At 40.2% G+C, this 144179-nt stretch overlaps 1 long non-coding RNA gene across 3 annotated transcripts; it reads left to right on the top strand.

The window, feature by feature from the left end:
* The first annotated feature begins 52276 nt into the window (after positions 1–52276).
* LOC137233131 (uncharacterized) lies at positions 52277–109940 on the top strand. Of its 3 annotated transcripts, XR_010947310.1 has the most exons (8): positions 52277–52431; positions 52522–52640; positions 85726–85798; positions 87214–87267; positions 90112–90171; positions 93630–93712; positions 93838–94120; positions 109770–109940. It is a non-coding gene; the product is annotated as an uncharacterized lncRNA (long non-coding RNA). The 3 variants fall into 3 exon arrangements; XR_010947311.1 differs by having other exon boundaries at positions 52277–52640; positions 93952–94120; XR_010947309.1 differs by having other exon boundaries at positions 52277–52640.
* Positions 109941–144179: the final 34239 nt, after the last annotated feature.

The raw sequence follows: 144179 nt of genomic DNA, 5'->3' as shown, positions 1-144179 counted from the left end.
TCCAGTTCTCCTTGCCCAGGTAAACCTGAAGAATTGATGGTAGGAGGCAATCACACTGGCCGTTTGTCAGTACAGAGGATCAAATTCAGCTGCTGGCTGTCGTTGCTCGCCTTGGGGGTGATATTTTAGGATTTTCTTTTGCTTCCTATCTTGTTACCTATGCTTGTAGGATGTATGGCTAAGCAGTCAAACCTAGAGGGTTTCTAAAAGATTCTTAGGGTTGTTCACTTTCTGTTTTTTGCAGCTTTTCTCTGCTCTAACCAAGGTGAGGCTGTATATTGAATTCATTCTAATACAGGCACTTTGGGAAGGGTCTGTGAGTTGTGTCAGGCTATTATTGTTATATGCACTATTCTTAAAGCCCAACTTGTTGGAAGGCTTTTTTTTTTTTGAATTCCAAAGACTTGCCCTGGGAAGAAATGTGTTATAATTAATCAATAGCCACTTTCACCTCTTCTCTCCTACTCTGACGCTAGTCAGCAATTGCAACAGGGCAATTACGAAAACTAAAATGCTCTGTCATATCTATTCCTCAAATTGAAGGATAAAGTAAATGAGTTGTGATGGAATAATTATCAGACAGTAGGAGTACTTTTCAGGAAAGAATGTTTCTTAACCTTTTCTAAATAGTAAGTATCTTCTCAATGTTAGAGGAGAGGTGTAATTTATTTTTTAAAGTGTGAAAATATTCTGAGGATGTTAAGAAGTCAAACACACAAATAGAGGGAATATGAGAAGAGATAAAGATTCCATTTGAATTGGAAATGGGGGGAAACACCACTCAACAACACCAGCATACATCTTACTTGCCTGGGTCACTTAGCCACCTCTAGCTTCATTAGAGTCTAAGGAAGTAAGTTGACTTTAGCTGGGAACACAGTATTGTTGCCTGCACAAAATCAGCGTGTTGTTAGTAAGGACACAGGGAAGAATAGATGTTGAACAGGCAGTGAACAATGTCTGCTATACTATGAAAATGCTGCTCATATCATTCAAGTGGTTCAATCTGGAAGTAAACCAGGTGGTTTATGCTCATAGACACAACTTCGTGATTCTTTACTCTTCCTTCTTTATTTTAAGCACAACCAAAGAGAGAGTGGGTATTTCATATATATTTTACATGGTTGCCTTCATCTGTTCCATGACCTGTTTCCCTTAATGAAACTGATACACATGTTGTTTAGCAGGAAAGGCTTTCCCAGCACATTGTATTGGAGGATGGCACTGTCAGCCCACTACCTGGTAGGGTTGTGTTGAGATTTCCGTCTTCTGAAGATGGAAGTGAATTGTCAGTAACCCATCCAGACTCTAATTTCTCTGGGCTTTTTGGTCATTTCTAGACCTCTTAGAGGGCATAACACATGTCTGAAATAGAAAACGACAAAGTTAACTGAACTAGACTTGTCCTCATCAGATACATTATCCACTAAGAGACCAGAGTGTCATTTGAAAATGTCCCCTCGATCATGTCATTACCAAATGTTATGATAGTTTTTTGTATCCCTTCCCCTCTGATAGGAAATAATACTCTAACCCCTTGGCATGACATTTAATGGCCTCTGTAATTTGACCTCCTCCTACTTCACCACCAAGTGATCCTCAGCCTCCCCTTTGGCCTCAAGTAACATGAAATTGCCTGCCCTTCCTCATATCTGTCAGGCTGTTTCCCACTGTTCTGCCTTTGTACTTGCTATGACTTCTTTCAGGAGTACCCCTCCCCCCACTTCCTCACCTCCCTACCTCTTACTCAATCTTTAAGTCACGGGTTCTCAGTTCAGTGATCTCCCCCGTTTCCAGCCAGGGGACTTAGGGAATATCTGGAGACATTTATGGTCATCCCAGCTGAGAAGAGGGTGCTACTGCATCGAGTAGGTAGAGGCCAGGGGTGTTGCTAAACAACCTGTAATTCTCAGAACAGCCCCCTACAACAAAGAATTATCTAGCCCAAAATGTCAATCCTGCCAAGGGTTGAGACATGCTTCTTTATGTGTTCACCCCTCCAGAAGAAAACTGTTTCTGAACTTTCTGTTACTGTCTCAGGTACCTCCCTTAACGTTGCCATAAAACTACTAAGACTTCTTAAGAACCTTGTACTTTGGTGATTAAGAACTTAGAGTCAGAACCTTTGATTTTGAGTTCAGTTTTACCACTCTGTCCACTGGCAAGTTATTGAGCCTCCATTTCTTTATCTGCAAAATTTGGTATCTAATTCTTGCGGTTGTGGTGAGATTGAATGAGATAATGCATGTGAGGTGCTCAGTACAGTGTTGGCAGCTCAGTATAGAGTAGCTGCTACTGCTGCTGTTGTTGTTACTGTGCTTATCCTTATCTATCACTCTACTTCTAGGATCAGAGATGGATTTACCAAGAAACCAGGGAAGTTTAAACTTCCGGGCCCCTCATTTTGCTTGGGGCCCTTCCAATGCCCTGTACCTTATTCTGTATTCAAGATTTTACATTATTGCCTCGAAGACACCTCCCCCCCTGCCCCTGCTTCCTCTGCCTATTGTATAAGCTCCAGGCCCTACAGAATTTAGACTTGCCTCTGGTCAGGGTCTAGTATAAAGCCTTGATATTGGGACACAGTAAATATTCATCCATGGCAATGATCATCAGCAAGTTGCCAACCATCCTGGAGAGAAATGTGCTTATCCATTGTTGTGTGGTTTTTAAAAAACACTTCAGGCTTAAACTCCCGTTGCTGCCCCTCTTTCTTATTGTTAGGGTCCTCTGGAAGGCATTGCAGCCTGTCATTCAGGAGCAATGGTATCCCTCTCCTTTTGTTTTCTCTTTCCAGTTGAGGATTCACCATTGTCACAAGGACAATGAGGAAAGAAAGTATGTGCTATCACTGATTATTTACTGAAGAGAATTCTGATGTAACTGCCAAGAGCAAAGCCCTGTTTCCATGGGGACTATCTGGGTCTGGGAAACGTCTGTTAGCACAAAATTCAACTTATTACAGTATTTGCTATGGAGTTTTCTGACTTGCATTGCCTCTCCACCTCAGCTGGCTCCAACATCCTGCCTACATTTTCAGAGATAAATACTTGTGTATGTGTCTGTGAGTGGCTTCCAGCCTTCCAGTGTCAAGGTTGACATGACAGGAAGGAGAGAGCTGGACAGGTCAATAAGGAAAAAAAACCCATGATGTTTGAATAATTCCCAAGTCTGAGCTGGCATTGAAAACTACATGAGGCATTGGAATTCTGTCCACAGAGAAGTCCAGTGACAGACACCTAATAAAAATGGAAAGATAATAAAAGAAAAAGGATTGCAAGAAAATTAAGCTCTTAAAGTAGGAAGACTCAAATAAGAATGAGAAATAATAATGCAAATATCAAACTTTTCTCACTGTATGGCTGATTGATCAAGGAGGATAGCTTATAGCTTTTCTTCCTTTAAATTTGTTATCTAATTGTCTTATAGCATCCATCCTTCAGAGTAGAAATCACACAGGTCTTCATTGAGAAACCATGGGCAGAAACTTCTCCTTGAGTGATTTCCATTAGCAACTGTATTTTTCATCAGTCCTTATTCTGATTAGGATGAAAGCTGGGGAGGGAACAGCCACATTTAATCCTTTTGATCTAAGAAAAAGTAGAAGATGAAGCAAAAAAGAAATGTTTCACCATGGGAGAAGCTCTCATCTGCTTGCCTGTGATCCTCAATTTCCTTATCTGTAAAATGAGGTTAATATTCACCCATTAGATTTTTGCAGAGTATAAATGAGGCGAGGCATGGGAGAGATCTGTATCATGGTGCTTTCTGCTCAGAGACTATTTTCCACGGACCCATTGCTTTATTTAATCATAAGGACATGCCAGTGGCTTCCACATTGATGGCTCCAGCCCAGACCCCTTTACTAAGTTCTAGGTTCACATGTTCTGTGCTCCGAGAACATCTCCATTTGGCCTTCTCCAAGGCCCCTTAAATGCACACAAACATATTGAAATTGTCATCTTTTCCCCAACATCTGGTCGTTTTCTAATATTCTCCAGCTAATGAATTTGGCATCACCATTTATGTGAACAAGACAGAAACCTAAGTTTCCCTTTTCCAATCTTTAGTGACACCATTCTCCTCAGTACAAAGTAAAGCATTCTGAATGTAGTCCCAGGTTTCCTTATGTCTGTGAAGACAGGGATATAAAAGAAAAACAGAGATTATTTTTTATAGAATACAGGTTCTTTAATAAAGTACTCTGTGTCTGAACCAGTTTAGCACCTGGAGTTAAATAAATACTATTCCCTGATCTGCTAACCTGCGGGGATAGAACCAGTACATAGGCAAAGAGTGCAATGAAAAGGAGATTCTGGATGTGAATTAGACATGATTTTGTTTCTTTTAGATTCCCTAAAAAGGCAAAGGAAAATCAATAGACTTTAGAAGAAGAAAATAGGAAGAAAGAAAGTAGAGTTGAAATGTTTTTTTCTTGCCTCCAAACACACATTACATTTATCAAAGGAAATAATATGATTCTTAAAAATGTTTGTTATTGCCTTTTAATCTCTATTCAGTAACATCACTCAAATAGCACTACGCAGCCTGTAGGAGAATATGAAACTAGCTTGAGAGAATGTTTAATTGTTTACAACTTGATTTTATTTCTCATATGAATACATTTCAATATTCACAATTGCTACTGATTTCTGATTTAGGATTTCTGTTGGAATTACAATGCATTAACTTTTTTTTAAAAAGTGCTGTATAGGATCACATAATTTAAGGCCCAGTGGGATATTTGGGATTGTCTAGTTCATAACTTTCATATTCAAAAGAAACTGGGATACAGTGGGGTTAAGACTTGTCCAAAGTTTTCTATAGCATGTCAGAACTGAATCTAGAACCTAGACTTTGTGAATCTCTACCTAGTTCCTTCCCTCTGGTATTGTTGGTCTTTACCTATTGTATTTTAAACTTTTTTTTTTTAACAAAAGAGTTCTCTCAATAAATGTTCACTGAGAAATTTGTTTTGTTAAATTCTTTTTACATGCTTCAGGACACTCTTATCGCAATAAAAATAAAAGGAAATTGATACAAAACCAAGGAAAATAAATGTTGTATCTTGACCATTTCATTTCCATGTTATTCTCTCTCCATTTTCTCTGAATGCCCTCTGCATCTACCATTCTGAATCTTCCTTTGACCTTCATTGCACGAAAATTAAGCTCTTAAAGTAGGAAGACTCAAATAAGACCTTGATTATTTTACCAATTGCTGCAAGCTTATCGTTAATGGCCTTTTGACTTCATTACCAAAATAATCTAAACCTATTATTGAAACATTTATATCCTCACTTGTCTATGTTTAAACATTAAACTTTCACTGAAAGTTGAATCCAATAAAATAACTGTATTTTAAAACTCTTGGTAACTGGCTTCCTAACCATCTTTTTAAAGAATTTGGATTAATTATTAAAATAACAGATTATTTGCCTTGATATTAACTGCTTGGTTTTTAAAGCCAGTTTGTATGGGTAGACAGCCTGCTGTTCTCTGCATATTAAAATTCAGAGTACACAAAGTAGATCTCAGCTTTGTTTAGCTTATATGCTGATCTCACATAATATTACAGTGCACTTGAATCCAGTGTACTCATGTGAAATCCACATGTGAGGTGTATTTCTCTACATGTATCACACAGCAACACAAAATCTCACAGATTAGTAATGCTGTCTCCATCAGGAAGTGCCATTTATCAGTGATAAATGTAATGAGGACAAATGCACATTTTTTTCAGGTTAAAAAGCATTTTTACCCACCCTGACCCCCACATATAAGCAAAACCAGACAATTAAATGCCAACGCAGGCTTGGGAATACGAGTACAATTTCATACTGGTGTTTCTGACTTGACTGAAGTTTCCCGAAGTGTCCTGGGAATTAGAGGTTTCCATTTGCAAAGAACCCTTGGCCCCTGGACACTATGGTTGGTTCAGAAGTAAACATTTGTCCTAATCAGAGCATCTGAGGATCAATGCTTTTATCAGAACTATTGGGAAGGGAGATTCTTGCTTTGATAAAAATATAGTTTTCCTTTAATACGCAAACATACAGTTTGCATTTCTCTTAATTTACAATTGTACAAGTCTCACAAAGAACTTTAAATGAAATAGCCCATTCTGTGATTGATCAGACACGGAACTGTTAATATATTAAGCTGATTAAGATGTCTTTCAGTGCTAACAGTCATCAAGTCTAGCTCTCTCTCCTTATTTTTGTTTCTTTAGGGAAATCACGTCTGTAATTGCTTTGGCCTTTATATTGCAAATATACAGTAGATGATCTTAAATACAGTCACTGATGAACTCAATTGTTTCCTAAAATTCCTCTCCCCTTTTGTGGTATGAAAGAACAAGGAGGCTGGTGTTTGCCTCTGTGGTTTATTTCTTGACTCCCTCGTTCCTAAATTTCTTTTGTCCAAGGTCTCTCAACCAATACAGTCAAAACCCAGGGCGGAAAAGAAATTATGTCTGGTAGAAAGTTAGGTAAAATTATGACCCTCGCCGTTGGCATTTTAGAGATTCAGACAGTCCTGTGTTCCAAGTGACTTCACACTCATGGCTGAATGGCAATGAGAAAACTGTACTTGTATTTCAATATTTATGACATCATTGAGTCACTTTTTTGCGTTTATTTTTTTCTGCCTTATATCCACTCTGATATGCCAACACCTGAGATTCTAAGAGGACTCACTCTTCCCTACTTTTCTTATTTTTTTTTCTATTTTTAAAATTAAAGTATAGTTGGTGTACAATGTTGTATAAGTTACAGGTGGACAACATAGTGATTCGTGATTTTTAAAGGTTATACTCCATTTATAGTTATTCTAAAATATTGTCCATATTCCCTGTGTTGTACAATATATCCTTGTAGCTTATTTATTTTATACATAATAATTTGCATCTCTTAATCCCCTACCCCTATGTTGCCCCTTCCCCACCTCCCCACTGGTAACCCCTAGTTTGTTCTCTATATCTGTGAGTCTGTTTCTGTTTTGTTATATTCACTAGTTGGTTGTATTTTTTAGACTCCACATGTAAGTGATATACGGTATTTGTCTTTCTCTGTCTGACTTATTTCCCTTAGGATAACACCCTGCAAGTCCATCCATGTTGTTGCAAATGGCAAAATTTCATTCTTTTTTATGGCTTTTTATTCCATTTTTTTCCATTGCATATATATACAACCTCTTCTTTATCCATTCATCTGTTGATAGACACTTAGGTTGTTTCCATATCTTGGCAATTATAAATAATGCTGCTATGAACATTGGGGTGTATGTATCTTTTTGAGTTAGCATTTTTGGGTTTTTTGTATACATACCCAGGAGTGGAATTGCTGAGTCATATGGTAGTTCTATTTTTAGTTTTTTAGTTTTTAGAGAAACCTCCATTCAGTTTTCTACCATGGCTGCCCCAATTTACATTCCCACCAACAGCATATGAGGGTTCCCTTTTCTCCACATCCTCGCCAACATTTGTTATTTGTGGTCTTTTTGATGATAGCCATTCTGACAGGAGTGAGGTGATATCTCATTGTGGTTTTAATTTACATTTTTCTGATGATTGGTAATGTGGAACATCTTTTCATGTGCCCATTGGCCACGTGCATTTCCTCTTTGGAAAAATATCTATTCAGGTTTTCTGCCGGTTTTTTAATCAGGTGGTTTGGTTGGTTTTGGTGTTGAGTTGTATGAGCTGTTTATATATTTTGGGTCAGTTATATCATATGTAAGTATTTTCTCCCATTCAGTAGATTGTCTTTTCATTTTGTTGATGGTTTCCTTTGCTGTGCAAAGTTTTTAAGTCTAATTAGGCCCCATTTGTTTGGTTTTGCTTTTATTTCCTTTGCTTTAGGAGACAGATCAAAAAATTATTGCTGTGGGGATGTATGTATATGTCCAGCTGATCCACTTTGTTATACAGCAGATACTCCAATAAACATGTTAAAAAAAATTATTGCTGTGATTTATGTCAGAGTGTTCTGTCTATGTTTTCCTCTAAGAGTTTTACAGTTTCCGGTCTTACATTTAGGTCTTTAATCCATTTTAAGTTTATTTTTGTATATGGTGTTAAAGAATGTTCTAACTTCATTCTCTTACGTATAGCTGTCCAGGTTTCCCAGCACCACTTATTGAAGACTATCTTTTCTCCATCATATATTCTTGCCTCCTTTCTCGTAGATTAATTGAAAATAAGTGCATGGGTTTATTTCTGGGCTCTCAATTCTGTTCCATTGATCTACGTTTCTGTTTTTGTGCCTGTACCATACTGTAGCTTTGTAGTATGGTCTGAAGTTTAACTGTGATTCCTCCAGTTCTGTTCTTCTTTCTCGTGATTGTTTTGGGTATTCGGGATCTTTGGTGTTTCCATACAAATTTTAAAATTATTTGTTCTAGTTCTCTGCCTTTGGTAATTTGATAAGGATTGCACTGAATCTGTAGATTGCCTTGGGTAATATGGTAATTTTAACAATATTCATTCTTCCAATCCAAAAACATGGTATATCTTTCCATATGTGTGTGTCATCCTCAATTTCTTTCATCAGTGTCTTATAGTTTTCCAAGTACAGGTCTTTTACCTCATTAGGTTTGTTTATTCCTAGGTATTTTATTCTTTTTGATGCAATGGTAAATGAGATTGCTTCCTTAATTTCTCTTTCTGATATTTCATTGTTAGTATATAGAAATGCAACAGATGTCTGTATATTTATTTTATATCCTGCAACTTTACCAAATTTATTGATGAGCTCTAGTAGGTTTCTGGTAGTGTTTTTAGAATTTCTATAGTATCCTGTCATCTGCAAAGAGTGAGAGGTTTACCTTTTCCTTTCCAATTTGGATTCCTTTTATTTGTTTTTCTTCTCTGATTGCTGTCGCTAAGACTTTCAATACTATGTTGAATAAAAGTGGCAAGAGTGGACATCTGTATCTTGTTCCTGATCTTAGAGGAAATGATTTCAACTTTTCACCATTGAGTATGATGTTAGCTGTGGTTTTGTCATATATGGCCTTTATTATGTTGAGGTATGTTCCCTCTCTGCCCACTTTCTGGGAAGTTTTTATCGTACATGGATGTTGAATTTTGTCAAAAGGTTTTTTTTGCATCTATTGAGATGATCATATGTTTTTATTCTTAAATTTGTTGATATGGTGTATTGTATTGATTGATTTGTGGATACTGAAAAATCCTTGCATCCCTGGGATAAATCTCACTTGATCATGGTATATGATCCTTTTAATGTATTGTTGGATTTGGTTTGCTAATATTTTGTTTAGGATTTTTACATCTATGTTCGTTGGTGATATTGGCCTGTAATTTTCTTTTTTTGTGAAATCTCTCTTTGGTTTTGGTATCAGGGTGATGCTTGCTTCATCGAATGAGTTTGAAAGCATTCCTTCCTCTGCAATTTTTTGGAATAGTTTAAGAAAGATAGGTGTTAACTCTTCTCTAAATGTTTGGTAGAATCCACTTGTGAAGCCCTCTGGTCCTGGACTTCTGTTTGTTGGGAGTTTTTAAACTACTGATTCAATTTCATTACTGGTAATTGGCTCATTCATATTTTCTATTTCTTCCTGGTTCAGTTTTGGGAGATTGTACATTTCTGGTAATTTGTCCATTTCTTCTGAGTTTTCATTTTATTGGCAGGTAGTTATCTGTAGTAGTCTCTTATGATCTTTTGTATTTCTGTGGTGTTGGTTATAATGTCTCTTTCTTCATTTTTTTTTTTTTTTTTTTTTTGCGGTACGCGGGCCTCTCACTGTTGTGGCCTCTCCCGTTGCGGAGCACAGGTTCCGGACACGCAGGCTCAGCGGCCACGGCTCACGGACCCAGCCGCTCCACGGCATGTGGGATCTTCCCAGACTGGGGCACGAACCTGTGTCCCCTGCATCGGCAGGCGGACTCTCAACCACTGCACCACCAGGGAAGCCCTCTTTCTTCATTTTGATTTTGATTTGGGCTCTATCTTTTTTTCTTGATGAGTCTGGCTAAATATTTATCAATTTTGTTTACCTTTTCAAAGAAGAAGCTCTTAGTTTCATTGATGTTTCTATTATTTATTTACTGTATTTCATTGATTTCTGCTTTGATCTTTATGATATCTCTCCTACTAATTTTGGATTTTATTTGTTCACTTTCAGGTTCCTTTAGGTGTAGGATTAGTTTGTTTGTATTTTTTCTTATTTCCTGAGATAGGCTCATATTGCTATAAACATTCCTCTTACAACTGCTTTTGCTACATACCATAGATTTTGGATCATTGTGTTTTCATTTGTCTCCAGGAATTTTAAAATTTCCTCTTTGATTTCTTTAGTGATCCATTGGTTGTTTAGCTTCCACATGTTTATATTTTTTGCAGTTTTTTTCTTGTCATTGATTTCTAGTCTCATAGCATTGTGGTTGGAAAAATTGTTTGATATGGTTTCAGTTTTCTTAAATTTTCTGAGACTTGTTTTGTCACCTAGCATGTGATCTATCCTGGGGAATGTTCCATGTGTACTTGAAAAGAATGTGTGTTCTGCTCCTTTTGGATGGGAAGCTCTATATATATCAATCAAGTCTACCTGGCCTAGTATTTCATTTAAGTCTACCTGGCCTAGTATTTCATTTAAGGCCAGTGTTTCCTTATTGATTCTCTATCTGGATGGTCTGTCCATTGATGTAAATGGAGTGTTAAAGTTCCCTGCTATTATTGTGTTACCGTCAATTTCTCCCTCTATGTCTGTCAATATTTGCTTTATATATTTAGATGTTCCTATGTTGGGTGCATATGTATTTACAATTATTTAATCTTCTTAGATTGATCCCTTGATCATTATGTAGTGTCCTTCTCTGTCTCTTATAACAATCTTCATTTTAAAGTCTATTTTGTCTGATATAAGTATTGCTACCTCGGCTTTCTTTTGATTTCCATTTGAGTGGAATACCCTTTTTCATTCCCTCACTTTCAGTCTGTGTGTGTCTTTAGAGCTGAAGTGAGTCTCTTGTAGGAAGCATATATACAGGTCTTGTTTTTGTATCTGTTCAGTCACAGTGTGTCTTTTGATTGGAGCATTTAGTCCATTTACATTTAAAGTAATTATTGATATATATATTCTAATCGCCATTTTGTTCATTGTTTTGCGGTTATTTTTGTAGGTCTTCTTTGTCCTTTCTTCTTCTTTTGTTCTTTTCTCTTGTTATTTGATGACTGTCTTTAGTGTTATATTTGGATTCCTTTTTCTATGTTGTGTGTGTATCTAGTATAGCTTTTTGGTTTTGGTTACCATGAGGTTTTTATATAGCAATCTATATATATTCATGATTGTTTTAAGTTGCTGATCTCTTATTTTCAGATGCATCTTAACAATCCTGCATTTGTACTCTCCTCCCCTCACAATTACTGCTTTTGGTATCATATTTTGTATCTAATTGTTTTGTGTATCCCTTAACTGCTTACTGTGGATATAATTGACTTTACTACTTTTGTCTTCTAACCTTCCTACGAGCTTTGTGCATGAGATGATTTCCTCCCTTTACTGTATGTGTGCAGTTACCAATGAACTTTTTCCTTTTATAATTTTCATGTTTCTAGTTTTGGCCTTTTCTTTTTTGCTTAGAGAAGTTCCTTTAGCATTTCTTGGAAAGTTTTTTTGGTGGTGCTGAACTCTTAATCTTAACTTTTTCTTGTGTAAACCTTGTGATCACTCCATCAAATCTGAAGGAGAACTTTGCTGGGTAGAGTATTCTTGGTTGTAAGTTTTTCCCTTTCATTACCTAAAATATATTGTGCCACTCCCTTCTGACCCACAGAGTTTCAATGAAAAGTCACCTGATAGCATTATGGGAGTTCCCTTGTATGTCATTGGTTGCATTTCCCTTGATGCTTTTAATATTCTCTATTTTTAATTCTTTGTCATTTTCATTACTGTGTGTCTTGGTGTGTTCCTCTTTAGATTAATCCTGTATGGGACTCCCTGTGCTTTCTAGACTTGGATGTGTGTTTCCTTTCCCAAGTTAGGGAATTTTTCAGCTATTGTGTCTTCAGGTATGTTCTCAGCCTCTTTCTCTCTCTCTTATAGGGGTCCTTCCAGGACCCCTATAATGTGAATATTAGTGCACTTGATGTTGTCCCAGAGGTCTCTTAAACTGTCCTCATTTCTTTTTCTGTTCAGCATCAGTGATTTCCACTACTGTGTTGTCCAGCATGCTGATCCCTTCCTCTGTATCATGTAGTCTGTTGATTACTTCTAGAGTATTTTTCATTTCAGTTATTGTATTCTTCATCTCTGTTTGGTTTTTCTTTATATTTTCTAGCTCTTTGTTAAAAAATTCTATCTTCTTGCTCTGTGTATCCATTCTTCTCCTAAGTTCTTTCATCATCTTTACTGTCACTACCCTGAACTCTTTCTCAGGTAAATTGCCTATCTCCACTTCATTTAGTTCTTATTCTGAGGTTTTATCTTGTTCCTTTGTTTGGAACATGGTCCAGGGTGTCTTGAAGGCTGTATTGGCCTGCTTGTGGGTAGGGTCAGAGCCCAGCTGGCCTCAGGGCAGATTCTGGCCTGCTGCTGGGCAGGCTGGATCTGCAAGCTATGGGATTGTGGTTTTCTTGCATCTGGTTTCTGCCCCCTGGTAGATGAAGTTCGTCTAGTGGCTAAAGTAGTCTTCCTGGAGAGCAGTGTTGGGGCCCAGGGTATTCTGGGGCTTGTGTCTACACACTGGTGGGTGGAGCTGTGTCCTGGGTCCTCTGGTGGTCAGAGCCATGTCTAGAGGTGGCTGTGGGCTCAGGAGGTCTTAAGGCAGCCTGTCTGCTAATGGGAAGGGCTGTGTCCCCACCCAATTGGTTCCTTGGCTTGACACATCCCAGCACTGGTGCCTACAGGCTGTTGGGCCAGGGAAGGGCTAGGGCCTAGAGCCAATAAGCTAGATGGAGGATTACACAATGGCACTTGCCAGCACCAGTGTCCATGTGGTAGCAGGAGCTCCCAAGAATGGCTACCGCCAGTCTGTGTCCCCAGGGTGAGCTGAAGTTGACTCCTGCCTCGCCAGGAGACTCTCCAAGATCAGCAGCTAGGTTTGACCCAGGTTCTTATCAAATTACTGCTTCTTCCCTGGGTCCCAGGCAGGGAGGGAGATTTTGTGTGTGGCATTTAAGAGTGGAGTCAATTTCCCTCAGCCCTCTGGGACTCCCAAAAGTAAGCCCCACTGGGCTCAAAACCAAATATTCTGGGGGCTTATCTTCCCGGTGCAGGACCCCCAGGCTGGGGAGCCTGACTTGGACCTCTGATCTCTCACGCCTTTGGGAGAACCTCTGCAACTTAATTATTCTCTAGTTTGTGGGTCATCCACCTGTGGGTATGGGACTTGACTATATCGTGAGTCAGCCTCTCCTACCCATCTGGTTGTGGTTCCTTTTTATGTCTTTTGTTGTAGAAGGTCTTTTCTGGTGGGATCTTGTCTTTTTCATTGATGGTTTTTCTGTAAATGGTTGTGATTTTGGTGTGCCCATGAGAGGAGGTGAGCCCAGGGTCTTTCTACTCTGCCATCTTGGCTGATCTCTTATTTCTTCATATTTTTGGCTGCTGTCACATGACCCAGGCTTGACAAACCACAGTATTGCACTCGAACCTACAAGAGGCTTTAAGATGTATATTCAAGAACTTTTATCAGAATGACTAAAATTATTAGAAAGGGAGGGTCATCTTTCATCCATTGGACTTGAAGCTGAGCAGATGTCAGCCTGGAGTAGTTGGCTGCTAAAGCAAACAGTGTTGGCTTGCTCGTAGCCCTGAAGCTCTCACCATTTCCTTGTTCATAGACCCAGTGGCTTCTGGCTGCAAGCCACTACGTCTTTCTCCCTCAGGGCTTTTTCTGGCCATTGCAGCCAGTCCACTCAGCTGGTGTGTTTATAGGATAGGCTTCAAGTGCCAGAGAGTTCATGTTCCCAGAGCAGCTTTCCACCAGTGACTGATGGGAGTTGGTAGATCAAAACCCCATCTCCGTCTCCCCTTGGTTGACAAATCTCTGAAGTGTGGACTTGAATTATCAGTGTCGAGCCATTATTTGTTATTTACCTTCATGTGGATATATACATGTGTGTATACACATATGTATACATATATGTATATGTGTTTGTATGAATACATGTATACATGAATGGATATACATAAAATATTCATATAAATCCATGTACAGTTCATAATTTTTATATTATTCATAATATTTTTATATTGTTTTATGTTGTTATATATCTCTGACTTAGGTGGGGGAGTATTTTTTTAGTACCTCCGTGGCTCAGTCCTAGAACATTCTTCTAATGTGTTCAATAAAATCACCCAATATTTATATAATTCCAGAGCTAATATTCAGCCAGTGTTTACCAGTACAGTCATATCATTTCTATAACAGCACTAATTTTATGGGTGTCCATTCTGATTGACCATTGTACATGCCATAATCTCTTACAGATGGAATTAACATCATGGTTGTCTGCTCACACCCACCATCAAAACCGTGTCCTTGTCTCCTTGTGGCCCAGAATCTAATCCCACCTTCTCAGAGAACATTCCTGCTTCCTCCAGCCAAGGCTCAGGATAATCAAAGTTGAGAGGAGGATGCTCGTTTCCTAGAAAGGAAAGGTAAAGAATGGAACCCTTGACTTCTTATCCTGAAGGCAGGATAAGTTTTTAGAGATATTTGCGTTTCCAAGATCTCTTATCTCTCCTCAATTCCAAACAGAGAGCCATGGTCTCTCTTTGCCTTTGGATTTTGGCAGAACTAAAACCAAAATCTTCTTGGAATCTCTGCTCCTATTATGTTGTGTAAATACCTGAATTCATTGACTTCATTTATGAAGGTCAAGGAACAAGGAGATGGACCTCAGAAAGGAATGGGTGCATAGCAGTGTGTCTCTTGACAGAGAAGTAGAAGGATGGTCAACTTCATGGATCAACAGTTGGAATAGAGCTGGTCGATGTCAGCAGACCCTGCCCCTGTTTTCTATCAGATAAGTCTCCCAGAACTCAAGTCACACACACTAGTTTCCCTCAGCTGGAGGAATAAAGGTTTGAGTACCTTAATCTGATTTAGAAAAATATATTTTTAATTTAAAATATCTGTTTTTCAAATAGTTAGGATATAAGTAAGTAGGGAAAATAGGAAATGGGTATTTCTTACCCACTTGAAAATTGGGATCAAAGAACCATACCTTCAATGGCCATATAGAACAGGCTAATGAAAAGCAGAGACTATCTGCAGTGAGAACATGTTCCCTAGACCAAGGACTTGTTCATGAGAAATCCTAATGGGACCATGTGTGGGAAGGGTTACCTTGTATTTCCTGTATGAACAGGCTAGGTAAACTGTTTCAGGGCTCCATGGGATGCCAAGGTCAAGGTCTGCCGGTTCAAGATGATGTACAGCTTTCAAGGGCATGCACAGCTTTCCATAATCTGGGATTGAGTGCTTTTTGTTGTGTTTGCAGATGCCTCAACCAGTATTCTAATTTATTTGAGAGATTTTTGCACCTCATGAATAATGCCCCAAGGCTTTAAAAGAGAAAAACATGAGCACTTGGACGCAAAGATTTATGGGTTTCAGTGCAAAACATTCCAGTGGGGAGATTTTAAAAATTAATTTGTTTGTATTCGAGGCAGCACAAACATGGAGTATTTGAGGCATTTAAGAATTTTAAATATGAGGGAGTATGCTGAATGGCGAAGCTGTTCATTTGAAATAGTGTATCAGAGTTTAGGACAGGTGGGGAAACTCAACTTTTCTTTTCAATGCAGAAACTGCTGCAAAATTGAGTTTTGCTTGGCCCACACAGGAGCACTCAGAAACCAAAGCAGCAGCCTTCAGCTCTGCTAAAGAGCTCTGAATATGCAATATTGCAGTCACTTGCGCACATTCAATGCAAGCCGCCATGTGTGTTTGTAAACAACTAAAAGACCCAGCTCATCTTGAGCAATACACAAATGAGCCATCTTTGAGAATGCCAGTCGCCTGCTAGTAACTTTCTAAAATTGCTCTCCAGCCCTAATTGAAACCATAAATCCTCATCACATTCAAAGCCCAACCACTGTATGCCATTAGCTCAGTACAGCTCTTAATCTTCTTCTTGTGGGGCACTTTCATGCTGTATCCTTCCTCTTGTAGCAGTCACATTTCTTATTACAGTTCACACACCTTGCAGCATTCCTGCCGGAATGTAACATCTCTGTAAGCAGGTCAATATGAGGCCCTGCTTAATAGGAACACCTACCCCATTCCTGCCGGAACAAGGTCAGAAACTGTCAGGGAAATAGATAGTCGCTGATTTCATCCTAGATGCTTGTAGATAACACAGATCGAAAGAATATTTAAATTCTGCTTTGTTAAGACAGGCTACTTCTCTTATATAGTGGAGCAGGTAGGAGGTTATGGTCGCCTCTAGACAATTCGCCAGACAAGACAAATGGCTTCGCAGACCATCTGACAGCTTTATTCTTGTGGCTCTGGCAGAAAAATAGGCAACAAAGATTGCAGAGGCGGCTGAGTGGAATACAACACAACAGTTCCGAAAAATATTAACTGGTTGTAAAATGAGTGGGAGGAGGTAGTAAAGGAACTGGCATTTCAGTTCTATAAAATCACTTATTACAACATTTTTATAGACAAATCATGCTCCCTTTCTGTGCGGTATCTTTGGGTCTGTTGCGCAGAATAGATGGTAAAGAATCCTTCCACGAGGCACGGAATGTTTATGTGGAAGGAGAGAGAAGGAGCAGCTATGACTCATTTTATGGCTGAATTATGCTCCTGATTCCAAGGAAGACCCTCTGGCAGTTTAGGTCTGGTTTTATCGTAGGTGCTTTTACAGATCTTTTCTCGCGCCATTTATTTGCCTGCACAACATCTCCTGGGCCTTCTAATGGACACTTGTAATTAATGTGGAATGCTTTCATACTTGTTTCGACACAAGTCCTTCTGGGGCCTTGAAAAGCTGAGACAACAATGAATACGGCAAGTTTTCTGTTCCTTGAAGCAGAGGAGACAGACTCAGTAGAGTATTTTCTGAGATGACAGCCCACCTTGTAGAGTCATCCTCAGTTCATCCCTTTTAACCAGCCTCACTCATTAAACATAGAAGAGAAATCGGCCTCTCAACTCTCTTGTGGGAAGTAATAAGGACTTGGACATTCCCTAACAAAGCTCTTCTTTGGCATAAAAACTGAAGCACACAGACCATGCACCCTTGGCAACAATACATCTTATAGTTGTAAGAAGTGTTAAATGTGTTTGTTCAAAGAGAAAAATCAGTAATGAAATACTTGGGAAAACACCGAGTGATACAGAGTTAAGTAGCTTTTCATCCTGCAGTACTTCCCGGGGCTTCTAATATCCTAACATGCATTTCAGATCTTCAAGAAAGGAATACTTGCATTTCTGATATTTATTTTACCACAGGACTCTTTATTTTATGGAAACTTGCATGTGGCCAGTGTTCCTTAGAATACTCTAAGAAATAATGCCCTTCTTTATCCAGAACTCTTTTACACAGGGAGAAATGACATTTCTTTAAGTGTCAGGCAGATTTAAATATTTGCCTTTCCAAAATCTTTTAGAGTTCCCCATTGTCCCCATTAATCATAGAGTAATGATCAATGCCTTTATTTATTTGCATTCAGAATCACAGATGATCTCATCTCATATTTTCTCCCTTTATGACCCAGTACATAGCCTTCCTTGACCCTCACACAGCAGTCAAATTTGTCCCTTGCTCTTCTGTATATACACTTGGTATCTCTCACCTCTATATTCTTGAACACAATACTTCCTCTTTGTGGAACAAGCTGTTCTTACTTCTACCTATTTGGGACCTAGACATTTTTCCAGAATCATGCCAAATGCCACCTTCCATGAGTCCTTCAGTTTTGCAGTTGGGACTCAGTCTTTCCTGCTTTAGTGTTTCTTCTGTATTTGGTGTGGACCTCTGCTATAGCTTACGTCAGCCTTCCAGTGTTCTGGTTGTTTGCTGAGTTCTATGAGTTCTTCTGCTTGCCTATGCGTTCGTTGAGGGCAGGGACTACGTCTTGTTCATCTTTGGGCACAGAGCCTGTTACGCTGTCAAAACAGAATCTAGGTCAAGCTAAATTGAGATATGTAACCCCTGGATCCCATTTTTACTTGGCTTTCTCTCTTTAGCTTTCCTGCAGTATCTTTGAAATGACCAGGCCATAGGATGATGGCAGGGTCCACCTTAGAGCTGGCCTAAGGCCACCCTCCCAGGTCTGAGTATTCTGTGCTTTGCTCCAATGTTACACTGTCTGTTTCATAACTACACGGTTGACAGGGTTCTTCTGGCTGGGAGACAAATTTCTTGGGGCCTTTCTGCAGAATTTACCTGCAGAATTGCTCTAGACTTACCCCCATAAGGCTGAGCCTGCAGCTTTGGGGGAGGCAGTTGAACTTACAGGAAGTCTAATGTACCCTCTATCTCAGGTCTAGCAACCACACATGTGCCCAGATGTGTCCCTGATGAAGATGCTATCACCAAGTTCTTCCTTCACTCAGGCTTTGAAGTCCCTTCCCAGAGTCCTCACGGTGGCACTGTTTTCAGATTGTTTTGTTCCCTGAGGCTTCTTCACCGAGTACTGACTTAGCTCTGTGCTCTGCACATTGAGAGACACTGTCCAGCCTCACGTTTAGTTTCTTCGCCCAGTTTCAGCTCTGCGAACCCCAGCCTAGGTCAGAGGCCGGCACCTTCCCACTTTATCAGAACACACCTGCAGTTATGTTGCATAGTTCCAAGAAGCAGTAAGTACAGATTTAAGAGTAAATGTGAGCTCTGGATTCAATGTGGCTGGGTTCATACCCTGGTTTCAGCACTAAATATCTGTGAATTGGGGCAAATTAACCTTTGTGACCTCAGTTTACTTAGCTATAAGATAAGATGATAGTGGTTCCTATTGCGTGGGCGTTTTTTGAGAATTAAAGGAAATGACACATGTGAAGCACCTGGCACAATGCCTGGCGTGTCGTAAGTGCCCCCAAAGGTGGGTTTTGTTACTGTTTTAGAATCCAATGGAAAGAATAACTTAAAGCCTGGGGAGGCCCTGGGCAACGTGTTTAATAGCCCCACTGTCCTCACCTGTAAAATGGGTGTGCTCATCATCTACTGATGTAAAACAGGGTATCACAAACTTAGTGGCTTCAAACTACACACATTTGTCATCTCATAGTTTCTCTGGTTCGAGAGTCCAGGCACAGCTTAGCTGGATCTTCTGCCACGCTGCAGTCAAGATGTCGGCCCCGGCTGGGCTCTCACCTGGAGGCTCCATGGGGCGAGTTCACTCCCAGGCGCCCTCAGGCTGTTGGTGGAACTCATTTCCCGAGGCTGTGGGACTTGTGGCCTTTACTTTTCTTCAAAACCACTTTCTTCAAAGTAGAGAGAAAGAGACCGAGAGACTCCAACAAGATTGCACTGCAGTGTGATCAGCACATCCCATCCCCTTTGCCATGTAACAGTGGTTAGGAGCCAGTCCAAGGTCCCGCCCATCCTTGAGGGGAAGGGATCACACAAATGTATAACTATGGCGGCCATCTTACTGCCTGTCCTCCACAAGCGGGATGATAGCAACAGAAATGGTCTCATGGGTTTTTGTGAGGCTTTGACAAATTAACACACGTAAAGAGCCTGGCACTTAGTAAGTGTTCAGTAAGGGTTTTCTGTTTCTAATCAGGCCTGTGAGTGGAAGGGGAAGCTGGGTGGGAATGAATGAATGAAAGACTAGTGGGCCTAAATGCAGTATTTATAACTGGGTAGATTGCTCCCAAGCAGGCTCTTTGCACAGCTGATTTCCCCAGTGGTTTCAGATCAGCAGCTGTGAGCTCTGCTGTGGGTGGTGGTGAATGTCAACTGTAGGTGGGTATTATGCCTTAGTCATGTGTAACTAATTTAAAGCCCACTGTGTTTTCAGGCAAGTGTGTGTAATTGACATTTTTGCTAATTGTGAGAATGACTTGTTTGCCATCTTCCCTCACAACTCTAAGAGAGTTGAGTCAGGAACTGAGGAGTGGGATTGAATGAACTGGCTTCCTCCTGGGTGAGGTACTGAGGTATCGGTTTGGTGCCACAGGTTGGCTCGTAGGCAAAGTTCAGACAATCATAGAGCTAGGAATCAGCTCAGAAATACTGTGGCCAAGTACAGGCTCCCTGGCCCATAGACAAAGAGTACAAAGAATGAATTTCCTCATTTCAACTTGAGGCCTTTTCTGTGCCAGGCTTTGTGCTAGATGCTCAGGGAACAAAAGGAAAGAAACTTAGACAAAAATCATGCTTGTGGAATTTTTACCGTATGGCCTCCAAATTCTTTGACATGCCTTCCACTGAGGGGGAGGGGCAATTTGTGTCTCCTCTTCTTGATCTGGGCTCTGTGACTGTTGACAAGTAGCCTACAGCAGAAATGATGCTGCACCAGTTTCTAGTCTCAGACCTTAAGAAATTTGCAGCCTTCACTCCTTATCTCTTGGGATGTTTCCTCTTGAAACCCAGTCACCATGCCACCATGGAGAGGTCCGGTGCAGACAAAATGATAGCCAGCGTCACCTGCCAGCCATGTGAGTGAGCCATCTCAGAAGTGTATCCTCCAGCACCAGTAGAGCTGACGCCACGTGGAACAGGGGTGAGCTGTCCCCATCAGCTCTTACCCAAATTATCGCTGTTGTTTTGAGTCACCAGATTTTGGGGTGGCTTGTTATACAGCAACAAATCGCTGGGACAATGCCCTTACAATGTCTGGAAGAGGAGACAGACACTAACCAAAGACTAAAGCTGGTAACTTATATCTATATGATGAGATTATTGCTCTGCAGGATAAGAACACCTGTGAGAGCATCAAACTAGGAGCCTCTGACTTAGGTTCTGCAACCAGGGAGGGTTCCCCTGAAGTGATGCTTGAGCTGAGATTGAAAGAAGCTAATTAAATGAAGGTGGGGCAAGAAAGAGCTGTGCCAGGGCCTCATAGTGTGCAAGAGCATGAGATATTTGAAGAAGGGAGGAGGTCAGTGTGTATTGAGGGGAGATATGGGGTTGGGGGGAGTGATGCAAGGAGCTGCAGACAGGGTAGGCAGCATCCACATGTTGGAGTGGGCCTGTCCCCACGCCAGGCAATGCTCTGAGTTGTCACAGGAGAATAGGATGAGATTGTGGGACTCGCAGGCATGTGTCGGATGAGTGGGGGAGAAACTGGGGAAACTTGACAGGGGATTTGGTGTAACCTGCCCGTCTTACCTACAGGTGCAACCCACAGTGAGTGACTGCACTGCTGGCACGGGGTGGGGGTCTTGATTCAGTAAGGAATTAATTGTTTCCTGGCAAAAGAAAGGCTGGAAGGCTTTTTCTTAAGAGTTCTAACTCCTTTTCCAGACTGCTTTTCTCAGCTGACCTAATTCAGTAGCAGTGTCTACAGGAGTTTTTAATAGATCCACAGGGGCTGGTGTTTCACAGACTGCTCTCTATTTTTACATCTTTACAGGGAAGACATTATTCCTTACAGCTAAGCATACTTGCTGGAAGTTTGGCCTGCTTTCTCTCCTCTTGCCTCTGTGTAGACGAGAAAACATAGAGCAGAGGCCTTGACGTGTATTTCATCCATGTGTGTGAGGATAGTTACTTCCACTCTGTTCTACCCTCCAACTTTTCTAATTGTCCCTTATCTTTCAGGCAGCATCTCCTGCCTTATCCCTCAGATTCACCCCTCCCTTCCTTCCCACACCCACAGCACGTCCACATCCCTTCAAACCTCAGTCTCAGCTTCAGGTAAACGGCAAGTATTTTTTGTGAACCAGACACTAGGCACTGGGGACTCAGGAGTGAAGACTAATGTAATCTGACCAGAGCAGTGGTTCTCAACCCTAGCAGCATGTTAGAATCACTGGAGGGGTGGAGGAGGGAGGAGGTGGGGAGCATTAAAATATGTCAGTGCCTTGGACCTAGGACCAGAGAGTCTGATTTTATTGGTTCTTCACTATTGGAGGGGGAGTTTACAAATAAGGCAGAGGAGTAAGCTAGAATGATCCACGTAGTAATCAATCCGACTCAGAGACATTGGTATGAACTTATGTTTGGTTTAGTACAAAGACAGTTTCATCCAGATAGATAGATAAACAGATAGATGCATATATATTCACATATATATCCTTGCTGTGTCAGCTAAGAGGACCTAGAAGCAATGATACCCCAATAGCAATAAGTACACCTAGACCCAGATCTTGGTGTCTAATACCATTCTCCAGTAAAAGGAACCAGAAATCTTTAGAGAAATGGCTGATTTTAGGGCTGGGGCAGGAAATATACCAGATGAGCCTGGAGCATCTTGTACTGCCAGAAAGTATGGAAGAACACAAAAATAAAACACCCTAAAACCCCACAATGATGAGGGTATGTCAAAGCGGCACTGAAAGAGCTCCCAGGGGCCAAAGCTAAGACAGTTTGAGCAAGAGAAGAAATAAAGTAGTACTGGATGATAACCCACAGTATAAAGTAGATCTCCATAAGTCCATACTGGCATACGTAAAGGACAGAATAAAATAAATAGGGAGAAGAGATTAATGAGAGAACTCTCCCACGCGGAAGAATTCCAAATAATTTATGGTCGTACTCTCCCCTCAACAAGGTGGAGCATACCTCCCCATTCCTTAAGTATGGACTGTGCATAGTGACTTCTTTCCAAAGAGTATTTGCACTGCGGACAGGGAGGAAAAGAGTAACTTTACAGTGAAGAAACCTGACAAGTAGTACCTCAGCCAGCCAGGTGATCAAGGTTAACATCAATAATGATAAGTCTTACTGAGTATATACCGTTGACATGATATGATGCAAATGGCACTTTACCTCTGTGATCTTCTTCCTAAAAACCATAACTTCAGACTAATCATGAGGAAAAGTCAGACAAATACCAATTGAGTGACAGTTTATAAGATACCTTACCAGTACTCCTTGAAACTGTCACTGTCATAAAAAAAAGGGAAGTCTGTCTGACAAACTGTCTCAACCAAGAGGAGCCTAAGGAGATATGACATACCATGTAAAGTGACATCCTTCTTTAAGTAACACGTTTCTCTAATAAAATTGAGCAGGATTTAGTTGAAGCAAAAAAGAAGTCTATTGAAATCAATCATGATTAAATGATCTCTAAGACGACCACTGTTAGTGTTTTGATAGTCTTTATTTTCCACCATAAAACTGGGATCATGCATCACCTACAATTTTGAAACCTATTATTCATGAATGGTCTGTTACAAACTTTTTCCCATTCCATAAATAATCTTCTTAAAGCATAAAATGAGAACTTTAATAGCTGGATGGTGTTTAATTGCTAAATTTGCTCAAGAATATAGGGAAGGAGGGGAAAAGGCAGGATAAAGAGGAGGGAAGAAATAGGCGCAGTTGTAGGTGGTGGCAGTGGCTATAGCATTGGATATCAGGGGTGGTGGACTTGGTGGTGTGGTGGGAGTTTGGCAGGCAGAGGGAAAACTAGTTCTTCTGGCTCCTCCACTTCTCTGCAGACAAAAGCACTTAGAGAGATCATTTCAATGTTTCTCCTTTTCCACTGCAAATCAGGAGGAAGGCTATTTACCAGCAAGTTGAACAGCATCTTCAGTGCCGTGTTATTTCTTTGTCTCATTAGATAGATATTCCAAGGCTCAGAAATTAGTCGGCAGGTATTGAATAGCTCGGTTATGTCTTCGTAGAACTTCAGCTTTTTCAGTTTAAAGCCACTTTCTGGCCCATCTGTAAAATGGTAGAGTGTTTCTAGGGAAGAACTAATGGAGAGAATTCTGGTTTCCCTGCCTCTCCTCAATGTATATTAAAGCACAGAGTGATGGGCAAGATATGGCAGTTGACCCCATGTTGCAAATCTTCCATCAGTTTCTACCCTCCCTCCCCCAAAATCAAGTTCCACAGTCCCCAGGCATACTCTTTCTCCACAGAACAAATTTTACTTGAGATATACTAAGTAATCTTGCGTAGGTTTGTAGTTAGGGCAATGCTTATATTTCTTCCTTAACCAATTATCTGGAAGCAGAAAAAGAAAGGCTTTACAAAAACCAGTTGCTGGGGCCCAAATTCTGTGATATCCCTTTTGGGCATTTGGAAGGAAAATTGAAGGGAAAACTTTATGTGAGTGGGTTGCTGTGAGTGAAGACTTATTTTTGGCTGGCATAACAAGGACATTTAGAAAACAACGAGTGTTTACATGTGGAGTGAGCGAGGCAGTCACGAAAGTGTGGGACCAGTGTGGATCTGGGGTTTTGAATAGCATGTGGGTGACTGCTGACATTTGAGAACTTTTATCTGGGGTGGATTACAGATGTAGCAATTATACATGTAGGCATTTTAATTGGCATTTAGTAATGCCAAGTCAACAACTGATTCAATTTGGTGAAAAAAATAATCCATGAGTTGATCTGTCCTTTTGAGAAAGATAGCATAGGATCCTGTTGAGAAGTATTTCTGGGTGTTAGGGAATGTATGTGACCACTGGAAACCAACCTTTTTGAAATGCTAGAACTTCAAAATTATGTTGTTTTTTGCTGTAGAGAAAATTTCAGGATCCAATGAGTCCATCTTAAATTCCATCCCAGGAAGGTTAGTTAGAAAAATAATTTAAGCCTTTTCTTAAAAGTTATTTTAACTCTTGAGAGATTGAAGAAAGACGAATCAGAAGGTTTAGATTCAAATCGTCACTTTGTTACTACCTTGCTATGCAACAACAGCAAAATACAGAATTGCAGACAATTGTCTGTCAGTGTGGTAAGTGCTGGTGATGTAGGAACAGAAATTTGGTGTTCAAATCCTTGCTCCCCCACTCCTTAGCTATGTGACCACGACCAAGTCAGAGAACTTTTCTGAACTTCAGTTTTCTCTTCGATAAAGTGAGAATACTGACAGTAAGTACAAGCCTTAACAACCTCTACCATGTTGTCATAAAGCCAGATGCAGATAATGTAGTTACAGTGTGAAATGCTGGCACTGACCCCAAACTGGTGCTGCTTTGTGGTTCTAGTTCTGATCTAGGAAGATCTGAGAACTCAGAAATGCATCATTTAATAATGGGTTGCTTTTTGTTGTTGTTGTTGTTATTCACACGAAGCCAAACTAACTCTGTCCCTAGAGTAAAAGGAAAACTTTGTCTGTAGGCATTGTCCCATGTTGGAGGAGGTCACACTGAGCACGTGACCACCAGTTGACCCGTGAACTGGACCCGGGCAGACTGAGGCTCCTCACGCCCTCCTCTATCCTTGGAATGTCTCTTCGCCCTGTTTCTCCCACAGTGGGAAATGTTCCAAGGACATAGCCTTGAGAGAGTAAGGTGTCATTGAAACCATCTGGACTGAGTATGTGACTGAATCTAGTTAAGATTTCTATATACCCTTTTAAGATTTGGTGGGTGGGTACAGAGATCTACTTCTCTTGTGCTCACTCAAGTCAAGCCTCACAAAGTAAGTTCCCTTGCTTGTTAAAACCTGCCACCTACCAACCTGGAGTGGTCTGCCTCTGTCTTTGGTTTCTCCTTGCCCTCTGTGTGTGGGGGGGGTGCGGGCAGTCCGCCAACCAACACCCCACCAGAGCACCAAGGAGGTGTTCAGAAAGGTAAAGGGTTTCCAGTGAAGGCTTAACTAGGCCAGGCACTCTGTTTATGTAGGAGAGGTCATTTGTGGCTACATAGGAAGCTCTTGAATTCCAACGTAGTGCAGTGAATAATGCCTAGGCCTGTATTCTGGTTGGCCTAAGGGCTAGGGAGGGGGAATCTTCCCTGGAACACTGTCCATGAGTAACCCTGAGGTGCTTACCAAGAAGGCAGCATCCACTGGGCTGGGCCAGACCCCACAGCCCTGACACGCGGAGAAGGCCAAGGGTTCCCACAACCAGGGCTCCCAGGACATGGGTTCTAGGACCACCCGGCCCCATTTTGGATTGCCACTTAAATCTTTTTAATTTATACACTCTTGCCTTACATTTCCCACCACTAAAGTATAAGCTCTTTGAAGACAGGCATGTGACTTGTTCATTAGCAAGAAAGCATGTGGCAAATGAGGATAAAATATTTGATTTGGAGTTGGAAAAACAAGGTGCAAACCTCATCTCCAAACAATGAATTTCTCCAGACTCATTAGCTGCATGACTTTAGGCAGGAAGCTCTTAAACCCCCCTGAGCCTTATTTTCTGCTTCTGGATAATGGGAATTATTGTAGTTTCCAGCAGGATAATTCAGTTTTGTTCAAATCTACTTAGTATTTGCACTATACGCTGTGTCTTGATGCTTTATATGTGTTCACTCCCGAAGACTCAGTGAGGTGCAGTATTATTCCATTCTGCAGGTACAATCATTTGCCATTTTACAGAAACACTGGAAAACCCTGGGGCTCAGCCCTTGGTAGTTCTCAGCCCTTTTGTCATCTGCCCTTATGGCTTGAAACACCATCTGGATGCTAAGGACTTCCAACTTAATATATCAAGCCCAAACCACTCCCCTGAACCTGGGACCCACTGCCCACTCAGTATCTAATAGGCATCTGAACATGGCCTAAGGTGAGTCCCTGATATTCCCCCTAAAAGTTCTCTTTTCCAGCTATACCTTCTCGGTAAGTAACTCTGTTCTTTCAACTGCTCAGGCCAAAACCCTTGGAGTCATCCTTGAATCTTGAGTCTGACCTCCCACATTCAATCCATCAAAAACTCCTGTCAGCCCTCCCTCTAGACCCCTCTTGTCTGGGCTTCTACCACCACCCCCTAGACCAAGCCACCATCATCTCTTATCTGGATTTATTGCAAGAACCTCCTGACTGGTCTCCCTACTTCTGACCTTGAACCATGATGGTCTGTTCTCCACACATCATCCAGGGGGATGCTGCTGGAAGGTGATTAGAAGACATGCCCCCCACGCTCTGCACCCTCTGATGGCTGCCCATCTCATCAGAGTAAACTCCGAGTCCTCACGTGACATGAGGACCGACATGACTGCTGCCTCCCCCTGGCCCCTCGGGCTCCATCTCCTACCAGCCTTGAACCTCCTTGGCCCTTCGCCAGCCTTCTTGCAGGCTTGTGCTTACTCCAACACACCGGGCACATTTCCTCCTCAGAACCTTTGTGCTCACGGCTCCCCCTGCCTGAGGTTCTCTGCTCCCAGGTAACCGCGTGGCTCCTTCCCTCACTGTCTTCAGGCTCGTCTTACACTTTCTTGGCGAGGCCTGTCCTGGCCCCGCTTTGTAGAACACCAGCCCTAAAGCACCCTACTCCACTTCCAACCCCCTTCCCCGATTGACCTTTCTCCTAACATGCATCATTGCCTAGAATATTACCTATTTCCTTTGTTTATAGTGTGTCTCTCCCTCTAGGATGAGAACTCCACAAGAGCGAATGTGTCCCCAGTGTCCAGAACTGTCCATGACCCTTAGTAGGTGCCCAATACATATTTTTGGAATCAGCGAATAAGGAAACCAAACCTCATGGAGATCAAGAAATTGTCCACACTCACAAAGGTCGAAACAGGCAGTCTGAGGCTTAAGTTCTCTCAGAGATGGGGAAAGGCAGGATTCAGGCCCTTCTGGTTTTGGTCCGCTCATTTCTGAAAGCCCCTGAAGTGCTATTCTTGCCAAAAAAGTGTTTTTAGAACTCTCAGCAAGGGTGCCCCTGTGAGAAAGACCCGCTGGGGTGCTTGGCGCATAGCGAGCTGACACTGCTAACTCCCCGAGTTCCAAATTCATAGCCCTTGACATGGCCTGTCAGCTTCCACTGCCTTCAGTTCTAAATGTGTATGATCTTAGCATAATTAGCCCAGTTTTTGTCATTCCACAACTGCTAAGTATGCAGTGGCTGTGGTGTGTTATGGCTCCTCGTGGATGCAGATGACATATCATGAAATATTTATTAAAAAAACAAGTGCAGGCTTTCTTAATTATTACCACTGACTGCTTTCCCCTCCAAGTCCAGGAGAGGTGAGTCTGTGTTCAGCAGAACTGCTTGAATATGATAATTTCCTTTTGATCTTTCATTTTCCTCCTATGCATTGGGGTGCATTTTATGGCTTCTTTGAAAAGCTCCACTCAGCTTCACTGGCTGCTTGTTTATTTTCCCCAATCTGCAGTGCCTTTTGTTTTATCATTTACATTTCTTAGGCTGTTTCAGATGAGTAAATACTGCCCCAGCTGCTCTAGCTTAAAAAAAACTATTATTGCTCGTTAACTCTCTGTGCTAGAATTAGCTGGAAAATACGCACTAGGATTGTTTCCTGCTTTTGTGTATTAATATTTTAAAAAATCATTTTTTTCTCTGGGATCCCTGAAGCTTATTCTTCTGAGTGGAGAGAGAGATCTTTGGACTCAAGTCCCTGACTTCAGGTCATTGTTACAGAGGACCCCTTTATCACTTAAAGGAATTGCTAGTTCTTGGGTGGGCAAGTCAGAAAGTGAATGTGCTTCAGCTTTTCACGGGCCCCCTGGAGCTTGTAGGAGGAGAATAGAGCCGTTGAAGCCACTTGGTTTACGTCTTCTTTTCATCCTGGGCCCAGACATCCCTTCTATCTCGTCCCTGTTTCTTTCCTTCTTTTTCTCTTGTTTCACAGCTCCCTTCTCAAGTGAATATGAGAAACTCATTTAACAAATTTTCACGTGTGACACAGCCCAGGGTGCCCCACCTCCACAAAATGGCACCAGAGGATGGAAAGCCTGTTCCGCATGAGAATCATAAGCACATGACTAGGCAGCCACATTAAAGCATCCCTCAAGTTTCCTTTGCCCTTTTTCCACTGTCGTAAGCCTGCCTCCTTTTTGGAGAAGCCAAGGAAATTGGAATGGGTAGAAACTTTGGCATGAAGATCTCAAAATATTCATTTATACTCACCTAATGAGGGAAATAAAAGCTAGCCCATTTCATAGATGGAAAAGCTGAAGAATGGAAAAGCCAAGATCTAAAAATTCAAGTGGAAACTGAGGGTAACTAGGGGGTGTATTTAATACATACCAAAGAATACATGTAATGCAGAAAGACATAAAATACAGTAACAAAATGACGAGACCAGTGCTCGTACCATTGAATTCACCTGTAGATAGCCCCAGAGCTAACTACTATCCTACTTTTTGTGTTTATTATTCCTCTGCTTTTTACCAAATAGTATTAGTACCTTTGTATATATTTCTAAGCAATATATTATTTCATTTTTCCTTTCAAGTCCTATAAATGGTAACATTTCGGAAGTAGTTCTGTGACTTAACTTTTTTCACTAACATAACACAACCCCATCATAACCCATACATGTTGTCCAAAAAAATTCAAGCACATAAAATGCAGGGTCACATTCCTTGCAGATTAATGAAATGATGAGTGCAAACCTGAAAAGCTCATCGGCTAGAGTTCTGGAAGTCCAGACCCACAGTTCACATCCGCCCTGGTCCTGCCTGCTCCTGGTGACAGTTGCCTGCTCCTTTTCAGTATCAGTGGGGACAATTCTGCAGTCTTCATCACCACTGGGAAGAGAACCAGTTGGCCGGCACTGGACTGTTTTTAGGTCACTGAGATTTGTGTTTTGGGTGCTGGTTTTAACTGTCCTCATCAATAAAGCCTCTTTCCATTCAAAATGACTGTGTTCAGATTTTTGCCTTCTCTGTCTCTTGGTCAGCCTCACTAGGGATTTGTTGACTTTATTAGTCTTCTCAAAGAACTGACTTTGGCTTAACAAATGATCTTTATTTAAACGTTCTGTTTTTATTTCATTTAAAAATTCCTCCTACTTTCCTTAAATCCGTGTGGTTGTTGTTTTCTAAATCCTTTAACTAGTTGCTTGGTTCATTAATTTTCAGCCTCTTCTTTTATTATGTAAGCATCTAGAGCTACACATTTTCTTGAAGTACTAGCTTTGGTCCATTTTGCAAGTCTTGATTTGTGGTTATATCGGTCAGGATAGTTTAGATATGTTGCAGTAATGAACAGCTCCTAACAATAAAGGTTTTTAACAAGTTCCCAGTTTATGCTGATGATGCTGGTTCGGGGACCACACTCTAAGTAGCACTGATTTAAATTCAGTCTTTTCTCCTTACTAAATGGAAACTTAAGCTAGTAACAGCTATGAAATAAACTATGTATCTTATGCTGTGAAATAGATAAGTATCCTCTATTTTTAAAAATTTTTATTGGAGTACAGTTGATTTAGTGTTGTATTAGGTTCAGGTGTACAGCAAAGTGAATCAGTTATACGTATAGTATCCTCTATTCTTGAATTCACTTATTCCTTTTTAATTGTCTCTTCAGACATTCTCCTGGGGCTTCTCTTGATGGTGTCGTTTCTTCTTTCCAGGTAGGAAGATTAAGAGACAGAAAGAGATTTCTCCCCAAGGCAGTAGCAGGTATTTGGACCTGGATACTGGCCTCACATGGCCTTATTCAGAGGTCTGGACCACACATGAAGGCCATTCAGAGAGCTCAGGGGTATGCCATTCTAGTATGCCCTCATCACTTTCCCTGACCTACTTCCCACTTCCCACCTTGAAAGGCCACAGCAAATTGAAATTCTATTGTATAGGCTAAATCTCACAATAGCTACCATGCCTCCCTCCCACTTAAATGGGTTTCCTTCCACAGAAGTCAACATTGGGGTATCTTATAATCCTACTTCAGCCGCTGATGGGATCTGACGTGGGCACCTGCGTCAAAGGCAGCCCAGTTGAAAGTGCCATGCAGCAAGAATAATGAGGATTGAATGGACTACTCAGGTTCTCATCCCCTGAGGCCAGATGTATTGTAGTTCTTGTTCCTCCCATGACACCAGCTTATAAGGCTTTTCGTGTTCACAAGGTTGAAATCTCTATTGCAGCAGGAGAGTTAAGAGGAAAACTAATGTTTTCCAAACCTGTGCTCAAAGGGACATAATGTTTGATTGTTCAAAAGGCAGAGGCATCCAAGGATAAGCAGTAGGAGAGGTCTGCCCCTGGGAAGAGATGAGTATTCTTTTTTTTTTTTTTTTTTAATATATTTATTTATTTATTTTTGGCTGCGTTGGGTCTTCGTTGCTGCACACGGGCTTTCTCTAGTTGTGGTGAGCGGGAGCTACTCTCCATTGCAGTGCACGGGCTTCTCATTGCAGTGGCTTCTCTTGTTGCGGATCACAGGCTCTAGGTGCGCGGGCTTCAGTAGTTGTGGTCTGCGGGCTCCAGAGCGCAGGCTCAATAGTTTTAGCGCCTGGGCTTAGCTGCTCCGTGGCATGTGGGATCTTCCCGGACCAGGGCTCGAACCCGTGTTCCCTGCATTGGCAGGCAGATTCTTAACCACTGAGCCACCAGGGAAGCCCCGAGATGAGTATTCTTAAATTGCCTGCCGGGTGATCATAAAGAAGCAAAAATGTGGATGTTATTATTGTTTTCACAGGGTTTATGGACAAGGCACCTTCTCATTACCTGTCTTGGGACTGTACTCACACCGGCCACGTTGGTACGCCATTGTCAGGCTTCTCGGGGTTGATGGTGGGGTTGATGAGCAGGAGCTGGGCTCCTCTTCCTTGGGATGATAAGGGAAGGACCATCCTCTCCCACACAGCTCACAGGAGGCAGACCTATAATAAAGGCGGCATGTGTGTGTCTACAGAGTGAGCACTATATGCTGTGGCCTTGGGAGCTGAAATCCAAAAGGGAGTGGATGCCATGAGCATCTCTGAATGAATTATAGGAGTTTAGTCAAGGAACATCCTAGCTGCCACCCACAATGCGTATGCACATCAGAGGCTCTTTCCCAAGTTTACTGGACTTCCATAGATTCCAGGGCACTTATTCATCCATTTCTCCAAAAAGATTAAGATTTTCTACCAATATGGTGGTGGGGCATGGGAGAAAGTGCTACTAGATTTTATTTTACTTAGAAAAAGTAAGGAATTTGATGTTTCTTGTGTCTGTGTGTCAAGAGGCAAAGTCTCATCTACTAAGCTGTTTTGCATATTTCCATATTTATTTTTATAATAACCCCCATGGCTTGAGGAAAGCTGAGTGATCCTTTATTCCTTGAAGCTAAGAGGGGCCGAACTGACTCAGAAACATATTTCAAAATGAGTCTCCCTCAAACAGCTGTTTGCTGTTTCACGTCAAAGGGGGAATTACCCAATTACACATGGAAGTTAGTGCCTCAGAAAATGAATTACCAGCTCCAATTCTTTCTTTCTAATGGTGTCTGGCAGGCTCCCTTTCCTGTGAGACATTCTGGGCAATACAGAGTGTGAACCTGAGCCAATGAAAGGACAGGTGGGTTCTCAGGAGAAGGGAGGAAAATAGGGAAAGCAAAAATTATATTTCCACAAACATAAGAGTATCCTTTTCTCTCCTTCCTGCTGAGCAAATGGCTTATTTGGAATATCATGCATTTCCCTGTAACCTGTCAGAATCTTCTGGACAGCAAGCCACATACCTCCTGCAGTGAGACTTACATCTCCTGATAGTTGCCAGCCTAACCTGTGTCCCCAAAAATAGCATCAATGCCTCCTTGAACTTGAAGTCATCATCAGGTGACTGCAGGGCTCCCAGAATTCTTTAACAGTAGGATTCCAGAAGCTCCTGTTTTCCTATATTTGGTAGATGGATTTTTCTTCCAAAACAGGAGGGAAGTCACAGAATGTGGATGTTATGATCCCTGATTAAGAGTCCATTCAGGGCTCTAGTGATTTGATAATCAAATGCTCTTCCTCATCCAGAGAATTAAGGTTTGGCCATAGCAAATGTATCAATTCAGGCAGTCTCTTAAATAAGGCTGAGAAGTAGTGTATTTTCTGAGTTCACTCATCTTCTTAGGGCATCTTTCTCTGGTCCCAGTCCCCCCTGTTTTCTTGGAGCCAAAAAAGAACCCGCTCCCTCCACGCTGGCCTTAACTTTTTTTGACACTCTTCCTTCTCTGAAAGCTACACTGAAATTAGCCTAGATTGACTTACTCAATGCTGGGACAAATTTAAGATTAGGCATTAATGGCTGCCTTATTTATTTATCACTACTTAAAATCAACCCAAAATTTAGTGACTTCATTAGCAATGTTGATATATTCTCTCTGCCAGTTGGTCAGATTTCGGGAAATGTATCAGATGGTTAGTTCTCGGTAGAGTCTCTCATGTAATTTCAGTCCCATGCTGGCTGGGGCTACAATCATCTGAAGTCTTGACTGGCGCTGAAACGTCCACTTCCAAGATGACTCATTCACATGCTTGGCAGTTCGGTGCTGGCTGTTGGTTGGGGGCTTCAGTTCCCCTCCACAGGGTTGCTTGAGTATCCTCAAGGCATGGCAGCTGCCTTCCCCAATATGAGCGATCCAAGAGAAAGGTGGAAGCTGTAATGCCTTTTATGTTCTAGCCTTGGAAGCCACTTGCCCCTTCCACTGTATCCTGCTGGTTGAGGCACTTACAAAAGTCTGCCCAGGTTCTAGGGGAGAGAACACCAACGCTACCTCCTGATGGAGGAGTGTCAAAGACACATTGTAAGAAGAGCGTATGGGATGAGATATATATTATTGCAGCCATTTGGGGGAAAATATAATCTACCATAATGGATGATAAAAATTTAATAAGCATCCTAAGGATAACAGCTGGAAATAATAGTTAATTATTAAGTTTCTGAGTGTACAAAGCTTTACCACAAAAGCCTGAATATATAATGTTAGAAAGTAGGGTTGTCTCTTGCAATGTAATTAGACCAGCAACCAGAAACTGTCTATGGGAGATTCAGAAATGAGTGAGATTTAGGACCTGATTTGGGAGATCTCACCAGTGTGAAAAAGAAGGCAAAATATTAGCATTTACAACTTCAGAATGTTCCACTCTTCTTTCCTTCCCACAGTTGCTTAAAATAAAAGTTCTGAGATAGATTTTGCCTAGGGAAGCTCTGACTTCATAAGACAGGCTCTTTGGGCTTTGGGGGATGCAGACCTGGGAGAATGGGGCTGGCACAGTGGGGTGGAAGTAGAGAGTGAAATGGGAGGAAGGAAGGGAAAGATAAAGGATTTAGGCATACAGTCACGAGCTGGTCTACTTAACCAAAGGGAGTGAGAAGAAGAAAAGGGCACTTTGTCCTGGGTTAAAGGAGCAGTTGGGACTGTACTTTGGAGGTTATTACAGGACAGTTGTTGGCTGTGAGGGTGGAAGAGGAATGAGAATTTCGTGTGTTTGGACCGTGCATCTGCTCTTCTTTAATATTCTTGATAGATTTGAGCAAAGAATGGGATTCTTTTTAAATTAGTTTTGCCCACTGAATTGTGCTTTTAGAATGGGATTCATCCCAAAGACTGAACCACTTGGGTGTCAGGGTTAAAGAACCAAGAAATTAAATGTGGGGTTAAAAGTAAGGTCTCTGAACTCACACAGATCTGGGTGTATATCTTGGCTCATAGAGTACTAGCTGTGGGGCTTGGGACCAATAATCCCCCTTCTTTGGACCTCAGTTTATCCCCAGTCAAATGAGGTTATGTGTTTCTAAGTCTTTTCTATTAAAATGCTAAGTCTCCTCTAGCATTTTAAATACTAGACCTGATGCAGCCCCAAATCATATGACTTCTTATAGTTTGGCATCCAGGCAAAATCAGGGCTTTGAAACATAGAGTCCCCGAAACGGAGTAATAAGAGAAGTCGCCTAAAATAGAGGTTCTCCAGCAAATCCAGGGCACAGGACTCCTCATTCAAGGCAATTAAAGATTTTCAGCCTTCCTGTGGAAACTGGGACATTCCACCTGGCTCCTTGGCTTCTATCTGACGTATCATTCACATCAGGCAGAAAAATAAGTTGTAAAAGAAGCAAGTAGAATTTCTTCAACAGAACAAAACAAAACAAAACCCAAACTCTCTGATATGTCCTGATTAGGTTTTAACTATTTTTCAAAGATATGTAAAGTGAAAGCAAAGGTGGAAACTGAGGCAAAGTTTTGTTTGGTAAAATATTCAGAGTTTTTTTTTTTCATATTTCTTAAGCCTTAGTTAAATGGCATTTTCTCCCCTTTGCTATAAAAAGAAGGAGTTGCAATGTGATTCATACACAATTTGAATTTATTTTTGAAATTATTTTTAAAGAGTCTACTTTTTTCCCTATCATTTTTCCTAACCTGTAGGGTTATGCTTGAATCTAGAGTCTTAGGTTGCTGACGGTAACAATGATAGTAACTGAATATGAAAAACCTGCAATATTCTGAAGCCCTCTTAAATCCTCAAGTTATTTATTTCTTCCCTCTCTTCTTTTTCCTTCTTCTCTTTCTCTAGGCATCATTTTTATCATTTTTATGACCATTGTCTCTGCCATTTTTTGAGCCTGTCGTAAGGCTTAGAACTTTTCATATATTCTCTAATTTTTATGACAACCCTCTGAGTCTCATTATTAGCTCCAGTTTAGAGGTAGGAAAATATAAACCCAGCATGATTAATTAACCTGTCCAAGATCCCACAGCCTGCAAAATGGTAGAAATAGGATTTGTAATTCCAAAATTATGATTTCCCTCATAACATGCAAATACTTCATTTATTTTGCAGTTCAATCACTAGCACTAGTATTTGACATTTTTCTCCCCCAAAATACCAAGTAACACTGTTCAAGAGTTATTGTATAAAAATAACAAGTAGTTGATCATAGTTGCCTAATTACTTTTTTAAAAAAAGAAATAGACTTTATTCTTTACAGACATTTTGGGTTTATAGAAAACTGAGCAGCATATACAGAGAATTCCCATATACCTCCCCTACCCAGTTTACCTATTATTAACATTTTGCATTCCTGTGCTGCATTTATTACAATTGATGAACTAATATTAACCCATATTATTAACTAGGCATTCCTGTGCTGCATTTATGACAATTGATGAACTAATATTAACCCATTGTTATTAACTAGAAACCACAGTTTGCACTAGTGTTCCATGTTGTACCATTCTATACATTTTGACAAGTACATTGTCATGTATCCACCATTACAGTATCATACAGAATAATTTCACTGAGGTGATATTTTTATTGTCTCTATAGTTTTTTGTCTTTTCCAAATGTCACATACCTGGAATCAAACAGTATGTAGCCTTTTCACACTAGTTTCTTTCACCTAGAATATGCATTTAAGGTTTCTCCATGTCTTTTCGTGACTTGATAGTTCATTTCTTTTTACTGCTGACTAATATTCCTCTGTATGGATATACCATAGTATGTTTATCCATTCACCTACTGAAGGACATATTGGTTGCTTCTGGGTTCTGACAATGATAAATAAAGCTGCTATAAACATTCATATACAGATTTTTGTGTGGACATGTTTTCAACTCATTTGGATGAATACCTTGTAGTGTGATTGCTAGATCATATGGTAAAACTATATGTAGTTTTAAAAGAAACTGCCAAACTATTTTCCAGAGTAACTGTACTATTTTGAGTTTCCACCAGCAATGAATGAGACTTCCTACTGTTCCACATTCTTGCCAGCATTTGGTGGTGTCAGTTTTTGTTTTTTTAACTTTTAGCCATTCTAATAGGTTCATAGAGGTATTTAAATTTTGTTTTAATTTGTAATTCCCTAATGATGTATGATAGTAAACATCTTTTCACATACTATTTGCCATTCATATATCTTCTTTGGTGAGATGTATGTTCAGACCTTTTGTTCATTTTAAATCGGGTCATTTGTTTTCTTATTGTTGAGTTTTATGAGTTCTTTGTATACTGGAGCTACAAGTCCTTTTTCAGATATGTGTTTTGCAAATATTTTCTCCATCTGTGGCTTTTCTTTTTATTCCTTTAAGCCTTATGGCTTTCTAAGAGAGTCCTTCCACAACCTTGCAAGTTTGAAATGTCCAGGTTCTACAGTTTTAACAAATGTTGCCAGTTGAAGCAAACAAAACAAAACATCAAACCCTTAAATAAAGAAAGTAAATGGTTTCCAGTGATTGTATCCACTTAAACTGATATTGAGTTTCCAAACGTGTGCACCTTCACCATGGTACTCACTCCATTATCACCAGAGCATTTATCATGTGGGACCATATGGTGGTCTTACAAATAAATGAGAAGTTTGACCCTGCTAATAAATGTAGTCATTGGGATTTGTTCCTTATTCTCTGTAGCCAAATGGGATGTGTTCCCATACTTTGATAGTACTTCACAAAAGTTATCTCATTTAATCTTCACCACTATACAAAGAGAGAGGTACTATTATTCCCATTTTACAGTTAAGAAAACTGAGGCACAGCCAGTAGGCAGTAGAGCTAGGATTCAAACCCAGGCCTGTTAGACTCATAAGGTTAACTTTAGGCTCCACTGCCTCTGTTCATGTTCTGCATTCATGTTGCCTGGGTTTCTTAAACCCTTTGATTCTAGCAAAATGTGTTGCTCTCTCCTGTATGGAAAAAAAAAAGCAAACATATCCAGAGTCAGGCAACTTAACTGAGTTTAGGTAAGCTCCTTTTTCAGTCCTACAAAAGTTATCAAAAGATTGTTTTTAAAGGATGCTGTTTACAGACTGATTTAACTCTCAATAATTTATTAATCTATTAATGTCTCTTTTTTTTCTATTTTATTCTCAGAGGAAGCAGCCAAGTTTTCTCTCAGCGTGTGTTTTAGTGTGAGGATATGGAGAATAGCTTGTTAATGGGTTTTCCATTATTGCTTGAGACTTTGCACCCTGAGAATGGGGAGGGGCTTGGGCACGAAGAGGAATATGAGCCCACCCTGGGCCTTTTTTCATCTTTCTTCTGTAATATCCATTTAGCAAAAGATCCTAAAAATAAAATAAAATAAAATAAAATAAAAGATCCTCTGAAGTGCAGACCTTCCTTCCCCACACAGTCTGGCTTCAGAATCTTGTCCCTTTATGCCTGTAACTGACTTAGCCTCCTAACTCCAGGTGTCTCCTGGAAGCCATCTTTCATGCTAGGGCTCATCTTCATGGACTGTATAGAGAGCCCTTGCTGGGTACTGAATAGAAGGAGATTAATATAGGGATCTAGTGTTAGTAAACTGTATTGTGGGGATCCTTTCACATCATCAGGCTGTAAATATATGACAGTTTTATTTGTCAACTACATCTTAGTAATAAAGCTGAGAAAAAGGTAGAGGGATCTAGTTACAGAGGTGTTGGAAGAGCTGAGAGGAAGCAGGGAAAGGTGAACCAACCCAGAGTTTAACAAGTGCAAGAAGGCTCTACTACAGCTAGAACTGGAGCAACTAGGAGAGGAGATGCCGTTGGCAGAGTCCAGGAGTCAGGGACGCCTGGAGGAAGCTGCAACCTTGGAGGAGGAACTGGACAGGGGGACTCTGTGGCTGGGACTGTCAGTTGAAAGCAGGAATTCTGGAGAATTCAATATGAATGGGGGCTAAAGCAGGGGTTTCCCAGAGGGAACAAGGAGCACAGAGGGAACAGGTATCCAGTAGAAACTGGGAACATGCAGGAGATGCAGCTGCTGAGGAGATGCCAAGTAAAGCAGAGAAGGGGGGAGAAATATCCTGGCTGCTCCTTTCTTCCTGCCCTCCAGTCTTTCAACATCTCCTCCCATTGGGTGAACCTAGCCAGATACCAGTTGCAAAGGACCCTGGGAATTGTAGTTTTCAGGGTTCCACTTCCTGTGTTGCAGAGCAGAACAGAGAAAATATACAAATGGATCTGAGAGCAACCAGGCAAATGATCAGTATAGACACTAAAGGTAAATGACATCTGTAATAATCACAATTATTATAGATTACAAACAGAGGGGCCACGAAGTCTGGAAACAAAAGAATATATGCAACACATGGTTTATTGATATTACCTTATAGTACCTATGTTCAATGACATTGAATGATATGTTCAAAGTTTTGACCCTCATTAGTAGTTCATAGTTCAATGCAGTATGAAAATGGCCACATTACTGGTCATGAATGCGTTTCCACCAAACCCTACACAGGAATCTGAGATCCGTTGTCTCTCTTGACTTGTGCCTCTGATTTTCATTGCACCTGCATTTTAAGCGCATCCCAAATGAACTATGTTCAATCTGTTTTTAGAACAGTCATCTATGTTTCCATCTGCCTCATATACATTAACTTATTTAATTAGCTACTGTTGAGCATTAAACTCCATCTCCAGTTTATTCCATAGAAAACATCTGAGCTAAGCTGCAGCAAAGTAAACTTTTTCCATTGTCACATGCCCAATTTCATGACGAGCAACTGAGGGCATAGCAGTCAGTATGAGTTGAAGAAATAAATTGGGTATAAACTCTGTTGTGTGCCACAATTTATTTCAAAATGGTAGATTGCAGTGTAGAAATCTAGAAATACTGTCCATTTGACACTTAGAGAATCTAACAGGAGAAGGAGTCCCAGAGAATTGAAGATGTGAAGTTTATTCCTTACTTATCCAAAAAGAAAAGTTTAAGGAAAGAGGAATGTAGTCAGGTTGTTAGATCAAAAGTTAATCTCAGAATCTTTAGGGAACACATCTGATGGGCAGGGCCTGTGACCTATCTTCTCCTCCACCTTCTTATCTCAGTTATTAGTTTTAATACTTTGTTGTGCAAGCCATAAATCTCAGGCTTCCTCCCTCCTTATTGCCTCCCCCTTTCCTTGGCAACAAGTCCTATAAATCCTACTTCTTGTGTTTTCTTCCCCCCAGTGTTGCTGTCTGTGCATACTCCTGAGCACAGCTTTATTTCAAATTCACATCTCCTCATGCCTCATCCACTACAATAGCTTCCTAAGTGTCCTCCATTCAGTACATCTTCCAATCTATATTTCCATGTGGTCGATAGAGTGATATTTCTAAAATCCTGGTCTAATCATGTAACTCCTTTGTTATAACCTACATTGGTCCTTTTTCCTATTCACTAAAGTATATTAAGACTTGCCATTGAACGCAGAAAAAACTATAAACTCTTTAGCATGACCTATAAAACCCTTCCTAATCTGACTCCTCCTAACTTTATATGGCTCCTCGCTGGAGGTTTTCCTCTATTCAAGTCTTTTTGTTGTTCTAAGGAACAGAACCTTATTCAAAAGTGGTTCCAGGGTGGATACAACTCTTTTCAGGCATCTGTTTTAATCTTTAGCACTGTTGGTCAAATATTTCTCGTTCTCTCCCTTTGTGATACGTGGTGGGATTGTACCTCCCCTTGTGTTGGCTGGGTCTGTGTGATTAGCTCCAGCCAGTGTGTTTTGCATGGTTGTGATGTGGGTCACTTCTAGACTGAAGCATTTGATCACTGGTGCAAGACTTTCTGGAGTGTTTTCCCTCTGCCACAACGTGTAACAGTATTCAGCACGGTGCCTGCTCTCTCAGCCTCCTTTCCCAAACAAGGGGACTCAGAGCAAAGCTCCAAGGTGAGAGCATGAGTAAGGAATGAACCTTTCTCATTAAAAGCTTCAAAGATTTGGTGCAGGGATTGGCAAATATTTTTCTATAAAATCTTTGGGGCCCACATAGGTAGTTGATCCTCCTCCTCCTTTATGATCCTAAAAATGGTAAAAAAAAAAAAAAAAAAAAAAAATTTAGTTCAAGCTGTGCAAAAACAGACCCTAGACTGGACTCTCCCAAGGGCTATTGTTTGCCCTCCCCTGATATAGTATAACCTGGTATATTTTGACTAATACAACATCAGAAGACAGGAAACAAAATTCATGTCGTTCTTTCATCATTGCCTTTTTCTGTGTAGTTCTTTCATGATTGCCTTTTCTGTTCATTCTTGTTTACATGTGGACCAGCTCCCTCTGCTTTCTTGCCCTGCATATGGCCTATGATAGTCACCACAGGGGGCACAATATGGCTTTTCATGTCTCAGCTTTCCAGCTGAAGTATCTCTGGTCTGTTAGTTCACATTCTCTAAAGACAGTCTGATTGGTTATTTAACAACCATGTGTTGGATAAGGCATCCATCTTTGATCCGATCAGCATTCACTAAACGGGTAGCAGGTACACAGGGTTGTCCCTTCCAGGGGCTGAGTGTAGGACAGCCTTTCCAGAAGGGACCGTGATCAGGGAATGTTGATAGATTTTTCTAATAGACTACTGCAACATTTTGTACAGACCTTTTCTAGTCCTCTTGTTTGGTACCTGTGGTACATATTTCTTTCCCCTGCTTTTTCACGTGGCATTCTTCAATCCATATGTCAACGCTCAGCCTAAATGTCACCCCCTCTCTGGGGCCTTTATTGAATCATTAACATCATCTCATACCTGCCATTCAACTAACTAGGCAAAGTTAGTTGCTTCTTCTCTGTAGTTCCATAGTGCTTTATAGCAGCATACGAAATTAATATAGTGTAATGCTTACACATATATATCCCTTAAAAGGGGCTCAACTTGATGGAAGAGACCATAGCTTATTCACTATCGTCATAGCTTTTCTGGCTGCATGGATGCTACCTCCTCGTCCTTGAGGAACACCGTCTCATCATAATTTCTATCACTGCATATTTAGGTTTGTCTTTGGCATCCATGTCTGAGGTCCTTAGTAACAACAATTACTACAAAATATAGATTCAGTGAATTTACACTTTTTTAGGAGAACATAATCTTATAGAAATTAATTTTTAGAAATGCAGAAATGACAAAATCTATATAGCCAGCCATGTATAAAGCTTAACCCCCCGAATAAAATCTAGCCTGAAGGGCAACAAGAACTACATAACCTCTGCCTGGAGCTTAAATTCACATGACGGCTCTTTTGCCTTGAGTGCAGTGCAATATTACAGACTTTTTAGTGAGTTGGGATAGAGCTTCAGTTACCAAACTGCCACCAGCTGGTTTAACTTTAATAAAACATCAAGCTGCTAAATATGCCATGCCTTTTTGTTTCCAGAATTTAATACGCGTACTGACTGCTTACTGTTTCTGAAATGCAGGCAAAGAGTAAATAGAGTAATATGTGTAAAATACTTATTTATTTTAAATTATTTTTGGCAACATTTGGATCCTGTAATGTCATTTTTTAAATATTTAGGAACTTTTAAAAGCATGTAATGTCATTTAAAAGTAGGATTTGTACTCTTAAAAGGTTTTTGAAAATTTGGAAATGCTCCTTTTAAACATTTCAGTCAGAAAATGGTCAGTGTCAGTCAGAATAATCAATTGTTGGTTGATGGTGAAACTCATTTTGTTCACCGATAAGCACATCCTTTTTCTTTGCTCTCAGATGGGCTGTAAAAATGTCCCTGATATTGCTTGGGAAGAAAGAAACTTGTAGGATGATCAGCAGCTGAATAGAGCCTGGAAGTTAAGGGTGAGAAAGAAGAAATAATGTGGAGTAGCTGGTAGGTTTGGGGAAAAAGTAGTGTATGACTTCTGGGGGAATAAGTAGTGAAAAGGAAGAGGCCAAAGTTTAGAGGCAAAGGAAGAGGAAAATGTCCCTAGTGAGAAAATACAGATTGAGAAAAATAAGGCATATTTTCGTAGGCATTGATCATCTACCAATGAGTGGCTGTTGGACTTTGGGATAAGTCTAGTTTTCTACATGTTGTTTCCACAGCCAAGGGCCCCAGGAACATAACTATTCTGCCCTGGGCCAGCCACCCATTTTCCCCCTGAGGTCCTCATGACAGAGTTATGCCCAGGGATAGTTATTAGTGATAGGATGCCTAGTATCATTATGGTTGAACCTAAACACCAAGGCAGAGTTCTAGTAAGATACTTGACCAAGGTGAATTTCCTTTTCCAAAGCCAGTTAAGCCCAATCAGACTCAGATAAAATAGGTCGTGAGGATGGCTCTGACTCTAACCCCATATCCCAAATGCTCAAACACAGGATTCTGGTTCAGTCACCATGAGACAAGAGATGTCTGACATCTACCAACAGTAGGCAATGGAGCTAGACCAAGCTGCCCTAGGTTCCCTTCCAAAGCTACCCACCAGGAAGGAAAGAGAGCACTTAAGGAGAGACAGATTCCAGGCCCTGCAGGAATAGCCCTAGGCTATTACCATCTCCTTGGGGTGAAAGGAGGAAAGAGAAGTGAGGCCATGCCACATGTGACATGAAAGTTTATCCCCTCCGAAAGTCAGTCCATCAGTATCCTAAAGTTTCAGCAACTCTTCTATTTTTTGGAGGCCAAGTCTCTTGCTACTGATCCTAGGGAGGTAGGAATCAGGTTGGGGTGAAAAAGGAAGGAAACAGTCTTGACTTGCCCTACAGACAAATAGTGCCTCACTTAATTCCCTTACGCTATATAAATATACTATGGATAGCATAGAATAGTATCTACCAAGTACAATATTCAGGTCATCCCAGACCTTTGTACATTTCCACTGAACAAAACTGTGAATTGTTTATAAACCTCTGACCTTGGATCCTAAATATTACCAATATTTCAGACTTTGACCATACTCCTGGCCCTGATATGATTGTTCTTCTTATATCTGACCCCTTTACTTTAATGACATCTTTAACCCAAGGTTTGGATTCTTGACTTTTGAGAGAGTAGGCATTTGAGCAGCTCACATTTTCAGGTAGGAAAGCTTTTTATTTTTTTTAAACAACAACAAAAGAGCTACTTGCAAGGGACCAATTTAGCAACATTCATTTCCTAAGTCATTTTCTTTTTATAGGCTGTAAATAAATTTGCAAAATCATGTAACTTCATGGTAGTAACATGACCGGGAAATTACAAGGTAATTAAACTCAAAGCATCTAAGTATAGTACTCCAAAAATAATTTACTTCTCTGTGCCAGGAATCAAGATTTCTTGCTGCTAAGTGCTAATGCAAAATGAATTAGTACAGAAAGTTCCAAGCTGCCACACTCCAGGAATTATGGGAGGCTGCCTCTGTAGTTGCTGGATGTAATCGATGAAGCAGTGGTGCCATAAGAACGTTTGGTGATGACTTGTTACAAAAGTTTATTGTGATTTTAAAGCAAGTTCTGTATTCCTGTTGAAAGGCAACTATAGGCATTAAAGTGGCCTATATAAAGAAATAAAAGTCAGGATTCAACCAAACCTTGATGTATCCAAAGGTTTGAAAATGGAGGTGATAGTCTGATGGTGTAGCTTGAGTTTAGTGATACCATAGGAAAGGCCTGGAAGAGATTTTTCCAGGGTGAAAATGAAACGTTTTCAGATCACAGTTTGGCCTGTTTGATCCATAGGCTATATGTAGAAAGCCCCTCTACTTACAAGTAGGCTCAGTTCTGAAAGATTCTATTATTAAGTCAGAGAGACCACTAATGCCTTTTGTAGCCATATTTAACGTGCCTTTGATCAGTTGTGTGTCTTTGCTCCTGTTTATAGCAGCTTGCGTCAGTGAGAGTTCCAGTGTTGAGAGTGCGTAATCAGAGGCTCTTCTGTATTCACTCCAATCATTTATCTGCTCCACAATGAGGAAGAGATGGAAGGCACATTGAGAGTCAGAGCAGACATGTCTAATTCAGATCCCCCTTCCAGAAAGGACTCCTTGCTTAACTGCAAGATGTGTGGTTAGCCGATAGCCTCCAGCTGTTACCTCGTTCAGTCGACCCTAGCTTTTGAACCAAGATCAAGCTCTTTGCAGAGTAGCCCCAGCCAATGACTGAGCAGCACAGTAGTACCAGGGCTTAACCTTGTCTGCCCAGTGGAAGCCTCCTCTAAAGTGCAATCTACACTCTGCAGAGTCTTGTAGGGCTGCCAGAAAAATCTGCTCTTTAATTATCTGAGTCATTCAGAGGAGTGGCATCATGTGTCCTAAATACAGTCTCAAGACGGTGTCTGTCTGATTCTGCTTCCTCCCTTCTCCTTTCACAAGTGTTACTTTCCAGTCACTCTTCTGTGCTCCTGATTCACTCTTAGCATCTACTTTCCAGAGGACCCAACTGACACCAGAGTTAACCAAAAATGTCCATTCCAATCCAATTATTTTACTTTCTCTCCATGCTGCTTCTGTAATCCTTCTAGAAAGATTAAAGATTTTATTTCAGCGTTGGAGTCAGTTTTTATTTCAACCTCTGAAGTAATGTGCCCAACAGATTCATCAGTAGGTTCAGGAAACCATTGGTTCATAGCACTCCTACAAGGCTTATTGAGTCTCAAGGCATTTTGCTTGGGTAAACTCAATAGCATCACGGCACAAATGTTATATTACAGACACCATTGATCTCCTACAATGTACTGCAAGGAAACGATTCATCGATTCCATCCAGAGGTGCCAATCTGCATCCACGTAAGCAGACACCACGCAGGGAGAAGCAGTTTTTTGAGCCATTTTAATGCTAAATGGAAAGTGTTTATTTTGAGAGTGATCTCCAGGTATACCTTTACTGTTCTTTAAAAAAAAAAAAAAGGTTAGAATATGAGAGGAGGGTCCATAAACTGAGCTTAGGCAAGGAGCGGGTCAAAGAGTGAAGTGAAGTACTTCAGGTAAGAGATACCTGGATGGCTGAGAAGACTGAAAGAAGAAATGAGAATAATAACAATAAAATCTGCCCTTTAGTTTTCTGAGTCACTCAGAGGAGTGGCATCATGTGTCCAAAATGCAGATGAGGATGGTCTCACCATCCACTGCATATGGACTTCCAGACTTTGGAAGTACTCATCTCACCTCAGTGTAATGTCCTAACGTAACTGCAAATATTCAGGGTAGGCATATATTATGGGATGGGTTGAGTGATGGTATAGGGCTGGTGCTAATGGCCTGGCGGGCCACATCCAGTGTGGCTTATCAGGCCCCACGGGGTCCTAAAAAGTAGGTCAAATATTTGTTCACCACCACCTTTTCCTTTGGTTTGCAACTCAATGAAGCTGACCAGATCCATGCATTTTTAAGCTGTTTTATTTTAGTTTCTCTGTTAAGCTAGTAGCAGCTGGACCGTGATTCCTCCCTGATTGGGAGTAGAGTACGTATGTGTGTTGGGGGTGGGGAGGGAGTTGAGAGTGATGGTAAGTTGATAGTAGTAACAGAAACTGAAGTATTCAATAAGCAAAGATTCATTTATGGGCGGTGGGGGTTGGGCGGTAGGCAGGGATCTCTGTGAAGGTATCATAGACTCTAAGTGATTTGGAACCATTCTCATTCCCTCTCTGTCCATATGTCCTGGAGGTAATTCCAGATGCCCTGGTAGATAAGTGCCTGGGACGGGTGAACGGATCACCTTGCTGTCATTAATCACTTGCAGACAACTGGTTTCTGGAGCTCCCTCAGTCCTGCCCTGGCATAATCTATAGTATCTCCCGCCAGGAAGATGTGTGAAAGCTCAGCTAATTCGTGTGCCTCTTTCTTTTCTAAATATCAGCCTTCGAGAACCATCCTCAGGAGGAAATATATATATACACCTTGTAACTCTTTTAAGTCAAAAGCATCCTTTACACATGCATGTTTGGAAGAGGGTTGCAATGCTTACCTTTTTTACTTTGGGTAACCCAATTAATGTGTTAGGCCATATATAAAATGGGGATCATGTATAAATGGAGTTACTGTACACTTGTCTCTGCTACTTCAAAGGATTGTGTCTCATACCCTCAAGTAGTATGTCATTGCTACTTATATTTGTCAAAATGTGTTCTGTGCAACTGGTCCTTTGAGATGCTCATGAAGAAACAGCGGTGATTCAATTTGGTCTTAGGAAGTGCTGCCCACCATGGTTCATTTTTAGAGATTCACAGTGCATGCTAAAGGATCTGAGGAGTCATTCAGTCAAGAAACCTATTTCACTTTCTCTAATCGAGTGTTTCCTAAACTTAATTAATGATGGAATCCTTTTTGTATGTGTATAACATTTATTAATATCCCCAATATAGAGTACTTACCACAGCTGTGTGCTGAGGACATACAGTAAAATGATTACGAGCCTATGGGCTTAATGCTTAGGTTAAATCCCAGCTATGTTACTTACTGACTGTGTGACCTTGGACAAGTTTATTATTCTCTTTGAACCTCAGTTTCCTCTTCTGAAAAATGGGAATAATAATAATACTGCATTAGGGTTGCTGTGAGGTTCAAATAAGTAAGTGTTAGTAGAATGCCTGATACATAGTAAGCATTCCATAAAGTTTCCTGTTATCATTATGACTGTCTGTGTTTATCTTCAGAAAACAACTTTGGCCTAATAATCACAATGAAAAAGAAGGAAATAAGTTATGGTTGACAGACTTTCTTATATGTGCATACTTAATCTTCACATCCATCTTAATGGGGAGGCATTAGTTTTGTTATACCCATTTTCCAGGTTCAGAAAAAAAGTCTAAGAAGTTTGAATATATTCCATGAGTGGGCAGTAACGGGGAGAGCCAGGAATCAAATATGGGTCATGTGCCTTTTCCACTAAATATAATTGGTTTTCCAGTGATTCCAAATTAAAATATGAAAGCTGTCCATTTGTGGTAGCTGAGAAGGTCTGCCTTTCAAAAGACAGATTTTGAAACCCAAAGGTTAAAGATTAGAAGATAGAAGTTAGAAACCCCAAAGATTAAAGATAGAAATTAGAAATTAAAGGCATTACAGTGGATGAAATTTAAGCAAAGAAAGTAAGACAGGAACCTTTTGAGGTATAAGGTTCCTGGGCTAGTGTTACAGAAGAATGAAGAACACTTACGTGGGATATGAACGCATTCACCAGGTTATACACTAAAAATCAGTGCATATAATCTGACCAAGATTATTATGCTTTTAGTGCATGCAAGAGAAAAGTCTAGATGTTAAGATAGTGAATTTCTATGACAGTTTGTTAGTTATGGGAAAAATGAAACTGAATATTTGAGATTTGGATATGAGTTGAAAAGAATTGATTGGTCCTTACTGTAGCATAATTTATGAGCTCCTTCAGCAATACATAATCTGAAAATCAGAAAAATCAGGCTGTGGCACTTAAAGTTTCCTAGAAAATAGAGTTTGCTGCATTAGTCCTGTCGTTCCTCAGACCAGTATGGTACTCTCATTCTTGACTCATCTTTGGATCTCTGACTAATATTGGAATAATCAAGTGATCTTTGAAGGATTTTTCAGAGGATTATGTCAAGGTTGCTATGTCAAACTAGCCAAGATATTTGTTTTCAAAAAGGGGGACAGTTAACAGAGGGTGGAGGTAGAACCATAATCTCACTGATTTGCCATTGTCTACCTTTATAAATCAAGACAATCTCATAATAGGTTCAATTTCTAGTCAAAAGAGTTAACAAAATCAAGTAAAAAACTGTGTGGAGGGGGTGGGTGGGAAGATAGGGGAAAAGATTTCATTCTGTCAAAATCACAGTGGTTCAATGATGTAAAACCAGATGGGTCCAACTTCACAAATGGAATAGTCACATAAACCTTTCCTTTAGGTCATTATTATTAGATTTTAGTGGCCCATGTTCCCCCAAGAGTTCATCTTTCCTTACGAACTACTTTGCTTTGTTTAATTAGCAAATCGGATCTATTTCTTATTTTGCTTTGCCTGCCAGGTAGCTCAGAGCTAAATTTAGTGCCACATCATAGTCATCATTGCATGAATCTGAAACCTGATACAGTGTCACCCCCTTTGCTTAAGTCATGATTGCTTATATTAATTTATCTATATATAAATTTGGTTATTTGTGTGCTGGTAATTATGTTCTTTTTCATCTGTAGAAATGAGAGTGAAATGAAGGAGGGAAGGAAGAAAAACGTTTAAGAGAAAGATTTTCAACAATCTTTTTTTATCTGAAAGATTAAAAATTTTTCTTCATTGGCACTCAGTTGATCAGAATTCCCCCCCACCCCCACTCAGGCATTTTGCTTAATGAGACTGTTAGGACCATAATGATACTTAAAGATAAGCATCATGGGAAAACTGAAAAAATACGTTTAGATGGGGGACAGAGGGAATGATGGAAAAGGGAGGGTGGGAAGGCTGAACCCAATCAATGCCTGTGACTTTTATTAACAGTTCAAAGGAAACTGCTGTCAAAATTAAGTAAGCACTTCTTAAAGTAGAGAAAGCCAGTTACTTCCATCTGTCTTCAAGCAGCCAAAAAGACAAAGATAATTGAAAAGTGAACTTGGGGGGAAATATACTTGTATTACACAGTTTCACACAGAGGGTACTCTCTTAGTTACAATTGTCCAAGACATTTTACCTGACTCTAAGATCTTTGCATTTCCAGGTTCTTTTAAAACGTTTCTCTTTTCTCCAGGGCATCAGAAAGGAAATTCCTAAGACCCTTCGCATTTCACAGAAGAAAGAGAATCCGTTTCCACTGCAGTTTGGAATGGAGGTGAGTCTGGCTTCATTCCTTACCTGGGAGTCCCTCCAAAATCCTACCTTCCGCAACAGAAAGCAGTAGAAAGAGTAAATGAGCATCCAGGCTGATGCTTCCCCTCTTCCCCAGGGAGTACTGAAACATTCGCTCACGGTACTTCTTTGGGCATTTCCTGATGTCTGTGGTGCTGCGATAATGCTATGTTGTTGTTGTTGTTTTATCTTGGATCTCAGTTTGCAAACCTGCATCTTTCTGAAGACCAGTAACTATTTATTCATAAGCCTCAAGCACCTATTAAGTGTGTATGCGGAGGCAAGTGGAATTGGTGGTGAACACGTAAATTGATTTGTACCTGTAATTTACATTTATTCTTTGGATACATTTGACACTAATGTTGTGACTGTACTGCCATGATGAAGATTAATTAGATAAACGTTTTTGCTGACTTTGTGAGTGGCCACGTTGATTGTTTTCCTTGATTTTTCTAAGCTTGGTGCTTAACAGCAAGATGGGAAACATTTCTTGGTTTTGCTCAGCATCTTCACAGATTAAGTGCCCCAGACCAGTCTTACCTAATAAGCACTTGGGGAAAAGTTTGTTCTAGCTACAGAGCTCCAGTTTACTTGACTGTGAAGGAAGAAGTAGAAGGTAGCTTAGTTCTTGGAATTTTGCAAACATTTGGGTTTGGGCAGGATTCCCCAGAATATAATAAGAACTGAGCTTCTCAAGTGAATACAAAGTGAGTATAAATGTGTTTCATGTATACAGAAAGGGCAATTTGTTTAGGTTTCCTTGCTGAACCTGTTGGCCTAGACCCCAAACATCTTGAGCTGGTGAAGGCTAGGCTCTCAGAGGCTCCATTTCTTTCCTTTGTAAAATGGGGATAAGTATAGTAGTGCCTTGTGCTCACTGGACTACTCACATAGGCATCCCTGAGTACACGCTAAAGATGCAGTGTAGGGGCCCAATTCAAGCCATACAAAATCAGAAACACTGGGGCTTCCCTGGTGGCGCAGTGGTTGAGAGTCCACCTGCCGATGCAGGGGACACGGGTTCGTGCCCCGGTCCGGGAAGATCCCACATGCCGCGGAGCGGCTGGGCCCGTGAGCCATGGCCGCTGAGCCTGTGCGTCCGAAGCCTGAGCTCTGCAACAGGAGAGGCCACAGCAGTGAGAGGCCTGCGTACCGCAAAAAAAAAAAAAATCAGAAACACCGAAGTACAGCCTGTGCATATCGAGTTATGGTGTAGAAGGCACTTTATTCTCCCTTGAGATCATACGGAAATCCTGAGGGGACTTACATGGACCCAACTGTTCTCACTAGAAAGGCCTCTAGTTGTCAGCACATCACGGTCGCTGCTATAGGACTCATTGTGCAGCCCCACGTGTGCATTTAAAGAAGGCAGCTCAGATACTTCCCCAGCAGGCCTGGAGTGGGAGCTCTTTGCCAAGGTTCCAAAAGCCCCAGGGTTGATGTTTCAGGCCTTTGGCATCCACAGCTACTCCCCAGATGTATTGTTCTTGGGAGTGCGGTGAGCTCCCAGGCCCCCTCAGAACCCCCTGTCACTACTGCCTGCAAGCCAGACGGCTCCCAGCCCCAGCCTACCTCCCTGAGCATCCTCGCCCAAATAAATGGTGTGTCTAGGTTAGCTGGTAACTGCTCTTTTCGTTTCTGAAAAACAAACTCAGACTTAATGAACTACCGAAGCAAGAAAGCCCGGATTTGACAACCAAAGCCTTATAACCTTTGTGTGCTGGGTGGGCCTAAAGAAAAATAGCCCTTGTTTGTCCAAGTCCCATAGGTGTGCCAAAAGGAAGCACAATTTACTATTTTCAGAAATGTTCCTGCCTTGCTCATATTTGAATTCGCTTTTCCTAATGTGTGGTTGATGCATTAGTCAGAGCCCTGGAAACAGAGGACAAAGATGTGGAAATATTGTGGGGGAAACCACAGGAATACTCCGGTACCCCAGAATTAACATCAGCAGGGAGCAGTTACCTCCCAATGGCCTGAGGAAGCAAGGGGAGGAGCATTTCTGGAGACTTGAAGACGAAGCAGCTGTGCAGAAAGGGATGCTTTATACCCATTTTGTTGAAGAATGCTGCTTGGAGGAACTGGGAGAGACAAATGCCCTGACCTGACTCTCTCTCATGCCTCCACTCTCATACTGGAAGCCAGAAAAGGCAAGCGGGCCCAGTGACATGGCCCAGGCTGGGTGACCTCAGGACGGGGGCAGAGATGGATGGAGAAGGGATGAGGGGGGAAATGAAGGAGACCCAACACACCTCCTTTACATTATGCTCTTTTTTCAGTTAGCTGACGTTCATTGGGTACTAACCATGGGCTTTAACTAATACGAGGCATTTCATATCCATTATCTAGTTCAACCTTCACAACAGAGCTGTGGGATAGACGCAATTATTTTAGGGATGAAAAATCAGAGGCTCATAGAGGCCAAAGAAACCAGGTCTCTTTGTTTTCAAAGGTCATTTCATAATCAGCATACTTTATCTGTGGAATGGACAGACTAAACAGCCACACTTTAGCTTCTGTTTGCCAGCAGGTGGTATGGCTGATCCTCTAGGTCTATACTTGGAATTGGTGGAGAATTATTATTTTCATCAGCTGTCATTACAGGAGCTCAAAGCTAGCAGGCAGGGATGCTTGGCTTTCTCTCTTTAGCCCTTATTTATTTTATTTATATAAATAAAATTTATAAATAAATATTATATATATTTAAAATATTATTTAAAAAAAATAAATATAACATGCGTGCAGAAGAGTACTCAGATTTAAGTGGGTGGCCTGATGAAATTTCACAAAGTAATTTACTGTGTAAGCAGCACCCGGACTAAGAAACGGAACATCACCAATCCCAGGAGTGCCCTGGGCCCTCTTCTAGGACCTAGCTCCCTCCCTGCTGTTCCGATTTCTAATCCCCACACGTTACTATTGTTTTTAGTCCTTGTTGAGATGCAGCAAGGAAATGAACATACTTATTTTATACTCAATGCAGGTTCATCAGTGATTTATTGCACTAGATCAGGGGATACAAACTATGGCCCATAGGCCAAATACAGCCTACCACCTGTTTTTATAAATAAGGTTGTATAGGAATACGGCCAGTATCCCCGCCTGGGCTTAACACTGGTTTTGTTCTACCCCAACAGGAACAATAGGGATGCTCTGGAATTATAATGGATGTATGCGTGAGCAGCCTGGCAAGAATCATTTTCAAACACCCCGCATCCCTGGTGTCAGGGGAGGTGATCCAGGAGACCACATCTGAGCTGCCGTGCAGGGTCGCCCTCCAACATTACTGCCCATGTCTGGTAATAACAGGATACCACCTTGTCTGTTCACCTTTAACCTGGAGGCCCAGACATCCCTCTCTTTCATTACGCGGTGACCTCTCCCATCAGCAGCCCGTGACTACGAAGTCCTTGTTCCTGTGAACTTGGCTGCCATGTGTGATTCTGACTGACAACAGAGACGAGGAGCCCTGGGCTCGGGCGGCAGGTGCAAGCTTCAGGGAAGTACGGTAAGTTCACATTTAATATTGTTGGGAAAGGTTTCATTTCCTTTTTCGCCCCTCAGGAGTTTGCAAAGTGTACATATGGGTTTGTTTGGGAAGGAGGAAACCTGCAGTGACTTTTCACTGTTGCCTAGTCCGGAACTGCATGAGAATAGATGTACCTGAGCCGTCAGTGAGGGCAGAGGCACTGTGTCAAAGGGGTTCAGCCTCTAGGCCTGCCAAGGGCTAACTCTTGGGTTTTGTGGTTTGATAAGGGGAATGTTCTTTTCCTTCTTTCTTTACTTTTAAATATTTTATTGAAGAGAAATGTACCCTCCCCGAGCCGGTATCTCAGTTCCCTTGAATTGGGTCTGTAGCTCTGAGAGGTTCAGCTTTAGAGCTGATTATTGGAACAGACATCTTCAAATCCTCCCTAATCGCAGGCTGGTAGCCCTTCGAGCTTTGCATGTTCTCAGCACATCTGCAAGAGCAGAAGAGCATGGCCTTGCCCTTGTGAGCTGCCTGCTGAAAAGAGAAAACTTGGAAAAGTTTTCTTGAATTTTTGTCTCTCCCTGAACAAGAAGTCTCAGAAAGACTGTCAACACAGACGAGAGAGGCAGAAATTTAGAGACACTTACATTTATAGAAATTTAATTTATAGAAATTAGGGATTCTTTAACCCAGGATGGCAAAACCTCCAGGCAAATTTCCACACACATCAGCCCAAGTCAGACATCCATAGTCAATCCCTGCACCCCTTTCTGCTGAGCTTAGACAAGGCCTCAGACTCATTCTTAACACTGTATTTATTTCTGGTAGCTATTATCAGGAAATAAAATCCAAGCTTAAACAGGTTTATCATTCCTGATTTAAGGATCCCTTTGAGCAGACAGCATATTGTGAATAATAGCGATAATAATAGCTAACACGTACTGAGAATTTATTATTGTGCCAGACAGTGTTCTACATGCTTAACATGGATTCACTCATTTAATGTAAACCACGTGAATACAGATTTTGTTTGGATTACTGTTGCATCATCAGTGCCTACACAAGTCTCTAGAACATAGTGGATGCTTAGTAAATCCTTGTTATTTAAATGAATTCTAAAAATGATAATTATTATTCTCATATTCCAGAGGAGGAAACTGAGCTTAAATAACTCTCCTAAGCTAGTAAGGGCAGGAGCCACGATTAGACATTGCTTCAGTAATTTATTTAGACTTTTAACCACTTTGCTCTACTGCTTCTCATTAGCAGCCGTTTGATATCTCTGCTCTTGTTTATTAATATTTATTAATATCCAATAAGTTGGTTATTCAGTCTCATTGCATCGCTGTATTCTTGCTTTTCTCCCTTTTAATATTTTAAAGAGCTATTTGTCTCTGAAAATAAAGGGAAAAGCAGGAGTTGACATCCAAATGTCTATGGGATTTAGACAGAAGACGTAAGTGAGGCAGGCAGGTCAGGTGGGGACCATGGGGCCATGGAGAGTACACACCCCCTGGGCAGCCACCCCTTGGCTCTAGCAATTGCAGGTATAGGGAATCCAAGCCAATGTTGCCAAATCTTCCCATTTTTCCTCAGAACTAGGAAATTTGAACTTACATATGAAAATACCCAGTGAAAATATCAATCTGAAAAATCCCATATATAAAATGCTGACAAGCATGGCAATTTAAAAAACAAAACAAACACAACGGGCTTCCCTGGTGGCGCAGTGGTTGAGAGTCTGCCTGCCGATGCAGGGGACACGGGTTCGTGCCCCGGTCCGGGAAGATCCCACATGCTGCGGAGCGGCTGGGCCTGTGAGCCATGGCCGCTGAGCCTGCGCGTCCGGAGCCTGTGCTCCGCAACGGGAGAGGCTGCAACAGTGAGAGGCCCGCGTACCGCAAAAAAAAAAAAAAAAAAGGAAAAAGAAACAAACACAACATTGCAAGTCAAAATATCTGTGGGCTCAATCTAGCCCATGGATCTGTAGTTTGCACCCTGTGAAAGAGAGTGAAATTGAATTTGGGTAACTGATCTTGTAGTTCCAGTTTTAAAAGAAGAAAGAACATGGTGGGAGACTGTTGAAACTATTCGTTAAGATTTTAGAATAGGGGTTTCTGGGAACCAGAACTGCAATAATGATAGCAGCTTAATACTTTTGTGTAGTGCTTCATATTTTTCAGGTCACTTCTATATGTGCACTTGAATCTCCCTGAAAATCGTTTTCATGGTTCAGGTACTTGGTCACAGTTAAGCAGTAGGATTCAAGATTCAGATCCTGATCTCCCAGTTCTCAACCTGGTTTTCCTCCAGGAAGACAAACCCTGACGGGGGATGACTAACCCCCAACATTCACAGTTCTTACAGGCCTGTACTTTTTCATCTCATATCTAATCAAGAGGTGAAAGCCTACCATAAGGGACAGAGCTCATGCCCAATCTCTAATGAATATTCAGATGGGAGAGAAATAGGACAGTCGTTTGAGGATGTCTGTATGATTGCTAAAGCATGTTATTCTTGGCAGATCGAGGTTGTTGATTTACATTTGGTTCTCTCCAGATCATCTCTAATTACAAAAATCAGTGCCTAGCAAAGTCTGGAGAAATAATGTAATTGTGGCCTAATCATTGTGTACATTCGTCAACACTCAGCTAATGACTAGTAGGTTTGGGGTTTTGCTTCTCTAAGTGTAGCTAACTGCCAGCCAGAGCCGAAATGGGGCATGTTTGGCGTGTTCCATGGAAACCACTTGAAATTAAGTGAGTTTGAAAATCACCACATGGAGGGAGATTTTTTCTCATCGCTGGGTCTGTGTGGGCCTGTGGAATGTCAGTGTCATGCAGGAAGGGCTCTCGGCATTTGATGCCTTTCTGCCAGGTTTGTATTTGACAGCTGTTCTGGGGTGTCTTTTCCCAGCCACTGGCCTGGCTACTGTCCTAAAGCCAATTAGAGTCTCAGGCAATTAATGTTATTTTCCTCACGTGTTCCTGGAAATACTTGTATCATGTGGCACTTTGGCATGAAATCTGTGACCTTTGGAAATGCAGGCACAAGAAAGCAAACAAGCCAGGCTGAGCGTATCCTGTGCTCCATTAAGTTATGAACAATATGAAAACAGACTGTAGTTGCTGTGCACAGAGATGTCCATGGAGCACTCTGTGTCTCAGGATTCCTACAAATGAAGATGTGTCCCTGCTGCACAATCCAGATAAGCCCTAGATGGCGGGAGGTATACTGAGCGGCGATACATTCACGTATGTTCAGCAAAGTATTCAAGAACATTTGTGAATTGTAACACATTCAGAAGGGGGCTCCATAACTAGTACTTTACACTGATTTGCCACATTTTCAGAAGGATACTAACCAACTGGAAATGCAAAGAAAACCCTAATACTTTAGGAAGGGTTGGAGAAAATGGGTTGTTGGATCTAGAAAGAGAAGACTTTCAGGACGAGGGAATTATCCTCCAACAGGTACAATGAACTGTCCGTGAGAAAGCTTGTCTTATTCCCTGGTTTATCCCCCGGGATTCCTTGTAACCCTTGGCGGAGAAGACTATGCCTAGAGCATAGGAAGTGCTTAATACAAATTTTTCAATGAGTTAAAAAGATGAATGAGTACAAGAAATTTGTAAAGAGATGAAGGAAGCTGATATATGCAGCGGGTTGCTTTATGAGATGTGATCCCTGTTATCTGCTTAAGCCAGGGCTGTAAACCAGTGGCCAGTGGACCATCACATATATGGATGGCTGTTTTCTGCTCATTCAGTGTTTTCTTTAAGTTTGGTGTTTCTAAATAATTTTTAATTGAGATGATTGTGCATTCTCTCTCCACCCCCCCTTCTTTCTCTCTCTCTCTCTCTCTATCATACACACACACACACACACACACACACACACACACACACTCACACACACACACAGGGTACCTCCATTCTGCATTTCAACAATTGACTGGAGATACTGCTGCTCCCATTCAATGAAACACGTGTTTTTCAGTTTTCCTCAGACCCCACTTCTTCCTGTTGTTCTAGACTCAGTTCCATTTCACTCATTGATCTTAACCTTCCTTGCCCCTGAAGGTAGCTGAGCTTCCTGCCCTTGGCTAAAGCAGTGGTGGTGGCTCGCCACCTCCTGAGTGTGGTAAAGGTGGTTCCTATGTTAAGAATGAGACTAGACCAAGCTTTTTACTCCACGATGCCTTGGTTCAGTGATTAATAACCATGCCTTGTTCATCAGAATAAAAACAGCACTGGTCTGGTGTCAACCAACACACAAGCACTTCCTTTCAACCCAACCAATCCGTCGGAAGAAGCACTGCCTCAGTCACAAAATTCCCAGGCCTATAGCGGTCCAGATTGCCCTACATGTCCTCAGGATTCAGGGGGATTAGCTACAACTCCATCTTCATTGCTTCCTGTGCCCCTCTCCTTTCTCACTTTCATTGGTTTCCGTTCAGCTGCACACACAGATCCATCCCTCCAGGATCAAATCCAGGGGCTGTAGGAAATGGAGGTGGGAGAACTCGGAAATGAGTTGTGTCACCAATTAGTGACATCAGCATCAGGAAGAGCTGAAACTGAGCAAGTTTACAGGGAGCTGGGAGCAGGGGCTTGTTTGAATTTAAAGGCTGCCATGGTTGTGCTAAATGCTAATCACTTTTCATCACACTGCCTAATGGGTGTGGAATCTTTGGCTCGAGTTCCTTTCCGCTATTCCAGGCTAGCTCCTGAGACAGCTGCAGAATTCTGGCTCCAGCTGTGCCCCTTGCTCTTTGCTCTCTTTAAAGAACGTGAATTATTCTTAGATGTGGTCCCCCCAAATTTAGGCAATGATTCGCAGGAGAGCTGGAGACACAGCAAGAGTGAAGAACAAACCACCTGCTTAGGATTCAAGGTCCAATTGTTGGCAACACACCTAATCAGGTCAAATTGGTACTAAAACGCTGCATGTGAGTACCTGCGATATCTTACAGATGCTGCATAACCATATTGGAAAAGGCCAAATTGTCATCTTACTCATTGGATAATGGAAGATAGTGAAGTTTTTAGGGTGGATCTAATCTACATTCACCTAACAAGTGCTGAATAAAACCCAGCAAGCCTGGAGAGGGCGTTTGCATGGGGTCACAGTGTTTGCTGGATTGAGAGGTTTGTGTTTCCACCATCTCTCAGGTGCCATAAGCTGGCAGCAGGATGGTGTCCTTGGACCACACATGTTTTGGTCCCAGAGTCAGTGTCCAATATGTCAGGCCATCAAGGCAGCTGGTGAGCAGGACAATGTTTCTGAACTTTTGGAAAATATACCACTTGAGAGTCCAGCTGGGGAAATGCCTGAAATTGGAAAATAATGTAATAGAATATTTGATTTGCCACCAAAGACCTTAGCTGGGAAGACTGCCACATTGAAATGAGAGGACAGCTTGGCTGACTTCGATCTTTCAGTTTTACTTAGTCACGGCCTTATTCGTGGGCCGGGTCCTGGACTCCCTGTGGGGCCCCAGAGTGCCCATTTTACCTCTCCCTCCCCCAAACACTACACGGCCAAGCAAACATTCCAGATAAGCTTTGGAGCTACATCCACAAACCTGTAACATTAGCCTAAGAACAAAGGTCAAGGCCGGTGGTCCCTGGATGTTTCCTCGGAGGGCCTGAAGGTGGCCCTCGGAGTGGATGGCAAGGTAAATGAGATGTCATTTCCATTTAACTCAATTTGCTTTTTCTCCGTGCTGCCAGCCACTGACTGGGCCTCTCAGGCAAAGTTGTTTTTCTGCAATTCACCAGGCCTTTCTGAATATGAATACCTCGGTCCTCCAAGTTAGCCCCAGTGAGTCGCTAACTTGAAAGTGTCCATTCACACCCTAGTTCTCAGGGTAAAGAATCTGTCATTCGCCTGCTCCCCAATATTCTCTGAACGTCTCAGCATGCACTCTATCTATGGAAAGCTGCTTATTTTAAACACCTGCAAATCTCTGTTTTCCCGCCACCCTTGGCAAATCTGAAATGCTGGAGAGTTACTGGTTCCATAAGCAGCCTGCAGCCGGTAACAAATGGGAGGTCAGTGGAAAACACTCCGGCTTCTTTGTGCCTTTGTTGGGACAGTTCTCTCAAGCTTGCTCTGTAGTCTTCCTAGAGTTCCCAGTGGGGCTGTGTTCCAAGTGTCCACAGTCCCGTCTGACTTGGTTTCTGATAGCGCATTGTTTTATGTGCTTCACTCCTTTTGTGCCTCACTTACCTGCTCCCCTCTGGTGTTTCCTGGTACCTCCCCAATAAATTATTTGATAAATTATTTACACTGGAATTCTCCTCTCAGCCTCTGCTTTAGGAGAATCCAGACTAAGACAGTCAGCCTCCATGCAGTAGGGAGGGTGCGCAAGTTAGATTATGAGATTGTGTATTTGGGGGCCTGCATTTGGCCCTGGGTCTTGCTTTACCAGGAAGCGTTGACTCTCCCTAGGAAGCATACCAAAAGCAAAGAAAACTAGGTGGGTGAACCTAAGAAAGGAGAAGGTTGACATTTGTTAACATACAAAGATGGCCAACGTCTTCACGCTTGCTTAGGGTCTGTTTCCCATGGTGAAGTGTAACTCCCAAAGAGGACAAGGGGTCATTCTGTTTTTGTTCACCAGTGTGTCCTCATAAGGTAGACACAAAATATTATTAAGTAGCACCCTCATAACAATAGAATACTTTCTACGTATTAACTGGTTAATTTGTGCAGAAAACTGCAATTGTTTGATGCCTCCATGGGTGAATGATGCCCACTCAGTTGGGGCTGGGGGTTGGGAGGGGGAGGCTGAGTGCTCTACCTGCTGTCCTGGTGGGTGAGCAGAGGATCAGCATGGTCACCGAGAGGGGGAAACAGGCTTCTCCTGGGGAGCTAGTGAAGGGCAACTTTCATCTGTGTTTTCAATATTAGTAGGAGCTCAATAGTTAGAAAAGGGGGATGGGGTAGAGGGTAATAATTGCTTATTCATTCCACAAACGTGCGATTTCGTACCAGCTATGTGACAAGAATTCTGCTTGGCATGGAAAAGCAGCAGTGAGCAAGATAGACAGGGACCCTGCCTTGTGAGACCTGGGATTGAGACTCTATTCACATGGCATTCTGTGTGGAGTTGTAGCAACTGTCCTGGAGGTACATCAAAGAAGTTAAGAAATACATAAAACAATCAAGATTATGATAAATGCATTGTGATAGAGCAGTGATTCTCAGACTTTAATGGACATCTCCATCACGTAGGGATCTTATTTCAATGCAGATTCTGATCCAGGAGGTCTGGGGCGAGGCCTGAGATTCTGCATTTCTAACCAGCATTAGAAGCTGGTGGTGCCCATGCTGCTGGTCCTTGGGCCACACATTGAGTAGCATGGTGATAGACCACTGATGATTAACTCTGTCTGCACACTGGAGTTACCTGAGGAAGTTAAAAATTTACTGATGCCTAATCTCACTCCACTAATTTTCATTTAATTTGACTCAGAGTGTCCTGGACATTGGGAATTTTATAAAACAGCTTTATTGAGGGGTAATTTATATATCATAAAATCCATTCATTTTATTCTCCATTTTAAGTATGCAAGGAAATGATTTTTTAGTATAGCTACAGTTTTGCCAACATCACCACAATACAAGTTTAGAATATTTCCCATCATCCCCAAACATCCATTGTATTTGCAGTCAATCCTTATTCCTACCCTCAGCCCCTAGGCAAACACTGTTCTACTTTCTTTCTGTATCAATTTCCCTTTTATGGACATTGCATATAAATGAAATCATACAATATACGGTCTTTTGTGCCTGGCTTTTCTCATTTACCATAATGTTTTTGAGGTTTGGCCATGTTGTAGCACGTATCAGTACGTCATTTCTTTTTGTTGCTCAATTGCTTCTGTTATATGGCTATACTGTATTTCGTCTATCTATTTACCAGTTGACTGACATCAGAGCTGGCTCCACTTTTTGGTAAATAATGTTGCTTTAAATGTTCACATATAAGTCTTTACATGGGTGTATATTTTCCTTTCTTCGGGGATATCTAAGAGGGTATTTACTGGGTTATATGGTAACTCTATGTTTAGCTTTTTAAGAAAACATCAAACCGTTTTTAAAGTGGCTGTACGATTTTACATTCTCACCAGCAATGTATGAAGATTCTAGTTTCTTCACATCCCCACCAACGCTTGTTACTGTCTCGGTGATTATAGCCATCCTTGTGTGTGTGAAGTAGTATCACATTGTGGCTTTTGTTTGCATTTCCTCAATGCCTAATGATGTTGAGCATCTTTTCCTGTGATGATTAGCCGTATATATATATATATAGCTAATGCATATATATCTTATTTGGTGAAATGTCTGTTCCTATCTTTTGCCTGTTTTTAACTGGGTTATTTGTCTTCTCATTGTTCTTTATATATTCTGGATATAAGTCCTTTATCAGATATGTACTTTTGAAATGTTTTCTCCCAGTTTGTGGCTTCTTTTTTCATTTTCTTAACAATATCTTTTGAAGTACAAAGCTTTTAATTTTGAAGCAGTCCAATTTCTCAATTTTTTCCTTTATAGGGCATGCTTTTGGTTTCTTAAAACTCTTTACCTAAGCCAAGATTACAAAGATTTTTTTCTATGTTTTTATCTAAAAGTTCTGTAGTTTTAGCTCTTGCATTTAAGTTTGTGATCCATTTGAGTAAATTGTTGTGTATGGTATGAGGTAAGGGTCTAAATCATCTTTTTGGGTGTGGACATCCAATCATCCCAGCACTATTTATTGAAAAAGAAATCCATTCCCCATTGACTTATCTTTCCACCTTTGTCTAAAATCAATTGATCATACATTTAACAGTTTATTTCCAGATTATCAATTCTGTTCCATGTATCCCTATATGTATCCTTATGTCCAGGGCCACATTGTCTTGGGATTTTATTATAATCAGGATTTGTAAAAGGTCCCCAGGTAACTGTAATGGATAGCAAAGTTTGGAGATCATTATGATAAAAAATAATTTGAGGGGCAGGGTGAGGAGGCCACTTACGATAAGGTGGTCAGAGGAAGGCCTTTCTGGAGCAGTAATGTTTCAGTCAGACCTTAAAGATGAGAAGAAAACAGCTATGAGACGAGCTGAGGGAAGAGTATCCATGAGCCATACTCCAGGAGGCACTTTGCCAGGCCAGGCTGGTGATGGTTGCAGTCCGGCTGAGAGGCTGTGATAACTCCCGAGGTCCTGGCCCGTGAAGCCCCAAGTTCCCAACTCTGCATAATCAGCCAACACTTCATTCCTCCATTGATTTTCAAATTGGGATGGGTGTAACCTCCTTGAATTACTCAAGAATATAGCACAGTATATTCCACAGAGTAAGTTAAGGGTATAGCATTCCCTTATTCATTCATTCACCCATTCATTCAGTAAATACTCATGGAGTATCTCCTGCATGCAGAGCCATATACTAAGCACTAGGGTGTAATGATGAGTGAAACAAAGTCTTTGCTTCATAGAATTGGCAGAGCACCTCCCTAGAACATCAGTTGCAAACACACACACACACACACACACACACACACACGAGTTGTGAGATTTGAGCACAATGGTGGCAAAGGAAGAAATTGGCACGCAGCATCTGTATAACTGTTGGACTCCTGCATTTCTTCTAAAGAGACAGAAATAGATATACATACTCTCAAAAGGACCCAGTCTAACTGCCTCATGTATGATACAATTCTTTATCCCTTGGCTGCAAATCCCCCTTCTTTGCGCTGCTTTGTGATACTGGTGCTAGACCCTGTAAACATTTCCCTTTGCTGACCAGCAGAATGTTAGCTTTTGTCAAAATTGAACAGTAGAATGAAACTCTAGAGGCAGGAAGACCTCCCTTCAGAGTTTCAGTCTCCTGTTATTTATTATGCAGCATGGAACCTGAGTGATGTGTACAGACCAGCTCCAGTGGAGCCCCCAGGCCAAGGCTCTCACCCCTGACTGCCCAGACCTGACAGTGGCAGGCCACTTCCAGAGGCCAGTACAGATCTCTGCCCTCTGGCAAGTTTCTTCTCCATCAGCCGACTGCACGCTTTCTGGTAGGTGCACCCTCTTCAAAGGGGTTTGCATTTTGCCTTGTGGGCGGAGACATTGCCTTGTGTGCACTTTGGGGGCATCTGGCCTTTTTTCTTTCTTTTTTGATCCCCAGTCCCTCCAGCCCTTCTTGGCATCCTCCACATTGGGGGATGTGCTGCTCTCCCTGCCTGTGAGGGAGGCTGGGGCTGCCGGGCCTTCTTCTTCCACCAGCCCCTTCTTCTTCCTCGCTGCCCACGCTTCCTCAGCCCAGAGTGAGGAGCCACTCTTTGCACCTCCTGCTTCTGGGCCTCTTAGAATCTCTTTACCCTTTTTTTTGTAGTTAATGATCTTCTCCTAGTTTACACTTTTTACATTAAAATTTTTCTTTTCAATTAGCCAGTGATGTTTCTATCTTCCAACTGGTCCCTGACTTGACAGAGCCCAAAACTAAGAAAATCATTCCGTTTCATTTGAGCTCCAGCAGTAAGATACATTGAATGGTGCCTTCAGATTGGGAGGAGAAAAAAAAAGAAAACAGATCGCTTCACTTTTTGAAACCCTGGACTAATTTCACAACCCTGTGTCACACAAGAAGCCCATGACCAATCCACGTTTCCCTAGGCTTTGCAACTCTACCACTCTGTGCCAGAGGTGGTTAAAAATTGATGCTGCCACTCCAGAGAGCATATTTCATTTTCCTCCCAACTCAGGTTTGCTTCAAGTTTGAGGAAATTGTTGGAATGGATAGAAAAAGATCCAAAGCAGCATCTTAGCCCCTGGGATTTGTAAATAGAAAAGTGTTCATAGCAAACTTAGTAATATGGTGGCGCTTCATGCCCCAAGACTGTATCTTAGGCTGGTATGACGTAGAATGGAAAATTTGGGGGCGTCTGGCCTTTTAAATGTGTGCATTTTCCCCTCTTGTTTATTTGTGAAGGAAGCAATACGGCACAGTGTTTTAAGCATACAGAGTCTAGAGGCCAGTCGCCTAGTTAAATCCTGGCTCAGCTGCTTTTTTTGTGATCTTTCTTGGCCGAGTTACTCCACATGTCTCAGTTTCCTCATCTGTAAAATGGGGACAATAATAGGACCTATATCATAAAAGGCTGTTGTGAGGATTGAATGAGTTAGTACATAGGAAGTGCTTACATGAGTACCTGGTGCATCGTATGGGCTGTAAGTATTAGCTACCATGACACAGTGGTGATGGTAATGATGACCAGGTAAATGCTAGAAGAGATAAACATGAAGAAGAAATGCTATGAACACTTATTAAATATTGTGTTCTGTGTATTTACTTGCCAAATCTCACTTAACCCTCTAATATAAGATGGTTTTTATTTTGTAGATGAGGAAGCTGAGGCTTAAACAGGTTAAACCCCAAATCATAGTTAGCCAACTGCAGAGCCCAGTTAGGGTTAGGGTTAGGGATTTCACATGTCTCCCTGGCCCTGGATAGTTTCAGTGCTTCCATTTCACAGATCTTCTTTTCCTTGCCTATCTTTCCAGCCTTGGGTCACACCAAGCTCCTGCATGTTTTCTTGAGAGTAGAGAGTCCTGGATCATGATCGCTCCCACCTCAGGACCTTGCTCTATGGCGACCCCTTTGCCGGAGAAGTTCCTTCTCCTCCTTCTCACCGAATTAACCTCTCATCAAGTCCTGTCCCACTTGACGCTGTTCATGATGATGGAGTTTGTTCACGATGCTAGGGTGCCTGCCTCCCAATCCAGGTGCCCTGGCGTGGACTGGTCTGCCTGGCAGAAGGTATGCCTTTTTCTAATTCTTACAAGTTTACTTGTGACACTGTGAGTCCACAGGGCAAACACACTGGAGCCAGAGCCTTTTCCTAATTCACACTAAGGTTTCATGCCCCTGTTATGAGGTCTCATAGCATCACTGACCTTGCCTTTATAGTACTTACCACTGTTGTAATTTTTCCAGCTTTTTATTATTAAAAAATCAAGCCCATACAGAAATTGAAAGACTAATACAAGGTATATGCTTACATTAACCACCTAGATTCCACTATCGTTAACATTTTTCATTTATTTTTACTGTCTATATACCTATTTAACTTCATTAAAATATCGTCAAAGAAGAACACCTACAAAAAAAATGCACTAATTCTAGGCGTACAGACTGATGAATGTTCGCAAAGTGAACACACCTGTTGTGGGGTCACCACTCTGACCCTAGTCTGGGTGAACCTCTGCATAGGTAGGGAATCTGCAGGGCAAAGGGATGTGCACATTCCGTGCTCTTGCCTCTTCTGAGAACCTGGAATTCCAGGTTTTCTGCCCAAATGACCCTGAGTCCACCTTCAGGTCCTGTTTGGTCCTCTTCTCCAGGTCTTTTTCCCAGACCACATCCCACTAGACCTAGCTGATAGCTTAGGGGTTGCTTTTTACTAGAGATGAGAAGAGAGCTTGAACATACAGGATGGGATGTCCCAACAGGTTTATGAAAGGTCCCTCTATAGTGTGGGACGAAGCCACGTGTGGCCCTCCAGTTGTTCTCCTGTCCCAGGCCCCGCAAATGTTACAGGTAGGCCTGCTCCTTGAATTCTTAGCGTTTACGGGACATCATGTTCCCCTTCATTCATTCATCCTATTACTCATTCTTCCATCCATTCAGCCAGTATTTACTGACCGTAAGCTGTGCGAGGCACTGGGGCCCAGGTTATAGAGCAAAGAGCTATAAGCATCACAGGCAGAGCTGACACACAAATCCAGGAAATGTGGCTTCAGATCCACACTTGACCACAATGCTATTACTGTAGAATATTGAACCACAGAAAGTGGGTAACAAATAATACATTGTTTTTTTTTGTTTTTTTTTTTTGTTTTTGTTTGTTTTTGTTTTTATTTATTTATTTTTTTAACATCTTTATTGGAGTATAATTGCTTTACAATGGTAGTTAGTTTCAGCTTCACAACAAAATGAATCAGTTATATATATACATATATTCCCATATCTCTTCCCGCTTGCGTCTCCCTCCCTCCCACCCTCCCTATCCCACCCCTCCAGGCGGTCACAAAGCACCGAGCTGATCTCCCTGTGCTATGTGGCTGCTTCCCACTAGCTAACTACCTTACTTTTGGTAGTGTATATATGTCCATGCCTCTTTATCGCTTTGTCACCGTTTACCCTTCCCCCTCCCCATATCCTCAAGTCCATTCTCTAGTAAGTCTGTGTCTTTATTCCTGTTTCACCCCTAGGTTTTTCATGACATTTTTTTTTTAAATTCCATATATATGTGTTAGCATACGGTATTTGTCTCTCTCTTTCTGACTTACTTCACTCTGTATGACAGACTCTAGGTCTATCCACCTCATTACAAATAGCTCAATTTCGTCTCTTTTTATGGCTGGGTAATATTCCATTGTATATATGTGCCACATCTTCTTTATCCATTCATCCGATGATGGACACTTAGGTTGTTTCCATCTCTGGGCTATTGTAAATAGAGCTGCAATGAACATTTTGGTACATGACTCTTTTTGCATTATGGTTTTCTCAGGGTATATGCCCAGTAGTGGGATTGCTGGGTCATATGGTAGTTCTATTTGTAGCTTTTTAAGGAACCTCCATACAGTTCTCCACAGTGGCTGTATCAATTTACATTCCCACCAACAGTGCAAGAGGGTTCCCTTTTCTCCACACCCTCTCCAGCATTTATTGTTTCTAGATTTTTTGATGATGGCCATTCTGACTGGTGTGAGATGATATCTCATTGTAGTTTTGATTTGCATTTCTCTAATGATTAGTGATGTTGAGCATTCTTTCATGTGTTTGTTGGCACTCTGTATATCTTCTTTGGAGAAATGTCTATTTAGGTCTTCTGCCCATTTTTGGATTGGGTTGTTTGTTTTTTTGTTATTAAGCTGCATGAGCTGCTTATAAATTTTGGAGATTAATCCTTTGTCCGTTGCTTCATTTGCAAATATTTTCTCCCATTCTGAGGGTTGTCTTTTGGTCTTCTTTATGGTTTCCTTTGCTGCGCAAAAGCTTTTAAGTTTCATTAGGTCCCATTTGTTTACTTTTGTTTTTATTTCCATTTCTCTAGGAGGTGGGTCAAAAAGGACCTTGCTGTGATTTATGTCATAGAGTGTTCTGCCTATGTTTTCCTCTAAGAGTTTGATAGTTTCTGGCCTTACATTTAGGTCTTTAATCCATTTTGAGCTTATTTTTGTGTATGGTGTTAGGGAGTGATCTAATCTCATACTTTTACATGTAGCTGTCCAGTTTTCCCAGCACCACTTATTGAATAGGCTGTCCTTTCTCCACTGTACATTTCTGCCTCCTTTGTCAAAGATAAGGTGACCATATGTGCGTGGGTTTATCTCTGGGCTTTCTATCCTGTTCCATTGATCTATATTTCTGTTTTTGTGCCAGTACCACACCGCCTTGATAACTGTAGCTTTGTAGTATAGTCTGAAGTCTGGGAGCCTGATTCCTCCAGTTCCTTCTTTCGTTCTCAAGATTGCTTTGGCTATTCGGGGTCTTTTGTGTTTCCATACGAATTGCAAAATTTTTTGTTCTAGTTCTGTGAAAAATGCCAGTGGTAGTTTGATAGGGATTGCATTGAATCTATAGATTGCTTTGGGTAGTAGAGTCATTTTCACAATGTTGATTCTTCCAATCCAAGAACATGGTATATCTCTCCATCTATTTGTATCATCTTTAATTTCTTTCATCAGTGTCTTATAATTTTCTGCATACAGATCTTTTGTCTCCTTAGGTAGGTTTATTCCTAGATATTTTAAATACATTGTTTTATTCTCTTCTCTATACTTCTAGCTTTGCTTACTTCCATCCCTGCCCAAACTATCTGTTCACTAGCAGAGGCACTAGGCATACACATTGGAAAACCCACATAGAGAACAGCAACCAGGTCAGATGCTATGTGAGCACACACACAAGAAGAACCACCGGGGAGCAGAAGGTGGGGCAGGGAGGCTGGGGGGATCTGAAGACATGGGTCTTTGGTGGAGTCTGAAAGGAGGTAAGATGTGGAGCAGCAGAGAAAAGCAAAGAGCAAGCTCCTTGGCAGAGAGGTGGCATCCACACTTCCGGGCGGCCCGACACCCACTCAGTGAGTCAAGCTCAGCACAGTGGATAAAGTCTACATGAGCCTCCCCTCCCTTTCTCCAGGATGATTGCTGAGCCCTGCATGCCCACTTTCCCCTTCTTGCCAAGGCCCTGTAAGTAGCAAGTAAGGAGCTTTTTGCAATATTTCCTCAAGGGGAAAGTTAGGAAAGAAAAATTGCCATTCCCTGGGCTTTCAACCACTGCCTTCCACCACCAGCCTCTTCAACCCTCTACTACTCAGCGTATGTACAAAGCACAGCAAGATTTGCAGCCTTGTCTGTGGCCTCTTTGAATACATATTTTTACCGTCTGTGGGGGGATGGTTCTTCAACTGGTCACCCTTCCTTCAGCTGGGAGGCCTGAAAGAGGAGGTGGTGCAGGCGGACACTTGGAATGATTTCCTCCAGCCCAAGTGTGAGTCCAAAATGTTTTCATCAGAGACCATTTAAACAGGACCTCACAGCCCACATCTCTTGCCCAGTCCCACTTGTTAATGGAAAAATAACTCTTTGCAAACAGAGAATTGGCAAGGAACAAAATGCTGAAAACAATACCAAATTGTAGTCATCCTTCATCATTCCCTTCCCGTAAGTGGATGAGAACAAACTTGTTATTGAGCATATACTTTAAAATCTTTCCCAGCTATATTATTTTTCCACATAAGCCAGCAGCAGATGCTATGGGTGTCCCACCCGTATCCACTTGCTTTTACAACTTGATTGCATACCTCCAGGTCTTCCAACTCCCTGCACCTGCATTTCTTCCCCTGAGAGATTTTCTGGCCACCACCCAGCAGCTGGAAATGCACCAGTAGTCCTCTATGAGTTTCTAATGGTAGTTGACGTATGGATACCCCAGCTCCGCATCCTTGTGTGGGATGGCTCTGAGACGTGGGGTCTATGCTGACCCCCCCAGAGTTCTCCCAGAGGGTTAAGCTTCACTTCCCCATGATAATAACAGTTTGACAACACACCCTTTGTTGCCTTCCTTCCCTTCCCTGTCTCACTTCCACCTCCCCTACAGTGCTTCCTAGAATCACCTCCCAGGGAAACTACTTCCACTCAAATCCTTGTCTCAGGGTCTAGTTCTAGGGATCCCACACCTAGAATCTTTGTTCAGCTTTTTACGTTAGGGAAGCAAGGCACTACAACTTGAAGAAGGTCCTTTTAAGTAGGAGAAAAAGCAATGAAACTGTTTTCCCTTCGAGCAAATGTTAGGGAATTATGCTTGCTTTAATTTGGAACTAATTGCCCATAAATCTATTTTGATTGTGTCCAAGTTAAGACCGTTTTAGTTCTAAGTAATACAAGACCCACTTAAGCTAGATTACATTTTTGAAAGGAGAAGTGAGGGGCTTTAATCATAAAGACCCTGAGATGCCTCTCAAGGCCAGGAATGTATCTGAGGCAGAGGGACGAATTGGAACTAGGAAGTGAACAGCCATCTTGCTCTTCCTCTGGAGCTGCAAGTTCTCTTACTTTTACTTCATTTTGCACATCTGCTTCTTCTCTTTCTGTAGAGTGGCTTGTCCCACCCCATTGTATCAATGGACAAAACTTCTGAGTTTTCCTATTTTCTTTTCTACCATGGAGCTAATTCAGAATTCCTGGGAGAAAGCCCTGATTGGCTCACCTTGAGTCAGATGTCATCTCTGATCTAAGCAGAGGTGGTAAGCAAACTGGGTTAGGGGAGAGGGTGTTAACACATACCTGCTGGAGTGTATGCTTCTGGAGAGCTCAAAGAAGATGGCTGAGGTCTGGCGATACCCCAGAAGAGTGTTATGCAAGATTGGAAGCAGAGAAAGATAAGAAAAAAGTTTTTTAATTGAAAACCTTTGGTTTTCTGCATTTGGTCCTCACCTATTTGGACATTTGAAAGATGCCATTTAGTTCCAAGAGGGCAAATTTTTCCTTTTTTAACATCTTTATTGGAGTATAACTGCTTTACAACAGCGTGTTAGTTTCTGCTTTATAACAAAGTGAATCAGCTATACATATACATATATCCCCATATCTCCTCCCTCTTGCGTCTCCCTCCCTCCCTCCCTGTCTCACCCCTCTAGGTGGTCACAGAGCACCGAGCTGATCTCCCTGTGCTATGCAGCTGCTTCCCACTAGCTATCTGTTTTACATTTGGTAGTGTATATATGTCCATGCCACTCTCTCACTTCGTCCCAGCTTACCCTTCCCCCTCCCCGTGTCCTCAAGTCCATTCTCTACGTCTGCGTCTTTATTCCTGTCCTGCCCCTAGGTTCTTCAGAACCAATTTTTTTTTTTAGATTCCATATGTATGTGTTAGCATATGGTAGCATATGGTATTTGCTTTTCTCTTTCTGACTTACTTCACTCTGTATGACAGTCTCTAGGTCCATCCACCTCACTACAAATAATTCAATTTCGTTTCTTTTTATGGCTGAGTAATATTCCATTGTATACATGTGCCACATCTTCGTTATCCATTCATCTGTCGATGGACACTTAGATTGCTTCCATGTCCTGGCTATTGTAAATAGAGCTGCAGTGAACATTGTGGTACATGACCAAGAGGGCAAATTGTGCATATAGTATGCAATGCAAAAATGCCCCTACTCATGAATACCATACCAAAGGTCACTCAACTAAAACATGTTCTTACAGTCAGCGAGCTAAAAAAAAAAAAAGTGGTTTCTAAAGTGCTTTCACCTGGGGAAAGGAGCAAAAATGTGGAGTCTATCCATTCCATTTCCAATGTATAGTACTGTGTAGATACGGCAGGAATGCTGCCCCACTTTGGATGACCTTGGGAGCTAAACTTTCTGTATGTATTATTTTTTACTTCAAGCAGACCTGGGTTTGAGTGCCAGCTCTGCCAATTTCTAGCTATTTAATTTCTGAAAACCTTACATTCCTTATCTGTAAGATGGGGGTATCAATTTGATAAAGTATTAATTGATAAACTGCCTGGCACATCGGGAGGGGTATAGGAGTACAATAAATGTTAACTATGAATGTTGTTGTTGTTATTGTTACTAATCCACCATCCATGTAACATTTCTCACTAAAATATAGCATTTCTCATCAAGAGGGTAGTGAAAACTTCTGAGAGTCAGTGAAATGGTAGAAATGATGAGTTCCAGGGACTTTCAGCCTCGGTCAAATTCTAGTTCTGACGTTTATTACCTGTGTGTTAACTTCTCTCTGCCTCAATTTTCTGATCTGTAAAATGGGGATTAATCATTACAGTAACTACCTCTTATGGTTATAGTTAGGATTAGATGAGATGTAAAGTGCTGAAGGCAATGGCTGGTGCAGAGTAAGTACTCAATACATGAGAGCTGGTAATACTGTTCGTATGAGTCACAGCTGTAGGAAGTGTTCTTGTTGGAAATCTGCTTTTTAGTCTGCCGGTGAGACGAGGTGAGAAGGGAGTCTTTATAGAAATGTACATAGATCCTCATAATTCACACATGATCTGTCACTAGCCCTATCTCAGTTGAAAGGATATCTCAGTAGAATTAGATTAATATCCCAGTTATTAGTGGTGAAGCTTGGTGTCAAAAATCATATTTATTCCTCAAGGCAAAAATAAGCCTGCTTTGTATATGAGGCCACTGGGCATAGGCCAGATTTGCTCATTCAGTATGAAATATTCCAGACCAACAGATTCATAAATATATATTACAGCCCAAGTTTACTGATAGTAAGAAAAACTCATTTAGGTCTATTTTTGTACATTAGGCAAGCCACTGCTTTAAATACTAACTTGTCTGCTTTTTGAATTGAATTCACATTTATTTCTGCGATTCTGGTAAACTGCTGTCCTTAGTTGCAAACCCTTGACTCCATTGCCATCATCACGTTTACAGCACTGACCCTGGGTACAGAGCCCTGGGCTTCTCACTGTACAGTTACCTGGAAATCCAGGTAACAATCCAGGTGATTGTGATGCACACTCAGGTTGGAGGACCCCAGGGGTAATAGACATGTGGTGAACTGTAGGTTCGTTCCACTGGGTTTTGAATCCCAATTTCTACAACTCTTTAGCTGTGTAAACTTAGTAAGTTACTTCATCACCATACCTCTGTCTCTTCTTTTATAATGCAGGGCAATAATAGTTCCTCCTTTTTTAACATTTATTTATTTTATTTATTTATTTTGCCTGTGCCGGGTCTTAGTTGTGGTACTCAGGATCTTTATCTTTGGCATGTGGACTCTTAGTTGCAGAGTGTGGGATCTAGTTCCCCGACCAGGGATCGAATCCGGGTCCCCTGCATTGGGAGCACGGAGTCTTACCCACTGGACCACCAGGGAAGTCCCTATAGTTCCTCCTTCATCAGATTGTTGTAATATTTAAATGAGATAATACATGTAAACCACTTAGTATCTGGCATACAATAAGCACTCAAAAAATGTCTGTTGTTATGACTATAGTAATCCCATTTCACAGATGAGGAAGTTGAAGATAAGAAGATGAGGGGGGTAAGAAGATTTCACTGACTGAACTGACATTTCAATTAGGGCTTATGACCCCAAAGTCCTCACCGCATTCTGAAAATAGATCAGATGATATCAGGAAGGGTTGAGATGGGGACCATACCCCCAAACAGGATTGACCAAATTCAGTTTTCCGGTGTTTTCTAAGTGATCTCACTCAGTGAAAACAACTCTTGGCTTGGATACCAGTCAAAAGAAGAGTCTAGCTTTAAGTGTTGCTACTTACCTAGTTATTCTCTCTACCAGCCTGTGCTCAGTGAACCCTTTCCAAGAGCCCCACCTCATCTGGGAGGCTGAGAGCAATAAAGACTCTGTGTGCTCAGTTCACACAAGCAATAGAATTTTTAAAGTTTCCTCTATAACCTTTGAAAATCTTTAGAAAAACAGGTGAGGGGCCTGAAAGAAAGGCAAACATGGGAGTAATAAGAAAATCTATCTCCTCAAGCCGTCCTGAGGATTAACTGAGATCATGTCTACAGAGTGTTTCTAGGTACAGTGACTGGCAGTTACTAAGTAGTTAATAACTGGCAGCTTTGCATGAAGGAACGCAGTCAAACCAGCCAGAAAAAAATGTCCTTCTCTAACTCAGAAAAGGCTTATTTCATTCTACTTGGTATGATAAAATTCCTTTAAAGGGCAAAATCAGCACCCAGTATATGACCCTTTAAGACTGAGGCCCATGGCAGGTGCCAACTTCCACCTTTCAGCAAAGGCCAAACTGCCCTTAACTCAGGTGCTGACCATGGGGCAGGGAAACTGTCAGGCCACTCACCTTGACATTAGGATTCCTCATACTTTAGTGGATTTAATCAGCAGCTTTCTTTCTCAGTAACTAAAATCTGCATTCAGTGTGGCATCTCCTTTGCTGTGGTTTCTGCCATCCACACTGTGATGAGAAGTTTTTCTTGAGGGCCCTTCTAGGCAAGCAAATGTCTGGTTTTATCGACGGGGTCTCCCAGACCTGCGTTCAGGTCCTTTCTTCAACTTAACAAGCTGTGTGCTCTTCAGCAAGGTGCTTGACCTCCCCAGCTCCTCATCTTCTTGTCTGAAAAAGGAAGATAATGACAATGATACATACTTCAGGGTTGTCAAGGTTAAAAAAATAATGAACTGAGAGATGAGAGGTTTCTCAGAGCGCCAGCTCCTTGTAAATACTAGGTAAAAGGTGATTGTTATTATTGTTTTAATTGGTATTATTTCTGCTTCTGGTACAACTATATTTTAAATTTTCTTATAGATGAGGAAACAGGGGTGAAATGGAGATAGTAAGAGAATCTACCATTTGGAGTTAATGGAAGGAATAGTATAGATGCACACTCTGTTGAACTTCTTAAGTGAATGTTCATTATAAACAATAGTTAGGGGACAGACACCAAAAACAATGGGAACTATGAACCTGCAGCCTGCAAAAAGGAGACCCCAAACACAGTAAGTTAAGCAAAATGAGAACACAGAAAAACACACAGCAGATGAAGGAGCAAGGTAAAAACCCACCAGACCTAACAAATGAAGAGGAAATACGCAGTCTATCTGAAAAAGAATCAGAATAATGATAGTAAAGATGATCCAGGGGGCTTCCCTGGTGGCTCAGTGGTTGAGAGTCCACCTGCCGATGCATGGGACGCGGGTTCGTGCCCCGGTCCAGGAAGATCCCACATGCTGTGGAGTGGCTGGGCCTGTGAGCCATGGCCGCTGAGCCTGCACGTCTGGACAGCGGGAGAGGCCAGAGCAGTGAGAGGCCCGCGTACCGCAAAAAAAAAAAAAAAAAAAAAAAAAAAGATGATCCAAAATCTTGGAAATAGAATAGAGAAAATTAAAAAAACATTTAACAGGGACGTAGAAGAACTAAAGAGCAAACAAACAATGATGAACAACACAATAAATGAAATTAAAAATTCTCTAGGAGGGATCAATAGCAGAAGAACAGATAAGTGACCTGGAAGATAAAATAGTGGAAATAACTACTGCAGAGCAGAATAAAGAAAAAAGAATGAAAAAACCTGAGGACAGTCTCAGAGACCTCTGCAACAACATTAAACGCACCAACATTTGAATTATAGGGGTCCCAGAAGAGGAAGAGAAAAAGAAAGGGACTGAGAAAATATTTGAAGAGATTGTAGTTGAAAACTTCCCTAATATGGGAAAGGATATAGTCAATCAAGTCCAGGAAGTGCAGAGAGTACCATACAAGATAAATCCAAGGAGAAACATGCCAAGACACATATTAATAAAACTATCAAAAATTAAATACAAAGAAAACATATTAAAAGCAGCAAGGGAAAAATAACACACAAGGGAATCCCCATAAGGTTAACAGCTGATCTTTCAGCAGAAACTCTGCAAGCCAGAAGGGAGTGACAGGACATATTTAAAGTGACGAAGGAGAAAAACCTAAAACCAAGATTACTCTACCAAGCAAGGATCTCATTCAGATTTGATGGAGAAATTAAAACCTTTACAGACAAGCAAAAGCTAAGAGAATTCAGCACCACCAAACCAGATTTACAACAAATGCTAAAGGAACTTCTCTAGGCAGGAGACACAAGAGAAGGAAAAGACCTACAATAACAAACTCAAAAACAATTAAGAAAATGGGAATAGGAACATACATATTGATAATTACCTTAAATGTAAATGGATTAAATGCTCCAACCAAAAGACATAGACTGGCTGAATGGATACAAAAACAAGACCCATATATATGCTGTCTACAAGAGACCCACTTCAGACATAGGGACACATACAGACTGAAAGTGAGGGGATGGACAATGATATTCCATGCAAATGGAAATCAAAAGAAAGCAGGAGTAGCAATTCTCATATCAGAGAAAATAGACTTTAAAATAAAGACTATTACAAGAGACAAAGAAGGACACTACATAATGATCAAGGGATCAATCCAAGAAGAAGATAAAACAATTGTAAATATTTATGCACCCAACATAGGAGCACCTCAATACATAAGGCTAACAGCCATAAAAAGGGAAATCGACAGTAACACAATCATAGTAGGGGACTTTTAACACCCCACTTTCACCAATGGACAGATCATCCAAAATGAAAATAAATAAGGAAACACAAGCTTTAAATGATACATTAAACAAGATGGACTTAATTGATATTTATAGGACATTCCATCCAAAAACAACAGAGTACACATTCTTCTCAAGGTCTCATGGAACATTCTCCAGGATAGATCATATCTTGGGTCACAAATCAAGCCTTGGTAAATATAAGAAATGAAATTGTATCAAGTATCTTTTCTGACCACAACGCTATAAGACTAGACATCAATTACAGGAAAAACTCTGTAAAATATACAAACACATGGAGGCTAAACAATACACTACTTAATAACCAAGAGATCATTGAAGAAATCAAAGAGGAAATCAAAAATACTTAGAAACAAATGACAGTGAAAACACGACAACCCAAAACCTATGGGATGCAGCAAAAGCCATTCTAAGAGGGAAGTTTATAGCAATACAATCCTACCTTAAGAAACAAGAAATATCTCAAATAAACAACCTAACCTTGCACCTAAAGCAATTAGAGAAAGAAGAACAAAAACCCCCAAAGTTAGCAGAAGGAACGAAATCATAAAGATCAGATCAGAAATAAATGAAAATGAAATGAAGAAAATGATAGCAAAGATCAATAAAACTAAAAGCTGGTTCTTTCAGAAGATAAACAAAATTGATAAACCATTAGCCAGACTTATCAAGAAAAAAAGGGAGAAGACTCAAATCAATAGAATTAGAAATGAAAAAGGAGAAGTAACAACTGATACTTCAGAAATACGAAGGATCATGAGAGATTACTACAAGCAACTCTATGCCAATAAAATGGACAAGCTGGAAGAAATGGACAAATTCTTAGAAATGCACAACCTGCCAACACTGAATCAGGAAGAAATAGAAAATATGAACAGACCAATCACAAGGACTGAAATTGAAACTGTGGTTAAACATCTTCCAACAAACAAAAGCCCAGGACCAGATGGCTTCACAGGCGAATTCTATCAAACATTTAGAGAAGAAGTAACACCTATCCTTCTCAAACTCTTCCAAAATATAGCAGAGGGAGAAACACTCCCAAACTCATTCTACCAGGCAGCCATCACCCTGATACCAAAAGCAGACAAAGCTGTCACAAAGAAAGAAAACTACAGGCCAATATCACTGATGAACATAGATACAAAAATCCTCAACAAAATACTAGCAAACAGAATCCAACAACACATTAAAAGGTTCATACACCATGATCAAGTGGGATTTATTCCAGGAATGCAAGGATTCTTCAATATAAGCAAATCAATGTGATACACCATATTAACAAATTGAAGGACAAAAACCATATGATCATCTCAATCGATGCAGAGAAACATTTCAACAAAATTCAACACTAATTTATGATAAAAACCCTGCAGAAAGTAGGCATAGAGGGAACTTTCCTCAACATAATAAAGGCCATATATGACAAACCCACAGCCGACATCGTCCTCAATGGTGAAAAACTGAAACCATTTCCACTAAGATCAGGAACAAGACAAGGTTGCCCACTCTCACCACTATTATTCAACATAGTTTTGGAAGTTTTAGCCACAGCAATCAGAGAAGAAAAAGAAATAAAGGGAATCCAAATCAGAAAAGAAGAAGTAAAGCTGTCATTGTTTGCAGATGACATAATACTATACATAGAGAATCCTAAAGATGCTACCAGAAAACTACTAGAGCTAATCAATGAATTTGGTAACGTAACAGGATACAAAATTAATGCACAGAAATCTCTGGCATTCCTATACACTAATGATGAAAAATCTGAAAGTGAAATCAAGAAAACACTCCCATTTACCATTGCAACAAAAAGAATAAAATATCTAGGAATAAACCTTCCTAAGGAGATGAAAGACCTGTATGCAGAAAATTATAAGACACTGATGAAAGAAATTAAAGATGATACAAATAGACGGAGAGATATACCATGTTCCTGGAATGGAAGAATCAACATTGTGAAAATGACTATACTGCCCAAAGCAATCTACAGATTCAGTGCAATCCCTATCAAACTACCACTGGCATTTTTCACAGAACTAGGACAAAAAATTTCACAATTTGTATTCAAACGCAAAAGACCCTGAATAGCCAGAGCAATCTTGAGAAAGAAAAACGGAGCTAGAAGAATCAGGCTCCCTGACTTCAGACTATACTACAAAGCTACAGTCATCAAGACAGTATGGTACTGGCACAAAAACAGAAATATAGATCAATGGAACAGGATAGAAAGCCCAGAGATAAACCCACACGCATATGGTCACCTTATTTTTGATAAAGGAGGCAAGAATATACAGTGGAGAAAAGACAGCCTCTTCAATAAGTGGTGCTGGGAAAACTGGACAGCTACATGTAAAAGTATGAAATTAGAATACTCTCTAACACCATACACAAAAATAAACTCCAAATGGATTAAAGACCTAAATGTAAGGCCAGATACTATCAAACTCTTAGAGGAAAACACAGGCAGAACACTCTATGACATAAATCACAGCAAGATCCTTTTTGACCCACCACCTAGAGAAATGGAAATAAAAACAAAAATAAACAAATGGGACCTAATGAAACTTCAAAGCTTTTGCACATCAAAGGAAACCATAAACAAGACCAAAAGACAACCCTCATAATGGGAGCAAATATTTTCAAACGAAGCAACTGACAAAGGATTAATCTCCAAAATTTACAAGCAGCTCATGCAGCTCAATATCAGAAAAACAAACAACCCAATCCAAAAATGGACAGAAGACCTAAATAGACATTTCTCCAAAGAAGATATACAGATTTCCAACAAACACATGAAAGAATGCCCAACATCATTAATCATTAGAGAGATGCAAATCAAAACTACAGTGAGATATCATCTCACACCAGTCAGAATGGCCATCATCAAAAAATCTAGAAACAATAAATGCTGGAGAGGGTGTGGAGAAAAGGGAACCCTCTCGCACTGTTGGTGGGAATGTAAATTGATACAGCCACTGTGGAGAACAGTATGGAGGTTCCTTAAAAAACTAAAAATGGAATTACGATATGACCTAGCAATCCCACTACTGGGCATATACCCTGAGAAAACCATAATTCAAAAAGAGTCATGTACCAAAATGTTCATTGCAGCTCTATTTACAATAGCCTGGAGATGGAAACAACCTAAGTGCCCATCATCAGATGAATGAATAAAGAAGATGTGGCACATATATACAATGGAATATTACTCAGCTATAAAAAGAAATAAAATTGAGTTATTTGTAGTGAGGTGGATGGACCTAGAGTCTGTCATACACAGTGAGGTAAGTCAGAAAGAGAAAAACAAATACTGTATGCTAACATATATATATGGAATGTAAGGGGGAAAAAAGGTCATGAAGAACCCAGGGGCAAGACGGGAATAAAGAGACAGACCTACTAGAGAACGGGCTTGAGGATATGGGGAGGGGGAAGGGTAAGTTGTGACAAAGCGAGAGAGAGGCATGGACATATATACACTACCAAACGTAAGGTAGATAGCTAGTGGGAAGCAGCCACATAGCACAGGGAGATCAGCTCGGTGCTTTGTGACCACCTAGAGGGGTGGGATAGGGAGGGTGGGAGGGAGGGAGACGCAAGAGGGAAGAGATGTGGGGACATATGTATATGTATAACTGATTCACTTTGTTATAAAGCAGATATTAACACACTGTTGTAAAGCAATTGTACTCCAATAAAGGTGTTTAAAAAAAATAGCTAATAACGACCGTCGTATTGCTGCCACTTACTTTTTACACATCTGACCTGTATCTAGGTTGAAATACAATGACCAGCTGGAAAAGTACCACAGTCAGGGTTCCATTAGTAGTAATGGCTGTTGGCTGACCCAGAACATAAAGTTTTTCAGGGCATGAAGTTATGTTTGTCTTCTAGCTTAGTTTGACAGATTGTTTTAAAGGGTCTCGTATTGTCATACTGAAAAAAAATCATCAAAGTGTGCTAAGAAAAGGATATTTGGGGCAGGTTAGAGCACTAAAAATGCCTCCCCCAAATAACCCTTACTGTGCAGCTACTCCTTATCAGTCCTGCCAGGAGTGCCATAAATCACCTCTAAATTGACTGTTATGTCATCCTTGGGCATCGGGAATGACAAATAATCTGTGGCCGCCTCCTAGATTCCAAGGAGATCGTTTTCTTGCTCATGTCAACTCAAACCAAAGTACTTAGGAGCAGTGCTGAATTTATGCTCTACCTTTTTAATCTCCCTCTCCCTATTTTAATGGAATAAACAATGAGTATTAGTTCCTGCTTCCTGACATAATGATGGTGGATGGAAATGTGGTTAATTCAGAGATGCTCTCATTGTCTTCAACTCTGTTTGAAACTACACACAGAGTGGTAAGAACCTGCCCAGAATACATATTTTTACAGATATCTGAAGGGGACAACCAAGGAGTAAAGAAAATGAAACCATGAGTAGCTAGTGGCCCATCCTTGGCCATAAAGTGTGATAATAACAGATTTCAAGAGTGATCTTCCTATGACATGCAGTCAGTCCATCAAATGCTTCTGAGCAGGTGGAAGTGAAAAGTTATTCAAGGGTGGTGCTAAGTACCCTTAATGAATTATTTATCTTAAACAAACTTGCATGAACCAGAGCGCTCAACTGAAAGCCTATCAGCCAGGAGGCCACCGAAGAGCCTGGCTATAGATCTCAGTGATGGTTTTAAATGCTGTGTTTCATGCCTCACATCAGGTGGGAGACTGCCACGCTGGCTCTGACTCATTTCTTAGTTGCAGTCTACTCCCATTCCCACATGGATGGCCATCTTAGAGCTTTTTTCATCGTGCAGCTTTCAAACAGCTGCACTCCTTGAAATGAAAATTACTGGGGTCACTGGCTTCTTATTTTAGGGGCTATGAGCGGGGCGAAGCAATGTCCCATGGGCTTCCGAGTGCCAGTGGTGCCCTAAGTCATAGATTCCAAAGGCAAAAGGAAGGAGAGAGGGTGGAAAGTTCCACATTGTCTAAGAAGAGGTCAGTGGTAGAGAGAAACAGCAAAAAGGAAGAAGCGTTATTTGGAGAACAGTAAATGCCACCCAGAGATATGTAAGGTGTTAATGTCATGGGCTGCTCACCTCAACTCAAGGTGGGTTTCGGAGATGGATATGTTAAGTGTAATTAATTTACACAGACCTAGGAATCAAAATACATATACCTGGGACCCTGTCACCTGCTGGTTGTCCAATAATCAGTAGCTGAAATCAGTAGCATTGGATGGAGTTGAATTGAAACTATTTGACTCTACACTTACCATCAGCTAATTGTTTGGGGGAAATACTATGAATACCTAACATTTATTGAGCAATCAATAAGTAGTAGCTGTTTTGGGTTTGTGCATGCATTGTCACATTTAATCCTCTAAACCATAAGGAAACTCGGGCTCGGAAGGGGCTAAGCAACTTTTTTCAGGGTCATATAGCCAGGAAGTAACACAGCTATGACTTGAACCCAAGCAATTCTCTTGCTAGCCCTCTTCAGGTCTATGCCATATTATCTAGCACTAGTTCCTTAATTTGTCAAAAGGTGACCATGACCCATGCTTTACCCACCTCACAAGGTTATTACTGATTTCAGTGAAAAAAAGACAGGGGCCCAAAGCGAGAAGTCAAGTGCTACCAAAATGAAGCACATCATTACTATTTGCTAAGTCCAGTCTGTATTCGTGGTTAAAGAGGATGGGCTTCAGGGGCAGATATCTGGGAGTGGATCCAAGCTTTGGTTTTGCCGCTTCCCAGCTATGTGACCTTGGGCAAATTATTTAACTTCTGTGAGCCTCAGTTGGCCCATTTGTAAACTGCGAATAATAATGGTCCCAACCTCATAGAGGTTTTTGGGGGGCCTAAGTGAGATAATGCCTTTAAGATGTTAAGCACAGTGCCTTAGACATGGTCAGCATTCAGGAAAGAGTAACTTCTATTAGTATTATTTTCCTGTCCCTTTAAGTTAGTTCTCTCCAAGCACTGGCTAGGCTCTGGTTTAAAAACCAGTAGCTAGAGCATCCCACACCTGTCCCTGAGCAGCTGATGAGCCACAGACACTCTGATTACACTCCTGCAGCACTGAATTAGCGCTTGAGACCTCCTAGACCATCTTGATGGCTAGATTGACAGGAGCAATGATTGCTCAGCCTCTAACCATGATGACAGCAAAGCCTCAATGTTACCAGAACCACCCAAGTGACTATCTTTGGAGTCTAAGTCTTTGTAGGACTATCTTTCTTATCTAAGTAAAACCTACTGCCCCTTCCTTCCTGGAGGAAATTTGTCACCTCCTTCCATGCACCATATTTAGGGGACTGTTGCTAACAGCTGTGCTTCATTAGAGAAATTAATATACTTTTTGCTTTCATTTTGGCCCTGTTTTTTCCCTTAGAATGATTAAAAATCTAATTTATAGTTCAAAAGAGGGTATGAAGCTTTCAGCCTGCGTGACCTCATGAAAAAATACTCCTTCTAGAGGGACACCTGAAATAAAGTTCTGTGCTCATTTATTTGATAAAATATCTATGGAGCACCTATTATCTGCCAGACATTTGGTACATTGTTGAGTATGACATAAGCCCTGGCATCAAGGCACTTCTGATCTTTTTGGAGCAGCAGATCTTACTGAAATAGTTGGCCTGATTTTTTTTGTCTAGGTGTCCCTGTCCTGTCTTAACTCCTTCCTAGACTCCAGCTTTCAAGGGGTTGCCAGGATGAGCTTCCTAGGGTCATGCTACTCCATTCAGTGGCTTCATATTGACTACTAAAAAAGAAGAAAAGTCTAACTTCTTGGTGTGCCACTGCAGACCCTGCACCATCTGGCGCCTACTGCCACACCCACCCTAATCCCTCCTCCTTCCTCTCCTAAGTCCTCTTCTAGCCAGTGGGAACAGGGGGCTGCTCCCCAGCAGGACAGGGTTTGTGTGTCATGTTCACCATGCCTACAAAGTGGGGGAGCTCTCGGGCTCCATTCCCTACATGTGCCTGAGTGCCCTGACTTGTCATCCACGTCTCTGTCTGGTGACCTTCCCATGAATCTTTCATGCTACAGATCCTGACCTTTAGGGATACTACCTCCTTGGAACCGTCACTGGATTATGAAGCCTTCTCTCACTTGATTATAAATTTTTATTACATATTAGCTTTCTTATCTACCTTTCCTACTGCATCCAGTGCTAGATTACAACAGAAGCTGAATAAATGAATGAATCAATCAATCAATCAGTAAAATACAAAACTCATCATCTACAACCATAAAATAATGGTCCTGGCACTCTGATAGTGATATTAGTGCTAACAAGATATAAGCTCTTTCCATTACTTCAAATGTGCTAATGTTGACACTTCAACATTAGCTCAGATAGTTGAAGATCCAGACTCCGGACCTGAGATTCAGAAGTCCCTGTATGCAGCTGCAATTCTTGGTCCTCTGACCTTGACCTTGATTTTGGAGAGAGTGTGATTTGAAGCCGGAATCCACTGACCAGAAGTTAAGGAAATCATTTATTTGAGAATGTGGGGCATTTTAGAAGATTTAACATGGTGTAGGCATTTGGTACATAAAGGGACGTTTTCAAATTCTCATCTCTGGGATGTATAAGGTAGTGAAAGAGCACTAATCTTGATGGGAGAAAACCTGACTTCACATTTCCCCTTTTATTTTATCCACACGTTTGATAATGCACAAGTTTTTATGTGTATACTTTTGAGCTTCTCTGGCCCTCAGTTTTGCAAAATGTGGGGGATTAGACCGAATTATTTTTATCTAAAGTTCCTTCCAGCTTTAAAGCTTATTTCTGAATGTATTGCATGAATGTATCAAGCAATATATGAATGTATCAATTGAACATGAGAACATATTCTGTACCGAGCCTTGTGCCAGCTCCTGGGGAGGGCGGGACAATCTGGACAGACTCACTCATGACGCTCAAATGGAACTTACACTTATATTTAGTGACATCCTCTGATTTAAATCTGCCAGAAAGCTGAATTTAGAAGATTAAGAGAAAATTATAGTTTCTGCTCAGCTAGCCAAATACATATTTAATTGCTAATGTATATTCTAACAAAAATGTCCAAATTGGGTGATTTTTCTATAATAAAAAGAACAAAGGACTTCAGTTTGACCCCTTGAAACCCCCCTTAATCATTCCTTTGATCAGGATTTCCCCGAAGGGACTCAGTCAGCCTCCTAGAATTGTCTTCCCTGGCTCACACCTGCCTCTATGCTGATGGAGCCCGGGCAGCCTATTAGGTGCTCAGTTTGGGAGAGCACATTTAAATTATTAAATTATTAATTATCACTGTGCCAGCCTGCCCTTCCCCACTCACTGCATTATCCTTCTCAGGGTTTTAAACTTTCTCCTCTTTTGATTCTTTGGGGAAGAGACATTAAGAGGGAAAAATACATGCCAAAGCAGAGCTCACCAATTGCTTACAAATTAAACAATGTCTAGTTGTTTCTAGGCCTGCATTTCAGTTAGTTTAGGAAGGATAAAAATGTTAAGGAACTCTGCCTTTCTGTCTTGATAAAGCAAAGCAGTGAACTCAAGCATATATCTCCCACCCTGGTTCATATTATCTCTGTAGGATGTTCTATTTTTGATTTTTTTCAGAAGCAAGGACATAGGTTTTGTGTATTTATCATGCAGCCTCAGAAGAGCAAAACAGGTGTCTCCAATATAAGATCATCTCAGCTACCTTATCCATAAGACCACAAACTTTATTTGTATTCATGTTGTAATTACTTGCTTTTATTTTTATGTATGCATTTGTGCAGTTCTGCAGTACAGAACTCTACAAGGTGAGAAGTTGAACAAGTGTGGTGGTTTATAGTCATATGAAACATCTGAGGCTTAAGTTAAACCATGATTCGATTGTGTGGTCCTTTGAAAGGCTTCAGCAAAAAGCAAAATCAGTAAATTATTTCAGGTTATTTCAGTGTGGGATGAAACTTCTTGTTTCCCAGTTTTTTAATCCATTTTGATAAAGAATAAGAAGTGGAAAATGCTCAAAAATTCTGTCAATTGTAAAATTAAATGAAAACCTAGGAATGGAATTTCTCCTGGTTAAAAAAAAAAAAAAACTCCTTATGGAAAAGAAAAATGCAGTACCATAATGCTATGCTTACAAATACAGTTTTTCCTTCCACCGGATTCATCCAGGTGACAATTTTTAGACCAATGATGAGGGTAAAGATAAAGTAGAAAACAGTGTCATTACTGGTTAGTGTGAATCATTGGTCATGGCGTACTTTGCTCTCCTCACTTCTGCCATGCCCCTCACTGCTCATAAGTCCCCCTTGATAGCAACTTTTCTTGCCAAAATATCTGGACAGGTGCTTCCCTACTCCAACTGATTTTCATTTGTAGATTTGAACTTTTTAAAAAAAATTTAAACGATTGTTCTTACAAAACTTTGTATAGTATAATTTCTTTATCTTTAATGATTTTTTATTGGAAATGTTCTAATGCTCTATAAACTTAAAGTGTTGGTTATTTATCACTTTTTAAAATTCTTGTTCCATGTATCATTTTTTCAGTATAGATTATCTAAATCTTGGACCTTTAGTTTGGAATTCTCATTTCACTGATATCCAATGTATATATCTTTAATTCACTTTTAGAATTTAAAATCATGAGATGGCACTATCATTTAATAAGTATAAAACTCAACTAAATCACTACTAGCCAGGGCTCTCCAGAGAAACAAAACCAATAGGATATATATATAGATGTATGTAAGAGGAAGTTTATTATAGAAATTGGCTCACACAGTTATAAAGGCCAACTAATCCCACAACGTGCCATCTGCAACCTGGAGAACTAGGAAGGTTAGTGGTCAATTCAGTCCAAGTTCGTAGGCTCCATAACTAGGAGAGTCAGTGACGTAATTCCCAATCCTAGGTCGAAGGCCTGAGGACGGAGGGGCTACTGGTTTAAGTCCCAGAGTCTGAAAGCCTGAGAACCAGGAGCTCTGATTTCTGAGGACAAGAGAAGATGGATGTCCCAGCTCAAGAAGAGAGAGGGAATTCGCCCTTTCTTTGCCTTTTTGTTCTATTCAGGCCCCCAATGGGTTGGATGATGCCTGCCTACACTGGGGAGGACACATCTCTTTACTCAGTCTGCTGAATCAAATGCTAATCTCGTCCAGAAACACCCTCATAGCCACTCCCAGAAATAATGTTTTAGCAGCATCTCCTAGCCCAGTCAAGTTGTTATAAAAGTAACCATCCCAATCACTATATATTAATTGCCACTTTTGGCCCTTACAACCTTGCTGGGTTGATGACCTGTTCATTCACCTAGCTGTCTTGACAACAAATAGTTATTGAGAAAATGGCCATAAGATGCAGGTAATATGCTAGATCCTGAGGATACAAGCTTAAAAGTGATTGTACCTGCCTCTAGGAGCTTAGAGATGTGACACTGTCACCCCCATGTTCATTGCAGCATTATTCACAATAGCCAAGATATGGAAGTAATCCAAACGTCCATCAACAGAAGTACAGATTAAGAAAATGTGGTAAGTACATACAATAAAATATTATTCAGCCTTAAAAAGAAGGAAACTCTACCCTTTACAACAACATGGATGAACCTGGAGGACATTATGTTAAGAGAAATAAACCGTTCTCAGAGGACAAATACTGTATGATTTCACTTATACAAGGTATCTAAAATAATCAAACTCATAGAAACACAGAATAGAATGCTGGTTGTCAGGGGCTGGGGGGAGGGGGAAATGGGAAGTTTTTATTCCAAGGGTATAAAGCTTCAGTTATGCAAGCTGAATAATTTCTTGAGATCTGAGCATGACATTGTGCCCACAGTTAACAACCAGTGTCGTGAACCTGCCAATTTGTTAAGCAGGTAGACTACCTGTTAAGTGTTCTTACACACACACACACACACACACACATATCCTCACGCACAGGCACATCCACACACACACACAAAGACACAGGGAGGTTTTAGAGGTGATGGGTGCAAACATTACCTTGACTGTAGTGATGCTAACACCACATGGGTACTATCATTGCATAGTTCCCAAATACTATGCCTATGTCAAAACTCACCAAATTATATATATTAAACATATACAGTTTTTAATAAAAACAAAACAGAACAAAACCTCAAAGGTGATATCTGTTATGTGACAAATGACCCATAGCAAGAGTAAATACTTTAGGAATTCATATGAGGAAACACTCAGTTTGGGCTGGGGTCATCCATGAAGATTTCTTAGGGGAAGAATTTGAGTTGGAACGGAAGGATGCTTAGAGCATGACAAGCACAGGAGAGGAAGAAGGGCAAAGAGGTCAGACAGCATGGCATGTGCGGGGACCAGTGATGGGCTGCCTCACAGAGCTTGCTGTAGGGAGGGGGTAAAAGTGTTGAAGAGCCCCAGCCTGGTTATGGAGGGCCCTGAACAGTAGAATGGGTAGTTAGGCTTTCTACCATAGCCAAATGAATGTTGAACTCCTTAAAATTAACTTATATGAGTGATTTTATTCATGTTAATGAAATAGAATGGGTACTACAGCTCAACTTTTTCTGTCAGGAATGTTTAAACTGTACACATTGGTGAATGTGAAATGGTTGTTCTATTTGTCTCAACCAAAACCTGGAATTTCCACCGAGCACATCAACTGGCTTTATCACAGAAACACATAAATCAAGTATCATCTAAGCAACGCCAGGTTAGAGCCAGAGGGAATTTCAGTCTGAAGATATGTGTTTACAAGCTGTGAGTCTGCACTTAAGGTTTTAGAAAGTTAAAACTTAAACGTGTTGAAACTAAAAAAGGGTTTCGACATTTTTGACTAATTTGGCTAAATAGCCCATATTTAATTAATTCAATCTAACACTTAAAATTAGTACATGTCAACACAGACTAAAGCACTTCTCCAAAATTCTGTATCTTTTTTTTCCCTCTAGGAGCTTTTAATTACTTGAGATGACAATTTTTATGTATCTTTCCCTTCACAAATGGTAAGTAATGACATTAGAAATAAACATAGAGAGTTGTCCTTCTCCAAATTACCAGCATGAATTATCGAACATTCCTAATTTTAATCAGAAAAACAGCCTTAATTTGGTTTCATTAGGTCTAAATTAGCGGACACGCCCCCATGTTCCTCATCACCATTTGGGGTCCCCCCCCATTTTCTTCTTTTAAAGGGGATGGCAGAACAGATGTACATTTATTCCAAAGTAGACTTGATAAAGGAATCTTTATCTCTCTCTGGAAATATAAACAATGCTCGGATCCCATGAGTCCCATGACAAAAACAAGTTCTCGGTGTCTCCCCAAAGTGGATTATGAGGGATTGGCAAACTCCAGCCCATGGGCCAAGTCTAGCCCACTGACAGTTTTAATAAAAACACAGTCTCTGTAAAACATGGCCACGCTGACTGCCTTACACATTGCATACAACTATGTACTTTCATGCTGCTGCAGAAGAGCTGAGTAGTTGTGACAGAGACTGCGTGCCCATAGAGCCTAAAATATCAATGATCTGGCTCTTCCCAGAAATGATTTACTGACCTCTGGATTAGATGACAGTATATCATTAGTGTTGTCACTATTATTAAACATTTTTACCTCATGTTACCTTCAGATTTCCAAAGCCCTTTTAGAAAGATTGCTTTTGAAACATCACCTAAGATAGCATATGCAAAAAAAAAAAAAAAAAAAGTTGCTTCAGAAATTGGAAGGCCTTACAGAAATGGAAGTTTTCTGCTTTCTTAATATAAAGTCAGATTATACTGCTCTCATTTTACAAATGAAGAAGCTGAATCTAAAAAGAATCACTGCTTCACGTAACACCTGCCTCAGTCTTTTCTTGGGATTCCCAAACTGTGTCCCAATGAGTTATTAATGTGTGTGAGAAAGAAAACGTTTCTATGATCAAAAAGTATTTCTTTGTCTTGAAATTTATTACAACTATAAATCCTAATATATTAACATATTCAGAGAATATATTAATTTCTCAGGTTCTGAGAAATTCTGCAGTGAAGAAACCAATTTAAACTTATTTTCCTCAGTTCTTTTCTAGTATTTTTTGAACAGAGACATACCTCCTTCACCTTCAAAATAAATTTCTTCACATCCCATGGAAGCAGTTGGGGAAACCTTGCTTTATACACTTTGGTACCTGAAAGAAAAGTTGACATTAGAACCCACTCCTTTATTTCCTGAAGCCCAGCTCTCCTGTTGTCACTTAGGATGCACTATTTCTTCTTTAAATGTGTAGATTTGCCACAAGAGACAATTGTGTACCTTTTCTAAAGTATATAAGGAATACATTTTAGAAAAGTAGAAAATTGAATAAGCAAAGGAAAATATAGAACACAAGAAACAGTATCCCCTAGCAACAGCTATTGTCTTTCAGTATAAATTCTTTCAGGATGTTCTCTGTGAAAATAAGCCATTTTATATAAAAATAGAATTTAGCATGCATTTGGTAGTTAACTTCATGTTTTTTCACTTAAATATTTAATGGACATCATTTAAAGTCAGTAAATATAGTCCTATGTTTTTAATAGTTGGAGTGTGATCCATTGTATGGATCTAATGCCGTTTTAAAGCAAATCTCCTATGGTTGGATATTTGGGCTGTTTCTACCTTTATTCAACCAGAAGAAATTCCTAAGGGGTGGCATTGCCGAGTTGGAGTGTTTGTTGTTAATGTCATTAAACATAAATGTTTGTCTTTTATGTTCAAGATCTACAGAACTCAGGTGACCATTCTGCCCCCACCCCCTGGGGCCTCACTGCACCTGAACAGTTGCCTCAAGCTGCTCTGTATTCCTGTTTATCTCCAGGCCTCAGACCACCTTCCCTTCACAGAGTTTCTGCGATCTGACCCTTGGTCATCTAGTAGTTTTATCTAGTACCTTTCATCTAGTAGTTTTGTCCAAGGATGTCTGTTATCCAAATCAGTTATTTCATTTGTAGGTCAAAAGTCAGTATTTTTCTAATTCTACCATTTGGTCTCTAACTGATTTTTAAAATACAGCAATATGCAAAAAGGGAGACCTTTCCCAGAATCAACAATTCAGTAAAGTAAACATTTGCAGCCTGGCCTCTTGGTGCCCAAGTTTGCTTTCATGAGAGACTCACACATGTCGGAGTCTCTCCAGGAAGCAGAGGCAGTACCTTTCAAGGCTTCGGGTCTAGCCACGGTGCTGGGGTTGGTTTCAAAATGTGGTTCCCATTGAAAAGTTCCCAGTAACTCCTTGTCAGTTAAGACATAACATCACAGTTACAAAAATGCTTAAGATCTCAATTTCTAACTGAAGTGAACTCTTCCTTTCATATGCAAACAATAGTGAACTTGTTGGTTCAAAAAATATAAAAATCAATGAGAAAGATTTAAGGGAGCAATTAATGAGATAATGTCTAGAAAGCAGTTTGAGCCCCTGGGAAGCAATGTGTTTATACCCATAAAGCATTTTTACCATTATGTTTGTACATGAGCCATAATAAATACAGTTGAATTCTTCTGTGAAATCAGTGCCTGAAGGTAGGGGAAAAGGAGTCAATATTTTGTGTCTATGTATCACAGAGATGTTTGTTCACATCCATGTGAATATTTATTTACAATTACTATTAGAGCACAAAACCTTCTTTAAAATGCGTTTGACTAATCTCAGGTTCAAGAAGAGTGACTTCTGGCAATCACCTTCACTGTTACCCTTGAAACTCAGGACTTGCCTATTATTTTAAAATTGTACTGTCATGTTCAGGTTGGCTTTAAGTCTTTTCAGGAAGATTCTGAAGAACCTTTGAACCTTTCCCTATTTCTTTATTGACTTTGTGATTTATTTAAAGGACACTGGATTTCTTTATGCCATCCATCCCCCTTCCTAGGACACTGTCTCCAAGTTACAGGTAAATACAGAAAAACTAAACTAGATATACTTCCTAAATTCAAAATGACTCTGACTGATTGTCCTTACCTTTGCCTAAATAGGAAACAAAGACCATGAAGAATTTTACAATAGCTTTGGTTCTAACTATGGGAAAGTCTAATCCTTTAATCTATCCGATAAATAGAAAAGATAGAGAAGTTGAACGTGTCATTTAATCTTGAGAGCCCATATTTTAGAGCAGTGCTTCTCAAATTTTAATGAGCATACTAATCATCTGGAGATCTCCTTAAAAAGCAAGCTGTGATTCAGTAGGTCAGGGTGGAGTCTGAAATTCTGCATTTCTAACAAATGCAGTGATGATAAAGCTTTTGGTTCACAGACCAAACTTTGAAATGCAAGGACCTAAAATATTTTAAAATACTGAGCTCATAGACCATTATTTGAATTGAGGTACACACTTGGAAAATATAAAGGCACACCTTTGTATGTGTATCATATACACATAATATTTGAAAGTTTGTCAAAATTTAGAACATACTCAAAAGTGAGATTTCAGTGTATGAAAGAGCAAATTATTTGCCAAATTATCGCTTTGAAAATGCATCTATGGTGCTAATATAGACATTGGAAAGAGAATTTGATGCTCCTGAAACTCACCACAAAAATTTGGAGTTTTTTGTAGTGAGCTGACTAGTTTTTGAAGCATAACAGGTGCTTATTTTGGAGTAGAAATAAGTCCATATTTTGTAGAGAATCTCTACCAACTGCTTATTTGTTGTTGTTGCTGTTTTTTTAATAACATATCAATTTCCCCTTTGAGCTGACTTTTTTCTTTTTTAATTAGTTTTTTGCTTGTTTAAATTTGTTTTTCCCCCAGCTTTACTGAAATACAATTGACATACAACATTGTGTAAGTTTAAGGTGTGCAAAATGATCACTACTGTAATGTTAGCCAACACCTCCATCATGTAACCCATACAATTACTGTTTCATTTTTTGTGGTGAGAACATTTAAGATCTACTCTCTTAGAAATTTTGAAGTTTATAGTACAGTATTATTAACTATAATCACCATGCTATACATTAGATCCCCAGAACTTAATCACCTTATAACTGAAAGTTCGTATTCTTTGACACTGCTTATTAAAATTCTGTAGACACTTTGTCCCGAGATTAGTTAAGGGAAAAAAGTTCAGATAATTCATTTTGGCCAACATTTATTGAATGACTACCACGTGCAAGGAACTGTAAAAGACACTGAAGTTACCCTAAAGGCAAGTAAGACAGAGCCCATTGCTCGATCAGCAAATTAGCTAGTGGAAGAGAAAGATAAGCACACTGCTAGTGGTAATTCTGTTAGAACTACAGTAAGAAGGTAATAGTCAGCTAGAGCTGCTATAACAAAATTTCACAGGCTGGGTGCTTAACCAACAGAAATTTATTTCCTCACAGCTCTGGAGACAAGTCCAAGATCAAGGTGTTGGCAGGGTTGTTTTTTTCTGAGGCCTCTCTCTTTGGCTTACAGATGGCCACCTTCTCACTGTGTCCTCACGTGGTCTTTCCTCTGTGCTCACATCCCTGGTGTCTCTTTGTGCATCCAGATTTCCTCCTCTTATAAGAACATGAGTCTGATTGGATTAGGGCCTGCCCTCACAGCTTCCTTTAAACTCAGTCACTGCTTTAAAGGCCCTATCTCCAAATACTGTCACATTCTGAGGCACTAGGGGGTTAGGGGCTTCAACATAGGAATTTGGAGGGGACAAAAAACTTAGCCCATAACAGAAAGGCAAAAATGTTCTTTGGAGCAATGGACAGAAAACAATGAATTATTACTGGGGTCGAGGCAGTCAGATGAGGCTGATTGGATGTAGCATTTGAGGCGACCCTCAAAAGAGGAATCAGATTTGGATTGCATAGGTTAAAAATTGAGGAAAAGTCAGGATCAAAAGTCAGAAGCATTATTTTAGAAATTTGTTTGAACAGTGAATCAGAAAACTTGGAAAAGCAGGGGGAAAAAATCCCTAATAAAAGCCCCCTCCTGTACAATGATTGTTATTATTTTGTTGAATTTCCTTTCCATCTTTCTTACCTGTCTAGTCTTACATACAATCAATATGTATAGACACATTTGTAACTTTTGTTTATTTTTTTTTGACTGTATCTTCAGCATTCTACAACTTATATAACATTTTTACATTATATCCTAAGCATCCTCCGCATTTTAGTATATCTGTCAGCATTCATCCAACCATCCCCTTTTGTTGACAGTTCAGCAGCTGATAATTTTATAAATATTATGAAGTTTTTGTAGTATTGGGTTATTTCATAGTGGTTACTGTCCCAGCAGTGATATCGATAGGGCATATTTTCAGAGATGTCTCATATTTGTTAAATGATTGGATAATATGAACATTATTATACCCCCTGATATATATTGACAAATTACCTTCCTAAAAGACTACACCAATTTTCGTGTCACCAGCAGAGGGTGACAGCACCGGTTTTACGCTCAAAGTCACGTCCACTGTGCCTTCTCTGATGCCCTACAGTAGTCTACTGCTGCCCCAGGTTCTCCACCCATGTCACCCTCTTTTGTTTCTTTCATGGCACTTAAGATTATGTAAAATTATCTTGCCTGGTGTGTAATCCTGCACACTGTTTTTCTCTCCCCTTCTAGAGAATAAGCTGCATCGTCGCAACAACCTTGTTTGTGTTGCTCCCTCCCTGGCCCATTGTAAACACTCATAAGATACTTAATGAGTGAGTCCATTTTGCCAAAATGGTAGAGAAAAAAATGTTCTGGGTCCTATTAATTTGTTTTTTTTTAAATTGCTAACCTCATTAGTAATATATTATCAGTTGCCCATCCCCTTCTGTGAATTGTTTAAGTCAATGCAAACGCAAATATTGGCTGTGAACATGTAACATAAGATATACAGGCCAGCTGGCCTAGAGCTCACGCTATGGACTCAGTATTTTTCTAAAACACATGTGCCCATGTATTCTGAAGCTACACATATCAACCTGACCAGGGATTATAAGGGCATGGATGGATGTAAGGAAAATGAGGTAAGAAAAGACTGCACATGAAAACGTGCTGGAAAACATAAGATGACAAGTCATTACCACCAGGGGAGGAACGGCAGGGGATTTTGTCTCTCGCGACGTTTGGCAATGTCTGGAGACATTTTTGCTTGGGAGGGGAGAATGCTTGGCCATCACTGGGTAGGGACCCGAGTTGAGCCCCCGCCATACAGAAACCCTAATCTAGAGCGAGAGACAGACATCAATATTGTTTAAAAGCTTCTCAGATAATTCAGGTAATGTGCAGCCACGTTTGAGAACCATTGGCATTTTGAAGAAATGGTTCTCAGACATACGTCAGCTGAGGGGCCTATTAAAATCCATTGGGAGCATTTAAAAACATGGATTCTCCGACCCTAATTAATGCTCTCCCTGGCCCCATCTCTTCACCAGTAGGTCTGAAGTGAAGCAGGTGAATCTACAGTTTTCAAAAGCTCACCAGCTGAGTCTACTGCACTTCTAGAGCTGGAACCAGGGTGAGTGGAGTGATTAGGAGCTCCGTGGAGGTGGGGGGGGAGGGGCGGGGGGAAGGGCGGGGGGTGTGGCTCTCTATTGCTCCCAGGTGTGTGCTTTTAGCAGCAACTCTGCTTGATTTTGCCAGAGTCGGGCTCAGCGGTTCATGTTGTAGTAAGCTAGGACACACACCGCAGGTGACTGAAGTGAGAGGGGCTGCTCTGGCCTGTGTGTTTTCAAGATGGCAAACCTGCTTGCCTAGGTGGCACTGGAGTCTGGAGACAGCAGGAAGAGAGACCACGTTCACGTTGTTCAGACAACCTGTCCGCAAGGCCCAAGGAGCTCTGCTATTAAGCAGTGAGCACTCTGGCCCCCTTTCGCTGCCTGCATTGGACACGATGGAACTAGAAGCTTCTGAAAGCAGATGAAAGGTAAGACACTCCAGGGAAATGGCTTGTTCCAATTTACCCCATCACTCAGAACAGGATTCCAACAAAGGAATCCTGTCATCCTTTGCATGACCCCCGCCCCTGGCTCCCTCTCCCACATATTCTGTGCCTAGCGTGGGCTTTATTTCGAGATACTTTTCAAATATGACTTTATGATTTGAGGCTTCCAGATTCCCCACATAGTTCTCAGTTGTGCAGTGTTTGGCATGTTATCTGGGTCATCAAAGTGCTTGAGCTCACTCAAAATTTATAAGCAGAGGTGCCTTCCTGCTACCTTCAGAATCCCTGGAGCTGGGTGGATTTCAGCAGAGGCTGTCTACCTGCAGCACGAACTGCCTCAGGCTAGGGCTGAACAAGTGGCACTAAGATACATGCTCGTTGTGGTTTATTGAGCCTATTGACACCATCTTTTAGGAAAATCAATGCTTCAGTCTTGCCGAGAACATGGAAATGAAGTGATAAAAATAAACCAAGGCCAATTGTTTCCTGATGGAAAAATGAGAGATGAATTAAGAACATTTATGATCAGCAACAGAGGGGTATTCGTGAGCTAAGGAGGATTTAGGAACAATGAAAACGGGCTGTGTTTGGCAACTCAGTGGTGCTAGCTGTTCTGTGCTCGGAGGACATCCTTGTCCCAAGTGTGCGGTCTCCTAGTTATTAATGGTGTTGTTTGGAATTTGTGCTTTGATCTGATTGAAACCAACATTGTTCCCTCAGTCTCCCATCAGTTTTTTCTTGTGAAATAAACCTTTGTCTTAACTGAGTTACCTAACTGATAAAAGGCGATACTACTAATCATAATAAGGATAATAACAAACTATTACTGGTATCTCCTACATATCTATTTATTATCTCATTTATTCAGCAGTTGGTTTTTTTTTTTGAGTATGTACTCTGCATCAGGTACTATTCTAGGCTCTGGGATACAATGTGACCAAGACAGACAATTCACTGCCTTCTTAGAACCTACCAGTTCATCAGTTCAGTTGGGGGACAGAAGGTAAACAAACCAATGTAATATGATGTCAAATATTAATACAACGAAGAATAAAGCAGAGAAACAGGATGGCAAGTGAATGGGGTACAGTTTACGTGGGGAGGTCAGAGAAAGTCGCTCTGAGATGGTATTTAAGCAGAGGGAAAGAACTACTCTATGACAAAACAGAGACCCAGGAATGATCTCATTTGGGAGGCTGCAAGTATATTGGAAAAAGCCTGATCTTTGAAAGCAGGAATCCTGGGATTCTGGTCCTGGCTGCATTTCTGATTAGCTGTATGGCTTTGAGAAGTTAAGTACTCTCTCTGTGTATTCTGATTTCTCCAGGTGGAAAAAGGAAATATGGTGGTTCACCTTATAGGTTGGTTTTGAGACTTGAATGGGAACCTAACATTTGAAACACAGTGGATTAGAACGTAGGAGAGCCTTGATGAATGTCGATTCCCTTCCCCTACAGTGCTGGGGATGCTGAGAGAGAGACTGGCAGATACTCAACTCAGCTCCTGTCCTTGGGGGGGCTGCTGTGCTTTCATTCAGTCTGTCCGTATGCGTTCGAGAGCCTGCTGGGCACGCTCAGGAGCTTGCCAGTGAAGAAGGCAAGACAGTATCTGATCCTCCGCATCTCCATATAGAGCATGTTCTATGACAGCTCGTGTCTGAGGACTGCACATCCTGGAGCCGGCTGTGTGGGTGCAGATCCCCACTTAGTAGCTTTACGGGCTGGCAAGTATGTTAACTTCCCAGCACCTCCATCTCGTCATCTGTAAAATAGGAAAATAATACTTACCTCGTAAGGTTGTCAGGATGATAAAAGGAGTAACTATTTGAAAACCACCTAGAAGGGGGTCCCGCACATGATAGGTACTAGAAGAGTGTTGCAAAGTTAAAAATAAAAAATATTCCACATGAATGGTTCTGTTCTATAGAAGAAACAGGCTACCCTTCACTATGTTTGTCCCCTCATTTAATGATCCCAAAAGCTCATGTTACATATGAGGAAACGGAGACTCAGAAATGTTAAATGCTTTGCCCCAAAGTAACATGCCTGGTTAGTGGGGGAGCTGGATGTAAACTGAGTTTGACTCTGGAACCCCTTCTTGACGCCCTTTCCTCCAGGTGGGCTTACTGAAGCTACAGAGATAGGCACAGGAGAGTTCCTGCCCTCAGAGGATTTAAAGTGGAGAGGGAGAGCCACTAAGGGGTTAAATGATGTGCACAGGATCTCGCAGCTCATGACAATCCAAATCCAGGACTTCCAATTCTAAGTCCAGAGCAACTTTGCTCTGCCATTTGTAGAACTAAATGCAGTAAACATTTATTAAATGATTCTGTATACAAGAAGAGCAAAATAATTCCTGATGTGTTAGGGTCACCAGAAGAGATGGTTCTCTCTGGGGAATACTAAGGAGAACTTCTAGGACTGGGAAACTGGAGAGAAGTCTTTCCTTTTTTTTTTAGATAAACTTTTTATTTGGGCGTAATTTTAGATTTACAGAAAAAGTTGTGAGAATAATACATAGGTTCCTACATAGCTTTAATTCAGTTTCTCCTAAAATGGTAACATCTTACCTGTATAAAGTACATTTATCAAAATAAGACATTAACTTTGCTACATTAATATTAACTAAACTACAGACTTGATAAGGATTTCACCACTTTTTCTGCTAGTATCTTTTATCTGGGATCCACTCCAAGATACCAAATTGAATTTAGGAAATCCCTTTTTAAACTTAAGAAATTTTAACTTGTACCCCTATTGACAAGTCTTGCATTCTGGTCAGGGAGTAAAAGGATACTGCAGCTCATTTAATGGTTTCCTCTATTCAGAAAGGAGGAGTTGGGTGCCTCTGAACTTTGAATGGCACAGTCCTTATGCAGATTTGTTTCCCTCACTAAAGAAAAAAGGAGCAATCAATACAATAGGATAAACTCTAAATTTCTTTGTAATGTCCAGAGCCATAAATTTGTTGGGGAAATAACTACTTAGACTTCCTCTTTTTTGATTTATTGATCTAATACCCCAAAGACAAAATGAATTTATCTATCTGTAATGTGTTAATTGACCCCTCCCAAGATAGATTTCACTTTTCTTTTTAATGCACACCTCTTGAAATTATCCTCTTCTGTGAGTGTGTGTGTGTGTTTCTCAAAGTGGGGGTTAATCTAAGGGGGATGAAATGATATTAGAGAAAGCAAATGAAAGAGGTCTTTGAGTTTCACTTTCATTTTTATTACATAATTTTGTCTGAAATGTTGGTTAACTTAAATGTATAATGTGAACCTGGTGTATTTGCATTCATTCAACAGCTTTTTAGTTTGTTTATGGCAGAGGTCTTCCTGACCTTGGAGGTATTAGAAAGATTGCTTTCACATGGGTGGATGGCTTAGGTGTATTTCTCCAGTGTATTAGCCAAAAATGGGTTGGTCTTCTCACCAGCATGGTGCCATTCCTCTTTAACCTCTTGTGTATTTGTGTCAAAATTAGTTATGACCATTAGAGAAGAAATGTACAACACAAAGCAACTTTTTTCACGTCTAAGCTTCTAGGTGTTTGCCTTGTGGTAAGAAGCTTAGGGGAGGGGTTACCATTTGATAATTTATACAGCCTTTTCCTGACTCAGTCATTTTTTGCAACACTCTTATGTCTTCAAGTACCGCTTCAGTAGATATCCAGTCATTGTTTATCCGTACAAGTTAAATTCTTTTTGCCCAGTAGGGACTAAGAATGATACTGGTCTGCACTAGTAAGGATTATTAAGGTAGACTCTCTTGTTCTAACTTGGAAGCAGTTATTTTGAGAAGTAAAAAAACAAAGGTGTGGAGACCAGTCAAGTTGGAAATCGTCAGCCAAACCATGACTGCTTGATGATTTCCCTTCCCTTTAGTGAATTCACCACTTGTCACAGTTTATACTCTGAAGCCTGGCATTAAGATTCCCGAGTATACAACCTGAGAGTTTCCACAGCTTTGAGGATGGTTTCTCTTTATTGCCCATCCAAACCTGTGACACCAGCTGAGCTACCCACTTCTAACAACTCCTACCTCCTCAGCTTTATTCCTGCATTCCCATGCATCTAATTCTTTCCCTTCTGTCTCTGTTTGTGAAGTTCTTTCCATCCTCCAAGAGTCAGTTCAGATAATTCCCTTAATTCCCTCTATTCACCTCTCCTAAAAAGAATTCTTTTTGACATAAACATGCATTCTTGGTGGGAACAATATTATCCTCAAGGGAGCAAAAGTTGATTCACAGTTCAGGGGGGCGGGTAAAAAATCTTGCCCTCTTTGTGTATAACGTACAGGTACACATACAGAACATAAACAGATAATCAGTATATTTTTCTATTAAAATTTTATGGAGGAGACAATTTGGAAAAAAATATCTAAAAAGGTTCTCAGGGGGACAATAAGGAAAAACTTTGAGAAACACTGGTTATAGACTAATCCTTGAGTATTCACTGTTTCCAGCACCAGGAATCATCTCTCTAGCAGGTGTATCCTCTTAGTGTCCTAAGGTAAATAAAACAAGAGATGCGGATAAAAGATAATATTGGCCAGATGTTGTAATTGGGCAGTGCTCCATCCTCTGATCCTCCCATCACCAAGACAGAAAGAAATGTTTTTGATGTTATCTTGTCCAGGGGCTTTGTCTGCCCTTTTGCACTTTCTGACTTACAAAATCATCAGTAAATTTTTCATTGTGTTTAAAGATTCCAAGTTAGCACAGTTTATGTGTTTATATGCCTGGACCTATCAGACAAAATGGAAAAATAGAGACATTCTATAACAATTGTGCGGAGCAACCAAAGGAACAACCAGAAATGATAGAAAAATTGTCATGTAAATTCGAAAGCCACAAGGAGAAGTGGGAGAGACCTTGTTTAGCTATAAAGAATCACTTTGAAGGCCACTATCCCTGGCCCACCTCCCTAAAGGGTTAGAAAAATTGAAATACTTTCTCAGCCATTCTTTCAGCCAGGGGCGTCTGCATGACAGATCTGATAGAAAATTGCTGTTGGTAAGGATGGACTTCCTGGGAAAGTTTTTGCTCTTACTAAAAGATACAAATGCAGTTGGCTCTTTTCCTTTTATTCTGTCTTTGGAAGCAAGTATAATGTCAGGATCTGGCAGCCACCTTGTAATTTAATTCTGAGGCAGCAAATTCAAGGCCAAAACTCCAGCATGCTGTGGATGACAGAATGGAAAGAGAGGAAGAGACTGAGTTTCTGGTCACATCATTGAATAGCTAGACCAGTGTCAGCAGTTCCCTGTTGTTCCATGGAATACTATATGTCTGTCCTGCCTAAGCCACTCTTAATTGGGTTTTCTATTACTTGCAGCTAAACACTTTCCTACCTCATTTAGGAGATAATGTTAGATGATGAGGAAGAAACAGACAAACATTTTTCTGCCTTGCCCTCTAACTCTAAGTGACTTTTAATCCCCCAGGTTATTTCTGTAACATCAGGCCTCTGCAACCTTAGCTCATTAATATTCCTTGACAAGGAGTTATTACGTGTCTTACATTTCAAAATAGGCTGGAAGCTCTGGAAGGTGGAAAGCCAAGGCTTTACCAGGAATTTTCTGATCATCTCTCCCACTGATAATAATGCCTTTGATTGTGTTCTGCATACTTGGAATCTAAGTGTCCTCCACCCATCGCCCCGTTCCATCCAACTAGGAAAGAGGAACTTTTCTCCCTCACCATCCCCTCCTCCACGTTCTGTGCTTACCTCTCAGTGAAACAGAACCTCAGAGGGACAAGTAGACACGGAGTAAAAACAAACCTTTGCAGTGTCATGCAGAAGAGTTTAATTCCTCCTAATCTCACTTCAAGTCCTGGCCGCTCTGGTAAGGTTTTGCTTTTGCATAATCAAAAGTCTCTTTGAAGGGCTGATATTCCCCTTTCTCTCTATGGAAGAACAGTACACTATCACTAACAGAAAAACTGCTAGGCGTTTCAAAATTGCTTTTTGTCCCCACTTGTATAAATAACTATTTCAGAATTACTGAGATTTAGTCTCAGTTACAATGGTTTAATTCATACTAAAGTGTGTTTTTATTATTAACATAATTTATTTAATGGGTTCATGGCTGAGAAGACTAAGAAGACTTTAGGGTCATCTTTTTTGTTGCAAGTAAATTGGAAACAGGAGAAAATAAAAAGAAAGAAAGTAAAATTATGATACTATTACCTAGAGATGATGTTTGGGAGCAAAATTTTGTTTTATGTATGTGTGTACAAATACATGGATTTATATATAAAGAGAAAGGAATGGGAAAATTACATATACATATATTTATATATGTATATTATATGTATAAAGATTTCAATCTTTACTTAATATATGTTTCCATTTTTTCATTTCACTCAGTATTGCTTGACAACATCTTTTTTAATGACGGCATAAGATTTCATTATATAAAAACATAATTTATATTTAAAAAGGTCAATTGTTAGATCAATTTTCTCCTATTTTCATCAGTATAAATATTGCTAGATGGAATACTTTTGTAAATAAATCTTTAGGCATGCTTTAAGGTCACTTTAAATTAATTTGCTGGGATTTCATAGCGATTTGAAATCTATAATTAATCAGAATAAACTATTATTTTATTCTGTACTCAACCATATCAATAGACTGTTATGCTTTCCAAGGTTGTGTCACTCTTTACTGAGGCCATCAATCCAATTCTAGATGACCAGAATGTCAATATTGTTGTTGTGTTCTTGAGTTGCTGAACTTTCAGACCCCTTTAGGTAAAACCAGTCTGTGCTCAGTAAGTTTAATGATCATTTAGTACTTAACCAACCAAGAGACCGTATTGCCCGATGATGAAGTGACTAAGTTTCTGGTGAGATTTGGTATATTTAAATGACAGGAGCTTCATTTTTCCAGGCAGTTTGATCATCAAGGTTGCCAGCGCACAAATAGATGCATTTCTGTGTTGATGTTATTTTTATGTCTATTAGGCAGTATTGAGTTTTATATAATTAGTTTATAACTTGTTTCATATTCATCAAGTTATTAATGAGAGAAATAATGCTGGATTTGGCAGCCAAACAGTACTAATGTTACATGTAGCAGACACAGAGAGGAAATATCTTGGTTAAGTCGATTTTTTGTAAGTAATGCTGCTTCCTGTTTTGTTCGCTTTGAGACCCAGAATCATATTTATATTTTAATCTTTCTTTATAATTAAAATAAAAATCCATTGTCATTGTGGAAAAATTGAAAATGCAGGAAAATACAAAGCAGAAAATAAATATTAACCATAATTTCACCTCCCAAGAAGTAACTGATAATGTAGTGTATTTCCTTTGAGTCATTTTTCTCTGCCTACTGACGATGAAAGTATATATGCTATTTTTTAACTCATCATTATATTGTAACCACTGCCCCATTTTATCAAAAATTCTTCAAAAACACCATCATAATAGCTGTATAACATCCCAGGGATAAGTATGGCATAATTTAATCAATTTTCTGTTGTGAGACATTTATTTTTTTTAGTAATATTTCACACCAAGAATAATTTTGAGATGAATATCCTTGAACTTCTTTGTCAAAATACCAAACTACTAATTCCATAGGGTAGATTTCCTAAAGTGAAATTACTAGATTAGAGACTATTAACTTTTTTAAGGTTTGGCAATATATTGCCAAATTGCTTTTCAGAAAGTAATTCACACTCCCACCATCAGGATAAGAGAATACCTGTCTCAGCGTACCCAAGTCAGCACGGTTGTTTTTTTAAATTTTGCCTAATTTAATAAGTAAAACATTTTTATTAGCACTGCTAATAAATATATAAACATTTCCATAGGTTTATCGATTATTTTTGTTTCTTCTGTGAAGTGTAAATTCATGTCCTTCGGAGAATAAAAAAATTGACTATAGTAGCCAGGGTGGGGAGGGGTACTGAAAAATGTTTACTTGAGGATCATTGTACATAAATTACACATGTACTCTGCTGTATAGACAACTCCAATACTATTCATTTCAGGGGGATAAAAATTTTAAATATTAAAAAAGAAAACCAAACTGTTCTGAGAAAAATTATGGATAATTTTATTTTCAGTAAATATTGAAAAGGCCTTAGCAAAAAAACCTCAGAACCTATAAGGGAAAGAATGGGAAAATTTGACAATAGATTCAAAAGTCCATCATAAGTGAAAATACATCGCTGATGCTGCAGACCATGGTTATTGTGAGGATTTTTGCAGAATCCAAATGCAAACCCTCTCTTGCTGCAGCAGACCCATGAACTCGTTCACTTAGCAGCCAGGCTACAATAGCAGTAAGGGCTCTGCAAAACCTCTCCTCCTGCTGTATTTCTCACGGACCAGTCTCTTTTATCTTGATTCACTGTGTGTATTGCCTCCGTTTCCACAGTCAGTATAGGTTTCCAGATGGCTGCTTCAGCCACAGCCATCGCATCCACACTCTAGAAGCAGGAAGGAAGGTGGGACAAACAAGAAGAGAATAAAGGGTATGCTCTGGTTGCTTTTAAGGAAGATACCTCCTGAGATTTCTCCATACATATTACCGGACAGAAGTTACACACCAGGCTGTACTCAGCTATGAGCTCATCTAGAATTCATGGGTCCTCTCACTTGGAAAGAACTGGAGAATAGATATTGGGAGGATAACCACAGGCAGAGCTTTCCAGGTGGCTGTAGACCCATCCACTCACCTCCACCCCAGTAGGGTTCTTCCTGGCCTAGTTGTGAGAATTAAGATAAGTAACTACAAAATCTTGAAAATCTGGTAAACAATTCACAAATTCTCTCTAAATTCTTGTAAGGCTCAGGGAGCAAGTTTGTCACAAGGCCCCAGGAACAGCTCATTTATCCATAAGTTCACAGTCTGGTTTGATGGTTTGTTGGTTTTACTAATGGTCTTAATTTCGTTATCATTACTTACCATTCATCACAACCGGCCATGCTAACTGAGAGCTTTACTAAATGACCCAACAAGAGCTTGTGTTAACATCCTTTCCATCGTCTGTCACTTTGATGGGCTCAAGAAACAAGTCAGACAGAACAAAGACCCAAAGTCACTGGTGCAGTTACGCGTTTGCTCATTCAATCCCTTACACAGTTCTTCCCCAGGGGAATTGGACACTGTGTGACCTTGGGCCTTCTGACTTTATGTAGAGGAGTCCACATCGGCCTCCACATTATCAATTGGGGATAATGTGGCTAAAATTAAAATTGCCATATATTTTTTTCCCTCTTAATGACTTTTTATAACAACATAGCCTTCTTTTTACAAAATAAAGAAAAAAACGAAAAATTATCTGGAGTATTTTTGGTTTTGTTTTTTGTCCTTTCCAGATTTTCCTATAGTATTAGATGAAATTATAGAAAATAATAAATTCTGAAAATACTACCTGAGATGCCCTCGTGATTGTATTGTAAGGTCACTGGTCTTCATGTCCTCTAGATGCCCATTTGTCTGAAAGGGAGCCCAAATGTGTGTGTTGGGTGAGGGAGTGGCAGGAGGGACAGAGTGGTGGTGGGAGAACCTTAATCACAACATTATGAAAGAAATTTAAGATGTTGACTTTTCAAATAGAGTATTGAATCTTTTATATTATAATACGTTGATGGTAGCTATCTTTCCTCATTTAGTTCTCCTTACAGAATTTATCAGTCTATTTCCACTCACTAACATGTTGCTATTATTTAGTTCTGCATTTAAATGACGCTGATACCAGTACCTAGTCATGGATAAGATTTCTCCCTTTTAAGTGAAGTTCCACTAGGTTATTAATAGCTCAGGACTCTCCAAAACTCCTCTAGTTTACAGGAGAAATAATTTAATGAAGACTGAGATTGTGTGTGTAGCTTTGTTAATGTAAATGAGTAATGTGTATTGATTCTTCATGGTGTAAAAATGTTTTCATTCATGTAGTGCAAGAAAGTCTGTTAAAGAATTATTAATGATGCCATAATTGCTTTAAGATCTATGCCCTAATTAAAATGGTAAATTCCTTATTATGTCTTTACTTTAATTAGATGTACAGAAAGACAATAATTTTTAGAAGAAACCCCGTGTAAAATAAAATTATCTCATTTAGAAATGCTTCAGAAAATCTGTAGTAGTGCTCTGTAGAGAGTCAGTTGAGAACTTCTGAAGGTAAACCACCGTGACTCCACTTCCAGTCAAACTTAAGATGTCATCCTGACTGAAATTAGTAATCTTAAATAAACTGTTTTACACTTTTAGTGAAGTACAACTCATCTGTACCAATAAGTTTCTGCTTCTACTTTTTAATTTGATTTTCATTTCTTAAAAGTATTTTTAAAAGGTTGAAAACCTCAAAAAAGACAAGGAGGAAAATGAGCTTATTGTCATGGAAATTACGTTATATCAGCGGGATTCAATTTGTTTTTGCCGTTGTACTTTGCTCTGTTTTTTCTGTTTGCAAGACAGTGCTTTTCAATGATTTGTCCCAAGCTGTGTGTATAGAAGAACCACAACCAAAATCAATAACTGCCTTCCATTTATCATCTCATTCTTTTCTACCTGCTTTTCTCTCTTTAAGTTGTATGCGTGATTATCTGAGGCAATTCTCCTTTGTGGATAATGACCCCTGACTTGAAGAAGGTTGGTGGGCAGGCAGGGCGAGGGGTTAACATTTGAGTGTAGCTCTTGGGCCAGGCACTAGGTTGGGATCTTTTATGATTGTTATTTAATCCTTCTAACGACCAAAACTGGGAAAGTATCGTTGTTCATTTTAATTTTATAGAGAAAGGAACTGAAGGTTGAGAGCTGCATGCATTTTGATCATTTCAACCAAAGGTCTAAAAAAGTATGGCCTGTGGGCAATCTCCAGCTTGCCATCAGATTTTATTATAAATAAAGTTTTATTGGAACATAGACACACCTATTTTTTATTACAACAACAGAGTTGAGTAGTGTAGTGAGAGAGACTGTCTGACCTGCCAAACCTAAAATATTTACTGTCTAGCTCTTATGAGGAAGAGTTTGCAGATCCTCGGTCTAACCAAGAAGCCCAGAACTGCTCACACAAATTACACCTGCTCCCATTCATCAGATCCCATTGTGTAACATGTTTTGTTTAAAATTATATATCCCCTTTTTCTAGCATACTCTTCCAACTTCATCTATTTTTTTCCCTTCTTTTATTTGGATAATTAATATAAGGGTATTTTTCCTATGAGTGACATTTCATCTTATTTCTGAATGGGCTGAAATAACATCTCTCTAGCCAGTCTCTCTCTTAGTCATTATTAATTACTTAACTCTGATCAGGTTATTTAACTCAGTATAGCATTTTGGACCTCAGCTTGTAAGAGGATTCTTATAGCCAAGTATTGCTTCACACTGCTCTTCATATAACCTGAGTTTTTTTCCTTAAAGTTTCCACAGGACAATGGTTATCTGACTGCTGGGTCACAGGCATTTCTAGTTTAGAAAAGCCAGCAGCTATCACATAATAAAACTCAGATCGAAGGAGCTCCATGCCCAGTCAGAGAGCATCTAGAGAAAAGGGAGAATAGGGGGATAGGGAGGGGTTTTCCCACCATAAGACATATAAATCATATAATGCCAAATAGATCCTCTTTTCTCACAGACACTGCTTGTTATACAGTGAAAGCTGCCCAGCTCCAGATTTACCTTCAGCAAGCTCAGTTAGGTGGACTAATTTATTAGGTTTCAGACGGAGGGGGCCCAGACAACCCTACATGAGTAGACCCTGAGGGGCTTTGCATACAAGAAGAGGAAGGCCAGAGAAGTTCTAATTAGGCAAAAAATGGTCAAAGATAGTGAACAGGTTAAAAGTAGAATATCTATACTGTGGAACACCGTGCAAAATTAATAATATTGTAGAAGAAAATTCGATGACAGTGAGACATAGCAGGTTCTTAAATGTATATGTTTAATTTTGTTTATGATTTAAAGTTCTTTTTAAAATATACATTATATATATACAGAAAAAGCATTGGAAGATACATACCATGATATTAAGAGTGGCTATCTTTGGGTGATGAAGTTATGACTGACTGTATTGGGTTTTTTTCTAAATGCTTTGCTGTGTTTTCCCAGTAAGTATGTATTACTTTTATAATCATAAGATGTTTCTTTTCATGAGCTAAAATGAACACAACTAGGAATGTTATGGTAAACAGAGGAAAACAAATGCTTCCTCTCTTAAGTAAACTTGAAGAGTTTTGGTAAATATGTGGTGTTTCTACCATTGAGTTTGGAAAAAAATCTTAGAAGCAGATGCTTTTACTGAGATGTGTTAAGAGAAAAGGTTTAGGTTGTTTCCTCTGGAGTGTCAAGGAAGCATTAGGATAAACATCACTTTTTAATATTAATATAATATAAAATATTACTATTTTTATAAAAATATATTAAATATATTTTAAATGTATTACTATTTTAATATATTACTATTTTAATAAAAATATTACTAATCACTGGATTACTCACTTTGGAGGTCCTTAGAGCTCCCCAAGCTGTCCACAGACTGTGTTGTTTCTTGTTAGCAAAACTTAGCCAAGGCAATGCCCTCAGTCAGGACTGCCTTCTTGTTCACCCTTCTCTTCCTGGACCAGCCAAGAAGTTGCCTCTTTTCTGTATCCCCCATAACCCCTTTCCCCACCTCTTACTTCCCCACTAATTGACATTCCCTTCCTGGTCCTGTACTATTTCTGTAACCACTTCTGGATTGGACTCTATTTATTTGTTTTTCTCACTTTCTCTCTTTTCTTCTATACCACACTGAGGGCAAAATCAGATTTAAATCATCATCATGTTTCCAGTGTTGAGAGGAAGTATTTGAATGGCCTATAATAACCAAATATCTTTATTCAGCAAAATTTCATTTCCATTGGTGGGCCAGCTCAGTTCTTAGCTATGTTTTACCCTCTTCCTCTCCTTTCAAAGCTCTTAGAAGTGACCCAGATGCATGGCTGGAAGCGGAAGAAGGGGTGGTGGACCAGGAGCTCCACTAGAGCAAATTTGTCCAAACTGTCACCTCTTAACAATTTTTTTTTTTTTTTTTTTTTTTTTGCGGTACGCCGGCCTCCCACTGTTGTGGCCTCTCCCGTTGCGGAGCACAGGCTCCGGACGCACAGGCTCAGCGGCCATGGCTCACGGGCCCAGCCGCTCCGCGGCACGTGGGATCTTCCCGGACCGGGGCACGAACCCGCGTCCCCTGCATCGGCAGGCGGACTCGCAACCACTGCGTCACCAGGGACGCCCCTTAACAATTTTTAAAGTAATATATTGATACAATATTTATTAAGACTAAGATGAAAAGATGGTAGAGAAAACAGGAACTTTGCAACTGAAACATGAGTCTTTGTCCTCAGACCCACAGGGAAGGTAAGCAAATGATGGTGCCATTTTGTAGGTGTCCATCCTCCGCAAAATGTATTAGCTGTGCCCCATGCTCACTCTCACTCGCCCTGGCCCTGTTGTGAGGAACTTTCCTCTACCCTGACATGGGTGGGCCCTCTCAGAATTTACTCAGCCTGGAGCTTGTCACCTACTTTCCTCTCTGCTAATCTGACAGTCATTTGAAGGTTTTGTTGAGCTGTTCTTTGTGGCCTAGTAAATAATGTGTAGTCTCTCTAGGGAATAAATGTTAATGCATAGCTATAAAACCAGAATTATCTATTATTTCTCCTTTCTTCTGTATCCTTATTGTTTGGTCTGCTTGATCTGCTAAAGATTGAACACAGTGTGTTAAAAGCTCCACTGAGGAATATTTATGGTACATGAAGTGTTTAAGCTAGACAAGGGCTTTATTCAAGGAGGAGTTAGAGAAAAAGGGTGAACTTGGCCCCTTTGGGCATCCTCACAGATGTTAAGAAGTGTAGTAAGATGTGAGATGAGGAGAGATAAGGGTGGAAGAGGGAAGGAAGTCTTGATAAGAAAGTCAATATTGACCTGTTTGTGGAACACCTTGGGCTTTTGAAAGTGAGGCTAGCATCTTATTACTAATCAGCACTAGAAAGATAAATAGTAATTTGTAGACTGTTAATCAGCTAGGCTGATGCCTTCTTAAATTGTCATAATTTTCTGCTGTCTGATGAGATAGGTTACCCACTGGATTTGTTTTCTATCCTTTATCAGGCACCAACCACAAAACATTCCTGGATCTTGGAAGCCAAACTAAAGTGAAATCAGAAATAAAGCCCAACAAAAATTCAGACAGTCATCTTGAGAAGTAAAACATACTTTGTCCCTTTTTGCATAAGTTCTGTCTGTTTAATATGCATGAGTAATGAGTATTTGCGGGGGATGGAGCTCTCTTTGTAGAGAATAGGAGATGGCATTTCCATAGGGGGTTCCCCATATTTTACCATGAGCAAAAGGAAGAGGAAGATTTAAAAGTTTGTGATCCCTTGCAAACAATATCCTTCGTGAAGCATGAAACATTTTTATTATTTCCTCTTCCTTTGGAACCTCAACCCAATGTAGTTTTCATGAACGATTAAATTAGAAATAATGTAATAGTAATAATAATAACTATATGCATGCCAGGCACTGTTTGAGGTATTATTTATATACTGACTTTTTTTGGGGGGGGGTACGCGGGCCTCTCACTGTTGTGGCCTATATACTGACATTTTAAAGACTCACTGTCGTTAGTACAATTTTACTTTTGAGGAAAATGAGGCAAAGAGAGACTTGTCCAAGATTAAATGGCTTGTAAGTGTCACAGCCAGGATTTGAACCCAGGCAGTTTGCTGTAGACCATTGGGCTACACCATTTCTTAAATGACTGTTAAGTGTGTTTGTGTCTTCATGATCTGCAGGCGAAATTCAATTCAATAAGTAGTTATTGAGATTCAGTCATGTGTGGGGCACTGGGCTAACTGCTGTGGCATTGTTTTTCTTAGGGAGAAATAAATCCATCCCTTATTTTCAATTGCTTAGAGTTTAGTAGGGAGATTAAGACAAGCATGCAAGTATACCTACAACACAGAAAGACATTCATGGTGAAAGAATAAGCAAAACACTGTGACAATAAAGGTAGAACAAGTTGCCATGGTCTCTAGTAAAATTTAGTGACTATGTTCTGTCTTTGCTTATCAGTTACAGATCTTATTTGTTGTGTTTTCCAGTGTCCAGTATAAAGAAACAAAGACTTTATTGTCAGTTGTTGCACCTCAGAGCTAGGCTTAATGCTTCTGAAATGTGTTACCCTTAATTTCAAGGCTTGTGTTGACTCCAAGTTTTGTAAAACAAGCTTTTAGTACTGGCATGAAGTCACAAAACAAGGCGAATGTGGAAGATAGGGATAGCTCATAAATTGCACCTTATTTATTTACTTAAAGTAAATGATGTGCCTAACTCTTTTTCTTAACATTATTATTTCTCTTTCTCTCTGCCTTGCTCTGAGGCTTTGATTTCCCAGAATATAAGAGTGTAGTGTACTTTCTGGTGTTTCAAGACACAAGCTCAGTTTGCCTTTGCTCCGTAGGGCCTTAAATATTTCTGACAGTTTCCAAACCTTAACACAGTGCAAAGTGTCATGGGAGGACATATGTTGGGCACTTACCACGATGACTGTCATAGAGGAAGGGCTCAATTATTATTGACTATTATCACTGTTTTTTTTTTTTTTTTTAATTTCTATCAGACTCCAAACCTCAGAAGCCATTTCTACGACACCCTCCTGAGTTGAATCTTGTGACAAGAGCAGAGAAAGTGTGTCTAGCAAAGAAAATTGTTTAACACAAAGTTGGGAAACTGTAGGTCATTTAGGACAAGTTCATATTGTCAAATTTGGTTGAAATATATTGGTGGGCAAATTGTAGATGTGAACTGATAAAATAAAAGCTAGCATTTGACTGTATTTTGTGACTGTTTAACATTTGAGTCACTTACATCTGAAACAAACAAAACAGACCTGTCCTCTGAGAATAGTGTGAAAAGTGTGGTTCTTTAAAACAATAGGCTTGCCAGGAAGTTAAAAAGCAACAGAATTATATCTGAATTTTGAATCTACTTTGCCTGTGTATCTTACTGCAAACTCATTCTTACCTGACACCATAGCTTGCCCCTCACTTAAAAGTATTTAATTTCACTATAAATTTAGGTGAACCATCATTAGCTGCCTCTGGAATGGGTTAGATATTTAACATATTTTACAGTTAAATTTAAGTTCTTCTAGATTATCTGCTGTTTTGGATTATTTACCCCTCTGCTTTGAGTTATTGAACAAAAAAAAAATCTAGATTTGACTTGCTAAAATTCTGAGTTTATCTTCAAGATGTTTGTCCTCCAAAGCATACAAGCAGTATGAATAATTCCAATGCATATGTCAAACTCTGTGCAGTGTTCTAGGATGCACGCATTCAATATGAACTGTGTTAGGATTTTGTTTTCCCTGGCTCAAGGCAAATATGTTCTTCGGAACGTATGTATGTATAATTAAATATGACTAGTGGATTATGCAAATGAAATCTATTTTTCTTTGTAAAACAAGTTGAAAAACAGGACTTAAAGTTCCTCAAGGTTTTCTTTTGAAGTCCTAGTCTATTTTAAAGCAACAAAAATAGTTATAATAACCTGGACCTAGAGTAGAATACACTCTAATGTTTATTAATAAAATGTTAACATGTTTAAGTATTTAAACACTTTATTAAAATACAGTTACCAATCTTGTTCCTTTCAAATATATGCTAAACGGATCTAAAGGATCAAACTTTTGAATGAACAAAACATACTTGTTGATGAGCAAATTCAAAGAATGAGGTTATAAAACATCCCCAAAAGGGAGTATTTCTCATCACCTCCTCATTCTACCTTCCAGTATGTATGCGCTTTAAAGTTGTTCCAAGGTCAAAAGTTTGTTACTCTGTTTGCTATCTTATCTGAAGCAAATCTTCATCAAGTAAAGCTCAGGATAATACAGAAGCAGAGAGGAGAAGTATGAAACCCAGACTGGGGGTAGGGAAGGAAGTGGTGAGGTCAGGGGAAGTTTCCCCAAAGGAGAGTTGCTTGAGCATTCTCTCAGCATCAGAAACCTGGGTGATGGTGGAGGAAGCCCCAGAACAGAGGCATCCTTGCTTTTAATTCAGTGTCCTTTACACTTCACTGTCTGTTTTACTGCCAGCCCGCTATAGCCGGTCTACTCATTGCCTGGTATCAGGCACAAAAGAATGAATATAAGCAAAGTTACTCCTGTAAGAAAAGAAAATCTGACCAATTGTAGAGTTGATTTTATTATCTGAGAGCAAAGCAGATTCACTCAAATCACAGAGTGGCTCAGAACTCCAGACAAGAGGAATACATCCATCACCATGTAAGCTCCACAAAGCTCAGGATTCCATGTGAAACACATTTTGGTAGTATGTTATAAACAAGCTCATGTGGAACTGGGGGCGTGGAAATTACTGCTTCATCTGCAAAGCTTGGTTCATCTCTTAGGAAAAGAGTATATTGGGTTGGCCAAAAAGTGCCTTCGGTTTTTAAGTAAAAATAAAGGACACATTTTTCATTTTCACCAAGAACTTTATTGAACAACATATTCACCCTTTTGTTCCACTACCTTCTGCCATTTTTCAGGCAACTTCGTAATTCCATCTTACCAAAACTTTTTATCTTTTTGAGCAAAGAACTGTTCCAGGTGCTTTTTACAGTCTTCCAGTGAACTGAATTTTTTTCTATTAAGAGAATTTTGTAAAGACTGAAATAAATGGAAATCCGAAGGTGCAACGTCTGGTGAATACGGTGAATGAATCAGAACTTCCCAGTCAAGCTGTAACAGTGTATGCCTGGTCATCAAAGAAACATGCAGTCTTGTGTTATCTTGATGGAAGATTATGCATTTTCTGTTGACTAATTCTGGATACTTTTCTTCGAGTCCTGCTTTCAGTTGGTCTAACTGGGATCAGTACTTGTTGGAATTAATCATTTGGTTTTCCAGAAGGAGCTCATAATAGAGGAATCCCTTCCAATCCCACCATATACACAACATCACCTTCTTTGGATGAAGACCGGCCTTTGGTGTGATTGGTGGTGTTTCATTTCGCTTGCCCCACAATCTCTTCCATTCCACATTATTGTACAGTATCCACTTTTCATCTCCCGTCACAATTTGTTTTAAAAACAGAACGTTTTCATTACATTTTAGTAGAGAATTGCATGTGGAAATACGGTCAAGAAGGTTTTCTTCACTTAACTTACGTGGAACCCAAACATTCAAAGCAATTCACGTAACCGAGCTGGTGCAAATGATTTTCAATGCTTGATTTGAATATTTTTGAGTATGTTGGCTACCTCGCACGTGGTATGACGTTGATTGTTCTCAATGAATGTCTCAATTTGATCGCTATCAACTTCAACTGGTCTACTCAACTGTGGAGCATCGTCCAGCAAGAAATCTCCAGCACGAAACTTTGCAAACCACTTCTGACACGTTCAGTCAGTCTCAGCACCTTTTCCATACACTGCACAAATCTTTTTTTGCATTTCAGCTGCATTTTTACCTTTCTTGAAATAATAAAGCATAATATGCCCAAAATATTGCTTTTTTTCTTCCATCTTCAGTATTAAAATGGCTACACAAAAATTCACCAATTTTGAAAAGTCTTTTTTTAAATGTACGGTGATTTGACAGCCGTCACGTACAATCTAACAAGTTTCGAATGAAGTTAAAGACAACTAAGTTCTACTAGAGCCATCTTACGGAAAAAAACGAACAAACCTTTTGGCCAACCCAATAACAGAACAACTGCACATGAGTAACACCAGCCCTGTGTAGGTCCTAGGGTGCTGCTTAGCCCAGCACACTCGGCGTCACAAAGCTGAAAGCTTTGTTCCCACATCAGCCACGTCCTCTGCGGGCCTGTGTCCTTGGCTCAGGGTCAAATGATTACATAATACTTATTATAAGTGAGCCAGTGGAACGAGAAACCAGAAGGCAGAATGCTTAAAGAAACCAGGATGCTTAAAGGTACAACTGTCAAACCCAGGAGACACTCTCCAGGTGTGCCTGGGTCCTGGGTTGGGAGCGTCAGATTGAAGAGAATTAGCACATCTCAGCAGAGGGGCCAGAGGGGCCAAGGTAGTGGGCGCACTTGTGAAATGAGTTACTGTTGCCTGCATTTCCCCACTGTTACTACATACTGATTGGAGTTATTTGTTAATTGAAGAGTGACCAAAAATGTTTTTGTTGTTCTTGTCGTGATGGGCCTAAATACTCTTGTCCAGAATTTAGAGGTCGTTTGGGGTTGTTGAGGCCATTCCGCCTGTTTGCGGTCTTTGTCGCAGTTTGGCTTCTGGAACAAGACAAAATAGAGCTCACAGACATTGTCTCGTGGTCCCCAAACTCCTAACTTCTTTACCCCACAACACACAGGATGCAGTTGGTAGCCCCTTCCCTACCACCCTCCCTTAGTCAAAATTAAACTGTATTTTATAGTTTCCCTCATTGCTTCAACTTTTAAAAAGTCTTTCTAACTTATTTTATTTGTTCATTGACCTATTCTTTTGATCATTCATTGTCTCAACGTATGTCTATTGAGGCAGCTGTACTAGGTGCCTGGGAAAGAAAATACACATGGTCGCTGCACTCACGGATTCACAATCTAGCAGGGAAGATTGTGAATTTCTACTTTAAAAAGAAGTAGAATTACACATATTAGTCTGTAAAGAATCCAACATAGTATGTCATATTTAGTAAGACTATTGAAAAAATTATAAATCATATGAAAGAAGCATTAGGGTGAAAAAGTATATCAAGAACTTGGAGAAAGATCTAGGCACAGAAATTTACAGGGGAATGCTGAGAATTGGTGAATTTTCTAGTGTGGTTAGTACAAAAGCTCAGATAGAAGAGCAAAGCTGGGTCTATATTCTAACCCCATTTCAGGAGTGAAAGCTTGCTTAAGCCTACAGTTCAGAAACTTCTCTTACTCATAAAATAAGCCAGTCTCGAGGATGACACAAATGGTACCCAGAGTAGTTTCCTCTGGGTATTATTTAGAAATTTCATTAAGGTACAAGTAACAGTGGGCTCTACAGGAGAGCTGTTAACATAGCCAGTGGTGAATCACCCAGGGCGGCTGCTCTAGGTCCATGACTTCATTAATGTCCTAGCATTTTTCCTGTTTTCTGCCCCCTTTTATTTTAGAATATGATATCCATTCTCAGGGTAATGATTCTAAAATGGTTCTTGGAGCTCCAGCCATTACATTTGATTTCCAGGTGAGAAATAGGAAGACAAGGGGAAAAAGACATATGCTTAAAGTATATTTTCCAGAAACCCTACCCAACAACTTCTGCTTACATGTCAGTGGCCAAAACTCATTATGCGGCCAGCTTCGATTCCAATCCCAGTAAAATCTGTCAGCAAAGTGTTAAGGGGAGACTGAGTACTGGGTAAACTAGCAGGCTCCATCACCCCTGCAGCTGAGACAGGAGGAACACGCTGTCTCAGAGGAGGAACCTCTTATCTGGAGCAGAAGGTTGTGGGCATGACAGTGGAAAGTTAAGCAAAGGAGACCAAGGCCTAAGGACTCTTCCCGCAGAGACCCACGTGCCAGCTTTACTCTGGCAAACGTAAAAAGAAATTTATGACTAACTTCCAGAATTTGGTGCTATGAAGCTTCATCACCTTTTCCTACTCAAATAATTGGAATTTTGAAAACCTTAAAGAACACTTTTTATAAATGCATGTGTATAATGTACATGGATTTTTGTATGAATATAACTTTCTAATATCTACTTCTTCACATAAACATTGAAGCCTGTGCACTCCTCTCTTAGAGAATAACTGGTGTGCTATTTTTAAAATATTGACCCAGGAGCAAACTTGGTGGTGATTGAATTATGATATTTATTTCATATATCTTGGAAAATTTTAATTTTAAAAAATGGTTTATTTTTAGAAGCACTCTTTCAGCTATTAAAGACGGTATTCCACCCACCCTCCACCCAAAATACTCTTGTTTTTCAAAACAAATATTGACAGTAGAGAAATATTGACAATATGAAAATGCATAATCGTTTAAATGTAATCCTATTTCATCTTAAAAACAGAATACAGAAACCTGTTTAAATGATGTAGTCAATTTTCATGAAACTTGTACACAATTATAAAAAATCAAACACTAGCATTAGTAAGAGGGCAGCAATTAGAGTTCCAACAAGAAACAGTGCGCTCAAAGCAGGCTATTTCAGGGAGGGTCCATTTTCAAAGGAACTATTTACAAAGGTGAGGCTACCGTGTGGGAGAGCCACAGAGGTGGTGCTAGACCTGGGCCGAGTAGTGGAGGGAGAGCTATTACCTCTTCTAGATCTGAAGGGGACAAAAGTAGAAAGATGTTAGCAGAACACAGAGGGAGAGCGTTGAGTAAGGAGAGTTGTCTTGAGGTAAAGTGGTTGTAGGTCCAGGGACACAGCCACCTCTAGTGATCTCAAAGGAGGGAAGCCAAGGAATAAATACCCTGATCTCCTGCTGAGCTTCCATTAACTGAATCTAACCAACAGGCAGAGTGCCTGGGAGCCCCACTGATCCGGTCCATGCAGCACAGCCCTGGGGCAGAGAGTAGAGGGAAGAGGGTAAAACAGTGGACCTGGAGTGGTAAATGGAGGTCATCCCACACAACAAGTTGAGGATGTGTCCATCTGTCATGTGCAGTTCTCTACACCTTGAGATACCAAAGGTCCTTCTTCTTGAGGCAGTATGTAATGTCACACTCTGTTTGTCAACCTAATAGATCCCCTGGTATCACCGAGGCTATTTCAGAGCCACTCTGCTACCTTTCCAGAACCCACCTACAAAAGCTAATTAATGGTGCACCCTTGTTAACTCATGCAGATTTGGCATTATTAGTCTAATTAAAGGGATTTTAATAGTCTCACACACCCCCCAACTGATTGCTACGTACGCTAGTCAAAGTAAATTAAACCCGTTAATCAAAGTGGTAAAAATGATATAAGGTACAGGATACAGGCAGAACTGTGAGGAGACTAACAGCCCTCATTATGTTTAATTTTGTTCCCCAGCAAAGGATAATAAATTCAAGTTGTAACATCACAATAAAACATTTAATTCTTCAGGAACAGAGCAAGACACATTATAATTAGCTCTCTCTTATGCATGTTCGTTTAGGTGGTAATAGATTCAGTTGAGTAGCCCAGGCAGTCTTAAGCTAAAGACTTGACGTGAGATCTCAACCACTCTGTCACCTTAGAAAATGTCCCCGCCACGTGGAGCTGGCCTTGGGTTGAGTGTGGGTGATGACTTGAGGTCTGGTGTTCTTGTTTCATTCACAGTCCAGCAGATCTCCGCTGAATGCCAGCTATGTTAGAATTCTGGGTCTTGTGGTGCCAAAAAGTGAATAAGTAGGGTAAGTGCCTCCCCTCGTGGAACTTTCATGAAGACTGGGACAAAATCCGTGCTTCTTCTCTTGGCCTTGAAGCTCTCCATGAGCTGTCCCCAGCCTGCTTCGCAGACTTCATCCTGTGCCACCTTCCTCCTTGCTCACTGTGCTCCTGCCTTTTGCTGTTCCTCAAACATGCCAGACTCCTTGCTACTTCACGTGCTATGCATTTGCTCTTCCACCTGTCTAGAATTCGGTTCCCCCCAGATGTCCATGTGACTGGTTCCTTCTTATCATTAAGTTCTCTGATTAAGAGAGCCCTGTCCTGACCAGCTTTCTCTAAAAAAGCTCCCCCAAACTCAGTTACTCTAATTTTTAAATATTCTTCATATCACTTATCACTATCCCAAATTAGCTTCCTTGTTTGTTTACTTACTATTCATCTCTTCACTTACCCTCAGTAGAGCATAAACCTCACAGGAGGTCGTCTGTCTTCTTCACTGTATTCCCAGTATGTGTGTAGCCTGATGCATAGTAGGTTCTCAGTAAATATTTGTGACTATGGCTGATCATATTTTCCAAACATTATGACAATAATATCCTCCATGCCACATGTTCTCCTAAACCCTAGTCACATCTTCATCAAGAGGTAGAGAGTTAGTCTCCACCTCTTCAATCTTGGGGAGGTGGGGGATGCTTTTCTTTGGCTTTATCACCAGTAGGATATGGTGGCAGTGATACTGCGTAACTTCAGCGGCTAGGTCATACAAGGTGATACATCTTGCCTTTGGAGTCCAAATTAACCCACAGGGAGAGGCCCGGAAACTATATGAAGAGAGTGAGGTGCCCATCTATCCTCCAGCTGCTTCAGCTCTATACTCTCCCAACTCTAGCCACCATCTGACTTGAAACCGTATGAGAGACCCTGAGCCAAAACCACCCAGCAGAGCCTTTGTAAATATCCTGAGCCTTAGAAACTAGGAGAAGTAGTAACATGACTATTATTAATTCAAACCACCAAGTTTGGGTGTGATCTGTTACACAGGAGTAGATAACCAGGACAGTGAATGACAGGCTGAATGAATGAATGAACTAACAGATAAAGTACAGCTTATTACTGCTGGTCTGAGTCAAAATGGAGAAGAGAACATGCTATTAGGATGGAAGACTATGTTTCAAAGATCTGTGTGTCTAAATAGAAATCAAATACTTCAGCAAAATTCCAGTATCAAGTGCCTCCAATTTAATACAGATTCAGTTATCCTGTTGATTAAGTAATATTCCCTCCAAAATAGCATAAGACATTTTTACCACTGCATAGAAACTATATGGGAACTTTGTTCCCTATCACAAGTTAACACTTTTTCATGGTAGACATTGCTAATTATTTATGGCATTCTTTCTTGCTAACTGTGGCCTCACAGTCCTTTCCAGATAGCCATTAATAATTGATTAGTGTGGCACTCAAGATTTTTGCCATACCAGCTTTAAGGAGACCCCAACGTCCCAAATGAGCATCGCAGGTTGTCTTCATTGCTCACCTCCTACCACCTCTTCCCTGGGATTTCTGCAGTGACACCAGAACTAGGGACAACATGAGAATTTTGAAAGTTGAAAATATTTGGGCTTGTCTGTGAACACGTCTAGAATTGTATAGGAACATCTGCTTCCATCTCTGATGAGGGAGGCAGCATTTGTTTTAAGGCTTTGAAACTTCTCACTGATTGACGAGCAGACATGGAGATCTCTATTGATAAGAATTTGCAGAGAGCTGGTAGAATTGTTGCGATGGTGCTCGCATTTTTGAAAACTTTGTCACTTGGTTTGTATTGGGAAACAGTGGATCATTAGTTCTGAAAGGATTTTTTTTTTTTACTCATACTTGCTTCACTCCTAATTGTGTCTCTCACTTTCTCTTTCACTCTCATACATATGTCTATTCTTATCCATAAAAATTGACATAGTGTCATTATTCACTTCCACTTAAGCTGAGGAAATCTAAATTCTTTTTAGCCAAAGGTACTTATTTATCATCTCAAATACTGACTTCATCTAGCAATCTATCCTAGTTCCCTATACAGTTTGTGGTTACTCTTTCAGAATTCCAATATCGGTTGGCATCTCTTAGAGACTTCCACTATTCCGTGTGATATAATTGTTTTTGCAATTACTTTAACTCGTCCAATTATGTTGAAACTCCTGAGGGCAGAAACCATTTCTAATTCATCTTTGTATTCCCTGCAGAGTCTGATAAATAGGCAATTCAGAGGATCCAAAATGTCAGTGTTGCTTTGCCACTCAAATTTCTTCTAATGCGTACCCAGCGTCTCCCTTTCACAGAAGTCCGTTTGTAATCTGAACAAGAAAGCATATCAGAGGACCATTCTGATGAGTGAGTTATGGTTCTTAGCTGGGGATGGAACTGAGTCCCTCGCCCACAACAGGTAGTTTCTGGAAATGCAGGGGAGGCATATTTTGTTTGTTACAAAATTTGGAGGATTTTAGTGCCCAGGTCCAAGGATGCTAAAAATTGAAAAGTGAGGAACAGTCCTGTGTAACAAGAAATTTTCCTGCTAAAACCTCGGTTATGTACCTAGTGAAACACCATAGGACTATTTACCTGGCTGTATTAACAATAACCCTCATTATTTTCACTTATTTTATGCCAGACACTAACTAAAAGATTTTCTTACCCATAATTCTCCAAGTTTAGTGTGCGTACAGTTGCCTGGAAGAATGTTTACAACACTGATTGCTGGGCCTCACCCCCTAGAATTTCTGATTCACTAGGTCTGGGATCAGACTGAAAAATAGCATTCTTTACAACCTCCCAAGTGATACTGTTGCTGCTGGTCCAGAGATCAGACTTTGAGGACCACAGGCCTACTGGCACTTAACCTACACATTAGCCGATCAGTATTGAACCTCATGATTATCCTCTGAGTTACATTTGACATTACTCCTATTTTTCAGATGAAAAAGCCAAATTAGGTTAAGTCTGCCACTTGTACAGAACTACACAATCAGGATGTTATGAGTCTTGTTTAGTACCTGTAAGAGTGAGGCAAGAAATTCATTAGCTTGGGCAACGTGCAGAGAGGCTGAAGTGAAGACTCTGGAGCCAGGCTACTTGGGTTCTCTGTTTCTTAGCTGTACGATTTTGAGAAAATTGCTTAAATTCTCCGAGTCTCAGTTTCCTGAATTTGAAACAATGATGATTATGGTCCTCTCTCATAGGGGCGTCATGGAGATGGAATGAGATAATGAATGAAAAGCTTAGAAGGTTCTAGTGGGGAAGAGTGGAGTGAACAGTCGCTCTCCAGGAGTTCACATCCCGGTGGAAGAGCCAGATAATAAACCTATAAAAATATAAATAAGGAATTCCAAATCCCAGAAGTTCTGTGAAGAAATAGAATAGGGGGATGACTTGGAGATGAGAAGTAGAGATAATGAGGTCTAAAAGAGCTCTTCCAAAGAGATGACGTTTGAGCTGAAATGTGAATGACAAGAAGGAGCCAGTCATGTAAAACTGAAGAATGAGTGTTGCAGGCAGAGACAGGAATAGGTACAAAGGCACAGAGGCAGGAATACGTTTTTCTTATTCTAGAAACTGAGAGAAAGCTGAAAAAGTTAGAGTGGAGTGAGTGCCGGCAGTTGGGGTCGGGCTGGGGAGGTGGATGCAGGGGAGGGTAGTGGAGTGGGAAGGGGTAGCATCAGAGGGGTTGGTAGCCGTTGATGACCACCCACCTTATCTGTTATGATGACAAATAAGCGTTTTATTCCAAAGACAGTGACACGCTATTAGAGGGTTTCAAGCACGGGAGTGACTCGATTGGGTTTGTTGTTGAACAGATCATTTCATTGCTGTATTAATAATGGATTATGGCAAGCAAGAATGGAAGCGTGCAGGCCAGTTATGCAGCCACAGTGTAGACCCAGTGGCTTGGACTAGGGAGGCGACCAGAGAGATGAGAAGTGGATAGGTGCAGAGTGTCTGGGGCTTGCTGATAGGTACCCTATATGGAGGAGCAGGGCATCAGGTTTAAAAACAGTGTGAATGGTAATACAGTCCGCTACAATAGGGATAGCTAAGGCTTGGAGCTTCAAATGAAAATTCCTGTTAGGGGGATATAAGATGGATTATAACAGGTCACAGGGAAACTTTAGGGGGTTATGGATAAGTTCAGTATCTTAATTGTGGCGTTGACTTCATACATGTATACACAGGCTAAAATTCATCACCTTACATGCTTTCAATATGTGCAGTGAGTTAGTTAAACCTCAATAAACCTGTATTTATAAAAGCTGTGAAAGGGATCATGATATACCAGGCCAAAATATGCCACTTCGGCATAAGAATTATTTGGTACTGAAAGCATTTGAGTTTCTGAAATCCCTTATCTGCCTGAAAGCAGAGTGTCCCAAAAGAACTCAGTTGTCATAAATCCCCTCCTCAGGAGCAACTCTAATCTTCTCTTTGGGAAAGAAGTCAGCATCACACCCAGACAGACATTGTCACAAGCTATCACTATCCTATCTCCCACCTATTCTCCTAATGGTCCACTTATCTTCCCAAAAAAGTCATTTGTGTTACCATAAGGTCCCTTTCTCCCCTTCCTTCTAAGAAATCATTTGTTCTTCCACAAATGCCCCTCTGTTCCTCCCTTTTCCCCGTTAGCTCTCAAATCTCACCACTCTTTTGGGTACTCACTTTCTCTGATGTGCCTGTGCATATAAAATTAAAACTAGTAAATTTGTGTGCCTTTTCTCCTGTTAATCTGTCTGTTGTCAGTGTAATTCACAAGTCTCCCAGCACTGAATCTAAGAGGGTAGAGGAAAAGTTCTTCTTCCCCTACAGCTGTAAAGAACAACAAGCAAAAACGTAAGATGTTTATTCACCAAGTAGAGGTCAGGTAGGCTGTTGGACATGTGAATCTGGAGCATAGCAAAATAGTTCTCATAAGATTTTTCTTGATAACTTCAGAAACTCAGAGAAGAACGTTGCAACCAATCTGTACCAGGGCTCAGCTTGGCTGAAGGAACGCAGAATTAGAAGCTAGATTTGGGTTCTGATTCCTGTCGGATATGGGATATCTACACTATAAATATGACACTTGATCTCTTCATCTAAATATGTTTTGCATTGATAAAATAAGGAAAGTCATATTTGGCCATTGGGAGGGTAAGATGGGCGCTGCTGCAGAAGTGTTTGAAAAAGTTAAAATTGCTCCACAAATCTAAATTGCTCTGAGTGTTATTCAACAGGAGAATGCTTCAAAGAGCAGTAGTTTGGAGAAAGTCCTTGGTCAAAACTGAGACCAAGAGGAAGCCACACAAGCAAAACCAGCAACTTGGAAAGAAGAGAGAACTTTGTATTGTGGGTTTTGCTTTTCTTTTCTTTTCTTTTTTTTATGTGCAGAACTCAAGGCTTTTCTCTCCTGTTAGTTCTGAGTAAGACAGAACTTGGAGGTTCTTCCTGGACTGAAATGTATGCAAAGTCATGGTCTGCAAAGCATACGTGATCTTGTACCTTTTCAAAATCACTATATAATTATTATGAGAACATTGAGATGGGAATGGCAGTCAATATTCTAAATGTTCTAATGGGTGTGATTTCTCTCTTTACAGAGTCTTCTCTGTAAGATTTATTGTCTTGTTGAGGTGTGTTTAAAAATAAATAAATAAGACAGTACTGAGCTGGGGAGCTACACACAGGCAGCCAGTCATTTAAAGACTCAGTAATCACTGGCTTAAATCCCAGGGTCTCCAGCCAACCAAATTAATACCTGAGATCTTGACTTGAGTCGTAAATAAGCTATCCGACCTTGCATGAGAAAGCCAGTGGGTCCTCAAAAGATGTGAATGCTCTTTCATTTCAAACACATACATTTAAGCTTGCAAATTCCCTAAAATATAAATTAATTGATTCCAAACAAGAATTATATTATGCAGAGAATCCAACTTGAAGAGAGAGAAAGGGTGGATTTATCACTACTTACCAAACAGTATAGGATGTTAAAAAGAATCATATCCTGTTCACATTTAACTTGGACATATGGCCCCCCAAACTATCCTACTACTTCATGTAACAGAAGAGTGATTAGCTCCAATGCTGCAGGGAAAACTGCCTTTGTTGACTTTTTAAGAGATGGTTCAGTAGACAGAAATATCACCTACATTAAATGGGTGATTTAAAGAAATTTCAAGGGTGCTTTTAACTATTCATCAGTTTTCAACTTACATGCAACCATCAGCAGCTAATTCTGCCTAGGAGGTGATGCTGGCTTTAAATGGCTCATCTACTTTGTTCAAACCTTCACATATAAAGCTTAGAGTACACTTAGTGCTTGACAAATGAGAGCTGTAGCAAATTAGTAGTAGTAACCATACTTGTCATGGAATCAATAGTAGTAATTATAGCAGCATATGACACAGCTAAAGAAAGATCTCTTTGAACAAATATTAGGGATTCTCTGAGACAAAATAGAGTTCATTGTCATGAGGTTTAAGGTTTCTAGGCACCCTTATTAAGGAATTGTTCTGAATAATTAAGCAGTTTTAGAATTTGGTGATTGTTCCTTTAGGATGTTATTTCTATGGGGTGATAAACGACCATTTATCGAGATTGTTCTTTGTTCTAGCTATAATCTCATTATAGTGACCTTCTACTTTGTGATTTTTCAAGTAGAGCTGTTCATTTATCCTGCAGATTGTTTATTAATTTTTCTAGTGTAGTCTAAACTAAAGAAGTAATGGAAATTCTAGATTACAGGAAATTTGTAGTTTCTATCAAGTGTTGGGCTGAAACAGAGGTAGAGTTCTGCTCTGTATGATTTATTATTAACATCCACAGCAATTTGATTTATGCTTTTAGGTGTTAAAAGTTAAAAGATCCTTCTTTACATTCTACCTAGGTGTATATTTAGGGATATTTATGAATATACGGGCTTAGCGGTAATATTGATGCTTTTTTAAGATCGAAGTTTGCCCAAATTTCATTAGTCAAAACCATTTCTTTCATGTAACTACCCAAATGAGGATTGGTGGATTTGAACAGGTACGTTCATGGTACCAGGTACTGTGTTGTACCATTTGTGTTATACATTACGGGTTACAAAATGCATTCATATCGAAGATCAAAATCTATTGATATTTTAGTAAACAATATCCAAAACTAATGGGAATTGAAAAGTAGAGAGGCAGAGTGAAGGGAAGAATCTAGCATATCCTTTGCTGTCATAGAATAAGTTAATTATCTCAAGCAGTAGAGTATGTTCAAAATCTGGTCTCCAAAACAAATTGGAACCCAGAGTTTCTCTTCCCTTTTCCTTTATCCCCCTATTTTTTTTTTATTCTTTCTTGATAAAAGAACTTGCAGAGATGCTTTCATCCTCCTCCAGAATGGGCATAGACTGAAGCCACTACTTGCTCCTGGGGCTTCCTGTTACTTTGTCCTTCATCCCACAATTTAATATGGAAGAGAGAGTAGGGATAGTGGTGTTTATGAGACCTTCTGCATTACAGGTTATTTGGGGCCAGAACTTATGGTCAGGCCTTGTAATGTAAATTATCACCAGGAAGGAATAATTATCAAATACTAGCTTCAGGGTTCCAAGGATGGTCTCTGAGGTCATTTGTTCTAACATTTCAGTTAGCAATTTTCTTATCCAAAGACCTGGAATAATAGATTGATTGAGTTTGATTTTTTTGGTAAAACATATGTTATATATTTAGGAAAGTATAAAATGTTCATGTACATTTTAAAGAGTAATAGTAAAGGAAACATCTAAGTGTCTACCACCTGGCTTCCAAGATATAATGTTACCAAGACCCCACATCAGCCCATCAAAGAGGTATCCACTATCCTAACCTCTGTGATGCCCATTACCTTGCTTTTCTTCATAGTTTGCCACTAAGCATGCATCCCTAGACTTTATAGTTTAGCATTGCCTCTTGAAGCTTACATAAATGGAATTATAAGTATATATCCTTTTGGGTCTGAATTCTCTTACTACATATGTTCTTTATTCATCCATGTTGTGTATAGTTGTACTTCATTTATTTTTATTTTATAGCTTTCCATCATATGAATATATCATAATTTATTGATTGCTTCTGCGGAGAAACATTTGGGTTTTTCTAGACTTTTTAGACTTTTACAAATAATCTCTCTGAGTACTCTCGTATGTGCCTTCTGTCGAATGTGTGAAAGAGTTTTTCTAGGATATACAGAGAGTGGAGTTTCTGGGCTATGCATATCTTTACCTGTTAATATTCAACTATTTTCTAGTTTTTACTGTTAAAAGATATTTTTTAACATAAAACCATGATCCTCATACAAATATAAAATTATTACGTATGAAAGATTTTATTTAACTCATTAATCGATGAAGGAAACTGAGTGTCACAGTTCAAAGAAGAATCCAAAGAACACACAAATATATAAGCATCAAAAATGCTGAAAAGATTTGACAAATAGATGCAAAATTGGTCAATATACATTGGGTAATCATTAATGCCATTCAACTGGACACAATTTGCATTTCTATGAAGAAGAATCATTTGTACTGCTATCAGGTTTGTGCAGTTCACAGAGCTGTAAAATAGCTCAAAGACAATGAAAGACAGCAATAATCTGGAAGGGGACACTAGATAGTAATCTTTTTGGTTCTTATCAAAGTCTTTTACAATTTCTCCCCATAGTATCACTTTGCACTCCTTAGCAGTACATGGGAGTTCCCGTTCCTATATATTCTATTATTTTTTTAGCTTTTATTGGAGTGTAGTTGATTTACAGTGTTGTGTTAGTTTCAGGTATACAGCAAGGTGAATCAGTTACACGTATACGTATATCCACTCTTTTCTTTTTTTTAGATTCTTTTCCCATATAGGCCATTACAGAGCATTGAGTAGAGTTCCCTCTACTATACAGCAGGTTCTTCTTAGTTATATATTTTATATATAGTAGTGTATGTACATCTTGCCACATTTGGTAGTGTCAGACCTTTTGATTTTGTCAGTTTGCTGGGTGTGTAATGGTGTCTTATTGTGGTTCTAGTTTACATTTTCCTGATTAGTATTAAAGCTAAGCTCCTTTTCATATGTTCAGTGGCCATGTGGAGAGCCCCTTTTTGAAGTACTTATTCAAGGTTTGGCCCATTTTCCTATTGTTTAAATTGACTCTTTCAGAGCTTGAAGGAACTTAAGCATTCATCCATCTAGTACAGCATGTCTGCATCTTCCCTCATTCCTGTACCACCTTTACAGTATAGGTCTTATCTGTATGCCTGCTATTATTTACTTGATGTTTTTCTTTAAATTGACTCATTTTATTTTTTACATGCTGTATATCGATTTTAAAATTAAAATTTTATGAGTATTGTAAAGGGAAAACGAATGTAAACTTGCCATAAACAGAAGGTAGCAGTTAAATGAATACAATAATAGCAAAATCACATTGTTAAATTTAACTAGGTAGATTGAGTTCCATTCTCTCTCCTCTATCTCTCTTTATTTCTAAACCTCACCCTAATGAGGAAGGAAATAAGCAAGTATTACAGCAGTCTAAAAGAAGTACTAGCACGGAAGAGACATTTTCCCTATCTTAATATGAAGACTTGAAAGAGACTGACGGGAGAATACTATCTCGGTGTATGATTCAGTGTGATTTAATGTCATATGCAGATTCTGGTCCCACCTAAACTTACATTGTGACTTCCACACACTTTGAGGAACACTGATTTCATCCAGCCCCCTTCTAGAGGTGAAGAAGCTGAGGCAGCCCAAAGAGGTGAGAGATAGGCAGAATAATGACACGCCTCCCCCCAGAATGTCTACACCTTAATCCTCAGAACCTATGAATAGGTTACCGTATAGAGTAAAAGGGGTCTTTGCAAATGTATTTTTTTAACGTCTTTATTGGAGTATAATTGCTTTACAATGGTGTGTTAGTTTCTGCTTTATAACGAAGTGAATCAACTATACATATACATATATCCCCATATCTCCTCCCTCTTGCATCTCCCTCCCAACCTCCCTATCCCACCCCTCTAGGTGGTCACAAAGCACCGAGCTGATCTCCCTGTGCTATGCAGCTGCTTCCCACTAGCTATCTATTTTACGTTTGGTAGTGTATATATGTCCATGCCACTCTCTCACTTCGTCCCAGCTTACCCTTCCCCCTCCCCATGTCCTCAGATCTGTTCTGTACATCTGCGTCTTTATTCCTGTCCTGCCCCTAGGTTCTAGAGAACCTCTTTTTTTTTTTAGATTCCATATATATGGGTTAGCATACAGTATTTATTTTTCTCTGACTTACTTCACACTGTATGACAGACTCTAGGTCCATCCATCTCACTACAAATATTCAATTTCGTTTCTTTTTATAGGGGAGTAGTATTCCATTGTATATATGTGCCATGTCTTCTTTATCCATTCATCTGTTGATGGACATTTAAGTTGATTCCATGTCTGTCTATTGTAAATAGAGCTGCACTGAACACTGTGGTACATGACTCTTTTTGAATTATGGTTTTCTCAGGGTATATGCCCAGTAGTGGGATTGTGGATCATACAGTAGTTCTATTTTTAGTTTTTTAAGGAACCTCCATACTGTTCTTCATAGTGGTTGTCTCAATTTACATTCCCACCAACAGTGCAAAGAATTCCCTTTTCTCCACACCCTCTCCAGCATTTGTTGTTTGTAGACTTTTTTGATGATGGCCATTCTGACTGGTGTGAGGTGATACCTCATTGTAGTTTTGATTTGCATTTCTCTAATAATTAGTGATGTTGAGCATCCTTTCATGTGTTTGTTGGGAAACTGTATATCTTCTTTGGAGAAATGTCTATTTAGGTCTTCTGCCCATTTTTGGATTAGGATGTTAGTTTTTTTGATATGGAGCTGCATGAGCTGCTTGTAAATTTTGGAGATTAATCCTTTGTCAGTTGCTTCATTTGCAAATATCTTCTCCTATTCTGAGGGTTGTCTTTTCCTCCTGTTTATAGTTTTCTTTGCTGTGCAAAAGCTTTTAAGTTTCATTAGGTCCCGTTTGTTTATTTTTGTTTTTATTTCCATTCTCTAGGAGGTGGGTCAAAAAGGATCTTGCTGTGATTTATGTCATAGAGTGTTCTGCCTGTGTTTTCTTCTAAGAGTTTTGAGTGTCTGGCCTTACATTTAGGTCTTTAATCCATTTTGAGTATATTTTTGTGTATAGTGTTAGAGAGTGGTCTAATTTCATTGTTTTCCATGTAGCTGTCCAGTTTTCCCAGCACCACTTATTGAAGAGGCTGTCTTTTCTCCATTGTATATTCTTGCCTCCTTTATCAAAAATAAGGTGACCATATGTGCGTGGGTTTATCTCTGGGATTTCTGTCCTGTTCCATTGACCTATATTTCTGTTTTTGTGCCAGTGCCATACTGTCTGACTACTGTAGCTTTGTAGTATAGTCTGAAGTCAGGGAGCCTGATTCCTTCAGCTCCGTTTTTCTTTCTCAAGATTGCTTTGGCTATTGGGGGTCTCTTGCTTTTCCATACAAACTGTGAAATTTTTTGTCCTAGTTCTGTGAAAAATGCCATTGGTAGTTTCATAGGGATTGCACTGAATCTGTAGTTTGCTTTGGGTAGTATAGTTATTTTCACAATGTTGATTCTTCCAATCAAAGAACATGGTGTATATCTCCATCTGTTTGTATCATCTTTAATTTCATTCATCAGTGTCTTAGAGTTTTCTGCATAGAGGTCTTTCATCTCCTTAGGTAGGTTTATTCCTGGGTATTTTATCCTTTTTGTTGCAGTGGTAAATGGAAGTCTTTCCTTAATTTCTCTTTCACATTTTTCATCATTAGTTTATGGGAATGCCAGAGATTTCTGTGCATTAATTTTGTATCCTGCTACTTTACCAGATTCAATGATTAGCTCTAGTAGTTTTCTGGTAGCATCTTTAGGATTCTTTATGTATAGTATCATGTCATCTGCAAACAGTGACAGCTTTACTTCTTCTTTTCTGATTTGGATTCCCTTTATTTCTTTTTCTTCTCTGATTGCTGTGGCTAAAACTTCCAAAACTATGTTAAATAATAGCGGTGAGAGTGGACAACCTAGTCTTGTTCCTGATCTTAGAGGAAATGGTTTCAGTTTTTCACCATTGAGAACGATGTTAGCTGTGGGTTTTTCATATATGGCCTTTATTATGTTGAGGTGAGTTCCGTCTATGCCTGTTTTCTGGAGGGTTTTTATCATAAATAGCTGTTGAATTTTGTCAAAAGCTTTTTCTGCATCTATTGAGATGATCATATGTTATTTTTTTTATTATTTTTTTTTTTTGTGGTACATGGGCCTCTCACTGTTGTGGCCTCTCCGGTTGCAGAGCACAGGCTCTGGACGCGCAGGCTCAGCGGCCATAGATCATGGGCCCAGCCACTCCGCGGCATGTGGGATCTTCCCGGACTGGAGCACGAACCTGTGTCCCCTGTTTCAACAGGTGGAGTATGGTGACCTCATAGAATGAGTTTGGGAGTGTTCCTCCCTCTGCTATATTTTGGAAGAGTTTGAGAAGGATAGGTGTTAGCTCTTCTCTAAATGTTTGATAGAATTCGCCTGTGAAGCCATCTGGTCCTGGGCTTTTGTTCATTGGAAGATTTTTAATCACAGTCTCAATTTCAGTGCTTATGTTTGGTCTGTTTATACTTTCTATTTCTTCCTGGTTCAGTCTCAGAAGGTTGTGCTTTTCTAAGAATTTGTCCATTTCTTCCAGGTTGTCCATTTTAATGGCATATAGTTGCTTGCAGTAATCTCTCATGATCCTTTGTATTTCTGCAGTGTTAGTTGTTACTTCATTTTCATTTCTAATTCTATTGATTTGAGTCTTATCCCTTTTTTTCTTGATGAGGCTGGCTAATGGTTATGAATTTCGTTTATCTTCTCAAAGAACCAGCTTTTAGTTTTATTGATCTTTCCTATTGTTTCCTTAATTTCTTTTTCATTTATTTCTGATCTTTATGATTTCTTTCCTTCTGCTAACTTGGTGGGTTTTTTTCATCTTTCTCTAATTGCTTTAGGTGTGAGGTTACATTGTTTATTTGAGATGATTCTTGTTTCTTGAGGTAGGATTGTATTGCTATAAACTTCCCTCTTAGAATGGCTTTTGCTGCATCCTGTAGGTTTTGGGTCATCGTGTTTTCATTGTCATTTGTTTCTAGGTATTTTTTGATTTCTTCAGTGATCTCTTGGTTATTTAGTAGTGTATTGTTTAGCCTCGGTGTGTTTGTAATTTTTACAGATTTTTTCCTGTGATTGATATCTAGTTTCATAGCGTTGTGGTCAGAAAATATACTTGATAACGATTTTAATTTTCTTAAATTTACCAAGGCTTGATTTGTGACCCAAGATATGATCTCTCCTGGAGAATGTTCCAGGAGAACTTGAGAAGAAAGTGTATTCTGTTCTTTTTGGATGAAATGTCCTATAAATATTTGTTAAGTCCATCTTGTTTAATGCATCATTTAAAGCTTGTGTTTCCCTATTTATTTTCATTTTGGATGATCTGTCCATTGGTGAAAGTGGGGTGTTAAAGTCCCCTACTATACTTGTGTTACTGTTGATTTCCTCTTTTATGGCTGTTAGCTTTTGCCTTATGTATTGAGGTGCTTCTATGTTGGGTGCATAAATATTTACAATTACTATATCGTCTTCTTAGATTGATCCCTTGTTCATTATGTAGTGCCCTTCCTTGTCTTTTGTAATAGTCTTTATTTTAAAGTCTATTTTGTCTGATATGAGAATTGCTACTCCAGCTTTCTTCTGATTCCCATTTGCATGGAATATCTTTTTCCATCCCCTCACTTTCAGTCTGTATGTGTCCCTAGGTCTGAAATGGGTCATTTGCAGGCAGCATATATACTGGTCTTGTTTTTGTATCCATTCAGCCAGTCTGTATCTTGTGTTTGTCTTGTCTTGTCTATGTCTTGTCTTCCTTCTCTTGTGTTTCCTGCCTAGTGAAGTTCCTTTAGCATTTGTTGTGAAGGTGGTTTGGTGGTGCTGAATTCTCTTAGCTTTTGCTTGTCTGTAAAGGTTTTAATTTCTCCATTGAATCAGGGTGAGATCCTTGCTGGGTAATCTTGGTTTTAGGTTTTTCCCTTTCATCACTTTAAATATGTCCTGCCACTCCCTTCTGGCTTGCAGAGTTTCTGCTGAAAGATCAGCTGTTAACCTTATGGGGATTCTCTTGCATGTTAGGTGTTGTTTTCCCTTGCTGCTTTCAATATTTTTTCTCTGTATTTAATTTTTGATAGTTTGATTAACATGTTTCTTGGCATGTTTCTCCTTGGATTTATCCTGTATGGGACTCTCTATACTTCCTGGACTTGACTGACTATTTCCTTTCCCATATTAGGGAAGTTTTCAACTATAATCTCTTCAAATATTTTCTCAGTCCCTTTCTTTTTCTCCTCTTCTGGGACCCCTATAATTCAAACGTTGGTGCATTTAATGTTGTCCCAGAGGTCTCTGAGACTGTCCTCAATTCTTTTCATTCTTTTTTCTTTATTCTGCTCTACAGTAGTTACTTCCACTATTTTGTCTTCCAGGTCACTTATCCGTTCTTCTGCCTCAGTTATTCTGCTGTTGATTCCTTCTAGAGAATTTTTAATTTCATTTACTGTGTTGTTCAACATTGTTTGTTTGCTCTTTAGTTCTTCTAGGTCCCTGTTAAACATTTTTTGTATTTTCTGCATTCTATTTCCAAGATTTTGGATCATCTTTACTATCGTTACTCTGAGTTCTTTATCAGGTAAACTGCCTATTTCCTCTTCATTTGTTTGGTCTGGTGGGTTTTTACCTTGCTCCTTCATCTGCTGTGTGTTTCTCTGTCTTCTCCTTTTGCTTAACTCACTGTGTTTGGGGTCTCCTTTTCGCAGGCTGCAGGTTTGTAGTTCCCTTTCTTTTGGTGTCTGCCCCCAGTGGCTAAGGTTGGTTCAGTGGGTTGTGTAGGCTTCCTGATGGAGGGGACTGGTACCTGTGTTCTAGTGGATGAGGCTGGATCTTGTCTTTCTGGTGGGCAGGACCGTGTCTGGTGGTGTGTTTTGGGGTGTCTGTGACCTTATTATGATTTTAGGTAGCCTCTCTGCTAGTGGGTGGGGTTGTGTTTCTGTCTTGCTAGTTGTTTGGCATGGGGTGTCCAGCACTGGAGCTTGCTGGTCATTGAGTGGAGCTAGGTCTTAGTGTTGAGATGGAGATCTCTGGGAGAGCTTTCGCCATTTGATATTATGTGGAGCCGGGAGGTCTCTGGTGGACCAATGTCCTGAACTTAGCTCTTCAACCTCAGAGGCATAGGCCTGACACCTGGCCAGAGCTCCAACACCCTGTCAGCCACATGGCTCAGAAGAAAAGGGAGAAAAGAAGAAAGAAAGAAGGAAATAAAATAAAACAAAATAAAGTTATTAAAATTTTTTTTAATTATTAAAAATTAAAAAGTAATAAAAAAGAAGGAAGGAAAGAAGAGAGCAACCAAACCAAAAAACAAATCCACCAATGATAACAAGCACTAAAAACTATACTAAAAAAAACCCAAAAAACAGAACCCTAGGACAAGTGGTAAAAGCAAGGCTGTACAGACAAAGTCACACACTGAAGCATACACATACACACTCAACAAAAAGAGAAAAAGGGAAAATATATATATCTATATATTAAAAAAAGGAAGAGAGTACAAAACCAATAAACAAATCTACTAATGATAATAAACTGTAAATACTAAACTAAGAAAAAAAGAAAAGATAAATGTAAAACCAGAAACAAATTAGATGCAGAAAGCAAACCCCAAGTCTGCAGTTGCTCCCAAAGTCCACCACCTCAATTTTGGGATGATTTGTTGTCTGTTCAGGTATTCCACAGACGCAGGGTACATCAAGTTGATTGTGGAGATTTAATCCACTGCTCCTGAGGCTGCTGGTAGAGATTTCCCTTTCTCTTCTTTGTTCGCGCAGCTCCTGGGGTTCAGCTTTGGATTTGGCCCCGCCTCTGCGTGTAGGTCACCTGAGGGCGTCTCTTCCCACCCAGACAGGACAGGGTTAAAGGAGCAGCTGATTTGGGAGCTCTGGCTCACTCAAACTGGTGGGAGGGAAGGGTACGGATGAGGGGTGAGCCTGCGGCAGCAGAGGCCACAGTGACATTGCACCAGCCTGGGGCGTGCCGTGTGTTCTCCCGGGAAGGTTGTCCCTGGATCGTGGGACCCTGGCAGTGGCGGGCTGCACAGGTTCCTGGGAGGGGAGGTGTGGAGAGTGCCCTGTGCTTGCACACAGGCTTCTTGGTGGCTACAGCAGCAGCCTTAGCGTCTCTGGGGTCCACGCTGATAGCTGCGGCTCGCGCCCGTCTCTGGAGCTACTGTAAGCGGCGCTCTGAATCCCCTCTCTTCGCGCACCCCAAAACAATGGTCCTTTGCCTCTTCGGTAGGTCCAGACTTTTTCCTGGACTCCTTCCCGGATAGCTGTGGTGCACTAGCCCCCTTCAGGCTGTGTTCTCGCAGCCAACCCCAGTCCTCTCGCTGGGGTCTGACCTCTGAAGCCCGAGCCTCAGCTCCCAGCCCCCGCCCGCCCCGGCGGGTGAGCAGACAAGCCTCTTGGGCTGGTGAGTGCTGGTCGGCACTGATTCTCTGTGCGGGAATCTCTCCGCTTTGCCCTCCGCACCCCTGTTACTGCGCTCTCCTCCATGGCTCCGAGGCTTCCCCCATGCCCAACCTTGTCTCTGCCAGAGAAGGGGCTTCTAGTGTGTGGAAACTTTTCCTCCTTCACAGCTCCCTCCCAGAGGTGCAGATCCTGTCCCTATTCTTTTGTCTCTGTTTACTCTTTTTTCTTTTGCCCTACCCAGGTACGTGGGGACTTTCTTGCCTTTTGGGGGGTCTGAGGTCTTCTGCCAGCGTTCAGTAGGTGTTCTGTAGGAGTTGTTCCACATGTAGATGTATTTCTGATGTATTTTTGGAGAGGAAGGTGATCGCCACGTCTTACTCCTCCACCATCTTGAAGGTCTCCTCTTGCAAATATGTTTAAAGTTGGACCTTGAGATGGGGAGATTATCCTGATTATCCCTGATTATCCTGAATTATTTTTATTTCAATCTAATCAGAATTCTTAAAAGCAGAAAACCTTCTCTGGTAGATTCAGAGACTTGCACAAGCAGAAGAGGCAGGAGACATTTGAACCTGAGAGGGACTCATGTTGCTGGCTTTGAAAATAAAGGAGACTCAGAGTCAGGAAATGTAGGTGACCTCTAGAAACTGAGAATGACCCCTGACTGACAGCTAGCAAGGAAACATCAGTCCTACAACTGCATGGAGCAAAATTCTGCAAACATGCGTTCTACAAAGAACAAATGAGCTTGGAAGCATATATTTCCCCAGAGTATCCAGGTGAGAGCCCTGGCTGCCTGACACCTTGAGTTCAGCCTTGTGGAACCCAGAGCAGAGAAACCAGTCAAGCTTACTGGACTTATTACCTACAGAACCATGAGATAATAAATTTGTATTATTTTAGGTGGCTAAGTTTGTGGTAATCTGTTATAGCAGACGTGGAAAACTAAATACAGTCAGTTGTTCAAAGGTGCACAGCTATTCTGAATCACAGTTGAAACTAGAACTCAGGTCTTTCGTCTTCCATTCCAAGTTTCTTTATACTATATTGCATAATTATGTTGATTGAAAAGATGATTGGCATATAGTAAAATATATAGGGAAGACTTCTTAAATTGTACTTCCCATTCAGCTCTGTCATGGCTTCTAGTGTGCTTATATATTCCAGGGCCACATAATTTCAAGAGAATGAGATATACTGAAAATTTTTAAATTATCCTCAGAGCAATGGCATTTGAACCATGTTTTGAGCCCGACAGTTTTCATACTGGAATATTTTTTGCACAGTAGATAATGTCCCAAAAGGTAAAGGGCACAACATGTGAATCACACTGCTGAGGAGATAACTTATTCTGTAGAAGGTTAAAAAAAGAGAAAGGAAAGAAAGAAAAACAAACCGAGGACAACAAAGTTCAGTGCTCTGGTGACAATGCAATCAGTTTATAGTTCACACCACTTTTCCACAGAAGGTAGTAGATAAAGGATCAGCTGAGCCACCGTCTATTGAATAAGATGTCCTACTGAGGAGGAAATTAAATGTCTCCTGTCAAACACCTCCTGGGTTGGCTCTGATTTACCTAATAAATACAAAACTTTCTGTCTCTGAATAATAGTTTTGTGGGCAGTAAGCTGTCGTCAAGAAAGATGATGGTAGACAGTTATTTCTCCCCCACGATCATTATTTTTTTTCCCTGTTATGTGCAAACCACTCCACTGATGTCCAGTGCCATTGAAGTTGAGGCAAAAAGAAGGCTTTTCTGTCTCTCTGTTAACTCCTTGATAAGGATGCACAGGATCATGTGACTTTTGGTTCTTGGCCAACGCAAGGTAACAGAAGATGCTACTGCTGGTTACCCTAACTTATGATTATTTCTTGATGAACCACTAAACAGGGAAATCGGGAAAAAATGCAAGAGTTATGCTCCATTTCAGGCTGAAAAGTTTAACGTTCTTTTGACAGTCATGAAGCTCTAACAGTCTGTCCCCCCGACCCCCGCCTTTTTGGCTACACCATCATCAAGAGATCACAAAAATAAGCTTCACAAACCCAGTGTTGAACTTACAACTGGTATCTGAGCTTCTGCTCTGAGCATTTTTGCCCTTTTAGAAAACAGTTTTTAAACTCCTCATTATCAACGTGCTTTCTTTCTGAACAGCACATTATTTTAACACTGCAAAATTATGGAGAAAAATTAACAATTCATATCTAGTATTTTTATAATCAACTTCAGCTCTAGTCCCTCTAATCAAGATGAATTTTATATAAAATAATTAACAAGGTCTAAATAAAATGTGTTTTTAGGGCAAACGTTTCCCTCAGTGAACACTGAACAATGGCTGGTGAGGGTAGGAGTAATTAAATACATTCCCAGTCGGAGGAAATCTTACATTAGCAATTTCTATCAACTCCTTTGCTATCCAAAAAGATGTCCTGATCAATGTAAATCAGAGGCTTTCGTAATTGGTACAGAGGGAAAAGTTGAACCGCTTCTGTTCTCACTGTGAAATTTTCTACCGCAGTTCCACAGTGGAATGAGATCACCCTCAGGTTCCTCCACATCAATATCAACCAATTACATCAATCTCCTAGTGCGCTGAGCACCTTCCTGGGTGTTAATGTGGGAGAATGATGGGAGAGAGTCATAAATCTGAGTAGTAGATATTTTTCCTTCTGGGTCTTAATTTCCTCTTCTGTAAAATGGAAGAGTTTCTTGAACTAGATATTGTTTAATGAATTCTGCACTCCATTCAGCAACTATAACCTGTAATTCTGTAATGTGGACTCCGTGTATGCTTTAATGTTTTTATTATTTTTTTAATTGAAGCATGCTTGTGATTTTTAAATGTCTACAAATTATAAAAAATGAAAAAAGATTTTAAAAGCCCATAATGTAAATTTTCAGAAATTTTTAACATTTAAAGCCATGTCTTTTCAAACTTTTTATTCTGTATTTATAAGTAAATAGCTTGTGTAAATATATACACCCAAATGTATATACACAGATTTTTAATGTATTCATTTTTTTAATAGCTCTTTATTGGAGTGTAATTGCTTCACAGTGCTGTGTTTCTGTTGTACACCAAAGTGAATCAGCCATATCCATACATATGTCCCCATATCCCCTCCCTCTTGAGCCTCCCTCCCACCCTCCCTATCCCACCCCTCTAGGTCATCACAAAGCACCGAGTTGATCTCCCTGTGCTATGCTGCTGCTTCCCACTAGGTATTTTACATTCAGTAGTGTATATATGTCGATGCTACTCTCACTTTGCCCCAGCTTCCCCCTCCCACCCTGTGTCCTCCTCAAGTCCATTCTCTATGTCTACATCTTTATTCCTGCCCTGCAACTAGGTTCATCAGTACCATTTTTTTTTTTTAGATTCCATATATATATATATATACACATTAGAATACGGTATTTGTTTTTGTGTTTCTGACTTACTTCACTCTGTATGACAGACTCTCGGTCCATCCACCTTACTACAAATAACTCAATTTCGTTTCTTTTTATGGCTGAGTAATATTCCATTGTATATATGTGCCACATCTTCTTTATCCATTCATCTGTCGATGGACACTTAGGTTCTCCTTGATAGCAAGTGCAGATCTATATAATTTTAACTGCTAGAAAGAATTCCCATATGGGAACATATGTTTATGTATGACTGATTCACTTTGTTATAAAGCAGAAACTAACACACCATTGTAAAGCAATTATACCCCAATAAAGATGTTAAAAAAAAAAAAAAGAATTCCATTATGTAGATGTACTGTAATATATTTCGCCAGTTCTCTATCGGTGGACATTTAAGTTGCTTCCAGTTTTTTATTGTTACAAACAATACTGGAGTGAACATCATGTACGCATGTCTTTACCTACTTAAGCCAATTTCTGTGGGATAGAGACCCATTAGTAGCATTAATAGATCAGAGCATATACATATTCATAGGTATTTCTATTGTATGGGCTGTGGATAAAGTGTCAGGGGCAAGAAAAAGTCTATTTCTTTCCCCAAGGACTTGCTGATGTGACTTAGGAACTATGGGAAATAGACTCAAGTCATGTTTGTACTGGAGACTTTTAAATAAGAATTTGCTTTGATTTTTCACCTTGAATTTAGGATTTAGCAGTTTACTTGGGAATTACCTCCTTGTAATTTCTGAAAGTACCAGCTATACTTAAAATATTCAATTTGGCAATATTGCTATTCTCACCCATTTTGTAAAGACACAAAAATAGATAATATCCCCTAAATCTTCTAAATACTTAACTTTAGTTGATGTGAACAGATCACTTATTCAAACAATCCATGAAAGACTCTAAATTGACTGAATTAGTTATGATAAAGTTAAGAACACAGTTGAGTTCTTTCCTTCACCTTTCTTTTTCCTTCCCTTTCCTTTCTTTTACTTCTTTATGCCTTTGCTTTTTAAATAGAATATTTGTGATAAGACTATGAAGTAAACCAAACAGGGTTAGAAAAGGGGGAGTCGAGTAATAAGGGGTGCTCTTATACATAGGGTGGTTAGGGAAGGCTTCTTGGAGGAGGTGGCAGGGATCTGAATGACAGGGAGAAGCAAACCATGTGAATATGTGAGGCAAGAGAGCTCCAGGTAGTGAGAAGAGCAAATGCAAAAAGCCCCAGTTAGAAATATTTCTGGCGTTTTATGGAACAGCAGGAAAGCTGATATACCTGAAGTAGAGTAAACAAAGGAGAAAGTAGTTGGACTGGAGATGTTAAGTTTCAATGTGTCAGGTAAAGATGTCAGTTAAGCAGTTGGATATAGCCGTTCAGATTTCAGAGTGAGCTTGAAATGTGAGATTTTGAATTTGTGAGTCATACATGTGTAGATGAGCCACAGGCAAAAGTGTTGTAGGTACAGCTTGAAAATGGGCCACATATGTGTACATTTACATATTTGTGATATGTGTAAATGGAGGAGTTGGTGTTTTTTTCTGTCCAGGTTCCCTGAAAGGCAGGACCAAGAGAAAATTTAAACATACAAGAGGTTTATTGGCGGAAATGCCCAGGAAGGATAAAGGAGGGACAGGAGTAGGTGGAGGGACACTACAGACTGCAGTGCAGGTCTGACACCTAAGAAAGGAGAAAGGAAAGGAAGGGATTTGGGGTGAGAAAAGCCTTCATCTGCAGCACAGTTCTGAGAAAGTCTCGGCCAGACTGGTGGTGAGTCCCCAAGCATAGACCATCCATTAGAAGAGTTCCATGTCGGGTGGGAATGCCCGGCTGTAGAACCCCTGCCATGCTCTACACGCTGTCCGTGAGTAGCTCTGGGAAAACAGGATACATGCATGAAGGTCATGATAAATCTGTGGGGATAGCAGTTAGAGGCGCTCAGCCAACTACAGTCTTCTCAGCTCTTCCTCAAGAGAAAGGAGATCAGAGTGGTATACTACACGGCCAACACAGCGTTCAGAGTACACTTTACTTTGTCACCGTATGCAATCTTTTGGCCCTGGAAACCTGACAAGTAAACTTTTCTATTTACTCTCACTTAAGCTGGAAATGAATAAAGCTGTATGTATGGTTTAGGGATTTTCTAATTGAACACTCCATGGGGTAATGAGATTGAATGAGATTGCTGTCATTCGTATCACCTCACTTAACAGAGGAAGGAAGGATGGATAGAGGCTGAGGCATTTCAGGGAAGTCTTTTGCACTCAGGCAGAAGATGAAAGTGATGTGGCTGACCTAACCAGAGAGTATGCAAGGAAATCATGATTCTTGAGAAAAAGCAAGTAATAAATTCTAAAGGAGATAAGTGAAAAAGAGACCAGTACACATCTCCCCATTCAGTCTTCCATTCTTCCCACACAGATAAAAGCCATCCTAGGAGCTGAAGTCATTTCTCTTTTTGTCTGTCTTAGCTGTAGTTCCAATAGCTCCTAGAGTTATTGGCCTGGTATCTCTATCAACCAGAGTTGGCCCTGAGAGCCTAGCATAGTTGCTCTGAAATTAACATTTTTACAAGAAGATGGGGACCAAATCTGCAAGTATGATTTATTTCAACTCACAAGTAAAGTCAAGTAGACCAAAAGAATTCTGTTACTACTCAGTGCTGGCCAGATATTTTATGGCCCAGTTTCCTAACACCTGGTTAGTAAGGATTGATTTTCTTTTCACCAATGATTTCCATCTAGTTTTATCTCAAACATTTTAGCTTAGCCATCTTCTCCAAGACAGAAAAGAAAGGGAGGAGAGGGCTTCCCTGGTGGCACAGTGGTTAAGAATCCACCTGCCAATGCAGGGGACATGGGTTCGAGCCCTGATCCGGGAAGATCCCACATGCCGCGGAGCAGCTAAGCCCGTGCACCACAACTACTGAGCCTGCACTCTAGAGCCTGCGTGCCACAACTACTGAAGCCCATGGGCCTAGAACCCATGCTGTGCAACAAGAGAAGCCACCGCAATGAGAAGCGCACGCAACGCAATGAAGAGAAGCCCCCGCTCGCCACAACTAGAGAAACCCAATGCACAGCAATAAAGAGCCAATGCAGCCAAAAATAAATAAAATAAATAAATTTATTTGAAAAAAAAAGAAAGGTGGAGGATCACAGTAAGCACATGGATGTTAGTGTCAGACTGCCTGGGTTTGACTTCTGACTTCACCACTTACTAACTGTGAGACTTTGTAGAGAGATTCCACCTCTCTACACCTTGGTTTCATTGTCTGTAAAATGGGGATAATATAGTATGCCCCTTATTGATTGCTGAAAGGATTAAAAATAATACATATATAACATGTTAGAGTAGAAACTGGCCCCTAGTAAATATTTGTAAAGTTACCTGCAGGCATTCCATACTTCCAATTGAAAATAGACATTTATCCCAATAATCATTTCACCTTAAAATATTTCTCTGATCAACTTGCCATTTTGCTCTTCTTAAACAATATATCAGAAGTTTTTAACAAAAAAGAGGAACTTGGGAGAACTGACTGTGAACTTGACACCATTTCTGTCTCCTTCGCTTGCAGGGAGTAGTCCTGAAAACCTCCACAGTGGCAAAGTTTGTGAGGAGGAAAACAATGATCCCAACATATTGTGATCCTGTCTTCCAGGAGATTTTTTGTCTATACTACTGATACTATGTAGATGTTATATTTCAGTTGCACTGAGCCATGTTCATCAAAGCACTACTGTAGACAGCTGTCACTCATGCATGAGCATGAACCAAACAGTTCCTCCCACTTCTTTGGAGAACAAAACGAAGCATGCATTTTCATCTTATTTCGGTATTAGTGGCTCATCCTGAATTGCGCCTGGCAGGCCCATTAATATAAGCCACCCTCATTTAGCGTTAGATTTGCATTCGTGGAAGTGAGAGGCTGATTCATTATCTAAAGTGAGCACTTGATGAGGGGTTGATTTGCCAGTGTAGTTATCTCCTCCCTATTCTTAACATGTGTCCTCTTTATGTCTCTGTTTAGGCCTAGCCTGACTCATATTGAACTGATACCCGCCCATGGCAGTGACATTTGCATTTTGACATCCACACATTAAAATGTTAACCACCACACACATCCCTTATTTTTTTCTCCTTTAAAATATTATCCAACTATTCCTTGTAAATGAAAAGACAAGCAGTGGGAAACATATTAATGGCAGAGACTCCCAGCCCCAGTGGAGCAGAGGGCAGGGTGGTGTATAAGTGCTTATTGGGCAGAGAAAAATGAAACATGATACCATTGCTCCCACGCTGACCAGTGGTAGCCTGAATCATTGCTGTGTGGGACTGTGCTGAGCTATGGGTACCTGCAGCCTCTTGAACCTTGTCTCTTACCCTAATGACTCCCTTATTACACATCGAAACTTGTCTTTTTAAAGGCTGTCCATCCTAGCATTCCTTGGCAAGCAGAACACTTCTATATTTAAAATAATAATAATTAAGCCAACCCCTATCTTGTCAAGTCTCTAGATTTCTATACCCCCAATGAAGGAGGTGTTTATCAACATCCAGGAACTCTTTTTTAAAAGTAAGGAAGTCTGGCACAGCAAGGAGGGGTGTCATCCTGACAGCACAGATGCGTTCCTGTTGCTGAACAGTTGCTCAGCTTCGTGGATGCTCTGTGCCCCGGTCAGATGTTCTGCTTCTCTGGGAGATAGCTCTCCAATCCCTGGGAAGGGACCATCAATCATTATCCTTGGGTCAGAATTTCCAGCAAGGCTAGAGGAAACATTTTGATTAATGCCTACATGGTGACCTGGATGATTCCAAGGGCTAAAAATTATGGTGAAAATGGGGTAATGGTGTTTTAACAACCTTGGTCATTGTCCTTGTTGTGGCTCTTTTTCATGAATTCTAAATTTATTCCACAATATTGAAACCCAGTCTAGATAAGTTATTAAGAAAGAGTTCCTGTATCCTGAAAACCATAATGAGACAATGCTGTTTTGAGCCCCTGACATACAGTGTGTTTGGGGTTTATGTACTTTTTATTTTCTTTTTCCTGAAGATTCAAACAAAACTGATTTCATTTGGCCAAAAGAGCCATTAGTAGTATGGAAAGTAAGGAAGTTGATTTCGATGAGATTTCAATAGGCTTCTTCAAATACTTAAGATATCTTAACATATTTCTGAATCACAGTTGAACACGTAAGAAGTTCTGTTAGGAGTTTTGATAACAATGTTTACCAAACTAGAAGTGTAGGAGCTGTTGAATTCTTCTTCAGTTACAATGATTAGAGCAGTGATTCTCTTAGGTGGTGGTCTAAACTCCTTTTCGTATATGAATGTATAAATAGCAATGAATTTTCATCTATAAATTCTGATGTATAAGAATCATCAATTTTCTTTATTAAAAAAATAATAGAACTTTACTCCCCTGATATGATGTGAGGGGCACTTCACTTCTGCAGTATTTGTTCCTAAAACCCATAATCCCAATCTAATCATGAGAAAAACAGAAAAACTCTATTGAGGGGTTTTCTACACAATACCTGACCAGTACTTCTAAAGACAGTCAAGATCATGAAAAACAAGGGGAGAATGAGAAACTCATAGATCAGAGGAGGCTGGGGAGACATGACAACTAAATGCAATGTGGTACCCTGGACTGATCCTGGAACTGAAGAACATTAGTGGAAAAACAGGTGAAATCCAAGTAATAGTTTAGATAATAGTAATGTACCAATGTCCATTTCTTAGTTTTGACAAATGTTCCTTGGTAATGTGAGATGGTAGCGGTAGGGCAATGGGTGAGGTATATATGGGAACTCTCTCTATTCTCTTTGCAATTTTTCTGGAAAAGTATTTCAAAATTAAAAAAAAAAAAAGGCATCCAACCATAGCCCTCATTCTACTAGCCTGTCTGGAAATCCCCTGTCATTATTGGAGCTCCTGGTACCCTCAAGGCATCAGGTTTCTTGTCTACCGAAGTTATTACTAATGCCATTGTCTACACCCACAAAGTTGCTTAAAACCGACAACTGTGTTGTCATGTTCGGGGAACACAGGCAAGAATGGGAATCCCAGAGCTTGGGGTCCTTTTTCTTAAGTGTACCTGAAAGCCATGCCCTTAAGGCTTTGAGTCCATCCGGAAGAAACTGCTCATGGGCCTCCTGACTTCCATCCACTTCCCAGTCTAAGTGTTGGGGGAACAAAAATGCCTCTCTTTTCTTGCTATCCTCAGAAGTGGCTTCTTCTCCCTGCCACTTCCTAGAGATAACTAACATCCTATTTTCCCTGAGCTCAAACTTTCACAAAAGAAAGAGAGTCCCTTTCCTGCCATTTCTTATTCGGCCCTGCAAAATTCTGTAGCATGAGGAATATACAGACTCTGGCTACTTGCTTGGATTGGGTAGAGGGAAAACCACAGCAAAAATTAACACAAATTAACATATGAATAAGTTATCCTGCCACTTACATAATTGCAGGCTGCTGTGTTATAGTGATCCCGGTAACTTACGTGAAGGAAGTGCGCGTAGTTGGGGTCCCCCATACTTCATCCTTCAACTTGCAGACTGATACCTGTATAGGTCTCCTCTTGCCTCAGGGCTCTTCTGTCCTGGAGTCTGGAGTTCCTAGCATCTTTCTGCTCCAAAAAGAGCGACAAGCCCTCTCTGCTGCTCCACCTTGCTCCTTTCCATGGCAAGAGACTTAATGAGATCACTCAAGGCACAGGGAAGCCTTAAGCCCAAGCAGAGAGCAAACCCAGGAAGAATGCAAACAGAGCACGGAAATGTGGATGTTGAGAGGAGGTCAAGGTAGAGAAAGGTCCAGAGTAGAAAGTTAAGGGGAGGAGGGGGGCTCTGAAAAGGGGTAGAGACCCTGTTTTGTCTGGGGAAGACAGAGCAGATCCCTGAGGCTTGGCTACATCAGTAAAAGAGGTGTGAACTAGATTCATTGTCAGTGTTTGCAGGAACAAATCCTAAGTTCTTGAAACCTTAAAATCCTTTAAGTTTGTCAAGGTTGATTGAAGAGTGAATCAATGTTCACAACTTTTTAGCTATAGAAAATGAAGCTGCTTATGATTAAGTAAAAGTTTTTGGCTGACAGTGAATCTAGGAGGCAACACTGCAAATAGTCCCTTCAGAGAGTGGTCACGGTCACTTCTCAAGGGACACGTGTCACAAACTGTGGAAAAAATTCTTGTTTTCCTCACTTATGATCCTAGCATTTGTGAAGTCTGGCTGGGGCAAGAGAATAAATGGAAGCCCACATACAATAGCTCTAAATGTTTGAAAGTTATAAATCAGTCTAACGAACTATTAAATAAAACAATCTACCTTGCTACCTTGGCAAATAAATCTTCATTATACAAAATCAAAAATGTGTAAAAAGGTATCTTTTTCATATGTAGAATAGTTTGTGGACTATGAAAAGCAACTGAATTTAATTATTGTTGAGTACTGTTCTGGGTGTTCTGTTAAGACAGTGATGTTTGGTGGAGTAATAAAGGCTTATATATCTATTGCAAAAATTATTTTTCTGGCTTTCATTTCAGCAAAATTACTAGTTATGTTGTTATAATTGTAATTTTCACTTATTTTATATTTTGGGGACAGTAATAAGCTAAAGAATTAAAAAATGAAAGGAAATAATATCCAGTCTGCTTACATTTTAAATGTATTT

Source organism: Pseudorca crassidens, chromosome 10 (genome assembly GCF_039906515.1).
Source record: "Pseudorca crassidens isolate mPseCra1 chromosome 10, mPseCra1.hap1, whole genome shotgun sequence".
NCBI classification, from domain to species: Eukaryota; Metazoa; Chordata; class Mammalia; order Artiodactyla; family Delphinidae; genus Pseudorca; species Pseudorca crassidens.
Note: the sequence above shows the minus strand (reverse complement) of the source record. Positions and strands in the feature narration are given on the sequence as shown.